The 110,065-nt window shown below is 41.0% G+C and overlaps 1 protein-coding gene across 3 annotated transcripts; it reads left to right on the forward strand.

The window, feature by feature from the left end:
* The first annotated feature begins 20,680 nt into the window (after positions 1-20,680).
* Positions 20,681-97,115, forward strand: GTF2I (general transcription factor IIi). 3 transcript variants are annotated; one of them, XM_075194995.1, is made up of 32 exons: positions 20,681-20,793; positions 25,314-25,413; positions 27,810-27,948; positions 28,549-28,644; positions 32,624-32,807; positions 35,270-35,298; positions 35,568-35,610; positions 38,162-38,205; positions 39,149-39,226; positions 48,166-48,219; positions 50,386-50,490; positions 52,473-52,538; positions 56,645-56,828; positions 59,626-59,684; positions 59,885-59,956; positions 60,367-60,550; positions 66,748-66,806; positions 66,934-67,005; positions 68,053-68,236; positions 68,652-68,710; positions 69,752-69,814; positions 72,240-72,332; positions 73,877-73,942; positions 74,797-74,980; positions 75,079-75,131; positions 75,440-75,517; positions 78,784-78,867; positions 80,030-80,213; positions 81,266-81,294; positions 86,926-86,967; positions 90,698-90,739; positions 96,525-97,115. In XM_075194995.1, the coding sequence occupies exons 2-32, from the start codon at positions 25,318-25,320 to the stop codon at positions 96,563-96,565; spliced, it is 2,766 nt and encodes a 921-aa protein (XP_075051096.1). In that variant the 5' UTR covers positions 20,681-20,793; positions 25,314-25,317; the 3' UTR covers positions 96,566-97,115. The 3 variants fall into 3 exon arrangements, with proteins under 3 accessions (XP_075051096.1, XP_075051095.1, XP_075051097.1); XM_075194994.1 differs by lacking the exon at positions 20,681-20,793 and adding an exon at positions 21,447-21,680; XM_075194996.1 differs by lacking the exons at positions 20,681-20,793; positions 75,440-75,517 and adding an exon at positions 21,447-21,680.
* Positions 97,116-110,065: the final 12,950 nt, after the last annotated feature.

The raw sequence follows: 110,065 nt of genomic DNA on the forward strand, positions 1-110,065 counted from the left end.
CGTTTCCTCTCCTCTGAAGATAATTTGGAACGTCCTATCTCCATGGGAATCACAGAGGATGGAGCTGGACGAAATTGAGGGGTTGAACGAAGAGGTGCTTTGACAGCCGTTGATTTCTCAGACTCTCTTTCACGAAATCTCATATCTACACGATGGCAAAGAGAGATCAAATCTTCTAGTGACGAAGGAAGCTCTTGGGTAGTCAGTGCATCTTTAATTTTATCGGAGAGCCCCTGCCAGAAGGCGGCAACTAATGCTTCAGTGTTCCACTGAAGTTCAGAGGCTAGGATCCTAAATTGAATGACATACTGGCCTACTGTATGGGAGCCTTGTCGCAAACGAAGAATGCTGGAAGCAGCGGAGGTCACACGACCTGGTTCATCAAACACACTTCGGAACGTGGAAATGAATTTGGCACTATCTTGTAGAATTGGATCGTTTCTCTCCCACAGAGGGGAGGCCCAAGCCAGGGCTTGTCCAGAAAACAATGAGATAAGATAGGCCACTCTGGAACGATGGGTAGAAAAATTTTGAGGTTGGAGTTCAAAATGGACTGAACATTGGTTGAGGAAACCTCTACAAGTTTTGGGGTCCCCGTCATATTTTGACGGAGTAGGCAGGTGAAGCGTAGGAGCTGTAGACACCTGGGATGGCACTGGGGAAACGGAGGAAAGCACAGGAGCTTCAATATTAGCTGTAACAGTCTGTCCAGATGTTCCTTGGGAGGTTAACGATTGGTAACATTGAAGTAACAGCTGTTGGCGAGCATCCTGTTGCTCCACACGGCTGACCAGGTGCTGCAGCATCTCTTTAGCGGTAGGTTCCGTATCTGGGTCTGTCATGGCCTGATCTTACTGTCACGGGCACTAGGAGTCTTTACCCAGGGATCACCAGGTGATAGGCTTACCAGAGCAGTATAGATGGTAATATGGTACTCTGGTAGCAGGGTGATCACGGAACAGGAAATAGCAGATGATGAGATGCTCAGGAAAGTCTATGACTAGCAGCACCGGCAATATGGAGGGTAATAATACACGAGGAACTGTATGGACAAAGGACACGTGAAGATAGTCAGTGGTCTGCGGTAGCAAGTTGTACCACTGCTATAGTGAGGAGGAATGTCCAACAGAAACGAGGAGGTGATGAGAGTCAGCGGTCTGCGGATAGCAAGTTGTACCGCTGTCTGAGTGAAGGAATGGAATCCAAGTGGAGGTATCCAGGGAGTCAGTGGTCTGCGTTAGCAAGTTGTACCACTGCTATGTGAGAGGATACTGGAACAGGTGAAACTGAAAACAGGGGTCAGTGGTCTGCCACTAGCAAGTTGTACCACTGAATATATATGTGAGGAGGTGCACGGGGAGAGACTGCAACACAAGATATACACGGGCACCTTAACTTTGATCCACAGTAATATGCACAATATATATGTATATATGACTGAACAGCACTGCCAATATAGAAAGTCTCTTGAAGTAATCCAGCACGAGATAACACAGTCAATGATGGCAATAGACTCAGCGGATAGCAAACTCCAGAGGAGAACCAACACAGTCCAGCAAGGTATGCAATACACAGCACAGTCAATGAGAAGTATGCATACCGTGGTTCAGAAGTAGGCAGTCAGACAGGAGTGCAGAGATACCTGAACGGCAGGAGGCCGGCAGGATCCAAAGTCCCTGGATGGGTGAAGCGGTGGTCTAGTAGGTGCAGCGCACAGGTAGGTAGACCAGCAGGGGACACAGGAAAGCGTGGAGAGCGGATCAGCAGTAGATGGATGAGTAGCGCTGAGGAGTAGCAACAGCGGGTCTCTGCGGAAACACGGAGGTAGCCAATAGCAACCAGCAGGTGCAGTAACGATGGGACACGGGAGAGCAGAGTTGAACTGGAACTGTTGATCACGGAGAGTAGCGGGTAGCAATAGTGGCAGCAGCCTCAAGGTAACACGGGAGAGTTGAGAAGAACTGTAGACTGAAGCGCACAGAGGCAGCGGATAGGAATCACCCAAACAGTCACGATGGAACCCAGACGGGTTGCAGGTTGAAGACTGTAGTGCACGGAGGCAGCGGATAGGAATCAGCTAACAGTCACGATGATGAAACACAGACGAGTTGCAGGTTGAAGACTGTAGTGCACGGAGGCAGCGGATAGGAATCAGCTAACAGTCACGATGATGAAACACAGACGAGTTGCAGGTTGAAGACTGTAGTGCACGGAGGCAGCGGATAGGAATCATCTAACAGTCACGATGATGAACAGGTGAGTGGATGTGGATGGAAGACTGTAGTGCACGGAGGCAGCGGATAGGAATCAGCTAACAGTCACGATGATGAAACACAGACGAGTTGCAGGTTGAAGACTGTAGTGCACGGAGGCAGCGGATAGGAATCAGCTAACAGTCACGATGATGAACAGGTGAGTGGATGTGGATGGAAGACTGTAGTGCACGGAGGCAGCGGATAGGCATCAGCTAACAGTCCCAATAATACACGGTAGAGTTGAAGTGGTTAGAAGACTGTAGTGCACGGAGGCAGCGGATAGGAATCAGCTCACAGTCACGATGATACACAGAGGGGTAGCTGTGGTATGGGAACCACAGTAGTAGAAGTGGTTTGGAAACCACAGAGGTAGAAGTGGTTTGGAAACCACAGGAATCAGCTGGGCTGAATAAACGAGGAAACACGGGAACACCTTCAGAGACTCATGGGGAATGAGACTCCAAGATCAGGCAACGTGGTGTTGACCACAGGTGCTTAATATAGGGAGTGTTGCCTGATCTGCCAATTAAGTTAAAGGAACATACACTGAAGGTTTAGAAAGGGCTGCGCATGCGCAGTCCCTCAGGATGGAGGACGGCCACGGTTCCTAAATGTCCGGGAAGAAGCACTCACAGTCCGGTGAGTGACAGAAATAGGGCGGTAATTAGAGAGAGAGGCGGGATCAAGGGACGGTTTCTTGAGTATGGGGGAGACAAGAGCATGTTTAAAAGAGGAGGGGAAGATTCCAGAGGAGAGGGAGAGGTTGAGGAGGTGTGCAAGATGGGAGCAAGCTTCGGGAGAGAGGGAGCAGAGAAGGTGGGAGGGGATTGGGTCCTGTGTGCAAGTGGAGGGGGGAGAGGAAGAGAGAAGGGTATGGACTTCATCTGCATATACCGGAGTGAAGGAAGAGAAGGAGGGAGAGCTAGCTGGAGGGGAGGGGAGAAAGGAGATAGCAACAGCAGAGGAGGGTGAGAAGGGGAACAGAATGGGCATGGAGGGGGGATAGGGTGGTGTAAGAAGGGACTGCTGGGAGATGTCATGACGTATAGACTCAATCTTGGAGGTGAAGTGGGTAGCAAAGTCGACAGCAGAGAGCGTGGTGGGGAGTGGGAGAGGGGGAGGGGAGAGGAGGGAGTTGAAGGTGGAAAATAGCCGACGGGGGTTAGAGGATTGGGAAGAAATGAGAGCTTTGAAGAAAGATTGTTTAGAGAGGGAAAGGGCCGAACTATAAGATGCAAGCATGAACTTGAAGTGGAGGAAGTCAGCATGAGTGCGTGACTTTCTCCAAAGCTGTTCTGCACTGTGGGAGCATTTTTGAAGATAGCAGGTAAGTTTAGTGTGCCACGGTTGTGGCGGGGACCGACGAAGCTTGACGGTGACATCCGGGGCGACAGACTCAAGTGCGATTGTAGAAGGAGACAGCCTTATCAGGGCAAGAAAAAGTGGTGATGGGGGAGAGGAGCGAGCCCAGGGAGGAGGAGAAATCCCTCAAGATCAGGGAGGGAAGGTCAGAGGAGAGAAAGTGAGGGAGCCAGGTGGCAAAGTGATCAAGAAATTGGGAGACATGACCAGGAGGACGGTAGATAACAGCAACACGAAGGTGGAATGGGTGGAATAGGCGGATAGAGTGTACCTCAAAGGAGGAAAAAGAGAGAGAGGGTTCAGGGGGAAGAACCCGAAAAGAGCAGCAGGAGGAGAGAAGTATGCCGACGCCACCACCTTGCCGTTCCCCAGTTCTGGGTGTGTGGGAGAAGGACAAGCCCCCGAAAGAGAGAGCAGCAGGAGAGGTAGTGTCCTCAGGGGATAGCCAGGTTTCAGTGATGGCAAGCAGGTTGAAGGATCTAGAGATAAAGAGATCATGGATAGATGTCAATTTGTTGCAGATTGATCTGGCATTCCAGAGACCACAGGATAGTGGAAGAGAGGGAAGTTTTGGGCTGAAGCAGTACAAACAGCGGTTTATTTAAAAAACTATGCACCCACTGTTGCAATAAAAGGCAAGACACCAATAGAAGCTGGGCCTGTAAAAAAGCCTATCAGTCATCTTATGGTGTTTGAGTGAAAAGCATATATACACATCCCTAACGAACAAAGGCATAAACTGGACTTTAAATCATAGGACTGTATTTTCTTGGATATTGTCTTGAGAATAAAGTCTATAGGCTTTGGGACATTGTGAATGAGAAACTTATCAAACAACATCACCTACTGGAAAAATAAAACGAGAAGTTTAAGAAGAGGTAGTGATACTTCATATACCTACATCCTCCATTACATCTATGTCATAAAACTTTAAATCTTGACAACCAACAGGAGAAAATAACTTATGTGAGAAGTAATAAAGGGAAACTTTCAAAGAGATATAGTGAACAATGTGTTAATATTGCATTCTTAGAACCACAAAATTTGCAAGAAGCAAAATTCAGTGATGAATGGGAATACTGGAAATCAGTCATAGATAATCAGATGACATCTTTAGATGAAAACGAAACCTGGACTATTGTCAATAGGTCAAACCAACGTAAAACAACTAAAAACAATTGGGTTTTCTGTAAAAAGTTGAAAACTGATGGATCAACTGTCCATTACAAAGCTTGTCTTGTTGCAAAGGGTTTTACTCAAGAGATACGGAATTGATTACATGGAAATCTTCTCACCTGTGGCAAGGTACAGTACAGCATGATTTGTTGTTCTATCAGAATGCTATTGGAAAATGTAATGCATGCAAGTGTTGCAACTCATCCTGACATTACACATGCAGTGAGCTGAATGAGTCAATTTTCAATAAATTCCAATAAATAGCAGTGGACAGCTGTTAAGAGATCCTAAGATACCGTAAAGGCACAAGTTCATTGAACTTAAAGTTTTCAAAATCTAAGTCTTATGAACTAGAGACTAAAGACTTGTAAGCTTGCAAGCAGGGCACCCTTACCCCTCTGTCTGTATTACCTTTTATTTTATTACTGTGTTTGTTCCCAATTGTAAAGTGCTATGAAATATGTTGGAACTACACAAATTAATGTTGGTGAACAGACAATACTAATGAATCACTTGCAGATGTTCATTTTAAGTAGAGATGCTCACTGACCCCCGAGTTTTGGTTTTAGTTTTGGATCTGGATTACCGTCATGTTTTGGTTTTGCCAAACCGTCATTGCGTGTTTTGGTTTTTGTTTGGTTTTGTTTTGCTATTTTGTTTAAAAATCAATGTTTTTGGGCCTAAAATAACCAAATTTAGTGCTCCACCTGTTTCTTGGATAAGTAATGTAATTGTAAAGCTAATAAATTATCCAAAAAACAGTTTAATTCCTGGTAGGCCGTCATTAATTCTACACACAAACCAGATTGTCTTCCTCTCCATCTATGAATATTGGCAATGCAGCCATCGTCTTTGGATGTATATTACACCCTACACTTATTGTCACGGGCACTAGGAGTCTTTACCCAGGGATCACCAGGTGATGGACTTACCAGAGCAATATAGGTGGTAATATGGTACTCTGGTAGCGGGGTGATCACGGAACAGGAGACAGCAGATGGTAGAGAATGCTCGTGGAAAGTCTATGACTAGCAGCACTGGTAATATACAGGTAATAGTACACGAGGAACTGAATGGACAAAGGAAACGTGAGGGTAGTCAGTGGTCTGCGGATAGCAAGTTGTACCACTGCTATAGTGAGGAGGAATGTCCAGAAGTAACGAGGAGGTGATGAAAGTCAGCGGTCTGCGTTTAGCAAGTTGTACCGCTGTCTAGGTGAAGGAATGGAATCCAGGTGGAGGTATCCGGGAAGTCAATGGTCTGCGTTAGCAAGTTGTACCACTGCTATGTGGAAGGATACTGGAAACAGGTGACACAGGGAACAGGAATCAGTGGTCTGCCTCTAGCAAGTTGTACCACTGAAATATATATGTGAGGAGGAGCACGGGGAGATAAATGTAATGCAGAGTATACACGGGCACACAGAACTTGATCCCACGATGATATGCACAAAGTATTAATAACTGAGCAGCACTGCACAAATATACAAAGTCACAGGAACTATCCAGACTACAAGGTAACACAGTCAAATGATGGCAATAGTCTCAGTGGATAGGCAACTCCAGAGAAGAACAACTCAGTCCAGCAAGGTATGCAATACACGAGCACAGTCAATGATAAGTATGCATACCGTGGTTCAGAAGAGCAGGCTGTCAGAAAGGAGTGCAGGGATACCTGAGCGGCCGGAGGCCGGCAGGATGCGAAGTCCCAGGGAAATGGAAGCGGAATCCAAGTAGGTGCAGCGCACAGGTAGGTAGACCAGCAACAATGGAAACAATACTCAGGAAGCAGTAGTATATAGGACTGGTCGCCTGGAGATCACTGAAGAGTAGAAGTGGTATGGCAGAGAAGACAGCAGCGGAGCGTTGATCCAATGCAGACAGGCGAGTTGACACAGGCAGGAACACTGTAGAAGCACGGAGAGCGGATCAGCTGGCTGCAGACACGAGGAGTACTGGAGGGTAGCGATAAGCAGGACACTGCAGATAAACGGAGGTAGGGGATAGGAATCAGCAGGTTTAGTCACGATGAAACACGAGAGCGTTGAGATCTTCAGCTTTGATCCATGAACGCTCCTCAGGACCAAAGCCCTTCCAATGAACGAGGAAACGAAGAACTCCTCGCAAAATTTTTGCGTCCAATATGTGCGTAATCTCAAAGTCTTCCTCCTGATGAACTTGAACTAGCTGAGGTGCTGAAGGAGGGACCGAGAACAGGTTGATGATGAGAGGTTTGAGCAAGGATACATGGAAGGCGTTGGAAATACGAAGATTCTTAGGAAGTAGAAGTTTGAAACAAACTGGATTTATCACTTGAATGATCCTATACGGACCAATAAAACGAGGAGCGAATTTCATAGATGGGACCTTCAAACAAATATTTTTGGTGGATAACCAGACACGATCTCCAATTTTCAATGGTGGAATAGCCCGCCTCTTTTTATCTGCAAAAGACTTATATTTGGCAGATGTCTTCTTTAAACAGGTTTTGACCTGGGACCAAATATTTTTGAAGGTCTGACAAACAGTCTCTACAGTAGGAACTTGGGTGGGAGGGAGGGCAGGAAATTCCGGAAAAGACGGATGGTGACCGTAAACCACAAAGAATGGAGTTTTGGAAGATGACTCATGGTACATGTTGTTATGAGCGAATTCAGCCCAAGGAAGCAATTCTACCCAGTTGTCTTGATTGGCTGATGAGAACATCCTTATAAAGGTCTCAAGATCTTGATTGACCCTTTCAGTTTGTCCGTTTGATTGAGGATGGTAGGAAGATGAGAGTGCTAATCGTATGCCCAAGGTCTTACAAAGGGCCCGCCAGAATCTGGAAACGAATTGTACTCCTCTATCTGACACAATCTCAGACGGACATCCATGAATACGAAAGATTTCTTTGACGAAATGCTCAGCCAGAGTAGAAGAGGAAGGCAAACCAGACAAAGGGACGAAATGAGCCATCTTCAAAAATCTGTCCACCACTACCCAAATAGTATTACAGTTTTTACTAGGAGGAAGATCAGTAACAAAGTCCATACTAATATGGGTCCAGGGCTTGGACGGAATGGGTAGTGGTTGAAGCAAACCCGCTGGAGTTCTGCGGGAGGTCTTAAACTGAGAACACAATTTACAAGCGGCTACAAACTCTTTGACATCTCTCCTCATAGAAGGCCACCAGTAACTTCGAGAGAGAATCTCAAAAGTCTTGCGTTCACCAGAGTGTCCAGAAAAACGAGAAGAGTGGAACCACGAAAGGATTTTTCTCCTAAGAGTAGGAGGCACGAGGGTCTTCCCAAATGGTAGCACTTTAGTGGAAGAAGCAGCCAGCGAAATACATTTGGGGTCTAGTATAGAGTGGTTGGAAACCTCTTCAACGTCAGAGGATGTCACAAAGGCTCGGGATAGAGCGTCAGCTTTCTTGTTCTTTGCAGCTGGTTTGAAGGTTATGATTAATTCAAAATGAGAAAAGAAAAGAGACCATCTTGCTTGACGAGGATTCAAGCATTGGGCAGACTGGAGATATGACAAGTTCTTATGATCCGTGAAAATTGTCACAGGATGACGAGCTCCCTCCAACAAGTATCTCCACTCCTCTAATGCTACTTTAATAGCCAGCAACTCCTTGTCCCCGATGGTGTAATTCTTCTCCGCAGGCAGGAGACCCCGAGAGTAAAAGGCACAAGGATGGAATTTTTGTTGCTCCGATCTTTGGGAGAGAATAGCTCCTAAGCCAACATTAGAGGCATCTACTTCTAGGAAGAAGGGAAGCGTCACATCAGGCTGTCAAAGAATGGGAGCAGAGGAGGACTCTTTAAGAAATTGAAAGGCTTGGAGAGCCTCAGATGACCATTGCTTAGTATTGGCCCCTTTACGAGTCAGGACCACGATAGGAGATGCAATTGAAGAGAAGTCTTGAATGAAGCGTCTATAGTAATTGGCAAAACCTAAAAAACGCTGAATGGCACGAAGAGTAGTTGGCTGAGGCCAATGTAACAAAGCATTCACCTTTTCTGGATCCATTGGCAGGCCAACTCCGGAGACAATATAACCCAAAAATGGAATCTGGGACAACTCGAATGAACATTTTTCTAGTTTGCAGAATAATGAATTTCTCCGGAGTCTGAAAAGAACTTCTGCCACATGTTGGTGATGAGACGGCAGGTCCTGTGAAAAGATCAATATGTTGTCCAGGTAGACAACGACACATACATATAACAAGTCCCGAAAGATCTCATTAATGAAGCCCTGGAAAACAGCGGGGGAATTACATAACCCGAAAGGCATTACTAAATATTCATAATGCCCATCTCTGGTGTTGAAAGCTGTCTTCCATTCGTTACCGGACCGGATTCTAATTAAATTATAGGCACCACGAAGATCCAACTTGGTAAAGATCCGAGCTCCCTTAATGCGATCAAATAACTCAGTGATCAGAGGAATGGGATACCGATTTTTAATAGTAATGGCGTTAAATCCACGAAAATATATGCAGGGGCGTAGTGATCCATCCTTCTTTTTTACAAAGAAGAACCCGGCTCCAGCGGGAGAAATGGAAGGTCGAATGAATCCTCGCTGGAGATTCTCTTGGATGTATTCAGAGGTAGCTTGAGTTTCAGGTAAAGAAAGTGGATACACACGACCCCTAGGAGGAGTCTTGCCAGGTAGAAGATCGATCGGACAATCCCATGAACGATGAGGAGGAAGACGTTCAGACTGAGTTTTATCAAATACATCGGCAAATGAAGCATACTGAGGAGGAAGACCCGGTGAGGAAGGTGAAATAGAAGATTGCTGTATTTTAAGAGGAATGACTTGGGAGAGACAACGATGATGACATTCAGCTCCCCAAGACGTAACTTGAGGAGTGCGCCAGTCAATCTGGGGAGAATGACATTGAAGCCATGGAAGGCCTAAAACAATCGGACTTGTAGTAACAGGAAGAATTAAAAACGAAATTTCTTCTTGGTGTAGAACACCAATCTGAAGCGTTACTGGAGACGTGCTCTGGGTGATGAGACCATTGATAAGACGTGATCCGTCGATAGCAGTCACAGTAATCGGTGTCTTCAGAGTAATCACTGGTAGGGACCATTGATTCACTAGGGATTTAGAAATGAAATTTCCCGCTGCTCCAGAATCAATAAGTGCTTGGGACTCAAAAGACTTGGTAGCAAAAGAAATCGTAACATCAAAAGCGCAGACTTTTAATTTCGTAGAATATGGAGAGGACTCCAGGGACCCTAACTTCACCTCTCCAGAACTAGTTAGGGCCTGGCATTTCCTGATTTCTTAGGGCATGAATTGAGCAAATGTGTGGAATCAGCACAATAGATACAAAGTCTATTCTTTACTCTTCGGTTCCTCTCCTCAGAAGTTAATTTGGAACGTCCTATCTCCATGGGAATCACAGGAGATAAAGCTGGACGAAGTTGAGGGGTTGAGCGAAGAGGAGCTTTAACTGAAGTTGTTTTTTCAGATTCCCTTTCACGAAACCTCATGTCTACACGATGGCAGAGGGAAATCAGATCTTCTAATGACGTAGGTAGCTCTTGGGTAGTCAGTGCATCTTTAATTTTATCGGAGAGCCCCTGCCAGAAGGCGGCAATTAAGGCTTCAGTGTTCCACTGAAGTTCAGAGGCTAATATCCTAAATTGAATGACGTACTGGCCTACTGTACGAGAACCCTGACGTAAACGGAGAATGCTGGAAGCAGCGGAGATTACACGACCTGGTTCATCGAATACACTTCGGAACATAGAAATAAATTTGGCACTATCCTGTAATACTGGATCGTTCCTCTCCCACAGAGGGGAAGCCCATGCCAGAGTTTGTCCAGAAAACAATGAAATAAGATAGGCCACTCTGGAACGATGAGTAGAGAAATTTTGAGGTTGGAGCTCAAAATGAACTGAGCATTGGTTGAGAAAACCCCTACAAGTTTTGGGGTCTCCATCATACTTTGACGGAGTAGGCAGGTGAAGCGTGGAAGCCGTAGACACCTGGGATGGCACTGGGGAAACGGAGGAAAGCACAGGAGCTTCAACATTAGCTGTGATATTCTGTCCAGATTGTCACGGGCACTAGGAGTCTTTACCCAGGGATCACCAGGTGATAGGCTTACCAGAGCAGTATAGGTGGTAATATGGTACTCTGGTAGCAGGGTGATCATGGAACAGGAAACAGCAGATGATGAGATGCTCAGGAAAGTCTATGACTAGCAGCACTGGCAATATGGAGGTAGTAATACACGAGGAACTGTATGGACAAAGGACACGTGAAGGTAGTCAGTGGTCTGCGGTAGCAAGTTGTACCACTGCTATAGTGAGGAGGAATGTCCAACAGAAACGAGGGGGTGATGAGAGTCAGCGGTCTGCGGATAGCAAGTTGTGCCTCCTCAGAGTAGGAGGCACGAGGGTCTTCCCAAATGGTAGCATTTTGGTGGATGAAGCAGCCAGAGAAATACATTTGGGGTCTAGAATAGCATGGTTGGGAACCTCTTCTACATCAGAGGACGTCACAAAAGCTCGAGATAGAGCGTCAGCTTTCTTGTTCTTAGCGGCTGGTTTGAAGGTTATAATTAATTCAAAACGGGAAAAGAAAAGAGACCATCTTGCTTGACGAGGGTTCAAGCATTGGGCAGATTGTAAATATGACAAGTTCTTATGATCCGTGAAGATCGTCACCGGATGGCGAGCTCCTTCCAACAAGTATCTCCATTCCTCTAATGCAGCTTTGATGGCCAGCAACTCCTTGTCCCCGATAGTATAATTTTTCTCTGCGGGCAGAAGACCCCGAGAGTAGAAGGCACAAGGATGTAATTTTTGTTGCTCCGAGCGTTGGGAGAGAATAGCTCCTAAGCCCACATTAGAGGCATCTACTTCTAGGAAGAAGGGGAGTGTCACATCAGGCTGTCGAAGAATGGGAGCAGACGAGAAGGACTCTTTGAGAATTTGAAAGGCTTGGAGAGCCTCAGATGACCATTGCTTAGTATTAGCCCCTTTCCGAGTTAGGGCCACAATAGGAGATGCAATGGATGAAAAGTCTTGAATGAAGCGTCTATAGTAATTGGCAAAACCTAAAAAACGCTGGATGGCACGAAGAGTAGTTGGCTGAGGCCAATGTAGTACAGCATTTACTTTGTCTGGATCCATCTTCAGGCCAACTCCGGAAACTATATACCCCAAGAATGGAATCTGGGGTAACTCGAATGAACATTTTTCCAATTTACAGAACAATGAGTTTTTCCGTAGTCTGGAGAGGACCTCTGCCACATGTTGGTGATGAGAAGGCAGGTCCTGTGAGAAGATCAATATGTCGTCCAGGTAGACAACGACACATACATATAATAAGTCCCGAAAGATCTCATTGATGAAACCCTGGAAAACAGCGGGGGCATTACACAGCCCGAAGGGCATTACTAAATATTCGTAATGCCCATCTCTGGTGTTGAACGCGGTCTTCCATTCGTCCCTGGAACGGATTCTAATTAAATTGTAGGCACCACGAAGATCCAACTTAGTAAAGATCCGAGCTCCCTTGATGCGATCAAATAGCTCAGTGATCAGCGGAATGGGATACCGATTCTTGATAGTAATGGCGTTGAGTCCACGAAAATCTATACAAGGGCGTAATGATCCATCCTTCTTTTTGACGAAGAAGAACCCAGCTCCAGCGGGAGAGGTGGAAGGTCGAATGAACCCACGCTGGAGATTCTCCTGTATGTACTCAGATGTGGCTTGAGTTTCAGGTAACGAGAGAGGATAGACCCGACCCCTGGGAGGAGTCTTGCCAGGTAGAAGGTCGATCGGACAATCCCAAGAACGATGAGGAGGAAGACGTTCAGACTGAGCTTTATCAAACACATCGGCAAATGAAGCATACTGAGGAGGGAGTCCCGGGGAGGAAGATGAGATGGAAGATTGCTGTACTTTAAGAGGAATGACTTGAGAAAGACAACGATGGTGACATTCAGACCCCCAAGACGTAACTTGAGGGGTGCGCCAGTCAATCTGGGGAGAGTGACACTGAAGCCATGGAAGGCCTAAGACAATCGGACTTGTCGTAACTGGAAGAATTAAAAACGAAATTTCTTCATGGTGTAGTACACCAATCTGAAGGGTTACTGGAGACGTACTCTGGGTGATGAGACCATTGATGAGGCGTGATCCATCTATAGCCGTCACAGTAATGGGTGTTTTTAAAGTGATCACTGGTAGGGACCATTGATTCACTAGTGATTTAGAAATGAAATTTCCTGCTGCTCCGGAATCAATCAATGCCTGTGACTCAAAGGATTTGGTAGCAAAGGAAATCGTAACATCAAAAGCGCAGACTTTAGATTTCATAGACAATGGAGAGGACTCCAGGGACCCTAACTTCACCTCTCCAGAACTAGTTAGGGCCTGGCATTTCCCGATCTCTTAGGGCAAGAGCTGAGCATATGCGTGGAATCAGCACAATAGATACAGAGTCTATTCTTTACTCTTCGTTTCCTTTCCTCTGAAGATAATTTGGAACGTCCTATCTCCATGGGAATCACAGAGGATGGAGCTGGACGAAATTGAGGGTTTAAACGAAGAGGTGCTTTGACAGCTGTTGTTTTCTCAGACTCTCTTTCACGAAATCTCATATCTACACGATGGCAAAGAGAGATCAAATCTTCTAGTGACGAAGGAAGCTCTTGAGTAGTCAGTGCATCTTTAATTTTATCGGAGAGCCCCTGCCAGAAGGCGGCAACTAATGCTTCAGTGTTCCACTGAAGTTCAGAGGCTAAGATCCTAAATTGAATGACATACTGTCCTACTGTATGGGAGCCTTGTCGCAAACGAAGGATGCTGGAAGCAGCGGAGGTCACACGACCTGGTTCATCGAACACACTTCGGAACGTGGAAATGAATTTGGCACTATCTTGTAGAATTGGATCGTTTCTTTCCCACAGAGGGGAGGCCCAAGCCAGGGCTTGTCCAGAAAACAATGAGATAAGATAGGCCACTCTGGAACGATGGGTAGAAAAATTTTGGAGTTCAAAATGGACTGAACATTGGTTAAGGAAACCTCTACAAGTTTTGGGGTCCCCGTCGTATTTTGACGGAGTAGGCAGGTGAAGCGTAGGAACTGTAGACACCTGGGATGGCACTGGGGAAACGGAGGAAAGCACAGGAGCTTCAATATTAGCTGTAACAGTCTGTCCAGATGTTCCTTGGGAGGTTAACGATTGGTAACATTGAAGTAACAGCTGTTGGCGAGCATCCTGTTGCTCCACACGGCTGACCAGGTGCTGCAGCATCTCTTTAGCGGTAGGTTCCGTATCTGGGTCTGTCATGGCCTGATCTTACTGTCACGGGCACTAGGAGTCTTTACCCAGGGATCACCAGGTGATAGGCTTACCAGAGCAGTATAGGTGGTAATATGGTACTCTGGTAGCAGGGTGATCACGGAACAGGAAACAGCAGATGATGAGATGCTCAGGAAAGTCTATGACTAGCAGCACTGGCAATATGGAGGTAGTAATACACGAGGAACTGTATGGACAAAGGACACGTGAAGGTAGTCAGTGGTCTGCGGTAGCAAGTTGTACCACTGCTATAGTGAGGAGGAATGTCCAACAGAAACGAGGGGGTGATGAGAGTCAGCGGTCTGCGGATAGCAAGTTGTACCGCTGTCTGAGTGAAGGAATAGAATCCAAGTGGAGGTATCCGGGGAGTAGTGGTCTGCGTTAGCAAGTTGTACCACTGCTATGTGAGAGGATACTGGAATAGGTGAAACTGGAAACAGGGGTCAGTGGTCTGCCACCAGCAAGTTGTACCACTGAATATATATGTGAGGAGGTGCACGGGGAGAGACTGCAACACAAGATATACACGGGCACCTTGACTTTGATCCACAGTAATATGCACAATATAAATGTATAGATGACTGAACAACACTGCCAATATAGAAAGTCTCTAGAAGGAATCAGCACGAGATAACACAGTCAATGATGGCAATAGACTCAGCGGATAGCACACTCCAGAGAAGAACCAACACAGTCCAGCAAGGTATGCAATACACAGCACAGTCAATGGGAAGTATGCATACCGTGGTTCAGGAGAAGGCAGTCAGACAGGAGTGCAGAGATACCTGAACGGCAGGAGGCCGGCAGGATGCAAAGTCCCTGGATGGGTGAAGCGGTGGTCTAGCAGGTGCAGCGCACAGGTAGGTAGACCAGCAGGGAACACAGGAAGGCGTGGAGAGCGGATCAGCAGTAGATGGATGAGTAGCGCTGAGGAGTAACAGCAGCGGGTCTCTGCGGGAACACGGAGGTAGCCAATAGCAACCAGCAGGTGCAGTAACGATGGGACACGGGAGAGCAGAGTTGAACTGGAACTGTTGATCACGGAGAATAGCGGGTAGCAATAGTGGCAGCAGACTCAAGGAAACACGGGAGAGTTGACAAGGACTGAAGACTGAAGCGCACAGAGGCAGCGGATAGGAATCAGCCAAACAGTCCCGATGAAACACAGACGGGTTGCAGGTTGAAGACTGTAGTGCACGGAGGCAGCGGATAGGAATCAGCTAGCAGTCACGATGATGAAACACAGACGAGTTGCAGGTTGAAGACTGTAGTGCACGGAGGCAGCGGATAGGAATCAGCTAGCAGTCACGATGATGAAACACAGACGAGTTGCAGATTGAAGACTGTAGTGCACGGAGGCAGCGGATAGGAATCAGCTGGCAGTCACAATCATGAACAGGTGAGTGGATGTGAATGAAAGACTGTAGTGCACGGAGGCAGCGGATAGGCATCAGCTAACAGTCCCAATAATACATGGTAGAGTTGAAGTGGTTAGAAGGCTGTAGTGCACGGAGGCAGCGGATAGGAATCAGCTCACAGTCACGATGATACAGTAGATGGTAGAAGTGGTATGGGAACCACAGTAGTAGAAGTGGTTTGGAAACCACAGAGGTAGAAGTGGTTTGGAAACCACAGGAATCAGCTGGGCTGAATAAACGGGGAAACACAGGAACACCTTCAGAGACTCATGGGGAATGAGACTCCAAGATCAGGCAACGTGGTGTTGACCACAGGTGCTTAATATAGGGAGGTTGCCTGATCTGCCAATTAAGTTAAAGGAACATACACTGAAGGTTTAGAAAGGGCTGCGCATGCGCAGTCCCTCAGGATGGAGGACGGCCACGGTTCCTAAATGTCCGGGAAGACGCACTCACAGTCCGGTGAGTGACACAGATGTTCCTTGGGAGGCTAACGCCTGGTAACATTGTAGTAACAGCTGTTGGCGAGCATCCTGTTGCTCCACACGGGTAACCAGATGCTGCAGCATCTCTTTAGCTGTAGGTTCCGAATCTGGGTCTGTCATGGCCTGGTCTTACTGTCACGGGCACTAGGAGTCTTTACCCAGGGATCACCAGGTGATGGACTTACCAGAGCAATATAGGTGGTAATATGGTACTCTGGTAGCGGGGTGATCACATAACAGGAGACAGCAGATGGTAGAGAATGTTCATGGAAAGTCTATGACTAGCAGCACTGGTAATATACAGGTAATAGTATACGAGGAACTGAATGGACAAAGGAAACGTGAGGGTAGTCAGTGGTCTGCGGATAGCAAGTTGTACCACTGCTATAGTGAGGAGGAATGTCCAGAAGTAAAGAGGAAGTGATGAGAGTCAGCGGTCTGCGTTTAGCGAGTTGTACCGCTGTCTAGGTGAAGGAATGGAATCCAGGTGGAGGTATCCGGGAAGTCAGTGGTCTGCGTTAGCAAGTTGTACCACTGCTATGTGGAAGGATACTGGAAACAGGTGACACAGGGAACAGGAATCAGTGGTCTGCCTCTAGCAAGTTGTACCACTGAAATATATATGTGAGGAGGAGCACGGGGAGATAAATGTAATGCAGAGTATACACGGGCACACAGAACTTGATCCCACGATGATATGCACAAAGTATTAATAACTGAGCAGCACTGCACAAATATACAAAGTCACAGGAACTATCCAGACTACAAGGTAACACAGTCAAATGATGGCAATAGTCTCAGTGGATAGGCAACTCCAGAGAAGAACAACTCAGTCCAGCAAGGTATGCAATACACGAGCACAGTCAATGATAAGTATGCATACCGTGGTTCAGAAGAGCAGGCTGTCAGAAAGGAGTGCAGGAATACCTGAGCGGCCGGAGGCCGGCAGGATGCGAAGTCCCAGGGAAATGGAAGCGGAATCCAAGTAGGTGCAGCGCACAGGTAGGTAGACCAGCAACAATGGAAACAATACTCAGGAAGCAGTAGTATATAGGACTGGTCGCCTGGAGATCACTGAAGAGTAGAAGTGGTATGGCAGAGAAGACAGCAGCGGAGCGTTGATCCAATGCAGACAGGCGAGTTGACACAGGCAGGAACACTGTAGAAGCACGGAGAGTGGATCAGCTGGCTGCAGACACGAGGAGTACTGGAGGGTAGCGATAAGCAGAACACTGCAGATACACGGAGGTAGCGGATAGGAATCAGCAGGTGCAGTCACGATGAAACACGAGAGAGTTGAGGTAAGCTGGAACTGTTGAGCACGGAGACAGCGGATAGGAATCAGCTGGTGCAGTCTCGATGAAACACGGGAGAGTTGAAGTGAGCTGGTAACTGTAGTGCACAGAGGCAGCGGATAGGAATCAGCTAGAGCAGTCACGATGAAACACGAGAGAGTTGAGGTAAGCTGGAACTGTTGAGCACGGAGACAGCGGATAGGAATCAGCTGGTGCAGTCTCGATGAAACACAGGAGAGTTGAAGTGAGCTGATAACTGTAGTGCACGGAGGCAGCGGATAGGAATCAGCTGGAGCAGTCTCGATGAAACACAAGAAAGTTGAAGTGGTCTGGAAACCACAGGAGAGTTGAAGTGGTCTGGAAACCACAGGGGAGTTGAAGTGGTCTGGGAACCACAGGAATCAGCTGGGCTGAATACACTAGGAAACACAGGAATACCTTCAGAGGCTCATGGGGAATGAGACTCCAAGATCAGGCCACGAGGTATAGACAGCAGGTGCTTTAAATAGGGAGTGTTGCCTGATTAGCCAATTAACTAAAAGGAACATGTACTGAAGGTTTGAAATGGCTGCACATGCACAGACCCTCAGGATGGTGGACGGCCACGGTTCCTAAACATACGGGAAGAAGCACTCACAGTCTGGTGAGTGACACTTATACTTAAATATGTAATGAAATGGACAAAGGCAGTTTGGTTTCTGTCTCTATAGGCCCCCCTCCACTTGTATAAAATACCAAAAAATTCAGCCGTTATAGACTATACAATATGAATTGAAATGGAGAAAGCCAGTTTGGTTTCTGTCTCTCTAGGCCCCCCTACACTTGTATAAAATACCAAAAAAATCAGCCGTTATAGACTGTAGAATATTAATTGAAATGGAGAAAGCCAGTTTGGTTTCAGTCTCTCTAGGCCCCCCTCCACTTGTATAAAATACCCAAAAATTCAGCCGTTATAGACTGCACAATATTAAGATAAATGGACAAAGACAGTTTGGTTTCTGTCTCTCTAGGCCCCCTTCCACTTGTATAAAATACAAAAAAATTCAGCCGTTATAGGCTGTACAATATTAAGAGAAATGGACAAAGACAGATTGGGGTCACTCTGTGTATGACACCCTACCCTTAAGGAGAAATTGCCCAAACAGCAGCCTTTCAAGACGGTACGTGATATGGAAATGCCCCAAGTCCCTTTCCTCTTTGGGGGTAGATTGCACCCTATACTTACATAGAAAGTTTTAAAAAGATGTTATCGTCATCATCTGGAGCTTCATCCTCACCCTCATCAGTGTGTATGTCATCATCCCAGACTATCAATTCATCGCCGCTTGAATCCGCCATTAGAGAACAGTCAGTGCTTGGATGTCTTGGATGGTGAAAGCCTTCCTCGTGGAAGATGTAGTTCATTTTTATAAACATAATTTTCTCCACATTTTTGGGAAGTAACCTTCTACGGCGATCACTGACGAAGTTCCCTGCTGTGTTGAACACTCGTTCATAGTACACACTGGAGGGTGGGCAGCTTAAGTATTGCAAAGCAAGTTTGTACATGGGTTTCCAAATTGCCTGCTTTTCTTCCCAGTAAGGAAAGGGACTGTCTGACATTTCCATATCAATTACCTCTTGAAAATAATCCTCCACCATCCTTTGCATGTTAATACTCATATTGGATGGAGTTATGGGCAAGGTCACACAATTTTTAGAAAAATCCTTCAAACTAGCCCAGATGTTAAACTGTTCTGGTCAGCCCTCTACGTCTTCCCTGCTTCTTTTTGGAAAATTCAATTTTTTACGAGCAGCAGCTGCTTTTGAAACTGAAGGAGGACACGTCGGCAAGCCAAGGCCCAGTTCAGCGGACAACTTGCTTTTGCTCCTTGCAAAAGTTCACATCTCGTTCATTTTGAAGCAAAGACTCAATGTAGGTTTTAAACCTTGGATCAAGCACTGTGGCCAAAACGTACTGATCCGAGTTCAAGATCTTAATAACTCGAGGATCATTGTGAAGCGAATGAAGTACTTGATTGACAAGACCAACATACTTTGCGGAATTGCTTGCTTTCATCTCCTTCAGTTTCTCAAGCTGCTTTTCCAATAGTCTAATTAAAGGAATGACTTGGCACAAACTAGCAGAATCTGCACTCACTTCACACGTCACAACTTCAAATGGTTTCAGCACTTAACTTTTCCTCAGTTACACTTCTTTTTCGCTTCAACACAGTAATTTTTTTTCGGGTGTGTGTTTTTTTGATTGATTTCAAAAGACTGTGTAGTTTGACATCGCCTTTCCCAGATGACGTACTGGGAACACTACCATCAGGACTAGTGACAGAACCTGGTTGCTGATTCTGCTCATATGTGGACTGCTTTGAATCCATTATGAGCTCAAAGCACTTGTAGTGCTACAAATTGTTTTAGATACTGCTGATAAATATGACTTTTGACAGCCAGAAAAATGAATGCAAAGGAATGGGGGACACCCCAAAAGCACTTCGGAGTGCTAAATATTATTTTTTGAGACTGCTGACAAACAGGACTTTTGACAGCCAGAAATATTAATGCAAAAGAATTGGGGGACACCCCAAAGCACTTGGAGTGCCATATATTGAAAAAAAAATAAATCCTCTATCCTTCTCTCTTCTCTATCAATTGTTATCAGAATTGGATGAAGAACAAGGTATATTCTCTGTCCCTGCTCTAATCAGCCTGTGACTACACCCTGCTCTGTCCCTCTGTCAAATGGCGATGGATTGCTGTGGAGGCAGGCATTTATGGATTTCAATTATCGCGAGAACCGAGCCTCGACGACGTCACGATGACGTTCGGCCTCGATTTGGAATCCGAGCGGGCGAGAGAGTACCGAGCCTGCTCTGCTCGGTACTCGGATAGGCAAAGTTCGGTTCTCGGGGAACCGAGCCCGCCCATCTCTAATTTTAAGATACTTTTCCTCCTCTCTTGCTAGCTGTTTGTATGTAGTCTGATTTTCCTAGTTATCTCCTAGCTTCCTCTGAGTGTATGCAGGCCCGGCGCTCCCATTAGGCAACCTTAGGCAGTTGCCTAGGGCGCCGGGACCTGCAGGGCGCCGCTGCCGCTGACTAGATTTGAAAATCTAGTCAGCGGAGAGAAGTGGAAGATAGCCCCGCCGCCGCTGTTTTCTCAATGTCCGCCGCCACTGTCAATAATTCATTCTGATGCGCCCGGGCTGCCCGGCGCATCGCACACCTGATCACTGACGTCAGTGATCAGATGACAGGTCTTTACCCGGCAGCGCCTGCTGTATTATCACACTGTCAGTGACAGACAGTGTGAATAAAGTTCTTTCCAGACGACCCCTCCTCTCCCAGCATGCATCGCTCCGCCTCCTGTGTGAAGAAGGCGAGGAGCAGCAATAGGAATGAAAGAAAAGAAGTGAAGAGAAAAAAAGAAAAGAAAATAGAAGAGAAGAGGTTTGAAGAGCCCCCCTGCATCTACAGACCAGGTAAATAAAATCTAATCATTTATTTATTTATTGTGTTCGTCGGTGGTGGGGGGGGGCGGCGGGGCAGGAAGGGGTGGTGTTTTGCCTAGTGCGCCGAAAACCCTAGCACCGGCCCTGAGTGTATGTATTGGCTGAAGTGCAACATGAATGAATATATATATATATATATATATATATATATATATATATATATATATATATATATATATATATATTAATTTTTTTACAATTACGATGTGCCCAATATTCATGCATTCAGCCATACATAGTAAATAGTGGCTAATATGTACTCTGAAACAGAGGGCCCTATATAGCAATAAAGTACATATAGCATATCTTGATTAATCATTGCACGGAGAGGAAAATATAGAAACCCAATTCAGCTCTTCATACAGTGCATTGTAAAACGAACATTCCGTTAAAGCTGTACCGACGAACATCAGTAAAATGGCATAGTAAAAATTTTAATACAGCCATGTTACATACACAGCTTAAAGCACTAAAGGGCCGCTGCAGTTAAATCTGCTTTGTTCTCAAGAGCTGCACGTCGCATCGTTACGAGAGGATGCTGGGATAGGTAGTCTCCAAACCAACATGACGCTCATCAGTTACTGCGCTAAGGAACCACAACTCCCACAGTGCATCGCGGCTAGTGAGCATGCGCAATCTCTATTAGCTGGAGAGTAAACTAAGAGAGAGTAAAGAATGAAGCAAATTAGCCAGTGTGAATAGGGCGGCCCGGGCTGTGAGGAAGACACGGGAGAGACTTCAGGCTAGCTGCATGCCGGTGTTTGGCATATACCAGTGAGAGCGTTCTGCTGGCGTAAGGAGCGGTACCCGAGGCTGTCTCCGCATCCTCGTCATCTGCAGCAAAGCCCGTGAACTAGGTAAGACATAGCCTAGGGTGAGTGGAGCCGACGGCAGCATCTTGGAAGGGTGCTAATTGCATTCTATCTACACTCCTTTATATAATAATCAGCCCATACAGAAACTAAACAACCCATAGGAAGCCTAATTGGTCACTTGACCCGCATGGGCGGCGTTTGTATGATGGTTCTAAGCCGCTTGTGATTCCACTAAAGAACACTAAGAAAAGTGAACCTGTGTCAAATACATTTTATAGTTATATTGTGGTTATAGTTTCCCTCGGTCACCCATGAAATTGTTTAAATTCACATACAGCCAGATATTTTTTATGTATAGTTTTGTTATCCTAGGTCTGTATAATCTTTTTAAATATTATTATTATTTATTATTATTATAATGCTATTTTTTTTAGAAACAAATTTCTCCTTATAACTTAACTTCCCGTTTTGTTTCCAAAGTGTATATATTTACATGTAAATTGGTAGCTGTCTTTTAAATGGCAAATCATATTTCACCAGTCATACCCAGAAAGTATGTGCCACTTTGTAAAAAGTTAGAAACCTATTATGCTTATGTATCCTTAGATTAAAAGACTCAAATCACAGTTTTAAATGCGTGATGTGAAAAGTTGTAGCTGTACACAACACTTTTGACAACGAAAATAAATAAATTGATCCTTCATCTATTTTATCCAGCAGAATGAAATAATGATTTATATTATTCTCCATATCAACACTATCCATGGTGATGTAGTAATTCATTACTTTAAACTAAATTATTACCCCTTTTACTTATGTTTGTAAAATTGTTAAGCAGTTCTCTCTAATTTGTTTGTTTTAGAGATATCTTCATGATGTATGTTTGTTTTATTAAAATTACCTTTTTACTCTGTCAAACTCACTTGACAACTGGTATATTTCATTACCCAAATTTGCATTGAAAGATTGCACAATTCTAGGCAAATTAAATGTGTCGAGATTTTGTAGACTGAAACAATATCCATGATAGTACACTTCTCCATTCACTGGGACCTAATGGATTATAAATATTTGATGGATGAAGAGGCTAGGATGCATTCTCTAATGTATTCAGGTGCACTTACTGTTTTGCTTTCATGTTGAATAGTGTAATTATAAAATTCAAATTTATGGTTACCAATCCAGTGTGGCAATTGTAAATAATTTCTAATAAATCTGTTCAAAACCTTTACTTTAAAACATCTCAATGAATTTACAAAAAGTGCAAAATAAAGTTGAGTGCCAGCCAGTGAGAGAAAATTGTTCTGTATGCTGAAGATATATCCCATCTTAATAACCGATTTTCTAAAGGGAAACAGCTACATATGCTATTAGAAAATAATAAAACAACATATGTCATACAATTAAGGCTACACTACCATCTGGAGCTAATTGGCTCCTTCCTGGAGCCTTGGGGGTGTCACCCAGGGTGGCTATGGCTCTTTTAAGACATATATTAAATTTTTTATACATTTTACCCATATGACAAAAAATATTTCCACATGGCTTTATTTGAAACAGTGTGCACCAGTCATGCGCTCACCAGTCTGTTTTCACTATGGCAGTGGGACCTAAAACAGGGAGATTAAAAATGGGGAGTCCTTTTGTATGGTCCAAGAGCAAGAAGCATTAGAAGGCTTGAAGCGACTTCATCCTGAATAAATGTAAATATACACTACATGGCCAAACAAGCTCTCAGAATTGGACCACAGAGTAAAAATTGTCTGTCCTCAGTTACAAGAGTCACTACCGAGTACCAAACTGCCTCTGGAAGCAAAGTCAGCATTTGTTCATCTGGAGCTTCATGGATTGAGTTTTCATGGCCAAGAAACCTACACACATGCCTCAGATCACCATCCGCAATGCTGAACGTTGACTGGAGTGGTGTAAAGCACAACACTGTTGGAGAAGTGAAAACAAGTGACAATCACTCTTCATTCTGGGTTTGGCGATTGCCAGGAGAATGCTTCCCACCCAAAGGCTTACTGCTGACTGTAAAGTTTAGTGGAGGAGGAATATTGGTCTGGGGCTGTTTTTCATGTTTTGACCTGGGCCCCTTTATTCCAGTGAAGGGAAATCTTAATGCTACAGCATACAATGACATTCTAGAGAATTGTTTGCTTCCACCTTTGTGGCAAAAGTCTGGGGAAGGCCCTTTCCTATTTCAACATGACAATGGCAATGTGCATGAAACAAGGTTGATTAAAAAATGCACAGAGCCTTGACCTCAACCTCATTGATCACCTTTAGGATGAACTAGAACAATGACTGTGAGCCAGGACTTATTGTCCAAAATCAGTGTCTGACCTCACTAATGCTCTTGTGGCTGAATGAATGGGAATCTCCGCAGCAATGTTCCAATATGTAGTTGAAAGCCTTCCAAGAAGAGTGGATGCTGTTACTTCATCATCATCACCATTTATTTAAATAGCGCCACTGAGTCCGCAGTGCTGTACAGAGAACTCATTCACATCTGTCCCTGCCCCTTTGGAGCTTACAGTCTAAATTCCCTAACACACACACACAGACACAGACAGACAGAGAGAGAGACTAGGGTCAATTTTGATAGCAGCCAATTAACCTACCATTATGTTTTTCGGAGTGTGGGAGAAAACCGGAGCACTCGGTGCAAACCCACGCAAACACGGGGAGAACATACAAACTCCTCACAGATAAGGCCATGGTCGGGAATTGAACTCATAACTCCAGCGCTGTGAGGCAGAAGTGCTAACCACTTAGCCACCGTGCTGCATGAAAGGGTGCACCAATTCCATATTAATGGTTTTGGAATTTGGAACAAGCACATATGGATGTGATGTTCCGATATCCACATATTTTTGACCATGTAATTAGCTATGGAAATAAGGTGTAGTATAGTGTGGTGTTTTTGATTTGGTTTAGGAGTTGAGCCCTGTGTACACTCCCCGCAAGTTGACAGCGATAAATAGCAGAAGGTGCCTTGGTATTGTTACAGTACGCGCAGTGGACATACAGGGGTTGCGGCGGCTACCGGGCCCGGAGGTGAGGAGAGCCTGGCACATACCTAGTTCGGCGCAGAGCGGGAGAACATCATCACCCAAATTTTAACATGGGACTTTTCCGCCCCTGCATCCAACTACAGAATTGAGCCATTTGACTATAGAACACAGAATGTATGAATTAACTGTTGTACTTCAATTGTATGTATCTCATCAAAATGTTTACACTGTAAATTATGTCATTGAAGTCTATGCTGTTCATTGGGAAAACATATGTGTTAATTATAATACTCATCATAGATGACCCATTAGTTGAACATGTAAAGTAAATATATGGTATGTTTAAATTAAATTTATATGAACCATTAACCATTCCCAGTAAAACCGAATAAATGACACCAACTACAGAAAGCAACCCTGAGCTGAGCCAGATCTTTGCTACAAGCTCTTAGATGTAAAAAACGGTCTTTAATAGTCAAACTGTGAATGTTGATACACATGCAGATACCAATAAGTACAAATAGTGCCTTAACTGCAACTTATAATATATATATTTAATCTCAGACTTTCAGAGTTTTTCTTACAATTTGTCACAAAGTTATTTTTTTTCAATTTAATTGACAGAGGATTTTACTTTTTGTTTTGTTTTTCTAACCAGAAAAATGGCTCAGTTGGCTCCACCGTTACTGTTAATGCACAATGAATCATTGGAGAGCAGAGAAGCTGTTAAACATTTTATGTCTGCACTGGAGTCAATGGTAAAGTATTCTATGTCTGTGATCAATGCAAATGACACAGGACATACACTCACCACACACAAATCCTTAACTAACACGGTAGAGCCTAGCAAACAAATTGGCTATGTCTAATATATTTTACACACTCTTGTTTGGGTTAAGATGGGATATTGATTGCTAACTACTGCTGCGGTTGCTTTATATTCTTCTCCATTAACCTGTTCACACAGCTAGCAATGCTTTGATAACAAAGCAATATACTGTATAGAAATGTTGACACACTGGAAAACAAAATAGGAAAGAAGTAGCATTAAAAATCATAACTCAGGTAAAGCAAAAACCTCACCGCTGCTAAACAATATAAATGATCAGAATGATCCAACTATATCAAATATGTGTGTATTACAATGTGCAAATATTGTAAGGGGAATGTACTGTTCAGATAAACCGATCCTTTAAACTTGTGATTCTCAAAAGCAAGTTCAAGGTGTTACCGTTAGTGGCATACAATCGCTGTGAACAGTGGGTCCTGCTGCATCCAACTTGTTGATAATAAAAATCTGATAAAGTGTGATTTCATCAGGGGCATGTGTATCAGTCCATTTAAAGAGGTAATAATATATAACCAATCATTATTTATCATTCATTAGTCTGCTGCTTGTAATCAGCAAGTCAGTTAGTTGTTACATAAAATATGTATTCATATAAAATGTGAATATTTCAAATAAATAAAATAGTAATCCATAAACAATAATTTAATAAATTTGAAAATAATAACTGTAAATACTGTGGCTCGCACTCTCATCATATGCCATATATTTATTGCTGTCTTTCATATATTGGAACATAATGTAATAAACCTTTTAACACTATAAATATCTGAATAATACAGTAGATAAACGTAAAACAAAAGCTAATGACAAGTTAAAGCGCAGTTTAATCTCTATATACAGAAAGCAATAATAAAAAAAAAGCCTACTTACAACAATTGTAATAATAATCATACACTATTTAATATGTAATTCAGAACAATGAGATTCCCATTCCCATAAATTAGCTATCAGACCGCATCTGTCACCATGGAGTACGAGCACAGCTCTGTGATCCAGATCATGGAAATTGAATGTCATAGTAGAGAATAATCTAATTAATGGCCAGATGATGTAAACAAGCTCTAGAGTGGGAGTGATAGCACAATACAAGTGTAAATATCTACATTGATATACAAGCTTAATCTAAATGATTTAAATACTCTTTTAGATCTATAATATTAACTAGAATAGAAAAACAGTGATGCATTCTGTCTAGTTAATACATGGACCGACAGAATAATTGATTACTATTATTCATTACACTCTAAAGATATTATCATCCAGAATCACATGCATCGCATCAGTAAATACCAAGCATAATATAACTAACATCCCATATTGAACATAATCTGGCTCATGCTGAGTTGGTTGTACTCCCATTTGTTTAGTGTAAAATATTCAGATTTGTACTCTGAATGTCCACAAAAAAAGTATATTCCTACATCCATATGCGGCTTTGGTGTCTTCTTACACTTATGCCTCCTTACGCTAGGAGAGTACAGCAAGGGCAAGTGTTCTGAAGTCACCTACATTGCCACATGGCAATAGCCTTATCACTTGTGGGTAGATATACACTGATTATGATGATTGGCTGATTACGGATTGACCTCTGAAGCTTTGTTACTTTTATTTGTACACGAGAATGAAGCGTTGTTTTTTTTTATTTAAATCATAATCAGGGCCGGATTAAGGTAATGGAGGCTGGGCTAAGGGGCCCCGTTAGGGCGCCCCCCCCCCCCGTGATCCGAGCAGCCCGCACCCCCCCAACCCCCCCGTGATCCGAGCCGCTCGCGACCATACCCCCCGCACTTACCTCCTTCCCTGGCGCGCTGTGCGCTCTTTGCTGAGGAGATCTCGTGAAAGTGAGACTACAGCGCAGGACCGCAGTGAAAGTGCTCAGCAGCACTGAACGCGCCGGGGGTGCCCCCGACCGATCAATACTGCTGCTGAGCACTTTCAAGGGTCCCCTGGATGCCATAGGCCCATGGGCTGTAGCCCAGTTAGCCCTATTGTTAATCTGGCCCTGATCATAATGTGCTTTCCGCTATGAAAACAATTTTTTTCTTGTGCTTATGAGTTGTTGGGAAGTGTATCGGATGTACTCCTGACAAAAAAACTGCTACTGGTGTAAGGCTGGATGCATCTTGAGATGCGTCCCTCTGAGCATATGGGTGTAAGTAGGCTCTCTTATTTTAGAACTTTCCATATGCCTCCAACTCAGCATGAGTATATTTCTTTTACGCCATAGATGCCATTTTAGTATATTGAATGTTACATATAGATATTTACTTATAGTATTCAGACATGTGGCATTTTTATCTGCAGTGCAAGGAGTTTGCCAGGGTGAAGGCGGAAGTAGCATGTATTGCTGTATATGATTCAGAAGCTATGATTGTTGGCTCCAAGAAAGGAAAAGCCTTCTTAGATGCCAGGAAGGATTTCCACAAAGATTTTATACAATATTGTAAGTATGCTCAGGCTGTTACTGATTATGTACAAATATTCATATGTTTGTTTGGGTCTGCATTTTGTGTGTCATATAGGATATCTCTGTCATTTTGTAAAGCTGGTGACAAACAGTATTTTAGAACACCTTGTTTTTTCGGCCAGAGTAAAACGACATCCTGAAGGACCTGTAATGGTACCTGGGTTCCAATAGGCAGCTCTGTGTTCTTGTCATATTAGAAGTGTGTCACCTGTTAGCACTCTGATGCATGGAGGAGATTCAGAACACTGTTTTTTTCTGGCTGAAAAACTGTCATGAGTGGAGTTGTAAAGAGCAATAGTATTTCCAGCAATGAGTGTACCTTAAGTCTTAATTTAAATATGTTTTTCACCTTTTTTTTTTGTAGCTTCTGGCTTTATGTTTAATGCAGTGACATATGCATATCTGTTCACCATATAGGACTTTGGAGATACTGGCCTAGTGCAGCACGAAAAGGATTTCTGCAAATTCTTTTTTTTTTTCTTTTGTACAATTTTTTTGTTTGCCAGCCTGTGCCAACTGTAAACTTTTATCCAATATTAAATTTGACAGTAATTTTTGCCTTTTATTTTGTTACAGGTAATTTGGATGAAGGTTGTTCCTCAGAACCAGGAATCAAGACAACAGAGAGTGAATCTAGGAAAGCAGTTGAAGATGTGTTCTGTATTTGCTATGGTACTATGAAATTTGTAGTGTGTAGTTTTATTTTGTATGTGCACATTTTTGCTCGGGAACTCCACCCAATTTTTAATACACATCCTTCAATTGATAATAAAATAATATGAAAATCATTGTTATTATTTCTTCTGCTACCTTCTGGTGGAAATACATGACTTGTTGTTGCTGATGACATTTGTACTTGATTGCTGGAGAATTCAGATGACCTGTATAATGTAGGCTTTACAAGATACTTGTACAGGGTCCTCTTTTCCCATTTACTACAGCATACCTGGACAGTTGGCAATTTAAGATAAATAAATAAATTGATGCGGAAAACTATTAACCATTATTGTTGCAACAATCTGATTAGATTAAATGTTATTTTTTTTACAATAAAACATGATAGAAAATAATAATAGCAAATTATTTTAGTATGAATTGAGTATATGAATTTTTAAAAAGTGGGTGGAGTTCCCCTTAATTGTAAACTACTCGGTAGAATAAATGTTTATCCATTAAGCAAGGGAATAGATCTTGTTACTGATGAAACTTATTATGCTAGAAAATGTTTATAATAAGCCCAGTCAGGTATGGCAATTGTAGAATATAGTTTTTAGAATGGGTAAATCTTTATACTACATAAATTATTGAATAGTGTTCCATATATATCCACAATAACATGAGTGCAATTTGCCAAGCACCACAAATGGTATATCTTACAATTGATGCATGCTCACATATTCTAGTTAGGTGTGGTAATATGAAAAGCTCAGTACACAAATAATGAGGTCAGTACATAAATAATGAGAATATGCCTCTTCTGAAGTAGGTGAGGCGGAATGTTCAATAACTGATTTGTTTTCCTGCAAGGCTTGGTAGTCAGAGGAGACCATAACACATTTCAGTGTGCAAGTTCACAGACTCTGTATATTTAATTTCAATATAATTTTATATATGCACATACCAGCGCCTATAAATATAACCAAACAATTTCCCTGAGTGTGTTATAAACATTGAAATATTTACACCAGTAAGACATAAGCTGACTTATCGGCTAAACCTTTTGGTCTCTAGAGAAAGAACGTACGCTTTTGCCTTTGTCTTACTTCAAGGGGTGTACTTAGTCATTCTGCAGTCTGAAACAGGTTCCCTCCTCATCCTTACACATACTACCTGTAATCTTTGTATGTGAGTACTATAAAAGCCACATAGTGTCAATCGTTATATCTATTCACATGGTTGAAAACACTCACTTAGATTTTTGCAAAAAAAAGAAAATTAGCGTTTTTTAATGAATTCCTTGCAATTTGCTGCTCCAAAAAACCTTTGACCTGAGTCAGTTGTCTCAATTTGTCAATTTATGGGCCCACTCTTGGTTACCCCATATAGAAGAGGTATTAGACAGGTAAAGATGAATGAATTACAAATATAGTTTTGCAATGGAACAAGCTGTTTTACCAAGTACTAGGTTCCAACAACACAACCCAGTTCTGCACTTGCATCACCATTCTGCATTTAATTTATACATTCAGTGAAACACAAATTTATGACTCAAGCCGGGACAACAATGGCCAAATCTCTCTGCTGTGTGGTGTGGCTGGACTAGGACTGGGAAAGCTGCAATTCGCAGAACTCTCTTGCTCATCTCTATTCCAGGTAGCGCATTAAAGTTTGATTTTAGAATTCTGCAGCATGTTGCTCTGTGTGCAGTATTTTAATCTGCTGTATCCTCTTTAGAAGGTTATCTGTAACTACCACCAGTACGATAATGTAACCCATATACTAAATTTATATTTAAGGAGTACATTTTTATTGAAGTCTAAATGAGCCTTCTTTTTTCAATAACTTCCCGGGGCTAATCCACAGGGAGGACACATTATCATCACTACTTAGAAGAAAGATAGCTGATTTCTGCCAGTTTATGGACAATATAGATCAACTACTAAATATGACAATTACTCTGGTTGCAGCAATCAGAAATGTGCCTAGTTAATTTAGTTATAAGCCATGTATATAAAGCCCTAACAGTTCTGTAATGCAGCCAAGAGACCCATCTGATCTTTTTAGTAGCCGTAAGACTTGAGATGCTATGAAGTGTGTATTGAGCACACACACAAAAAATGAATTTAATTCTCCTTTTGGTGAATGTTCTTTGTGCATGGGCACTCGCTGTGAATATGACGCAGTCTTTGGGTACAAGGCAATGCTGCTTTTAGTCAGCTTTCCTTGTTTCAATTAACATTTGAAAGCATCTCGGAAAGACGCACCTGTGGACGCCTCACGTGATTGAGACCTAAGCTGGGTTGCCAGGGCTTCTCCTGCTATAGAAATAAATGGACATGGTAAGAAGGAGCCATCCCATACCATTTACCTTGTCTCAAGGGGATGGAACTAGAAATAGGACTGTATACAGCCATACTAGCAACTGCTGCGACTACCCATGCAGGCCCATGAAAGGCATCAGTTGACAGAAATAACAGATTGTTGGACACTGGGACTTGAGTGACTAATTTCACAAAGACCCTCCTTGTATTGATAGAAATGGCATCCTCAGACATAGACCCAGATTGATGCCATGTGTAATACTTAAAATCACTTTAGTATTATGGGGAGCTAGGATTACTTTATAATCTACATTGCGATAACATTTACGAGCTTGTATAAGTCCTTGTCAAGTTTAAAAGAGCAACAGTTGCATCATCTACCATGCAAGGCAGTGAATGGTATTCAATGCATCATTTTTTACTGTTTCCATATAAATGATTGCATATGAACAATCACATTAATATAACATCAAAGCACTCATGTTACAATCACAATTTTAGCAATTTTTATGTAGGGCAGTTGTAGGTTCATTAACCTTTAATTGCATGTATACAATAAACCTATTTAATTCAGCTTCACTCCAATCAATCTAGGATTTCAATTTCCCACTGAAGGCTATTGGTTTATTAATTGATTTGTCCATCTGTATTTGAATATATTGCATTGATTGTCATCCAGAAATATTTTTGAACACTTTGATACAAAGTATTAGATTGTAATGTGGCCAACTTTACAAACCTGTAGAAAGTGGGATGGGGAGCCGAAGTTAGATGTATCTAGTAATGTCAGCAACAGTAATAAAAGATAGAGAATGTTAAATCTGACATATTAACATCATTCAGTGTTACAGTTATATGTGAATGGTATAGGGGGTGTAAAAGGAGTAAGTATAAATAATCACCAGATCAACCTTCACATGGAAAACAGGTGCAGAGCTCTCTGGACCATATCTATTAATCTTTTACTGGATTGATTTCACAATTGAATGGATTTTCCACATTCAGATGGCTGACTTCTTGGCTTGTGTACGCCTCCTGCACCTTTTACTAAGCACGTTGTTTTAAGGTTTTTTTTATCTTCTTTCTGTGCTTTGTAGCCATTTCTATATCTTTGTCCAGATTTATTTTTCTGTGTTGCCCTTGGATATGATTCAACACAGCTCTGCTTTCTGCTTTGTATACGTTTGTCAGCAGGTCCCAGAGACTACCTTTTTGTTGTTGTATGGCAGAGCAATGACAGAAGGAGCTCTGCTAATTGATGTTAAAATGTAGCTGGAAAGTAGCTAGAAATAAAAGCAATATGTTCAGTAAAACCTGCAGGAGGGTATGTACAAGCCAATAAATGAAAGTAATCAGCAATTGTCTGATGTACTTCCCTTACCCTTTGCTGCCAATCCCAAGAGGAGTAAAACCATTATTTAAATAAGAGCAGAATATATTTCTCTCTTTTTAAATGGCATTCTTGTGATTATATTTATTGCAAGAGATAATCAAATGCGATGTGCAGCAGCGCAACTATTTATTGAATGAACGCATCTGTCCCTGAAGATGAGGGAAATACCAGCTATAAGAAAAATAAATGGAAAAAAACATTTTCAGTAGTCAGTGCCACGTGCAAGTTGCATGTATATTGTAGCATCTAGACATATTGTTGGTCTCTTCTCTCTTAGGTAAAGCTTTAGGAAAATCAACTCCAGTGCCTGTTCCCTATGACATGATGACCAGAGACCCCACTGCTGTCACAGTATGTGGCCTCCCGGTGGAAGTACCAGTCAAAGATCCATCGGAATATGACATTGATACTATACAGCAGATATTGGCCAACAAATACAGGATATCCTTTACTATTAAAAGGTGAAAAGTTTGCTTGTCATGTACTCTCATTATTTTGTCGATAAAATAAGTTTCCCTTTCTGTCTGTACCTCCTTCAGTAATGCCTTAATCATCATCATCATCATTTATTTACCCAATTATTACATAAATGTTTTTTGAAGTGTGACTAGCCTCAAGTGATTATTCAGAGCCAGTTAGGAGTCTTGAAAATGACAATACTTCCTCCATCGTGTGATGCAGTGTTTGTTTTATTTGTTTTTTTATACTTGTGCAGATGCAGACATCTAATACTGTGACACAGTAAATATAATATAATGTTTATTTATGGTGTTTGTGCAGTTATCTGTTTAATGTGTAGATGACAGGTCTGCTTTAAAACTGAAAAAAAGTTGGAAGGATCTGGCGAAGGGGGCTTGCCGGAGCTGCGATGCAGGTGGGAGGGAGATCTGGGGCGTTTCAGTGATAAGGCATGGGGTATGGTGTTATGTAGCCCAAAGGAGGTCACCGCATCAGTTAGATTTCGCCAAGTTCAATTTTTTCTGCTACACAGAGCATACCTCACCCCTCTTCGGCTTTCTAAGTTCAGTGGCGGCCAGAAAGTGTTGTGTCCCAAATGTAGGAGCGAGGAGGGGGGGCTTCTGGCATATGCTCTGGGAATGTCCGCTGGTTTCATCCTTTTGGGGAAAGGTGGAGGACTGTATTAAAAGATTGGAGGTGGGAGTGAATGCCCTGACTCCAAGGCTCTGTATATTCGGTTTAGGCCTGAACAAAAAAACTCGTAGACTCATTAGATTGCTTATCAATACGTTACTCATGCTGGCAAAGGTAGTGATAGCTAGGAAATGGATGGCACCAGAAGGTCCGACATAGAATAGCTGGATTGACCTTGTTAACGATACAGTCGGGCATGAAAGGTTCATGTTTACCAGCAGGAATTTGGTGGATAAGTATGAAAGAATATGGTATAGATGAAGGATATCCCCGTATGTCACGGAGGAATTGAGAGAAGTGGAACTCTCCTGATTGAAGCTTGGGGTAGACATCCAGCCGCCTATTATGTTATTAAGATCAATGATTGTATCTTGTATTACCAAAGCTGTACTATTATTTCACTATATCTTGGAAAAATGTATATATCTTTACTTGGAAATGCGAATGTCAATGTTTTTTTGCTTTTTCTAACTGCATGGTGTACATATACTTGACAATACTTGTATCACTGTATGGGGTATAGTTGGGGGGATAACCTAATGTGTTGGGTTTTTGTTTTTTTGTTGTTTAAAGGAAAAAATGCAATAAAATTTTACCTGATTTAAAAACTGAAAAAAAGTTTGTGCTTAAAGCCAATTAAACGTGGAACAGAAAAGCTGTTGGACCTGTTTGACAGTTGTAGAATTTAGCCAATGAAATCTAAGGGTAGGAGCGCTTTTAAAGGGAACTCGAGAGAGTATAACAGTAACCTTTTAGACCCTGTGGGGCCCATTCAAGTAGCAAAAAGGAGCGCAGATCATTATCAATGCATCACGCTGTACGGCACTTCACCGCTAATTGAATTGGCCCCTGTGGTTATGTGAGTTGTCCATCTTCTGTATTTACTTATTTACTTTTCATTTATATTTCATCTATTGCATCAATGTAAACCAGTTTGCTTCTCATCCTTTTGGCTAAGATCAAGTGCAGTTGTGGCAGAGCTGCACTTGGTCCTCTAGCCAGGGACCGGGTGAGCCGTGTCGAAAGGCAAGGGACTAATGTGCCCCCAGAGTGGCGACCCAGGGGTGCCAAAAAATCACAGGTCAGGCGCACCGTAAAACAGTGATAATGTGATTATGTTGTCACATTGCAGATTATAACCACTTTCTTTATACAGACTGCCTCTATTCTTTGCCCCAGCCTTGTGGCTGGGCTAGAAAATCTTTATAACAGCCCAGCCTTGAGACTGGGGCCGTAAACACTCAGCACTTTTTTATTTTTCTATTTCTTACACTTTTTGGTTGTCACCTTCACTTTTATGTTTTTTTGCTTCCCGGATTTTAGGTGTGTGGGTAGGCCCTTTTGGGCTATGCGTCCCCGAAGATCTAGGAGGGGCTATGTGGCCCTCAGGTTCCGGCCCCCCTGAACACCCTCGTTGTCATTCCTTTCGGGGGAGGACCAGTTGTTGTGCCCTGGGTGAAGTTTCAGCGGATCCCAGGGGCAATGGGGGTCTGAAAACCTTTGCCCCCTAAGGGTCCTTTAGGATCCAGGGGTCAGGGTCTAGGGCCTTTCCTTTTTAGTGGAGGGCCATGTACCCCACCGTTTGTGCACGTTTTTTGCACCTTTTTCTTGCACTTAGGGCACGAAAGCACTGTTCCCGGCTTTCAATAAAAAAAAAAAAATCAATGTAAACCAGTTCTAGAATTCTTGTACTTTAATAATTAAAACTGTTTTATATGTTTTATTATTATATAAAACAATTACTATTTGTGTTTTTTCTTTTTTGACTCAGACCATTTCTGGATAGGAACAACTCAAAAGGTAAATACTTAACAGTGGGACGGAAGCATTTTATGTACAAGTCATTATATAAACGTGATAACCAGCGTGGTGGGTGCCCGTGGCAAGCGACTGTAAAATATTTATTTATATCACTTTATATTAAGGGAGAATGTTTAAAAGTTGCCTAGATCTATTGCCTTGCTGTATCCTTGTTATTGCATGCTTTACACCACATCTTAATTTCCGCATTATTCATTGAACAGCTTAGATGGCATTTGTATTTAAATATTTTCTGTGATCTATTGTAGATGAAAGCATTACATCTGAAACAGAAGCATCTTTCTCAGAAAGGTACTCATTCCTATTACATTTAATATGTTTTCTACATTTACTACTAGCACATTAATTTGTAATGCATTGTAGTCTCTTTTGGCATTCAGGGGGTTGGGGTATGTTATTCCGACAAGTCTATTAACGACACCGAGTACACAGACAAAAAAATTTCGACTATAAGAGTGAAATGAATTAAATGCAGACTTGCATCACAACAGATAGAGGACATTTCCGACAACACTGGCATCTAGACTGTTAGAAATTGCGAACAGTGTGAATGCAGGCACTTCTCTTTCTCGTCACATAATACAGCGACATTGAAATTTCTGTATTTATATCGACTATGGCAGGAGCCGGCGCCTAACCCTTACCGTAACCCTAACCCTTAGATTAAATTGTTGAGTTGCCAGCTCCTGCCAATGCCGCTCTAAATTCCGAAATTTTGAAGACGTAAAAGTGAAGAGCAAACATTCACTATATTCGCAATTTCTAGCAGTCTGGATGGCAGTGTAGTCGGAAATGTCCTCTGTTTTATTGTAAGTCTGCATTTAATCCATGTCGCTGTCATAGTAATCAGAATTTTTTTGTCTATATACTCAGTGTCAGTAATAGACTCGTCGGCATAACGCGTAACACCGATTCAGGGATTGGTCAGACCTATTCAATGTTAAAGTGCTTTTCAACCGTTAACCAACGCCTGAAAACCACATTAAAAATAGGATGACGGTTGATTAATAATTGTAATGTTCTGTTTAAAATTTTATAACGCAATATGACCTATTTTGAATGCATTAAGGAGCGCTAGCAGTACAATATATTATATTGGTAAAAGCGTAACACTTCATGAGTGCTTTTAAAACGCACCACTAAAATGCATCTAAAGCGCAAATTAGTTTTCATGCATTTTACCCATTTTCTCAGCACATATGTATGAAAAGTGAGCAATGCAGTGTTCAATTTTAATCTAATCTATTGTAGTTCTATTAAAAGAAATTTGATTGTATTTCTCTCCCTTTATCAGCCTCATAAGAACAATGAGTAGCTATAGGGAAGCATTGCTCCCTGGTTAAAATATTCAAATAAGCATTTGCAAAAAGACAGGAGACTTCTGAAAAATGCAATTTACATGGCAGCCCTACGCTTAAAAACCCACCTCATTTTTGGAGGGAATTGCAAGTTTAAGTAAAACTTCACTTCATATTTACTGGGTAACACAGTAATGCGCAGGCCTTGCTATATTTTATTGACAAATTGTGTGTCTAGGTCAGGGAACAGGGGTAAATTACCCCAAATGAAATTCCTGGGGGTAATGCTGCCTATTCACATGCTGTCAGTTGGATTGTAGACCCCTTTAAATGTGAAATTGCTGTTGTACCAGAAGAGCCTCAAGGGTTGGCAGAGGCAATTCTTGAGCTTCGATGCAATAATGAAGCACGTATTGCATTTTAAAACAAAGCAGATCTGTCATATCTTTGGATGTCAACAGCTGCAAAGGCATTTAAAATTGCACATGAGGAGGCAGTCAAAAAGTTGCTGCCTCTTGCAACAATCTACCTTTGCAAACAAGGATTTTCCACTCTAACGAACATAAGAACAAAGCAGAGAAATCGATTGGACGCTGAAGACTGTATCCAAATTGCTCTGACATCAAAATGCCCCAATATTGATGCTCTCGTATCAATAATGAAGCAACATCATTTCTCCAAAACCTGAAGTTTTGAAGTTGAAGCTTTCAAAGAAATTTTGAATAGATTCAATAAAATTTTGAATTCCAATAATTAATAATATATGATTTCCTTCCTTCAAGGGGGTAACGTCGGCGTATCTAAATATATTTTTGGGTAACAGGTAGAAGAGTTCCCTGACCCCTGGTCTAGGTGATCTTTATATAAATTCAAGGTTGTTACATTACAGAGCACCCTCAAATGAAGTGATGCTTAAATTAACTAAGTTTGAAGAGTTAAAAAAAGGTTTGAGAGAAAAATTACACATTTGTTATGGTTTTGATGGGAAACGTCAGTGGTTTAAGTCATTAAATGATTTAATTAAACTTTCATCTGGCTGCTGATTGTGAGCTGTCATTCATATCAATGGCACTGCATGCATGATAGAAAATAATTATTCTACATACACTTGCAGCCAGGGGTGTAACAATAGGGGATGTGGAGGTTAGCTGCATGTGAACCAGACCACGTGTGCTCAGAGACGGACCCCACTGTGCAGGGGGCCCGGGTGGTGAGAACATCACGGGGCCCCTACCCACATTTTTTATGGGTCCCAGCGATGCACTGTTCCACCCCTGTTTGCAGCTTTAAAAAACAATTACCAAAATAGTGTACTTTGACAGAAAGAATCTATAACCATAATGTTTTTGTAGTTATCAATGTTTTGTATGTGAGGAAAAATCTGCCCTGGCTCCAATTAAATGAGAAATGGAATTTGCACAATATTGTCGGTATTTTACTTTTTTGCATGATTGCTAATTATTCTCATAGCATGCGAATGTCTGGATAGATAGAATGCTTGGTATGAAGCTCTTTTTTTTGTTTACTCTTTTGCCTTGTTAAAGCTACTATCCTGTCCAGGTGAAAGCGGAGCCAAGTGATGACTCTGGTATGTAACTATCATGTTGCATTCATAATATGACTGTTTTTTTTACAGTGATAAACATTATTAAAACATCATAAATGTATTTGTATAATTGTTTTATGGAAAATACAACCAGTGCTCAAAGATTAGTGCTGTGAATATTTGAACTCATCATGGTTTGAAAGCACATTTATCAGTCTAATTCCAGTACATTAAACAAAGAGTATTTAACACTAAAAGAGTTATGATATAAACTCTTGTATTGAGATATCTTGTAACATTGTTTAAAAGTGGGTTTTTTTTTGCCAATTTACTATGAAGAGATAAACAGATGAACAAATTTTGCAAATTAAGGTTCACTGGCTAAGAAAAAGATAATTTTGTTGTTTCCCATGGAAAGTTTATTCTACCATTTGTACAGTTTATATAATTAATTATGTTTATATTTCGCTTTGTCGGTTCTATGGCAGTCTTTTGCACCTCACTTTTGCAATTGTTTAATTCTCTAAAACATATATTGACTTTTTATTTTCCATTTGTATTTGCCTAGTGTATATTTTAAATAATAATTGGTTTAAAATATTCTTGGTATAGGACTAAAGCTAGACAGTGCTAGTTAGTCAGCTTGCAGAGCTCACTATTCGGTACAGAGCAGTATAGTACAGTAACTTGCCAGTACAGTTGCCATTACTTGTCTTCTCTTTCCCATAATTCCTTTATCTTTTCCCAGGGCATTCCTTTCATTGAAGTGTGAAGTGTGGTAATCTTCTCACAGCAAAATAGCTTAGGGGTCTGACCTAGTAGGAATGGATATATATGACGTAATAACAACCCCTTACATTTGCTCACAAAGGCATATGTGTAGCATATAAATTCCTATGTGCTTCACAGTTAACCCCTAGGCAGCTATAAATTTTCTCTACATTAATGTGAAAACAGATTATAAACATATGCTTTCTAATTGCAGAAAATTCACTTGCACTAAACACAGTGAAAATAAAAGAAGAGGCTGAAGACCAGGATTACTATAAATTTAATTTCCAAGGTAAAGATTTTTATTTTCTTCCTGATTTTCATAATATAGAAATCATGTTTGAATACTCTTTAATTCATGTGTCATATTAAGCAATTTTCAGGGCAGTTATCACAGTTGTTTAGTGGGGCTAGCAGCAGTATTTCCAATGGGAGCGCAACTCCCAACATCCCAGCTTACAAGGAAATAATACATTATCCCTCTCATGTTATAATCACATTCATAACAAATGTAACAGGCAGTAGACCTTCCACTTGCAGTTTATTTTAGTTACTACATGTGTTGCCTGTACACAGTGGTCAAAGGGGAAATTTAGAACCCACTTTGACCACTGCGTGTACGCGGCGTATTATCTGAACAAGATTATGTTGCCATCATTAGACATATACAGAATCTAGGAAAAATACTATGTGTCTGTAAAAGAAATCCCCTTTGGCAATAAATTGAAATGATCTTTGAGAAAAAAATATAACATATGAATGGCAAACATTAAAAATAATATAACATCTGTATGTCAAAGTTTAAAAAGGTATGACACCATTACAAGTGCAAAACAGCACAACATAAATGCCTTGTCATTTTAGAGGTGTTTCACATATGATTCTTCATCTCACTGTAGAGGGTAATTGTGCTTGCAGATTGTCTGAAAGCAGATCTACTCTGAATATATCCTGTCTGCTTTACTCTGTTAAATTACTACTTTATTAAAATATGTTAGTTTATTTATTATCATTTATTTATATAACATCAATCATATTACATAGCGCTGTACAGAATATTGATAGTCATTCACATCAGGCCCTGCAATCTAAATTTCCTACCACACACACACTGTCCGAGGCCAATTAACCTACCGGTATATCTTTGGACTGTGGGAGGAAGCCTACGCAAACACGGGGCCTAGGTTGAAATAAACCCATGATTCTAGGCAGCAATGCTAACTACTGTCCCACCATGCTGTACATATATATATACATATATATTTATATATATATATATATATACAAGTTAACCCGTGCATGATACTCATGCATTCTAGTCAAATCAAGCTACTTAAGGTCTTAAAAAGGTTCTTGTAATGCATTTGGACCTAGCCCAGGCCTCCTCAGGGGAAGAGCGTTAGTTCCCGACGCAAGCGGCCTTTTTAATGTGTGTTCATGAGGTAAAATTACCTCACGAAAATGAGTTTGACCCCTCAACTCGTAAATTTAGCCTTTACTACCCCTCCCACAGGGGGAAGGGGGGATGATGGAAGTTAACTGACTTGACTATTCTAATTTTTTTGTCAAATAATGTCAGTATACCAAATTTCAGGTCAATTGGATGAGCCCTTTCTGAGAAAATAGTTTTTTCCACACACACACACACACACACACTAACGCACGCCTCTACACATGTGTGTTCATGAGGTAAAATTACCTCATGAAAATGAGTTTGAGCCCTACCAAATTTCAGCCCTTTTTGAATTTTTTTTCCCACACACACTAAGAATTTAGTAGGTCAGTGTATAACTCTGCCCAGCAGGTGGCGCTGCAACTTGGTTTTTTTTTCCCACACACACACAGACAGACAGACGCCACTAAGCATTTATATATTAGAATATATATTTATATATATATATATATATATATATATATATATATATATTATAACCAGGTCAGCGGAATAGGTGCCATCTCCTGGGGTAGATTGTAGTGTACAGTAGCAGAGATGTCACACAAGTCCTAAGTTTTGGTACAACTGGCCTCAGCCAGTTTTATTAAACAGAAACAAATAAATAAATCTTCAAAATAAACACCTTACCTGTCCTGCACTAACTAAACATATGTCCTGACTATTGAAACTAAACAAAATTATAACAATTTTCAGCACATATAGTTACTCACAGTCAATATCAGGATTTCTCTTTTAAAGACTCTGCAGTCCCTGAGACTGACGTCCTTTTAAACACCTCTCAAAGGTGCAACTATTAACCAGTCTGCCGTCAGATTGGCAGAACAGAAGACCTGGACTGGGTCTTGTAAAATGAGCCCATCTTTCTCTCTTCGAAGCTCCTTCCTACACAAAACAATCTCCCTGGGGTTTTTAAAACATGTAGGTTAGAAACCTGGGACAAATACATCTGGCCAGAAACATTATTCCAGTGTTTTTGTCACTATATATATATATATATATATATAATTTAATTTCATGGAATATATAATGCTTCAACTGCTGTGATTCTTCTGAAAAGTTCAGATTGAAACCATTGGTGACAAAGTGACAAAGCTATCTTGGCAATGTCTCTACTTTTACATAATACTGACCTCTGTGCAAAACTTTGCTATTATGTGCTAATATATGTTAAAATATGCCATGTTGATAGCATATATGAAAATGTATTTATGGAGATGAATAACCAAATTTATTCACAATACTGTACTGAGTAAGTATCATCATAACTCGCTCTGTTCTAAATATTCAGTGTCCAAGTGTTAACCTGAAGGGGAAGCTCATCACTTTATAGGAGACTTAACATTTGTAGTAAATGAAGGCATGTTTATAAACATACTGTTGTAGAGGGATGTGTGTATATATAGTAAATATTACACATTAACTCTCTACTAGAAGAAATCCTACAGAACACGGATGACTTGGAGACTGACGGATATTTTACGAATATCTCCTCTGGAGAAGAATCTGATGAGCAGGTCGTAAATCCTGGGACTGGAGCTGTTACAACCAATAAGTTTGGTTTTATGTTTTCTGAAGATATTCAATCTTTTCTGCAGCGACCAGAAAATAAGAACACTCTGAGGAAAACCATGTGCGACATCCACAACCTTCAGGCCTACTTTTCTATGAACTTTAATGAAGTGAGGCCGATTTATGACATACCACCCAGGGTACTTAGTCATATGATGTCACACTACTTGCTCAATGTCAAGAAGAAAGATAACAGTGAATATGAGCCACTAACACTTAGGTCGATTTTTCAGAGCACAGAGCGCTATCTTAAACAAGTGAACTATCCCACAAGTTTGTCAACTGATGCCATCTTTAAAACTACGAGGGAGGCTTTGAAATTGAAACAGAGAGAATTGAAGACGAAGGGAAAAGGGTGCAGGCAGAATGCATCTGATGAGTTAACTGATGAGCTGATTCACCAGTTGTATGTCACTAAACAGCTGGGGCCACATAATGCTCATTCCTTGCAGAATACTATGTGGCTAAATAATTGTATTTACTTTGGCATAAGAGGCAATATAGAAATGAGGCAGCTACGGTGGGGGGATATACGTCTAACAAAAGATGACAATGGTAACGAGTATCTTCTGTGTAACAAGAAGATCCAACTAAATAATCATGTTAGTGGCAACCAGACTGAATTTAAACAAAGACCAAAAGCATTTGCTAGTCCTGAGAATCCTGAAAGTTGTCCTGTAATGAACTACAAAATATTTACGCACCACAGACCATCAAAAATGCTTGAGCCCAGTGCCCCGTTCTATCTGGCAATAAACTGGAAACCCAGTTTACAACAATTAGATCCACAATGGTACAAGAACCAGGCTCTAGGCATTCATTCTATTGAGACTATATTAAAAACCATGGTTCAAAGAGCTGGCATTCGTACAGAGCGTCGTATCACAAACCACAGCGCCACTAAACTCCTACTCCAGAAGCTGCAGGAGCCAGACTTGCCTGCACTAAACACAAGCAACTGCATCGTGGAATATTCTAGGTCAAATATTCAGCACCAACCTGCAAAGATTTCTAGTTCAAATGCGCTGCAGAATATTAACGAGTATTTTAGACCAAACACACAGCAGGACATGCGGAGCAGATTATGCAGAGTGGCTCATAATGGGATCTCTCAGGTCCCTCTCAATGCAAAAAGTTTTGGAATCAGCCCTATATACAACCTTCATGACCCATCGCACATCACCACTAATGGTGACAATGTCTGCTCTGGTATATGTTTTTCTTCAAGTGAGTTCAGATCTCTGCAAGTCTCTGAAACGGAATGCAACCAAAGTAATCAGTGTACCATGTCACTTCCAGCAGTTGCTACTTATAACGCAAAGAAAAGAAAGATGCTTGCTTTGAAGTCAGAATATTTATAAAGAGAACTACCCATGAATAAGACTGTAACTAAGTATTTAAATGTCCACAGAATAACTAAACACTTGGCAGCTATTATCCCCCTATTCCCAATGACTTTTACTTACATTTATCACTATTTATATGTGGAAATGACAGTGTGCAAATCAGGTAAACCAATGCTTTTTATCCCTTTGAATTTGGAAGGCTTTTCTTGAGTTATATGGATATGCAACTAGTATTAAAATATAGGTAAGATGTAAATATACTATTCACGTGTCTGTTATCTATTTCAACTATTTATGGTATCTATATAGTCACTGGGAATTAGAGATTGAAATGGCACCATAATCTTTTATGTGTGTGATTAATTCAGCTTTGTACACTCAGTTATGGCCTTTTTATGATATTCTATTACTGTGGTGGTTGTTCTATAAATTTTTTCCACTTTAGCAAAAATATAGTTGGCACATTTAACTTTCTAGCTTTAATACTAACTAGTCTTTGTGAAGTTATGTATTATTTGGTCTGTGTTAGTGTTAGTACATTCTTTAGTGTTAGTGTTAGTACATTCTTTTAGCTGTTTTGTTTGCTGTACTGCTGTGTCCTCTAGCTAATTTAACTGCTTTGACCAATGTGGATTGATTCTAAGTCAGTTTGTAATAAAAGGTATGTTAACTGCCTACTTGTAGTCAGTGTGTATTCATTTGTCAATTCAATTCACAATGTTATATTTTGTTGTTATTTCTGTGTTCAGTATCTGGTTGGAATGAATTAACCTACATATAAAGAACAAATGTTAGCAAGCTTGTTCCATTGTATGATAAGCTATATAGTACTGTATTGGGAATCTTTATCAAATGGATTGATCTTTTATAAGATGTATTGGAGGACATCTATGAAAACTGATGTAGCGAGAACTGTACAATATATAAGGTGTTGTATCCTGTGGCAACCAATCAAATCCTGTAATCTTTCCCGTACAGAATGCAAATGAATGCATGTGCCTGCCTGCTATGGGCTAAGAATCTTTTACACAATTATGTGTGTACCAGTTTTTACGACTGTCTGCTTTGGTGAGCACAAGAATGGTGTAAATGGCTCATCAATAGGAAGGCAGGATCTGCAACATAGCGAAACACCAAACTGCTCTTATTACTGTTATTGACATTTGTTTTAAAAGTTACTTCTTGGTAAAATCAATCATGTGTTGCACAGTAATTTGCCCACTGCTAAGGGAACAATTTGATAGGCTGCCTACTCATATATATTGTTTCAGCCCATAAAATAGCTGCCTTATATTTACGTAATAACCGTTTCTCCTAGTCCATTGGGAGACACTGGGCACCCACGCTTACAGCTCCGATTCCTCTCTCCTCTCTATTGTCTCTTTTCCTTTGAGGCTTGGTTAAACATAAACTGATGCTTAAGCAGGAAGGGAGGTATAGAAGGAGGGGGGGACGGGACCTAGGGCTAGCTAACAACTTTCCTAAAGTGTCACAAGCCTATCTCATCTACACTATACCACAATGTATCTGGTGTTCCCCAATGTACTAGGAGAAACGGATTTTAAATAAGTATAAAAATTATTTTATATGCCAACCAGCAGGTATTTGGAATGTCCTGCATCCTGGTAATGATTAAAGGAGAAAACAAAAGTACTTTATCAAGATGTATTATTTATTGACATGATGCATCCAATACCATCTTAATTCACAAGCTAGTGCTGCTTATATTTAAATGTTTTGTAGCTGCTTAGTAATACACAGCACGGAAGTTGTCAAGCTGTGTTTCATGTATGAAATAACACTATCTGTGGTTGTTGATTTGTATGTAAAAATATATTCGTAAATTAAATTATTTTGTTTTTAAAACTGTTTTATGTATTTAAAATTTTAACTTGTCTTAAAACAATGCATTTGCTATGTTATGGCCAGTATGTTACACTGGCAAGTACTAATTGCAACTTGCAATACATATTTTAAAGTGGAACCATTAAGTATTCATTGTATGCTTTGCTGATGTAAATACAATTCTAGTTGACACATAGTAGAGGAAAAACTTGCATGCTATTTATATAGTTTAGACCTCCTTTGTACTTGATTGCTTCTAGTGTTATCGGCCACACCAATAAATTGTACAACCTTTATACTGTTAAGTACATATATTTTGTTTGATTTGTCATTTATTTGAATTCATGGCTATACCTAAAAGCTGTTATCCATGCACATAGCAACCTGTGTATATAAGTTTATTCACCTTCCGTTGTTGTATTGTTTTAGAAGACATGCATTTGTAGCACTGATTTACTGTGTTAACATTATATTTTATATATGTTTTCAGGGGCGGGCTGGACCGGGGGGCAGGGGGGCAGCGTGCCCCCGGGCCGCTCAGTCTAACGGCTGTTCGGGCCGGCCGGCCGGCCCCCCTGTGGATGCAGTAATAGCTTCATTTTACCGGCGGCCGCATCACTTGTCACGCGATGCGGCTGCGTCAGCGCACAGCGTCCTAATGACGCGGCCGCATTGCGTGTCACGTGATGTGGCCGCCTGTGCGCCCCCAGGCTGAAACCTGCTAGCCCGCGCCTGTATGTTTTCAACTTTAGAACCATCTAGCAAAAGTGACCTGGCCATTGTAGGGTTGGAAGTTTGTAAAGTATGTGTTTTTTTAATATAATTATGGTGAAAATATGTGAGGTACTCTGCTGCAGATGAATATGGATGAAAGCATAAATTAAATGGGTGCAGGTATATCTTTCCTCAAAACATCCAGCTCTTCATTCATACTTTTTATTTTTATTGACCCTTTGGGGCATATTCAATTAAGACGGCAGATCGCGGTTACGCGCGGCTCCACACTTCCTGTTACCGCAACATCGCGGATTTCCCTTCACACGCCATAGGGTTACGAAGGGAAATCTGCGATGTTGCGGTACCATTTTGGACCTTTATGCACATAACTGTGATCTGCCGTCTTAACTAAATATGCCCCTTTGTTTAACATCATTTATGTTAGTATTTTATATATCTAGAACAGATGTTTTATGTCAGGAGTTTGGATTATAAAACAGATGTTTGATGATAGTGTGGAATTACAACTTTTTCAGATAAAAGCCATGGGCTCCCTTCAGTTACACATACATACATACATACATACATACATACATACATACATACAAACATACACAAAGAGACCGCTAATCAGGGACAACAGGGCTCATTTAGTGCCCTTGCACCTGCTTGTGAACATTGTTAACATTTTCCGCACGTGGATAGGTTTGCCTGTTTGACCGGATGCCTCTACACAAAGTGAGGCCATTCATTAAATTGAACTTTTACTGATTTATTTCTTATTAAGGTTTTAATGCAATAAAGTAAGGAGACAACGGATCTGATTTTATTTGAAGTGGTTTTTTGGGGGGTTTGCAGTATTAAATACATTGTTTTATTTGTACAAAAGCACTGACCAGGCATATATTGTGTACCTAGACTGTGAGTAAATATAGTGGTTACCGCCACCTACAAGATGCCATTAAATACAATGCCTTTTGTGTAATAGCAGACAGTCTGGACACCTACACATTTGTTTTCTCTCCATCCCATGTGTCTTTTATAAATTATCTTCTATGTAGAAATTACATTTTGCACAGTACACAAATGCTGTTAGGTTATGAGTCACCCCTAAGTATGTCAATCACACGCACACAGACCTGAATTAATGGGCTCATGTGTGGAACTTCAGATTATGATCACCTCTTTGTCTGTTTTACCCAATTTTTTTTTTACTGTGTTTGTCCCCAATTGTTAAGCGCTACGGAATATGTTGGCGCTATATAAATAAATAAATGATGATAATGATGATATAACATGGCTAGCCCCACTTCTCCTCAAATCTCAGTTGTTATTGTGATTATATACATTTGCAGTCCTGATTTTGTAAATAATTGTGAAGATCGCATAGACCCAGCATATGTGTACTGTTACCTTCCTGCTGCAACTAGGACATTTGAGAGCAAAGGAAACAAATGAATATTTTCATTACATACAAAACTCACATTTATAGAATTCTAAAAAGCCAGCTAAAAAGGAAACATTCCAGGAATTCTTTCTTTTCTGACCCTTGTTTTATATCATTAGAATGAATCAAAAATAAACCTCTCTACAAATAACAGTTTTAAAAGGTTATCACTTGGATCACTTGAAGTACTGAGATTTCTTACAGTGTCTAAAGAGAAAAGCTGGACAAAAGTTTTTTTGTTGAAATCCATAAGCGGTGCTTTAATGGTGATGGGGGCTGCACAGCAAGGTATAGGAATAAGTGAGATAGTTGGGAGGCTGCGTGTGGGAGATGAGCTAGTGACCAGCAGGCAGAGGCAGGACCTGATGTTACTGTGTATTCTATGGGACATGCAGGAATTATCTCAGTTTAATGTAAAAAAAGCAATATTGTGATATGTTTTTTACCTTTATCACTTTGTTTATATGAGGCATTCACATGTTATTGTTAACTACTTCCCTTCATTTTCTGGGTTGTTGTATTATTAACACTGGAGCTTTAGTCACTTGTGAGAAATTGATTTAGCTTTTTAAAAATGTCTGCAAATGTACATATTAGGAGCTACTAAATATACTGGTCTGGTCAAGTGGCATCTCTAACAACATAAACAATGCCCACCTTGACTAAAGACTGCTGAAATGGGCCATGTCACTAAGCACAGACTCCCATTCCTCACTTCCATGCTTCCTCTTGAGTATATGCATCTTCAGCTATCCATATATTTTAGAACCTCACCAGTCTTTCACTGCAATATTTTTAATTTAATATAATAATATTATAAATAAATAATCCCTATTTTATTTTGTTTCAAGGACATGCTTACGGAGAGGAGTCCAATGTAGGAGCAGACATGGATCATAATGGAGGTTAGAAAATATAAAAATTGATCCATAAAATCGATCAACCATATAGTATAGATTGTTGAACTGTGCAATATGTTTATTCAGAAGATGCATAAGGAGCACCATATGACTGGTGCAACTGGTGATGAATCTGCAGTGATAACTTTATTTAAATATTGTTTATGATGCTAAAATGTTTAAAAGTATATGGAAGTTAATTTGTTTTATTGATGTAGCTCACAAATCTAAACAGCCAAAGTTTCCGTAATAAATCGCCTCTACATCAGTCTGGTACAGTATGGAATTTCCCCTTGTTTGATTGAATAGCTAGAGCAGGTATTACAGTGCACTATTGTGTGCAGCATTACCACATGATAATCATGATAATAATTTGCACATGATAATCTTACATGTCTATTCAAACATTCCAATTTAATTGAAGATAAATAGTTTCTGTTTCTTACTTCTACGTTCTGTGCAGCAAGCCCTTTAAATAGAATAATTACCTCAAAGATTGCACAATTTTAAAAGTAATGAATGTTACATTTTGAACAAGTAAAAATATTAGCATTGAGATCCTAAGTATTTAAGTTATTAATATCATTTGTGTTCTACCACTGTCTGAAGATGCCTCTCTACTGTACAAACTGCTTCTGAAACAAGCTAGGACCCATAAAGGTCATCATTGTAGGTTGCTAACAGCATATTAGTGTTTGAAGCACTGGATTTTTTGCTACACAGAAAATTTAGATTTTCATATCTTAATTATACCTGTGTTTTGGTCAATTTTTGTATATAAACTGTGCAGTAAAATAATCACTTACTGCCTTTGAATTTCACAGAATAAATTAATTCATGTTCAAGTTGCCACAAAATTCATTGTTTTTTTATTTTCTAATATGGACTTTTCACATAAAATATAGCAAAGATAAATAAAGTCTATTTTTAAACATTTTATTAATTGGATATAAGTAACCAGGAGTAGGTGAAAGGTTTTCCTAAGGAGGCTGATAGTGTTTTATGGTAAGCTAATGTTGTAGACCTCCAGTTTCTGTGTACAGAGTGAAATGCAGACATGTGTAATGTGTACTTGACCAACATGTTGTGCACAATGCTGCCAGTGAGCGGTTTTATGCTGCCAGTGAGCGGTTATGTGATGGTGTGCTGGGTTGTGATGGGAAGCAAATTGCTTATCATTTCACCAGGTCCCAAGCAACCTGGTTTTCTTAGCAATTATAAAGTTCTCAACAGTCGTAGAAAATCCAAATGACTGGGGTTCATCACTGAGATCACTTTATACAGGTCACAGAGATCTCCAGCACAGAGGTGGATTAGATTAGAAGTAACATTATTATACCATATCTTCAGACAGGTGAATAGTAGCCAGTAATGTGCAAATTGTCTGATCAATTTAGTTAATATGAATTTAAACAAAAATGTGTGGAGGTTCCTTTTAAGTTACCTCAGTTGATATCTGCTTGACTTGACTAGTCCCATCTTCCTTATTTTGACAAGAAATAAATGACACCGGATTAATTAAAAGACAATTTTTGTGCCACTTCTCTTGAAACTCATGTACTTTTTTAAGGTAAAACACCAATTTCCCTAGTAAAACTGTATGGGTGAATCAAACAGGACCCCTTTCATCCCCGATATAGACACCCGTGACCTTCTTCCTCTCACTGTATACTAGATATTTACAATATTGCATATTTCTGATACATTCGATTTTTAAAAATGATTAAGGGTGGTGGGAGAGGGCAGAAAAATACCCCAATGTCTTTCAGTGTCCCCCAATGGCAGGAAAGAGAAAAGCTGTTTTTAGGGAGGCAGGTGTTTCAGTCAGGCTCTCTTTGAATTGGTGAAAATATTTACATTCAAACATCTACCTAATGTTTGTCGATCAGATGATACTTGGCATTTGAGAATGAAAACAATGGTCTCTACATTTGTTTATATGTTGGATTTTGGGCATGAGCTAAACCAAATGTAACTGTTGTTATAATCTGTATACAGTGTCAGAGCAATAAACTGCATGACAACCTGACTTTTGCTCTCTAGTGTAAGTAATGGTTTCCATTAACCTCCATCACCAGTTCTTTTTCCTAACAGTTTCACTTTGATTTCCAAGCTCTTGACTACTATTTGTATATTCTGCGTTGATCCCTTAATAATCTTTCTTTTCTCCAGAGAATGAATATGTGCCACCTCATAAGAAGCAGAAAAGCATAGAGAGCCAACCAGTAAATGATCAGTCAATACAATGCAGGAGGAAAACACGAGAGTTTAATTTTGGTAAGTGTGACAAATGGAGATGTTTGCCACAGACTTCTATAAGAGGAGATAGATATTTAGCTGGCAATCTGCAGAGAAAAGCTATAAACAGAGTTACACATTTGTACAGGAGTTCACCTAAGTTAAAGAGATAAAGGTGGAAGACATATGTGTGACAAAATAATAGTGAAGAGTCTTATTTAACTTACATGTTTTGAAATGATTTAAAAAAACATATTTTCCACAGCAAGCAACAACCTCACAGGGTGTATCTGCAATCAAAATAGAGCACCTGCAGCAAGCTCCCTTTTAAAGGAAAGGTGGGGGTGTCAACTGTCCATCAAGTTAGAGCTGTGGAAAGAGTGTAAACTATTTATATCTGTCTGTTTCATTGTTCAGTGGTGACCTATGCCAGATAGTGGCTGGTGGCTTGGGAGCTGGTCTCTGTCTATCTAGCATAAGGTCACAAAAAACAATGGAACAATATGCTCTTGATTTGCTTTGCCGTCCTTACAATAAAAACAAAGTAAAAAGCAAGAAGGTGTTTGTGTATGCATCACCTGAAGTGTGCCCGTCACAAAAGTGGTGTTAGAAGTGGAATGCTCAATAAGCACCCTAATTGATGGAGCCTTGAAAGAAGAAGCTACATCCAGTCTGCGCTTACCGTCTTTGAGTTTATTAGTAAGACTTGACTTACTCAGTGGCGCCTGACATAATTTACATACAAGAAAATAGTAATTATATTGACAGCACGAAGGAGTGGCATAATAAAAGCATTGATGCAATTATCAGAACAAAGTACATATGTGATGGACAGCATAAAACATGACAAACAACAAACAAAGTAGACTGAAATCGGACAGACAAGAGACACAAGGTAGAGCAGACCCTGTCCATTATAGCATACTTTCTGGAGGGAAGGACTGAGGAGAGAAAAGAGTTACATTTTTGACACTATCCTTGGGTTGATTTACAGAACTGTGAGTGAGGAAACATATTAATCAGTTTGTATCAGAGTTTCTCAGACTTTTTCATCAAGTACCCCCTTCTAAAACGTTTTCTTTATCAAGTTCATCATAATAGCTGTATTTCTAAAATAATATTTACAAAGTACCCCCTCTAATGTTTATACATTTATAACAAGTAATTATTTGTGTGTAGACACCAAACAACAAAAATATATCCCCCAACCCCAATTGCTGATCATATTACTTCTAATTTTTCAATAATATTTATGAAATTTAAGGTAAAAAAAATAAGAATATATTAAAGTTGTTTCTAACCACACAATCCATTTGTGCACGGAGAGTATATACCTCTCAACTGGCCCAATTTAGGCAGGACAGATCCAATTTTGAGGACTATATCACCACTCTTACTGCTGGGAAGTTGGGAGGTATGTTCTTGTGTAGACCCTCTTTGTGTAACCATACACATTATCCTAAATTGAACCAAGGCCAATTTTGGAGGTATGAGATTGTATTAAATAAGTGTGAGGATCTTATTTTGGGTTCCCACGATCACTTCCCTGTCCGATTCCCTACAAAAGAACTTAACAGCTAGTCAGGCCTATTGTTAGGTTTTTAGTTTGTTGAAACAATATTGATTCATTATTCAAACCAGCTATATTTGAGTGCTGCAGAGAGGCTGTATGTTTACATTTTGTATTTAATTATTTTCCATTATAGGTCAGCAGAAAAATAAATAATACTACTTGATTAAAAAAATATCTATGTACAATTTAAATTTACCAGACTGAAGTGCCTCTTAAATCTTTCAAAGTTATTTACCAAATTTGCTGCCAAAATAAAGTACAGATTGTCCAGGAAAAAATGCAACAACTCCCTCATTTACTTGGATGGACTATGAAATAAAAAGTTATTTCAGTGAAAGTGACTTGGGGAAACTGTTGAAATTGGTTTAGTGGGGCATATGGGGCAAAACAAATATGTTATTGAATTTTAGTTGTTGTCTGAATAACAATGAGTTTTCTTTTCTTTCAGAGAAGTGGAATGCAAGGATTACTGAGCTGAGAAAGCAGGTGGAAGAATTGTTTGAAAGAAAGTATGGTATGTTGAATATTTTGCTACACTCCATAATGATATGATATGATGAGATTTTTAATAATAATTATAATTTAGTAGTAATAATAATATAAATCAGGTTATGGCTGATATATGGTGGAATAGGTGCACTCAAGTCCTACTAATGATAACTAAAATACAAGATATAGACGTCTGTAAAATCAGAGGTGTGTATGATCAGCAGTTGTTCATGTGAGTAGCAACAGTGGTGTAGAGAGACATCAATTACATGTAGGGAATAATATATGCAAAGTAATTATATGCTTTTCAAAATATCCATTAAAGATCTGTGCACAGAATCTCTGGAAAATTACTTTAACAATTAAAAATAAAAAAGTTGCATAGATCTCGTTCTCCTAGTCAGTGATTTGTCTGGCTGATATCTAGTATAATGGATTGAGACAGGTAAACTTCCTTTCCAGCAATACGTTCAAGAGGTTAAACATTGCTACAGTCTGCTGGCAGGGGTAGGCTGGGCTGGGGGGCATATGCCCTCCGGGCTGGTCCCGCAGTGGGCTACCATGGGCTGGGCCACCTACATTTTCTTTATTTAAAATGTTCCTAATAGGCTGCTGTGTCGAGTCTTGTACCCCGGGCTAATATTTTTCAGCCCTCCCCTGTCTGCTGGTACCATATTTTTAACTTCAATAGTATTTTTATTATTAATTTTTCAAAGATTATGGGGTACAGAAAGTAGAAAGGGATGGGGGGTGAGGAAAGGACACAAAAATAAAAGGGGGAAGGGTTGAAGGAGTACATAGTGGGGGGGAACACATTAAACAATTCTGCTGTTAAACAATATTGAACACATGAGGAAGGGAACCCAGTAGGTTCCCTTCCAACTCGTGAAAGTTACGCTGGTCGAATGGTCACCAGGGAACTACTAATAGGAACATTGGGGAACTTCGCTAAGAGTAGGAGATGCAGGTAGTAAATCAGAGTCTATTCGATCTGGACGCGCTCCCTCTCCGTCCGTAACATACACATGCCAGCTGAACCACTTCATTATCGGGGACGAGGTGGCAGTGGAGTAGGTCATCCCCACTGTCTCCATTTCAAAGCTGAATTGCACCTTGGGCACTACTTTCGATATCAAGGGTATCTGTGGTGACTTCCAACCTTGAGCTAAGGAGGCTCTTGCGGCAATCAGAATATGACTAAAGACATATTTAGCATGTGATGGAAACTGAGGGGGGTAATGCTGCAGTAACGCAACCTCCGGGGTAGGAGAGAGATTTTGACTAGTAACCTTATTGGCTAACTGGAAGATTTGTACCCAGAACGACTGTATATGGGGACAGTTCCAGAATATATGCATCAAATCCCCCGATATATTACATTGCCGCCAGCAAAGTTTCGACTGGGAAGGCCACATTTTATGAAGTCTAGTTGGGGTAAGATACAATCTATTAATTTATTTTATCATCATTTCTGTGTGATTTATACATTTGGACATTCGTAACGGGTTTGTGAAAATGGCTTTCCAATCTTCACTTTCCAACTGTAGTTGAAGGACAGATTCCCACTGCAATTGTTTTTTAGTTTTATTTTCTGATGTAGAGGGGAGGGTATAGCGGTACCAGAAGGTAATGTTGGCTCTATTATCTCCTTTTGTTAATTTAGTGAACAGCAAGGGCGGTGTTGTTGTAATGGGTAGACCTAGTCTGGGAAGGGAATTAAACCAGTGTCTGAGCTGCAGGTATTTATAAAATTCCTGGGAAGGGAGGTGAAATCTTTCCTTTATTTGTGTAAAAGATAGTAAACTCTGATCGTCTAGTAATTTTAGAGAATGAGGTTATTCCGTTTGATACCCATAGGCTGAGATTTAAATTGGGAATTAATTTAGCCACTGCAGCTAAGGAGATATTTTTGGTCGGGACCAGAGTAATAGAATTGGCCTTTAACACTTTGTCCCACACCACCAGAGAGTCCCTAGTTGTCTTTGGTAATTGGGCATTTACAGGGCGCCAATTTTTTGGAACCCAGATCAAATCTGCCAATGGAAAATGTGGGTTGAGAGCTTTCTCCAGGTCTACCCATGGATTTTGGTGCATCGGAAGGGACCAGTCACGAAGCTGAGAAAGTAAGCAAGCCGCATGGTATCTGTACAAGTCTGGTAACGCCAAACCTCCCTGTTGTTTAGGCAAATACATACGATAGCTGGCTATTCGTGGAAGTTTGTGCTTCCAAACGTATAATATCATAATGGAATTCAATTTATCTAATAAAGATTTGGGGATACAAACAGGAATAGTACGTAATTAATACATAATTTTTGGGAGTAACATCATCTTGAAGGCTGTGATCCTTCCCAACCAGGTGACCTCGCAGCAGACCCAGGATTTACTTAACGTTGAAAGTTGGAGGGTTAAAGTTGAAAAATTAAGATTAATCTTATTTTCTGGTGAAGAAGTGACTTGAATACCCAAATATTTCAGTGCCGACATCTTCCATGAGTAATGAAAAGATGTTTTAAGGAGTTGCACCTTCTCATGGGGAATATTTATTGGAAGAGCTTCTGATTTAGTAGAGTTTAGCTTATAATATGAAGCGCGGCTATATGTATCTAAAATATTATGACGGGTCGGCAGCGAAGTCCCCGGGTCAGTTACAAAAAGTAAAACGTCATCGGCAAATAGACATATTTTATGCAAGGTATTTTTAACAATGGCACCAGGAAACATGTGAGGATCTAATGGATATGGCAAGAGGTTCCATTGCCAAGACAAATATCAACCCTGTCGAGTTCCATTTGTGATCGTGAATCTATCTGACAGGAATCCGTTGCTAAACACTCTAGCCGATGGGTGGGAATATAAGGCCGAAATAGCCCTCAAAAAGTCGCCATGGAATCCAAACCGGAGAAGGACCTCCTCCATGTAGCCCCAATGTAATCTATCAAATGCCTTCTCGGCATCGAGGGAGAGGACTAACAGCTCAGACTGGGCCTCTGAGAACCATTCTATAATATTAAGCACTCTTCTTGTATTATCCGAGGCCTGCCGCCCCTGAACAAATCCCACCTGGTCTGGATGGATCAATTTCGGGAGAAGTCCGTTAAGCCTATTTGCTATCAGTTTAGCATATATTTTAATATCAGAATTCAGAAGGGCGATTGGCCTGGTACCATATTTTTAAACCCCAGGAAAATTTTCAATGGGAAGAGAAAATGGGATAAGATGAGGTGCGCTGCCATGAAGTGTTGGGGAGCCAGCGAAGGGGCTTCCAGGTATCAACAGCTAAACCCACAAGATCAGATTTTGTTCATATCACATTTAACAGACTAAGAGCTCCTTAGTACACTGACAGTCTGGCAGCAGATTCATTCTGAGTTGCTGCCAGACGGTTTGACCTCACCAATGAATAGTTGTCTTGGTGCGGCTGTGTGATGGAGACTGAGAGAGAGAACCCACCCTTGCAGCTTTAGTGAGACCTAATGCAATGTGGCACAGGACAGATACATGGGACCCAGGATGCTAGGACAGGAATACTGTAGTATTATTGCTACATTTAATGTACTGCAAAATTTTAGGGTAGAATCGATCAACCTGGCTTCTGCCCATGCGTCTGGGTCTACCTCATAGGCTAATCTTCTAAACAAGAGCTATAAAAATCCTATAAACTAATTAAAGATAATGTCCACCAAAATTTTGGGGTGACATTTACATACACTTCTCCATTCCCTAACTTGCAGACGGCCAGGGCTTTCTTCCTTACTAAGCATACTCTATCTACAGCCATAGCTGTTCTGACCTGTACAAAAAAGCACAGGATTATTATTGTAAACATCCAAGTTACCATGAAATGCCAAGATAGTTTGTTAATTTACCATTATAATCCTGTTGAGCAGGTTAAGCATCTAGAAAAAGCAGACACTGCCTTTAAAAGTTTACAAGTCTAAAGTGACAAAAAGAAAATCAGCTGAAGTGTTTTGTTGTTTTATTTTACAAAAACAAAAAACGTAGGTAGAGTACTTTATTGTATTACTCAGTCAAAATCTAAACGTCACATAGTGTTTTAGCTTGTGAAATTTGCAGTGTAAGATCTTATTGTATGCTGGTGAACATTATGTTTATGTATTTTTTTAAAAGCTGAAGCAATAAATGTGAGTGGTCCGGTATCCATCCCATACCACCTATTCCAGTCTAATTCAGAAGACCTGAATGTTGAAGGACTGCCAGAAGGAATTCCATTCCGCAGACCATCAACTTATGGAATTCCACGCCTCGAAAGGATACTGCTAGCACGGGAAAGGATCAGATATATCATCAAAAAGTATGTTACCAGTGTCCTCTTTGGAAAGTGGTTGTTTTTTTACCAAAAGAGTAGTGGATGTTATAAATGGATGTCCAACAGCTGTGGAAGAGACAAAAAAGTAACATAATTTAAGAATGATTATAAAAATGAGCGTAGGCTGGTGCTAAGAATGAATATGTAATAATACGTAATAATAACATTGCAAAATAAAAGTTAACATACAATACTGTTTATTATTATTATTATTATTATTATTATTATTATTATTTTGCTATTGGGGAACAAATATTTACACTTAAGAAAAAGGACCATTCCACGTAAAACACAACTGTTTATATATTTATAATAACATATATTATGTATATTTATAATAATATTCATAACATTTGAAAGAGGGGATTCCCCTTTTTCAAATAAAATGCATCCATAGTAGTTATTTACTGGTTATCACCAGACAATAACACCCTACATGTGTAGTATCCTGTCTTTTGCTGTTTTGGAAAGGTGGATTGGTACCACAGAGTATTTCTTGGTGGTGTTTAGAAACAAGAATACACACATTTGCTTTTAGATCACTTTCCTGCACTTTCAACTAAAAAAAATCAAAACTTTTTGGAAATTTTAGGTAGATTTGTTTTGCAGTGACAGGAGGTATAAGCCAATAACTGATATTTTCTGAAAATTAAAAGTCTTCTGAAAAAACAAGTGCCAAAATAGGGTCAGTGGCGAAAGGGTTAAAGTAGTAAGCATGTCATGTCCATTAATAAATAAATATAAACGTACACCTTACCACCATATTCTCATGGCTAAACTAAGTTCGAAAATACGTAACCTAATAGTTTATTTACTAGTTAGTTTAGTTAGTTTACTGCAACCTTCTCCTCACTGGCCTCCCCCACTCTCATCTCGCTCCTCTTCGTTCTGTTCTAAACGCAGCCGCTAGGCTTATCTTCCTTTCTCGCCGCTCCTCTTCTGTCTCCCCTCTCTACCAAGCCATTCACTGGCTCCCCTTCCCCTACAGAATCCTGTTCAAGCTCCTCACTCTCACATACAAGGCCCTCGCCAGCTCCACTGCTCCCTACATCTCCAACCTCATCTCTATTCACGCTCCATCCCGCCCTCTCTGATCTGCCAATGACCGCCGCCTCTCCTCCCCTCTGATTACCTCCTCCCACGCGCTAATCCAAGATTTCTCCCGCGCTGCCCCCCTCCACTGGAACAAGCTCCCTCCATCCATCAGAACATCCCCTACTCTGTCCAGGTTCAAACGGGCTCTAAAAACCCACCTCTTTCTCCAAGCCTTCCAGTCTCCCACTTAACTTCCTACCTTTTTCTGCCTCTCCCCTCCCCTGAATCTGCCTCCGTTCCCCCTTCTCTCCCTCTCACCCCTGTGTCTCTCGGTCTGTCTACCCCACCCCTTAGATTGTACGCTCCCTTGAGCAGGGCCTTCTCTCCTCCTGTTTCCTACACCTTTAACTCTACTCTCCAGCTACCTTTCCCCTCACCCCTCTGGGGGTCTCCCCGTCATCCGCACCCTCCCTCTTGGGCTCCGGCGCCTGCTGGTCTTCCCTCCCCCTTTCTCTAGCTGCGCTTTGAGCTTACTAAGTTACTGTGCTTATTGTTTACTGTACCGTGCTGTCCCACCTTGTATTGTACTTGTTTGTCCCTGTATGGCGCTACGGACACTGAGTGCGCCTTATAAGTAAAAATTAATAATAATATTTTGGCACTCAGAGATCAGGGGGCAAATGTATTAACTAGCGACTCTAGCAAATCGATGATATTCGGCAACTTTGCCTGCATGATTTAAAATGGCAATGTATTTAAAGGCAATTTTGAATCGCTGGTTAATACATTTACCCCCATATTTTTCTATTTATTTTATTCTATTTTATCGATCTCATGTCTATCTATGTTAGCAGCAGGGAGCAAGAGAGAGATTCACACACTAATACATTGGAAATGCAACTGTAGTAATCAGACAATGAGTACTCAAGGTTGACATAATTATAAGCATTATTTATTACTTACAGTTTATAAGTGTACTAATATCACTTGTGGATTACATTTAATTATATAAATACTCATTTAAATTATTGTTTTAGATAAATGATTGTCAAAACTGTCAGGTATGCTTGTTCAATCTACACAGTTTATACACATATATACACATATACATATAATTTTTAACATTACACACGTTTTGCTACTAATGGAATAGTGGAGAATAAATATATATGCCCAGATGCACTACTGGGTACATTAGTACCTCATTAATGTGTTAGTGACATTCTTATTGAGGTTTCCTTGTTTTATAAGCTCCTGTTGGATATATTTAGTAAGCAGCGATTCTCTGCACTTCCCCATCATTTTTTTTAAAACAGCAATTTTCTTAAAGACAAAACCCGATTGCCTTTAATAAAATTGTCACTTTTCAAAATGACGGCAAAGCATTGAGAATCGCTTAGTAAAATATACCCCTGCATGTCTGTACTTCCTATTTCTTATCTTCTAATATAGAATCCAGACGCTATTGTGAAGCATAGTTAACCTGTATGCCCAAAAGCATCAGGAAAATATTTATTGCTTTATTTTCCCATTCTAGACTTCCAGGAGCCATTAATCATCCCCCTTTCTGGATATTTGCTTGTACATTTTGTCTCTTGATCTGTATCTGACATGTAATGATGAAATTAACAAAATTAGATTTCTTTTTAATGTCTTTGCTGTATTTTCAGTTTGTCTTATCATTTATCTCTGCCAATCTCTCGAATCATAACCATATTCTAATGTTACTTTTTTAAACAATTTGTAGACCTGAACTTTTGAATACTACAAGAGAGGCCATGACCATTGAAAATACAAACTCAGGAGGTAATATGACGTTTGTATGTCATTTTCTTCTTAGATGTTGCAAGAAATAACCACTTTACTGTTATATCATTAATTTAAATCAGGAACTTAATTAGAATTACATTCTTTTTAAAAATAAGGTACAGTACCAGCTCTACAAAATATTCTTTGTAATCTCAGTATGTTATTTTCTACAGTATTTCTCATTTGCTTACTTTCAGTGAAAGAAGAATGGTATGCAAGAATAACAAAATTAAGAAAAAGCGTTGATCAGCTGTTTAGTAAAAAGTTTGGTAAGTGTGTTTGTTTTCCCCGTGTTTGAGAGATGAGTGTGTGATTTGTTTTACTCTGGTTTGACTTGAAAGCCTCAAAGTGTTGTATGCTTTAACTTGTACCTAGTAACTTAATCCATTAAATTCTGCTTATCAAGAAAGCCTATAATCTATTGAAAAAAAGTATTGATGCATCAGTTGTAGAATTTAATTTAAAAGGTATGTTTGAATGTTTTTTTCTTGAATCCTCTAACTAATTTGTGATTGATAATAAACATTGTATTCTGTTTTTGTCTAGAAACATTTTTGTATAGATATGAATATTAGGGATGTAGTGGATGACTAATGACTTGAACCTATTTCTTTTATTCTAGTACTTATATGGCATTTCACTGAAATCTGTGAATATTTGATATGTCTTCTGTTTGTAGCTGAAGCTTTGGGAAAAATAGAGCCCATGGCTGTACCATACCAGAAGTTTGAAGCTAACCCCACGGACATGTACGTTGAGGGGCTGCCTGACAACATCCCTTTTAGAAGCCCCTCCTGGTATGGCATTCCAAGACTGGAGAAGATTATTCAGGTTGGCAACCGGATCAGATTTGTAATTAAAAGGCAAGTTCTTTATTTCCTGATATGTTGGACAGCACGGTGGCTTAGGGCTTAGCACTTCTGCCTGACAGCACTGAGGTCATGATTTTGATTCCCGACCTTGGCATTATCTGTGTGGAGTTTGCATGATCTCTCTGTGTTTGCGTGTGTTTTCTCTGGGTGCTCCAGTTTCCTCCAAAAACATACTAGTAGGTTAATTAGCTGCTATTAAATTGACCCCAGTCTGTCTGTGTTTATGTATGTTAGGGAATTTAGACTGTAAGCTTCCGTGGGGCAGGGACTGATGTGAGTGAGTTCTCTGTACAGCGCTGCGGAATTAGTGACAATTCATAAATTTATTTAATAAATAGATGTATGTAACTCTTTTAGGTCTAAGACTATTCGATCTTTAAAATAGTTCTTAGGTAGGATTTGGGATATGTTTTGATAGTAATTTGGAAACATTTATATGTACTTCTCGTCACAGACCGAGATTGTTATATTGCCTGGATGTCTGATAGTTTCAAGTGTAGATATTTACAAGTCATCTACTTCAACATATCTCTAGGTCATTTGATCTCCCTATATTTAAAATTGTATGTATAACATACAGGGGGAGGTTATTATATACTGGCTGTGTCTTCCTCTTCCCATTAGAGAGCGTCATTCTGAGGTCCTGTAAGCCCCTGCTAGGCACTGGATTGGTACAAGAGGCTGTCCTGCAGAACGGCTGCCAATTCGTTGCTGGGCCCTTGCTGGATTAGTGTTTCTTTCCTCTCCCTGCACTTTCTCCCTGGTGGTGTCTCACTCATTGCGTGTGCAGACACCAGAATAGCCAGCCATTATTGGGCTACAGCTTCTCTTTTGTCTGTCCCTTGTCTTGTAAGGTAACGGGTTAGGGAGTTTATTGTTACCTTTACTCTGTGGGTCTCTTTGGCTGTATAGCAGGCTCACTTTCTGTGCTTGATTGTGTGCTGCTTGTTTTTGTCACTGTGTTGCTCAGTGTGGTTGTCCCTTCTGTGCATAACATTTCAGATATGGGATAAAACTTTAGGGTTAAGGCTGGGGTGATTTCTGTCATGAAGTTCACCTGTGCCGTTGTAACTCTAAATTGCCGTCCGGACGATCAGCCACGTACGCTTTGTGCACAGCTTACCAGTCTCCGGACTGCAAGCCGTAAGGCACCAGAGGGGTTTGCCCAATTCCGGGGAACCACCTGGGCTCGGGCTTGACTTGCCCAGTTGATGCGTTCTATATTAGTGGTCAGGCATTATCAAAATCCCTCTGCCTCTGTGGTGTGTAGTGTGGTTTATGCTCCTAGTCTGGCTGGACATGGAGTTGCGGTTTCTGTGGAACCAACATGGGTACGTGGTCTGGCGACTTAGGTACAAGGTTTGGTTTTCCATTTCCTCCTTCTTATGGAGGAGGTTGCATTCAGCTATGCTTCCCTCCTCCTGTAAGCGCAGGTGGGTACCCCTGCAGTGAAATGGGTCAGATTCTGACAGTTTTTCAGGAGGAGGGTAAGTAATTGTTGACTCTGAAATGGAGAACTCTTTTGTGATGGAAGAAGTTGCTCATGACTGTCAGGGAGTTGAGAATTTAATATGGGCTGTACGTCAGGTGTAGTTCCCTGAGTCTATGTAGCCCTCTCCTTTACCAGACAGGCAAAGAAATCTAGTAGTTTCCCTCTTTCTACCAGTTGGATGATCTATTCAGTGGGTCTTGGGCAGCACTGGTTCGTAAGTCCCAGATGTCCCGTCAAATACAGTCCTTTTTTCATATTTCCCTGAGGTTCTGGCGCACTCGGTGGTGACCCCACTGGTGGTTGCTATGGTTGTTTTATTCCCTCTTTCCACTGTTGCCACTCTTAACCACGGCGCATTCTGTTTGGTTGAGGTTGTCCTTAAGTTTATATTTAGTGGTGTCGGGTGCCTCTTAGTGGCTTGCCTTAGGTCACCGTTGGGTTTCACGGTAGTGTACAGTTCATCCGTTCAGTTAATCCTTTGTTATCCGACTGGCTGGGTTCTGACCTGTTTTCTTGGTGGAGCACATTCACAGAGCCACGGATTATTTTGGGGAAGGCAGCTCTGGGCGTTAGACAAATTGGGGCACAGATATCAGTTTGTGCGGTCACTACTCGTTGGACTCTCTAGTTGTCCAGCCAGCCGCTGTAAAGTCTAAAATAGTCTTTTGAAACACATTCTTTCTTTTTGGGGGTGTCAGCCTGACATCATCATTGATCAGGTAACGGGAAATAAAAGGTACCTTCTTCCTGTTATTGCTCCAAAGTCACAGAATGGACAGTTTCAGGTCCTCTCAATCTGCTTGACGTCCGGTGGCTAACTCAGTGGACAGGCAGTCAGGTTGTTGAGCATTCTGCCCCTCGAGGATCTACTGTGTTGGGAACTTGTGTCTTTCCTTTAAGGGATTGATGGTTCAGCTACCATGGAGGACAGGATACGGGGAGTTGTAAACCGGAGGTCCATGTATGTTTTCCTCAGTTATTTTTCCAGAAAGTAATTTTCCACAAGACTTCCCGTATGCCCATCTCGGCGACTGGCTCTGCGAGAATTCGTCTCCTCCCTAACTTATTCCAGAGTTTCCACAATCACAAAGGGGTTTAGGGTTTTGTTACACGTTCCACGTTCACGTTTAATGTACGGCAGTTTCCGGCTGTAATAATTTCTGAGTGGAACCGATCCCGCCTACTCTGCTGTTTTATCCTTCCCCTTCAGTATGTCAGTTGCTATTTTGGTGGCAGTAAGACAATATCAACAGGGTCGACCATTCTCAATTCGGTATTGCACCTTTGTAGCAACAGAAGCCAGCGTTCGTGGTTGGGGTGCCGTCTCTCTGCACACCTGGGTTTCAAGGGGCTTTGGGCTCTGAAAGAATCCAACCTTCCCTTCACTGTCATGGTTCTGCAAGCGGTGTTCCGCCATCTATATAGCGCGCTACATTTGCTGTGGGGACCGGAGTTGAACATACCATCGGACAATGTCACGGAGGTGCTGTACCTATATTCACGGAGGTGGCACCTAAATTTGTATAGCCATGGGGAGGACACACAGGCTTTTTCGGTAGGCCGAACCTCATGTTCAGCTGGTCATGCAAACCAATTTCTCAGCAACAAAACTTGGTGGAACCTCATAGTTTGTTCACATGTTTCATAACAAGAGATCCTTTGGCTGTCTCAGTAGAAGCCATGTCCATTATTTTGCGGTTCCACTTAATTTCCTATTCCAATCGGTAGCCATGCTTCTGGGGGTCTGAAAACATGTTATTAGAGTGTCCCTGTGATCTGGTGGCCCCAGGTTGCCCTTGGAAAGCTTGGTAGATCAACGTTATCTCCATGGTGGAAAGCTTGGTCGTGGCAGCAGTCTCTATGGCTAGACATGTTTAGCCATCATCTTTCGAGCATGGGGTTGTCTCAAACCATGCTTTGTATGTGTCTAGTCTGGTAGACATGTATCACCTGAGGTGGATAAAAAGTAATATCCTATCTTTTCTTTTGAGTTTCCAGGTTGCTTATGTTCATGCAGGTCGTTTGCGCCTGAGATTCAGAGGTTGGAGCTTTTTTAGTTTTAAAAATGGTGTTGACTACTTTACAGCATTCCTCCTACAAATGGTGTATTTAATGGTTTCCTACTTGGGAAACAGGTTCTGTTCTTAGTCATCTCGTTGGTTATAAGAGTTCTGAGCTTGTAGTCATATTTTGCAAATCTTCTCCTTTAATTGTTCTGGAGGTTCAGGCAGTTATTTGACCTAGGCTTTCTTCCCTAAGGTGGTGTTATAATTCTGTATAGGGGGGTTTGCCAGCATGTTTCGGTAATTCTTCCGGCTCACTCTGAGAGTTCTGTGTGTGCTTCCTGGGCGGGTGGCCAATAGTTCTCTTCTTCACAAGTTTACTCGGTTGTCTGGTTTTATGTGTTTGCATCTAAGGATGCCAGTATTGGCAGAGCGGTGCTTCGCACTGTTTCTTGTGAGCTCCCCCGCCCATAACTGCGGCTTTGGGATGTCCCCGGTGTCCCCAATTGGATGTGGGGGAAATTAGGATTTTTATACTTACGTAAAATCCGTTTCTCCAAGTCCATTGGGCGACACCGTGTGCCCATCCTTGACGCTCTGATTCCTTTCTTTCTCTCTATTGTCTCCTTTCCTTAAAGGCATGGTTAAGCTTAAACTGAGGCTTAAACAGGAAGTGGGGTATAGAAGGGGAGAGGAGCTAGAGCTAGCTAACAACTTTCTCAAAGTGCCACACGACTGTCTCACCTACTCTATACCTCAATGTCCCCAGAGTCCCCCAATGGACTAGGAGAAATGGATTTTAAGTAAGTATAAAAATCCTATTTTTTCTGCATACTGGCAAAGATACCCCGCTGTTGAGTGTCTCCGCAAACCATTCCTGAGGCACATTGCTGAGAATTGAATCTCTCCCTTATTTACAAATATTCAAAGAAATCATAAACAATTGCTGGTGACACTCTGCTCGTCTGGAAGCCTTTTGTCATTCAAATAGTTACACAGCATTCACGGTAGCGTGAAATATGGGGCATGCTCTATGTAACAACAAGAAAACAGGACAGGATGTTAGAAAAGGCTTTTTTTACAAAAAGTATTTCTTTAGGAGCAATGTACTTTTAAATTGTTAATGATCTACTGTACACAATACTTACATTTAAAACATACTTTCAGAAATCATATGCACTTAAAAAAAAATGTAACCATATATTCAGAAATAAACATATACATACACTATAGTAACTTTAAATACAGTAATGTTTGAAACTGGATTTGTTTTTAAAACCTAACTCCCAAGGTTGGTGGAAGGGCACTAGATAGCATTCACTCCCTGCCCTCTCAGGCGCTACACACCATCAAACCCCACTAACCTTCCTCCCCCTCTCTGCCACTTCTTAACCTGTGTGGAGGAAGGGTGAGATGGTGGGAGGCCGTAAAAGGGCTGCTTGTGATGCATCTGCTGCCCCACATTTACTGACACTGATGAGCAGCATCACATCACAAGCACCAGGGCGCCTCCAGTTAAATTAGATAGTTAAATACCCCCCTCTTCCCCTTGGTCAGCCCACAAAGAAGGGGGTGTGTTTAATTTAAATCTCCTGGGAGGCAGGGGCTCAGTGCGGTTGTGACGGGAAAAATGAAAACACTAAAGGGCTGTTACAGAGTTGGCCCAAAAATGGGCCTAATTTACATTTTAAAAAAGTATATATATAAAAATGACATATTTATATGCTGAACCATATGCATCTTAAGATCTGTGTAGCCAGGTTTACACCAGAAACAGGCAATTAAGTGCCACTCATTCAAGAAACATATTCGCTATTAAGCATTAATAAAACTTAAAACAGCAGAAACAACTCCCCTTCTCGTGTAACACAAAACACAAAATTAAACATTATTTGCTTACACACGCACACAACAGCATAATGGGCCTGATTCAAGGCACGTATCTGCTGATGTGCATATCACACGCAAAGTCACTCTGGGCCATACGCAACTAAACATAGGAATGTTCACTGCATCTATGTACGCAAAGGACACTTACTACAGCCTACATTTTCTTGAAGTGAACAGTGATTAATGTACAGTAAGGGAGTGCCAAACTCGAGCCACGCAGCCACTTCCGAATCAAGCTTTGTTTTTAAGTCCTGAGTACTAGTGAGGACAGTCTTGTATGCATGCTATAACCTGTGTGTACATCTGTAAAAATTTATTTTATGCCCAGTAGGTATTAAGATCATCTTAATAGGTTTCATGGGGAAAAAAATGTAAAAAACGAATTTTATTTTTTTTTAATTGTTTTGTCAGTAATGCTTATATTATTAACAGGTAACATTAATTCAGTACTTTTTTCTGTGTGTTCTTTTGAGAATGTATATTCCACATAAGCGTTGGACGTATCCTGCAGTGTCTTGTGTAGTAGAGCAGAGCAGACCTACACCCGAATTCATCAGCACACGTATCTTTAGATCCGTTCCTACTGGTGAATTCAGGAGTATGCAGAGCCAATTTACGTGGGAACAGAGTGTGAAAGTTTGCTGCCATTAGATGTGTAACTTTATATTTTTCTCTATTTTTGCTGTAGTATGGGTCTATTAGTGTATGTATAATCTGATACTCAATAAGGCAAGGCTTTGGACATTTTAATTTGTGTTGCTATCTTCATTTCCATTAGTGTTTTTTTGCTGTTCTCTTTCCAGACCAGAGCTGCTCACACAGACAAATTCAGAAGTTGTTCAAAACAGAACAAATGCAGGAGGTATATATGACGAGTCATAGTTGTCTGTGTCTCTTCTTTCTCAGTATGGTCACCTGTACTCAGTGATAATACATTGCAATATGTTATATAAAAATGCTGCACACGTTGTTGTGTCTTTGTTTTCTAGCAAAAGAAGACTGGAATGTCAGAATTACTAAATTAAGGAAACAAGTTGAGGAAATCTTTAATGCAAAGTTTGGTAAGCTGTGAGTTTTTTATTATTATTATTATTATTATTATTATTATTACTAATAGTAATAACCTGTTGTTTACTTTATGTTTAACTGTAGCTGCTCAGCGATACAGTTTCTCTATTGTCCATGCGCCTGGATTATTGTGTTCAGCATATGGATTAACAAGCCAGTTTCAAATGCTGTTTGTGCTTTTTTTAATTCCTGTATATCCAATCTCTAAAATAGTGTAAGAAATTGTTTGCAGAAGTATCTACAACCAAATCACTCTTCCATTTACAGCCTGTGGTAACTGCATTGTCTATTGAAGCAGTGTGCAACCTGTGTGTCAGACCCCCAAGAGGGGTCCCAGAATCTGTTTTTGGGGTTACCTGATCATCAGATATGCAATACATTTCATTGGGAACTGCCTCTTTTGGTGCATCAGAACAATGGCACACTGAACACTTGCAGACCAGGAATAATGAAAACATGTATCTATTCATTACATAGAAAAAATATTTCTAACAACACATTTTGTTTATATAGGTCAGTATGTTTTCTGAAATGATCTGGCACACATTCACATATTCCGGAAATGTGTAGTAGTGATTGTGTGGATAACCTTTTACTCAGATATTATGCCTTGCTAGAAAAATAGTACACCAAATGCTACAAAAGCCTTCTATTGATTGCTGCATACATGTTTACTATTGAACATGCTTAGCTTTTCATTTTATCTCTATATGCAAAATATCATAAAATGAGAAAACATGTACTAAAACAAGCAATAATAGTAAACAAATATATCAAAGGTTTAACTGTGTGAATATCCAGAAGACATACAGAGCCATGTGCAGTATATATTGTCCAATTGTGAAGCGCCACAGAATTTGCTGGCAGTTTATAAATAAATGTTGATGATGATATATAGGAACTCACAAGTATCTTGGAAAGTAATTCTATAATTTTCATGAAATGGTTTCTGTAGTAGTGATCTCCTTTCGTCATCTTGTATAGTGAAATGGTAAGGCTATTTACCAGGTTAAAATGACTTTATCATTCCTGTATTTTAGCACAAGCATTAGGACTCTCAGAAGCAGTGAAAGTCCCTTACCCAGTGTTTGAGTCTAATCCAGAGTTCCTGTACGTGGAAGGCTTACCAGAAGGAATTCCATTCCGAAGCCCCACATGGTTTGGGATTCCTCGGCTGGAAAGGATTGTAAGAGGAGGTTCCAAAATCAAATTTGTTGTTAAAAAGTAAGATAAAAGTTTATTTACCATTTTGTGACCTCATATTTAAATTGTATTCAAAGTTATTGAATCGCTGCTAGATCAAAATAATTTTATTTGAAAAATATGAATTGGTTTAACTATTTCAGTACAAGTGTATGTTGTTTACATTTTTAGAGTGTCAACTGTTTACATTATCTATATACATAATGTTGGTAATACTTTGCATATAAATACAAATCACATAATGATTTTAAATTCTTCAAATACTATAAAAAAAAAATGAGAAATAGTGAATCCTATCTTTTCCTGCCGTGGTAGCCTGTTTTCTCATGTCCTTATCTTTAAGTAACATGGTAGAACACAATGCTTTAAAAATAAATGTCGAGAAGTGTCAATTTGTTGCTAATATTTAATTGCCAAACATATTCTTTCCTAATAGGCCTCAACTTGTGACACCTCATCTACCTCCTGAGCTTGTCGATAAAATAAATGTTGAAGGTAATAAATTACTTTAATGGATTTTACTTTTTTCTTATTTCAACAGGATTTGTCCATATAAAAAAAAAATAACATTTCTTTGAAAAATGGAATATAATGTACAAATAGTTTAGCAGCCACCTTTATTAAATGCTTTAAATGTCTGATGCTGGCTACAAACTATACAATCCAGTAGCCAATTTGATCACTTGTAAAGTGCAAGAATTCTGTGCCCATCTCCTTTCCTCCTTCCTAGGGAGCCAGTGACCTTAGTCATGCGCTAAAAAGAGCTAGGAACTCACACAGACAAATGTAGTGATATGGGGATTTAATTTGCTTGACACAAACAATGAGGAGTTCAGCCACTAGATGGCACATTAGTATTTAGTGGGAAGCACTAAACCTGCTGTCTTGATAACAAATAATTACACAAAAACGTTTTATGTTTAAAATGTCCTAGGAGTTATCCAGGAGTAAGCAAATTGATATAGAAAAGAGAAAAAAAAACTAAACAAACATATATTGCATTAATGTATCATTCATTTGAATCATTAAAAATCTCCGTATGAACTCTTATGATGTCAGCCGGTTACACAAAGAAGGTTGGGTTGAAAATGTTGTAAATCTTGCATTCCACCGATGTGCAAATTTGCAGGATAAAGTTACGATATCAGCAACTCTGGTGGGATCTGAAATGTTGCAACATGCAATACTTGAACAGATGAACATATACATTTATATTAGTGTAGTATAAATAAATGCCACATAGCATTGTTAGATTTACAAGACTAACAACGTAGATAAAACATGTGTAATCCTTTTAAAAAAATGCATATTTGCTACTTCTTGACAACCTTTACACAATAAATAAATAAATATATATATATATATATATATATATATATATATATATATATATATATATATAATGCTGTACTTCACTGTTGTTACATGTCATCCTACTTTAATTCAGGGCATGCTTTTTGGCTCTATTTGCTTGAGCTGATGCGTTCTCTGATGATGCTTATGCTGCAGATACTAGGTAACATTTCTCATTTGTAGCCTTACAGAATTCAGACAAAGAGCAGAGTCCAGCAGATACGTCTGCAGAGGTTGCAGATGAAGGTAAGCCTGCTGAGATGTAGTCTTTATTCTTCTCCTGCCATGCGTTTCATTGTTTATCATTATTTTATGATTATTTGGTAGGACACATATTTCTACATCTTCTTAATCTCTCTATACAAAGCAGATTTCTGCTCTTCAGTGCAACATCTCTTTTCTTCACTATTTAGAGCCTTGGCCTGTCTGTTTTAATGCTGACTTAGATAATTTTATAGTAGATTGTACAATGACACCATTTTGTGTTGACAAATTGAACAAATACATTTATTAAAATAATTGGTTCCTTAGAATGTACAATATTCACCTTTTTTGTAGGGAGGCAAATTCATATAAATCCAGTCAGTGCCGGACTGGGGCATGAAGGGCCCATCCGGGGACTGCAAAGCTAGGGGCCCACCAGAGGGGGGGTGTGGCCAGCCATCATAGAGGCGAGACCAGACACTAGAGGGGGAGTGGTCAGCACACGAAGGAGAGCTAGCTTTGGCCCCCTTCATCTCTCATGCCCTTATTGCCCCTCACCTCTAATGCCCTTATTGCCCCTCATCATCTCTCATGTCCTTATTGCCCCTCATCATCTCTCATGCCCTTATTAAATCTCTCTCTCATGCCCTTATTGCCCCCTCATCTCCCATGCCACATTTGTTTCTCTCCCCCAAAATGTCAGGCTGCTAGCTGCGCGCTTTACTAACCTTATCAGCAATGGCTCCTGTTGCTCCTGCATTATTTGTGTAGCTACTTCCAAGATGAGTCATGTGACATGACTCATCTATCAATTACTGTGTCTGTACGGCGCATGTGCAGAGAGCCGCAGTCACGTCTGGGCTCTCTGCACTTCAATGACCTGGGCTGTCAGTGTCATCGGAACAATGGACCCGGGCGGGGGCATGTCTAACCAGCGCCGGGGCCTACCGGTGGAGCTCAGGCCAGTCCGACGCTGAATCCAGTTGAGGAGTATTGGCTACCAGAATAACCATATTCACAGAAGTAGCCAGAACAAAGTATAGAATCAGTATAACTACATCTGATCAGTGTAGTCAGTAGCATTATATTAGAAAACATATTTGATTCAGTGTGTATATGTCTGGTCAGTGCAGTCAGCACTAGTAAAAAAAACACATAATACTGTGTGTGAAAATGTGAATTCATTTAGAGGTCATGCTGCAAATATGTATCTTAATATTGTCTAATAGAGGGACGACACCTAGAAGCCAGATAGTACGGCCCTTGGAAATATAACTGAGGAAATCCAACGGTTGCTGATAACAATTATGCCTGAATTCAGTAGTTTCGCCTGGAGTGTGACATCTACTGTTAGTGGCTTTGTGACTTGGGTCACAATAAGCTGTGTTAGCCTTCTGAGGGTCTGAAGTGAAGGTTTGCTCCTAACTGACATTACAAGGAAGGAAGTCTGAAATGTTTCAAAACTCACACATTTTTTTCTTTAAAGCAGTTCGTCATTTTGGGAGAGTTCAATGTTAATTGTGTCAAATACATGTAGGAGACGTCATTTATTTTATTTAGTTATCGAAAATAGTCTTGGTTTAATCCATATTGGCTAGCAATGCGGCAGGTTATAAAAATTATAGGCGAGGCCACACTCTTCTTCTTTTATTCATTTATTTACACTAAAAAAGCAAAGCGTGCTGGTCCTGTTATTAATACAAGACCACTTGGGGTAAGTAGCCAGATCACATTCTGTATTAAACAGTTCTTTTTGCAACTCAACGATATTCGACAAGTTTGACAGCTAATTTTGAAGCGGCAATTTGTTTAAAGGAAAGAGCAAGATTTGCCTTTAAGCACATTGTCGTTTTAAATATAGCTGTCAAACACACCGAATATCGTCAAGTTGCAAAAAGCGCTGTTTAATACATTTACCCCCTGGTTTACATTGGGGCCTGATAGTGCAGTTAAAAGATGAGTGCACACTCCAGACAATATGGGTGATCTTGCAATCACATTTACCAACACACTACATAATAAAGAGTGCCAAACATAGTGTATAGTATAATCAAACAAATTTAAATAAATAGTGATGTGCTCTTGTCAATATCTGCATGCCAAAGGAAAATATTCGGATATTGATTAGAGCACATCAATGTTTATTTAAATTTGTTTGCTGATACTACACTATGTTTGGCACTTTCTCTTGTATGATTCTTTTTAGGTGCACACCTGTGTATTCCCGTCTAAGGAAAGAGCAGGCTACTATTGTGTCAGTTTATTTGTTTATTAATTTTAATTGTTTATCACTTAATATTGGGTAATCACTTAGCATCACAAATTTTAGTTCGTAAAAACACCTGATAAATAACCTGATCAATTTTAATTGGATTGTTATCTGTCATCACGCTGTGCTTTGTTTCAGATGTGCATCAGATTCTCCTACCTAACTACATTTTAATGAGTATTGTATTTACTTTTTCAGGTTCAGACAAATCCAAAAATGTAGCGCACACTACTCAACAAACGAATGGTTCCACTGTCACGTGTAAACCGCGGGGAAGAGAGTTTTCCTTTGGTAAAAAAAAATAAATGTTTTTGATTATTTTAAATATGCAGATTTTTGCGGGTTAAACTAAATTTTCATATGAAGAGGATGTGCTATTTGGATAAATAAAACAAACTGCAATTCTGAAAGTATATTGTTAAGCCAGTTTTCAAGTTAGATTACATTTTAGACAAGTGACATTAAAAGAACAATATGCCCTGCTTAGAGTAGAGATTACTTTCATTTTATTTGACTATAAATATCCTATGAAACACGAACATAGGATATTCCATAGACTCTAAAATCTGTATATGTTTATTTGTATATAAAAAAAATAGTTGCTTTAGTTCTTTGTTTGTGTAGCAAAAATTAAAGATCATACCTAGAGTATAATGGGCGGTAGTGGAACTATGGAACTACAACTGGGCTGTGGCCACTATTAGGTTCCAGAGGCGAGGAGGGGCTGGTAATGCCGAGCCAAACTCCTGAGACCCCCCCACTCTGCGCAGGGAAGCTCCAATTGGATTTTCATTGCCCATGCTGTTCTGGATGGATGGACTGGAATCACCTGACCCTTCCCCAAGTTATGCTATGGGGCCCACTGATGCAGACTTAATGGAACGATGTTTTAGTGACCTAAATATCATAAGAAATGGTAGAACTTTTGCCTGATTTTATCACTTTTGTATTGCATTAGGTATTGGCTTCTATGTAATATTGGTATTGTAGCTCAAGCCATGCTTCGTATCGGTAGGTGTGTTCACATGACTTGTTACTGTCTGGAAGATGTGTTTGCTTCCCATATTTTGCCACTAAGGCTTCCTGTGAAATGGACATGAGAGCAGTATCTTGGGTAAAAACAATGGGACTCATGTAGAGTGAGACATATGTCTGTTTTTATGATGTAAGGTACACATTTTGATACTTTGCATGGCATCAAAAATGCATATGCATATGTCCTTATACATATTCAGGTCGTTATTTTATGTCTCCGAGTATAGTAAGGAAGTGTGCATTGCAACACAATTAAATGTGGATACATCCACAGATATGCCTTTTAGGGAAGCATATCTCTTTGTCTGCTGGAGTGCTGGTGTAACAGTGATGATGATGACTAGCAGCAGCACTATCTAGCTACTTCTGATTGCTCTTTGCATCTTGTCCCCTCAAGCTGATAGTACTTATATCATTAGCGCTGTAGCTGCACTATATCAAGTTGCAGCCATCTATTTGCATTTAAAATATGCATGAATATACGCTTTTTGTGTGCGCCTTTTCCTACGTATGTTCTGAGCATATATGCATCTACCGCTGAATTAGCAGCGTATATTTTATGGCATTGCTGTCATTGCCTCAAACCTTAAATTTTTCTTTCCTGCCATTATTAAGGAAGAGACCTAATTTATAATGGAATTAAAAATATTGTATGACTGTTTTACGTAACATCTCATTTGTATCTCTGTTGCCATTTAGAATAAAAATACAAGACATTTGTCACCGGTATGGTATCAGAAAAAGTAAAACAATTAACATTGCCGTATTAAAGGTCATTGATTTCTTTCCCTCAACAACAGAAGCCTGGAATGCTAAAATAACAGACTTAAAACAAAAAGTTGAGGCACTCTTCGATGAGAAATGTGGTAAGTAACTTAAATGAGTTGCTTACTAGTTTTTGTGTATTTTTGCATGTTTAAGGTAAAATTTAAAACATACATGATTTAGTTGTAAAAATACTGAAAGGATCAACTGGTAAGTATCAGGAGTGGAGAGGTTGGACTGGAGTTCAGGTTGCTCTCCATTTCTTGGTTTAGTCCAGTGGATCCCAAACTTTTTCAGTTCAAGGCACCCTTAGGGTCTCCATATTTTTTTCAAAGCACCCCTAAGCCAAAATAATTACCAAGTAGTCCCCCGCCTTGCTTACCACCAGCACTGGCCGCGGCACCCCAGTAAGATCACCGCGGCACACAGTTTGGGAACCACTGGTTTAGTCAATAATTCACTAGAAGGAATGAGCTACAGCATTCAGTGGTTCATTCCAGGCATGTGTAATGTTTGCAACACACTTGCAGTTTTTGTCAGTCAATTTCATTGTTCTTGACTCTTACCATTTTGTGTATGAATGCATCCTAAACTATGAAAATCACATTGGATTACATTCTATTGGACTGGATTTGATTTGGCAGAATGGAAAATCAGTTTTGCTTAGGACGCACTTTGGCACATGTGTGATTTCACCGGTCAACTATGGTGTGGCAGAGAAGTGTGTTCTCCTAATTTCTATTGTCTGTGTCTGTGATCATATTGCTTCTACATCAAATCAGTTTGCAATGTGTGTGTAACCAGCTTTAACGTGCCAGTGCATGCAGCAATTCTTATGTCAATCAGGCTGCTTATTTGTGGAGCACATTATCAATTTGTTTTCCTTCTTTTTTGCATATAAAACAGTTGTATTAATTTACCGTATCACCAATAGAACCATTTGTTATTTACTTAGGAGAAGCACTGGGTATGAAAGAACCATTCAAGGTCCCATTTGCACTATTTGAATCCTACCCAGAAGAATTCTATGTTGAAGGTCTTCCTGAGGGGGTTCCATTCCGCAGACCATCTACCTTTGGTATTCCTAGACTGGAAAAAATTCTTAGAAACCGGGCCAAAATTAAATTTATCATTAAAAAGTAAGGCAATTTATACTTTGTATAATATTTTTTAAAATGTGTGTAATATAAAATGTATTTAATGTACAGGTATATAATTATTGTAATTCTCTCTCCAGACCTGAATTGTTTGAGGCTGCAGCAAAAGATACATCTTTACACTACCCACAAAGTAAGTGTTTTATTAATTAGCCACCCATCGATCTACAGCAGTAAGTGACAATTTTTATCATAGACGTCCTTGCTGTCTGCATTACATAATAGAGCATGCTTGTGTAATAACCAAGGCATAGTTAAATATGCATGACTACTCATGGCTATTTAGGCTAAGGTGTTAGAATAGGATACCTCTTTCTATCTGTAATTGATGTATGATCATGTTGGCATATATGTCAAGCTGTTGTACATTATTCCTTCATTCATATCAAATCATTTTAAAATCATGACTTTCCTGCAATATATTTTTATTATCACTTTAAGAAAGGATAAATGCCCTTAACACATCGATTACAGCATCTGGAGTTGAAGATCTCAATATCATACAAGTAACTATACCAGGTATGTGGCATGGTTCCCTGTTTAGTACTTTATTGCCAGCAGAATAACTCCTATGGCTCCCAGCTCAAGTCTGTGACTGAGTAAACTTGAGTCCAGAAACCAATGCTGTAACATTTTTATTATTATTATTATTATTATTATTATATTACCCTGTACCTAAACTAACTGTCTGTATTGCTTGTACCCTTCAGTAACCCAAATTTCACAATGAAACTAACTGTGGCCTCTCCACACATAATTGGGAAACCTTTTAAATTCGTTACCGGGCACTATGGCACCTTGTGCGTGTAAATATATAGGTATACCTTACAATGTAAGTATAATGTAATATCTCTCTCCTGGTGGTCTCCTACTGACAGTATTAGACTGCAATGCCTCCAGTACAAGGAGTAGAGAACGGAAGCGCCAGAAGCCCTCCCAGCTCCGGGAGTGTTCTAATGAACCCGAAGAGAGGGATGCCTTGTGATATTTGGTTGCGAATCTCCTGAAACCGAATTTAACTCAGAGCCAGATCCCAAAGGCAAAGTTCTGGAATTAAGTCTGGGTGAGAGATCTAAAGATTATATCTCACAGTAGAGCCTTAACAGGCGCCAGTGCCAAGAAAGGGCTGAGCGCCCTGGCAGCTGGCTGCACGTCGACAGTGGGGCAGATACCCCCCCCAGCCACTATAGTAAGCGCAAGTATTAGTTCAGGGGCCGGTAATAGAGCCTGTTGGTAGTATTTATCCTCCTACGACTGGGGACACAATGTTGGTGTGCAGTTGACACTCATGTTGGTGAGTAGCTGGTTTAGCATCTCCTGTAAGAGCAGCCAGTGATGACTAGTTGCTGAAAAAGAGAGAAACCCAAAAAAATGTGGTAGAGGTGGGATTAAGGCAGATGGCTGTCTGCAGAACTACAACTTCAAGAGAGCTGAGTTGCCTAGGAGAGAAGTAACTGCAGCACATGGGGAAGCAAAGGATGCCCAGCTACAGAAGGATGTCCAAGGTGGATCTCATGGTTCAGTGTTAGGAAGGTGGTGTTAAGCCTTTCCTACAGCAACGAAAGAGGAGATGTTGAAGGCACTATTGAGTTGGGATGAAGATCAGCTGAAAGCATTGGAGGGGCCCCTGGAGGAAGAAGTAACAGTAGCTATTCCCAAGCAGCACACAAAATGGGACTTGCAAGCCATAGACACACATACAGGCTAAAGTATATTTTAAAAGCAATTACTCTATGTTTACTACACATGTATTTACAATTAATTCACATACTGAAAAAAACTATAGTTAAATTTGTTAGTTTTTTTTAGTTGGTTTACTATTATTATATTGTTACCAGTTGTTATTTTAATTTGCAATGATGTGAATTCATTGTAAATATGCATGTTTTCTAGGTTTGGAGCAACTAGGTGACGCCCCAACCTGCAGCATACAATGGGTAGCAGCTGATGTACCAAGGGGGGGTACCTGCACTTTCCCAAAATCAAGGACATTTTTGCTACATTAGTGGTCATCTGTTGGTGTTTAAGAATCCATGATTTTCCCAAGTCAGCTGGGTGAAATATTTGGTCGCCACACTACAGGGATCTGCAGTGGTAGGCTGTCGTGGAGTGGCCCCCATACGACTGTGTGAACAATGATGTATTAGAAGTGGCCTCTCCTAAAACATTATGCCATCACCCCTGAGACTTACAGCCAAAGGTTCTGGGACTAAGTCAAGGGCATCAATTTCACCCATGAGAAGTTTGACAAACACCTGTAGCAATTCATGGTGAGATGGATGGATGGAACCCTTGCGCAGATCCTGCAGGGGGTAATGGACCTATTATGGCAAGTACAGTTTCAATACTAGTGTGCATCAGAGGTAAAGAAATGGATGCTGAACTGAGAGCTTTCCACCTTGGGGGAAGCTGCCTGGTTACAGACCAGTATTAGTCTGTCCATCCCAAAGGACTACGTGAGCAGGTGAACACTCCTCCATACCCCCTCCCCAAGAAACAAGAATCAACATTAGCAGGTGCTTGTAGCCAGCCCCTGCTATATCCTGTACCTGGTAGTTATCAGTTACCCTGGCGAAAGAGAGTGCTATGGCTGCTGGAATACACTGTTTATAGCCCAAACACACCAGTTTATGACTTTGGGAATACCGAGATGTAGTGTCCCACAGCCCAAACACACAAGTCTCATGCTTCCAAACCAAACCCATGAGCCCAACTTGCATGTCTGAATAAAGGAGGTGAGCACACTGGGACTATTCAATAGGTATGTTTAAGAAAGGGTTAGACAAATTTTTAGCGGAAAGGTGTATCCAGGGATACGACCGTTAATTTAAAATAAAGGATAGTAGTGAATATAGGGTAAAAATTGGATTGCAATATTGAGTCTGGGGGGATTTTCAAAATTGAAACAGATTGGCGGTTGCTTACTCTGGATTAATTTCAAATATAAGTGCAGCCTGGGCTTGCTGCAATCTGTAGTGCACCAGGGCCAAAGTGGTGTTTTTAACAGTAAATATTTTTATTACCCCCCCACCCACCGCCTAGGGGTGTGGGAACAGCCCTAGTGCTTTCAGCGCTGGGTACCCCTAGGGGGATGTCTGCTTTTTTTTTTGTGGGCCCCTTCTCTCTAGAGAATCCTGACTGTCGACTTTTCGTTTCAACAATCTGTGCCTTTTGACAGCTTCAGAGTGTTTACCCTCCTGCAACTTGGTACACCACATTGGTGTGCAGTTTATACTGTCTGCGACTGGTTAGTTTGGCCAAATGATGCCAGTTAAAGTAGTCAGTGACAACTAGTTGCTGAACACCAATAAAAACAAAAAGTGAGGTGGAGCAGGGTGGCAGAGTTATCCCATCTTATCACATTCGCACACCAATAAATAACAGGAGACCCCACAGCCGGCTGCTCCCGATCAGAGCAGGGGCAACCAACTTCTGCGTCACATGACCTCCTCTGCACAGTGCAGGGAAGGGCATACCTGGTGGAGGGCGTGCACTCCATCCTTCCTCTGCGTGGCCTATCACTGCACTAACATATACAAATAGACCAAAAAGTAATTGTCATTTGAAAATCTTAGGAAAAATAATGGAAGAAGTTAGGAGATGTTACCCTGAAACTTATACATTGAAAATACCTGTAGAATTAAGGTGAACCTAAGTGCAATCCTTCACCCACACAGCACTTACATGCATGCTGTTAAAACGTATGCTGACATAACAAATTATTTCTGTTAATATAAATTTTGTCCTTCATCATCTGTAATGCATTTATTTGTATTATTTTGCAGATGTGGAAAACGAGAAAGCAATTAAAGTAGACAAAACCCGTCAGTTAAGGGAACAAGTCAATGAACTGTTTAGTCGGAAGTTTGGTAAGCTGTGAGCACTGTCCCTTTGTATTCACAAAAATACATACAATAATGAAAGTCATACTGTTTTCACAAATATTTCAAAATGTGATCTAAATGCCAAGATTTTATTTATTTTAAATAAACCTTAATGTATTCCCATTACAGTGAACTGTTTATCTTCACCAGTCTATTTAAATAACTTTGAGATAATATAAACAGTATATAAATCCTCACATACAATACATATAATGTAACAGGTATTATACCACGAATGATCAAACACAGACGAGGAGTTTAATTTACGATGTTATATTCTTGAAGCTTCACCTCCTAACCCAGTGAATCCCAAACTTTCTCAGTTCAAGGCCCCCTTAGGGTCTCCATAATTTTTCAAGGCACCCATAAGCCAAAATAATTACCAAATAGTCCACCGCCTTGCTTACCAGTGGCACTGGCCGAGGGACTCCTGTGAGATCCCTGCAGCACACCAGGGAGCTTCGGCACACAGTTTGGGAACCACTGCCCTAACCAATTTGAGCAAGGTTTTTATGCCATTACATTCTTTAGATATTCTCCTTCAGAGCCACTCCTTATTTCCATGCAATGCATCACTTTTGTTACATAGGAAGTACACTATTCACATAGATACATGAATAACATCTCAGCAGAATTTCATGTCATACAGTGTAATACACATTCTTATTGTACACTATATACTAAAGATGGAGAGATTTTGTGTCTGTGTGTAAATTGCTCATCTCCTGGAATTGAGTTCCAAATAACAAAAATCTTCACTGTCTTTAATAGCAGTGTAGGTTAGCGCTTTTTTCTACAGCAGGTGAACATTATTATCCTTTAACGATGCACCATTCTTTTGCCATGATGTCCATGTTCTTCACAGACCACAGCACGACCCAGGACCTGGCTAAGCTGGGGGTTACCTGCCCCCCGGGCAGGTCCCATAGTGGGCTACCTTAGACTGGGCCACTGGGCCACCTGCATTTTTTTTGCCTTTAAAATAGGCTGCTGAGTCGAGTCTTGCCCTCCCCTGAACATACCTTCTAGGATTAGGGCAGCCTTGTATATATTATTTATGTCAATTTACTTTTGTAACATTTACAATATTTAACTGTTTTTTTAAATTAACTATAAATGTTCACATTCAGCAATGCTATTTTTATAGGAGAAGCAATTGGCATGACCTTCCCTGTGAAAGTCCCCTATAGGAAAATAACCACCAACCCAGGATGTGTTGTAGTAGATGGGATGCCACCAGGAGTTTCATTCAAAGCCCCCAGTTACCTAGAAATAAGTTCCATGCGCAGAATACTGGATTCAGCAGAATTCATTAAGTTTACTGTTATAAGGTGAGTCGATTAATATAGAATGACACAATACAGTGATAACCTGGGAAACACAAGGGGGTATATTTACTAAACTGCAGGTTTGATAAAGTGGAGATGTTCCCTATAGCAACCGATTAGATTCTAGCTGTCATTTTGTAGAATGTACTAAATAAATGATAACTAGAATCTGATTGGTTGCTATAGGCAACATCTCCACTTTATCAAACCTGCAGTTTAGTAAATCTAGCCCTAGGTCTTCACAATCATCACATTTTCATTTGAAAATTGCAAAAATGTTCAGCTATCAATCAGGCTGCTGTGAATAAATGTGCTTTAAGTAGCCTAAATTGCCCAGCACCCCTTACTACATGCTTAGGCTAAATAAATGTGTAGCTGACACAAATATAGAAATAAGGAATATGAACTCCAAACCGTTTCTCTGCTGGCCTATGAACATTGCTGTCCTAGGTCTGTGCCTTTCCCATTCCATATACATTGTATGGAGATGCAGTGGTCCAAGTGGAAATTTAGAAGTGGCGGTATGTAGAATGTGAGTGAATAGAATATAATAGGAATAAAATATAGTTTTACAATGAAAGCCATATACTTCACCCCACTTCCACCACTGTGGAAATGATCACGTTTCTACAACCATTATAATTGTTTTTGTTTCCATTTCTATGGTCATGAATATTGTATAGTACCTTGATTATCCATATGTTTAAACAACCTTCTCCTCACAATTTATTTTTGGTGGGGAAGTACAGGCCTACTGGTAAAAATACAGTATAAATCAGTACCATCACTTCTAAATTTCCACTTTGACCACCGGTATAAATAGAATCCAAACAAAAGTTGTGGATATAAACCAAACAAGCTTGGTCTTATGATCATTCCAAAAAAAGAGGAAGTTGTGTGTTTGTCAGTAAGTTTTCCTTAATTGAGTAACAGTAAACAAAACTGTATAAAATTACATGTTTGAAATAGTTACATAATAATATATATTTAGCTTTCATGTTTTGTATATTATATATTTATATATATTATATATTACTTGTTTTTTAATATTATAGGCCTTTTCCTGGATTGGTGCTTAACAATCGTAAGTATATATCTGACATTGCAAAATTCTCAGAGTATTATGTTTTCTATGCTAATAGCCTCCGAGCTGACTTCCTCCAGTGAGATAGAAGACAGGTCTATTTTACGTCATTAGGGTCTTCACTGTTACTGCTGTATTACCAAGCAGCTGCCACATGGTGACATCAATGCATCATCTCTTATTTGTTGCTGCCACACATGTATTCTCCAGATGTCAGGGTCTGAAGCATTTTGCTTGTTTGACCCAAGTGCCAGAAAAACCTGTTGAATAATAAAAGACCCCTAAACCACAAAATTGAAATTTTCAGGTATTCACCAAGTAGGTAAAATACTTTGGTCAGTGTTAACCAGACATTCCCCTGCCACACTGTTAAAAAGTACAATATTATTTTCACACACCATTTCAGATAGCTGTAGCTCTTCCCACACCTATAGGACAGTATTCGGATGGTAGGCATTTTTGTTGCTGTGACATTACTCACCCTGCCCCTGTGTATTGATCAACCAATACACACTATGGGGTATATTTACTAAGCAGCGGGTTTGAAAAAGTGGAGATGTTGCCTATAGCAACCAATCAGATTCTAGCTGTCATTTTGTAGAATACACTAAATAAATGATAACTATTATTATTATTATTATTATTATTATCCTTTGTTTGGCGCCACAAGGGTTCCGCAGCGCCGTACACTGTACAAAACAGTAGACTATACAGGGTAAGACATTACTGAACAATAAACAATAAATACCAAACTTCAGATTCTCCAGGCAGGCTAATGCAGTAAGGATGGAGCAGAAGAACAGGTATGGATACAGGAGGGAAGAGGGCCCTGCTCAAGTGAGCTTACATCCTAAGGGAGGGTGAACAAGACTCAGGCACAAAGGGAGTCAGTTGATGCATATGGGATGGAGAAGGGACCGGGAGGAGAGAGGGGAATATGGGTTAGGTGAAAGGATGGTAGGCTTTAAGGAAGAGGTGAGTTTTAAGTGCTCGTTTGAAGGAGCTTAGATTGGGAGAGAGACGGATGGAGCGAGGGAGGTTGTTCCAGTGAAGGGGGGCTGCACGGGAGAAGTCCTGGATTCTGGAGTGGGAAGAGGTGACCAGGGTGGAGGAGAGGCGACGGTAATTGGCCGAGCGCAGGGAGCGGGCAGGAGTGTGAATGGAGAGGAGGTTAGAGATATAGGGGGGAGTGGGCTGGGAAAGAGCCTTGAACGAGGTGGTCAGGAGTTTGAAAAGGATTCTGTAGGGGATGGGGAGCCAGTGAAGGGCAAGGCAGAGGGGGGATGCGGAGGAGGAGCGGCGAGAGCGGAAGATGAGTCTTGCAGCCGCATTGAGAATAGAGCGGAGGGGGGCAAGGTGGGAGAGGGGGAGGCCGGAGAGGAGGAGGTTGCAATAATCGAGGCGGGAGATAATGAGTGCGTGGATGATGATTTTGGTGGCATCCTGAGAGAGGAAGGGCCGGATGCGGGCAACATTGCGAAGCTAGAAGCGACAGGCTTGGGCGAGGGATTGAATGTGGGGTGCAAAAGAGAGAGAGGAGTCGAAGGTAACGCCTAGGCAGCGAAGTTGGGTGACAGAAGAGATGGTGGTGCTGTTGACGGTGATAGAGAGGTCATGGTGGGAGGGGAGCCTGGGGGGAGGAAAGACAATGAGTTCAGTTTTAGAGATGTTAATTTTGAGAAAGCGGGAGGACATCCAGGAGGAGATGGCAGAGAGGCAGTCGGATACACGAGAGAGGAGGGTGGGGGAGAGATCGGGCGAGGAGGTGTAGAGTTGGATGTCATCAGCATAAAGGTGATACTGAAGACCGAAGGAGGAGATGAGAGCACCAAGGGAGGAGGTATAGAGTGAAAAGAGTAGAGGGCCGAGAACAGAGCCCTGAGGGACTCCGACAGGAAGAGGGGAGGGGGTGGAGGAGGAGCCAGATGTGGATGCAGAGAAGGAGCGGTTAGCGAGGTATGAGGTGAACCAGGCGAGGACAGACCCAGATAAGCCAAGAGAGAGGAGGGTTTGTAGCAGGAGGGGGTGGTCTACGGTGTCAAAGGCCGCAGAAAAGTCGAGGAGGATGAGTAGGGAGAAGTGACCCCTGGATTTGGCTAAAAGTAGATCATTGGTAACTTTGGCCAGGGCAGTTTTGGTGGAGTGCAGGGGGCGGAAACCAGATTGGAGAGGGTCAAGGAGGGAATAGTCCGAGAGGTGTCTGGTGAGGCGGCTGCAGACAATCCTCTCAAGTAGTTTAGAGGCAAAGGGGAGAAGTGAGATAGAGCGATAGTTAGCAGGAGAGGTGGGGTCAAGATTGGGTTTTTTGAGGATGGGAGAGATGAGAGCGTGTTTAAATGAGGAGGGGACTACGCCAGAGGAGAGTGATAGGTTGAAGAGGTGGGCTAGGTAAGAGCAGGCAGTGGGAGAGAGCGAGGGGAGGAGGCGAGAGGGGATAGGATCGAGAAGTCAGGTAGAGGGTGGAGAGGATAGAATAAGTGAGCGAACTTCTTCACCTGAAGTGGGGCAGAAGGAGCACCAGAGTTTTTTGTTGGGGGGAGGTGAGGGGAAAAGGGAGGATGGAGGGGGATGGGAGGAGGAGATGTTCAGTCTGATGGCCTCGATTTTGGAAGAGAAAAATGTGGCGAAGTCAGAAGCTGAGAGGGAAGTCGGGATAGGAGGGGGGGTGGAGAGAGGAGGGAGTTGAAGGTGGCAAAGAGGCGGCGGGGGTTGGAGGACTGAGAAGAGATGAGGGACTTAAAGAAGGATTGTTTAGCAAGGGAGAGAGCGGAGCAGAATGAGGTGAGGATAAATTTAAAGTGAAGGAAGTAGGCCAGGGAGCGAGATTTCCTCCAGAGGCGTTCAGCAGTGCGAGAGCACTTCTGGAGGAAGCGGGTGAGTTTGGAGTGCCAGGGTTGGGGAATGAGGCGTCGCTGGCGGACAGAGCAGGGAGGGGCGACAGCATCCAGGGCAGTAATGAGGGAAAGGTTGTAGAGAGAGGACGCCTGGTATGGGCAGGCCAGGGAGGGAAGAAGTGAAAGGAGAGTATCGAGAGAGGAGGAGAATAAGGCGGGGTCAATGGCATCAAGGTTGCGCCTAGTGAAGGTAGATTTTGGCGAGGTGGGAGCCTGGGAGGAGGAAAGAGTAAAGGAGAGGAGATGGTGGTCGGAGAGTGAGAAGGGAGAGTTGGAGAAGTCAGAAAGATCGCAGAGATGAGAGAAGATGAGGTCCAGGGAGTGACCAAGACAGTGGGTGGGGGAAGAGGTCCACTGAGTGAGGCCTAGAGAGGTGAAAAGGGAGAGAAGTTTGATGGTGGCGGGGTCAGAGCAGTTGTCAATGGGGATGTTAAAGTCACCAAGAATGATGGAGGAAAGGTCGGAGGAAAGGTGGTGAGGGAGCCAGGCAGTGAAGTTGTCAAGGAAATGGGAGGTGGGGCCAGGGGGACGGTAGATGACAGAGACGCGGAGGTGGATGGGGGAGAAGAGACGGATTAATCTGATTGGTTGCTATAGGCAACATCTCCACTTTTTCAAACCCACAGTTCAGTGATTTTAGCCCTATGCATTTCTGGCAAGGTGTCAATCACTGTCTACATGTTCAATTAGAGAAGCACCTCTCTCTTATCATGGCAATCTGCTGCAGTGAAATGAAAGAGAGCATTGTTGAGTGCAAACAATCCAGCTATTTTATATATTTTATCTAGCTCAAACTTTGGATAAATATTCATATAAAATAGTGTGTTTACATCCACTGCATTTTACTATTTCTTCAGACTACCAACGTGACGGTTGTTAAAAATATGAAAATAATTATTTAGCAGGCACACACAAATTAAAATATATAAATATAACATACTCAATTCTGGATGCCAGTATACAAAACTGAGAAATCTTTAGTGGTTAGTATGCAGAGCTGAGGCCAAATGTAGTATGCAGTGCCCATGCCAGTCTGGGGGCCGGTATGCAGAGCAAAACCCAACAGCCAAGCAAAGCCCGCTCAGCACTGTTCCTGGATCGCTGCTTAGTTCTTCATGGTGGTGAAAGGAAACATTACAGTTTCTGCATACCAGCAGTGAGCTGCTATACAGCTAACAGTGCCGTCATTAAAGGGAATTTGATAGGGAGCAGTGCATACTTACATGTGAAGTGTCTGACATTGTTATAGCACTACTTTAAGGTTCTCATTTACATCCTGATTTTCCCACCTTCTGCTGCCTCTCATCTCATAGTCTGATAGCAGACTGTGAAATGGGAGTAAATTAGGAAAGCTGATACCAGTGCTATAACATGTCAACAGCTCCACATGTATGTTTTATCGGACCAAAGGATGCAGGCACAGTTTTGTTTCTTTTGTGTGTTTTAAGGTCCATAATAGTCAGTTTGTTATGCAAAACATTTTAACAACTTCGTGAACTTAATTTAAAGTTGGGAGGTTACACCACATGCACCAAAAAATGTGTCTGTATCTAGAGATTTGCATTTTGCATATCATGAATTGCATCCCCTTAAGCTAGGATAGGCAACGCATACTACCGACAGGGGCATGGTAGCATAAGCTGTGCACATTAAGGGCATGTTCTTGTGTTCAAGTGCAACATAATTCTTAGGATTGCTTCTCGACCTTTTGACTACAACCAGGTGTAGATGCCCGTATACGCAGTGGGGCTTAAAGGTGTCCCTTGTAGGCGATAAGCCGTTAACTGGTCTCCTGATGCCGAGTCATGGCTGCTTTAAGCCCAAAGTAATATGTGCCCCCAGTGCTGCTTTAGCTTGGGGTTACCAAAAATACATATGGTGTTAGGGAACACCTTTGCAATATGCACTTTAATTTTCAAGTAGCACAATTTCTTCTTTGCCCTTGCCTTTTGACTTGGGCAAGAACAATTTTTATATTCTCGGCTGGGGCTTTCTAGCACTATATATTTCTTTATTTTACACTTGCACACACACCTCACTTTTTTCACATTTATGTGTGTGTCACGTTTTTGTTTTGGGTGAGACACTGGGCATCTCTCTCCCCTAGTTGTCGGAGGCTCCCTCCTTCTGGAGAGAGCTGATTATTTAGTTCCAGAGGAAATTTTTGGTCGAACTCTGGGAGAAAGGAGTCCATCCGTGCCTTGTTGCAGAGGTGGGCATGAAGACCCTTATGCCAAGTCTGAACCTTATGTCTCTGGGGGATGGGAAGGAACGGGGCCCTTTCCCCTTAAAGAAGGGTCCAAAAACCCAAGCACCTGCACTGCGCCAAACATCCAGTGTACTTCCACTTCAATAGAAAAAATAATTCTTAGGATGCATGTGACAGGATGGACCTCCTATGTTATCTTTTCTGTGGTGTTGCTGGTGGACATACATGTGGCGCAAATTGTACTGTTTTTAAGTTTGACTCATTTTGAAATAGCTCAGACCCAACATACACAAGTAAGCTTTTTATTGTTTATGCTTGTCTGACTCATGATACAAAATCTTCAAAAGTTGCTGAGCATAATAATTGCAACTCTGGTTTAGTACTTAGCCAGGTTTCCTACAGCTACAATGCAATGGTAAAAGGACATATATGGCATTAATGAGTATCTAAATGTCTCAGTTTGTGTCAAATTCTTTTAGCTCTTACACTCAAAACTAAGTATACATTCTTGTTTTTCTTGTACTTCAGAAGCAACCGATGAAGGTGAATCTGGGCCATCTACAGAATCTGGTAAAAGTCAATAAATAAGTTTTGAAGCCCAAGTTAAAGTAAAACAGTTGCTTGACATACATAGATATATACAGTATACACGCACACTAGCGTGTAAAATGTTTGTAATCAAATTTCTTGGTTATTGAAAGAATTGATACTTTTTTTTATCGAGGCACCATTAAATTGACCTGAAATTATAATAAATACTTTGACAATGTCAGGACATATTAGTTTTATTTCATATAACTGTTCTATTCATCAAATTTTACATTTATCAAAGAATCCTCTGTATTTGTACCCATGACTTCTGTAGCTCTTTTCAGAGGTGTATCTGGCTTGTATGGCATTTTTCCCTGACCTTACAAGCTCATCCAACAAGGACTCAGGATTAGATTTGGCAATTGTGCCGACCATTCTTACAGAGACAGTATTCTTGCTTCCTATTTCTTCACCAGTGTTTGCATAGTGTAGAAGTATGCTTACGATCACTGTCCTGCTGCATGCTGAAATTTGCACCAATCACATGCTGACCACAGGGGATGGCATGACGCTATGATAATCTTTCTGGTGTAAATCTCCGACTTTAACAGCACCAAAACAGCCCCATATCATTACATTTACTCTGTCATGCTTAACAGAACGCATCAAGTACGTCTCCAGCATCCTTTCATTTGCTCTGTCTTACATATATTTTTCTCTTTGAGCCAAACACCTCAAACTTAAACTCATCCATCCATAATACTCTTTTCCAGTCATTTACAGTCCAATGTCTGTGTTCTTTTTCCCTTTTTAAACTTTTTTTCCTATTTGTCAGTCTTATAAATGGCTTTTTCTTTTCAACTCTGTCTATAAGGCCAGCATCCCTAAGTCAACTTCTTACTGTAGATGACACGGATATTTGTCATGTTCTATTTAAGGAGGCCACCAACTCGGTACTTGTAAGGCATCTGTTTCTCAAACTGCAGCCTCTGACGAACGTATCCTATTGTACAGTTGTATATCTGGGCCTTTTTCTTCTTTTTCTATCCTGGTTAGATCCAGTTTGCCCTTTTCTCTCAAGACAATGTTTCTTGGCAATCTGACTCATGAAATAGCCTTAATTTCTCAAAACAACTATAGATTGAAGTGTTTCTTGAGAAAACTGGTTTGTTTTGTCTATTTTTGAACCCAGAATCAGGACACTGGAGAAATGGCTAATGAAAATTGGGTTTTGCAGTGCTATGTAAATAATACATTATAAGTCAATCATTCCAAGCAGGTAGTAATGTCATAAATGTATTGTTAAATCAATTTAAATGTACCTTCATAAAAATTGTCAATTCTATATACAGTATATATTTGCAGGAAATAATTGAACAATAGCTCACACTGAGCTGTAAAGCAACTGTGAATAACTATGTCAATCATATGAAGTTCTGACAACGTATGCAAACTTTTACTTATTTCATTCTGATTATATAAGGCATCTTGTATATTAAGTTAGTGCTCTAAACTATACTAAATAAATTGGGTTGTATTGCCTGCCCTTTCTTTGCAATCACTGTAATTCAACTGTGCAGCTGTAATCTAATATGTATGATGGCGATTGAGGTCAGATTCAATTCTAAAAAAAATCGCTGTGTAGTGTCCCGAAACGGCTGTGAGACACTACGTGGCAACTGTTTTTCGTGATTGTACTGCTCACTTTTACTCACGCCTGATAGAGGGGTGAGCAACAGCGTTACTTATTACCGTATAAATGGTAATAAAGCGAGGCCAATTTAATCTGCCATTATGTAGTGTTATTTAGGCAGAAATTTATATTATATAAACTATTTAGCTAATTGATGACTTTTACTGGATGTGAATGATAAATATTAAAAGATTTTAAATGGACATATGGAAAATTGTCTGAAAATATATAAATTTATTACAGATGGCAGACTAATAATGATAACACTGATATAAATCAAATAGTAAAACAACTTTTTGGGCTTCATTTAATAAAAATCAACAATAGTATATAAATATATATTATATAAATATCATTATTTAGGTGCCTCCAGAGAGGCTGAATGGAATAATTACAAATTGCAAACCTCCACAAAAGTTGTAACAATTTTCTTTTTTTTTCTTTATTAAAGCTACACATACTCTCACTCACAACAAGTCACACTGTACAGACACACACACACACTGCATTTAGACTGTTTGAGACTGTCCATTTATCTAGCAATCCAAACACACTGCAGCACTGCAGTGGTCAGAAATAATTTTTAGAATTGCTTAAAAAGTTGTTTTTTTTTCTACTAGTTTTTCCACTCTACCTATTGCGACAGCTAACGGGCGTAGGGGCTTCCCAGACATCCGCTTATACTACACTGCTACTCACCTGAGTCAAGCGGTGGCGGGTTATACCAAAAATCAAGGCCCTAGGTAGATTGATTTGGAGTCTTCCTGCTGCCGGGTGCCATTTCTGGGCTCGGCATTGGGAATCACAATGGGTGATAGACCTCTCTCACTGCATTCTCATCCAGTTGCTTTATTTACTTGTCAGATACGGGACTACTGTAAAGCTTCATTTTGAAACCACCTCAACCCACTCCCCTATAACGCCTCTCTGGGACAACCCAGCATTTACCCCAGGGCAATGTCATTCTCGATTTAAGGCATGGCAGGAGAGGGATATCAGGATGATGAGAGATGTTCTGACAGCGGACCAATGCATCTCATTACCGCTGCTACAAGAGAAATTTGATTTCCTTGCTGTTACCCGATTTGCTTGCCTTCAAGTAAGACACTATGTCGACTTTATTTCTAGATCTGATATAGCGAGACCCCTTACTCCCCTGGAATCCTTATGTATCCAATCACCATTGCAAAGGGGACTAATCTCCACTTTATATAACCTTCTCATCTCCTCCAAACAACACCATACCCCTATACATGAACTTCAATGGGAGGCTGACCTGGGTAGACCCCAAATGAGGACCCATGGGAGACAATTAGAGAGAGGGTCTCCAAGACTTCCATCTCATCTCTTTTTAAGGAAAATGCCTACAAAATTTATTACCGCTGGTTCCTATCCGGCTGAAGAAAATCTATGGGTCCACTTCCGGCTTATTTTGGAGGGGCTGTGGGGAACGATGGACCTTCATCCACATCTGGGTCCTCTTCATACTCTTCTAGGCCCTATAACTCTATCATGCTTTACATGACATACACATAATTGGTAACCCTATACACTGGAGAAATTTATCATTCATTTTTGGAGGTAAATTTCTAGGGCTGGATTAATTGGGTAACAGTACCTATAGAAAATTAATGGAAAGGTGTATTTTGTTTTGCTAATTTTTCCTGTTTTTTCCTGTATTATACTAGAAAATAAAAAGTTATTTATTTCACTGTGATACCAACAAGTAAGCCCTATCTCTCCTGAAAAAAAATAGTGAGGGATTTACTAGGCTGCACAAATCATTAAAAACAATTGTTATTGTTTAACCAACACATAGCAAGACTGCACAACGTGCTCTGGTCACAAAGATGTGAATCATGTCTGGTTTTAAGGGAAGTAAAACACTACACACACTGCACAAAGCCTTCACAGATACAATGGCATGGTCTCTTATTTTAGCCAAATGCCAGGTTACTTTGCTAGTTCAACATAAAAAGAACACCATTCTACCTAAAGTAGTGTTTTCTTTAAAAATGCATAATGTTGGTCATTGCTTTTAAATTGAGGGTCCTATTTTTTTTCCTTTATTTTTAGGTAAACCTGACAAGAGCCAAACAGAAGAACCCACAGAAGAAGGTATTCATCTTTTGTTGTGATTAGAAACTAAGGGCACTTGTATGTAGTTCCTATTGTAAAATAAATCCGTTGTCTGATAGAAATCACCATGTTGCTGCGGCTTGTATATTAACCTAGCATAGAGCTGTACATTAAGGCCTTGTACACACAGGAGTTAAAAGAAAGCATTCCGCTCATGCTCTTACAGCCAGGTAAAGTCACTTTAACACCGAATCTCGAAAAAAATAATTTTTTTAAACAAATGGACCTGTTCTGACACACAGAGCCGCCAAGAGGAATTTTGGGTCCCGTCCATAGCTGCGAAAGGGTACATGGCCACAACAGGTTGGTGGCTCCTCCAGGCAGACCAGGGCCCCCAAGCTAGCCCATGTACATTGTACCTGCTCCCCTGCCCCTCTCAGCACCCCTGCTTACACACTTTCTGACAAATGCTCACTTCACTTTGCCTCTTAGCAAATTTCAATGTTACCTGCAGAGGTCACAAGCATTGATTCTCAGTACAATATAGTGGAACTTTATGGGAGCGCACGTTAATCACACTATATTGCAATGAGCTTTTCAGAATGCACTCCTAAAACTGTTACAAGCAAGGAGAAAGTATTATAGCTTTGATGTGTTAAGGAAGAGGAACCTGTAGATTGGTTAGTATTAGCAATATTTTTTGTTCTTTTGGTCAGAACAACAAGATGATTGTAACATAAAACTGAAACCAGGCCCAATGTGGTAAGTGTTCAAATTTCCAGGACAATCCACTGGTCTATATCTTGTGAAAAACACCTATTTTTTGCATTGTGAGTATAATTACTGTATATGTTACCACTTTTGCTTTTGTTAGGTCATCCTAGTAAATTCATAAAAAAGAGCTTCTTTTTAGTAGCATTTCCAAATACATTGCTGGTTATTTTTAAGGTTATATAGACTAAATTAGAAACAAAGAGAGACAAAAATAGTTTAAAAGAACCCGCTTCTTTCCCCTTAATTCTTATAACTATTTTCATGCAGTTTATTGTGTTTGTGGAAATATATTTTAAACTATGTTCCTCTAGTTCTCCTGGTAATGTTGATACCCAACGTGTACAGCTCTCTCTAACTTTAGGGTGTGTTTTGGTTTTATATTAGTGCGTCCCCCAGCCACGGCCATCTCTAACATTAGGTGTACTATGTCAGTCACCCTGAGCACCAACAGGAGTGGTTAAAGCACTGAATGTGTGATATTATGTTGCTTAGTGCTTTTATTTTCCCTGCTGTGCCCCCGCATCTAACGTGGGTCACCCCGGAATTTAAACTAAACATCCCCCTTACCTCACTGAGTGCTCCTCCATGCCATCCTATCACCAACACAGAGAAGCAGTAACTGGCAGCGTCACAGCATTGAGACTGACATGCCCCTCCTCTGATGCCACCCACCACCCCCTCTGCCCTACGCCAGATAAGAAGCGGCTGGGACACCTAACACATACAGGTGTTTTTTTATCTACTAGTGAAAACTAATCATTGTTTTGTTTTTAATTTTAGTGTCCATTTCAAGTAAATGTGGTTTTATTTGATCAAACCAGTGTCAACTGGATATAAATATTAGACTAATTTTATATTTCTTTTCAAAATGTTAAGCTAGTAGGAAGAATGGCAGCAACTGAGCTCCAGCTCCAATAGCCTGCTTCATTTTTATTTCAGCTTCTCTCCACCTCTGGTTTTCCAGCTACAGCTTTGCTTGGGCTCCAGGTCTTGGAACTGGTTTCTAGCTCTGGAGTCGGAGCATTAACCTTTCCTAATTTGGAGACCTCATAGCTGTGTGTTTAGGATAATTCCACCCATAGTAAAAATTTTGTATTGGGTGGATTTCAAGTCAAACTAAAAAATGAAATAATACTTATTTGTATGTGCCATTTGCCAAATCCATCTGGGTGCCTGATACAAGGAATGATCCCACACCATTTTACCGTTACACGATAAAAATGCGCAGCCGTGGCTAATTAGACTATTATAGGCTTTGCGGCCTGGAGGATCCAGCTAACAGCACATACAAGGAAGATTTTTTTTTGTTTAACTCATTACACTCCACCCAATATGTATTTTTATGGTTTGTGTGGATGCTGCGCACAATACAACAACCAGTCATTTTGTAATAATTTGCAGCCTAGCTCTGCACTACTTCTCTGATTACACAGGACATTGCAATTAGGTAATTCCTTTAATTCCCTCATTTTTTGCTATTTTACTCATAAATCCCAATGTTGGCCAAAATATTTTTTTTTATCTCTTTTCTTGGCATTATCTTTAGGACTATCATTCCTCACCCATCCTGCAACACACACCTCCGTCCACATTGCCCCTTCATTACTTCACTCACCTCTAGTTAACACTCATGAACTCTTTTCCTATTTAAATTCAATAACTTTTAACAGCCTCACCCTGTCGCCAGAAACTAAAAAGACACACATCTTACAATCATCTTTCCTACCTTTCTTCCTCCCTGCTTCTAATAGCTGGTGATATATCAACTAATCCAGGTCCCCCTCACTTCTCCCACACGCATATATCTGAACGCTACAGAAATCCAGCAAACCTCAAGCGCATCACCTGTCTCTTCTAGCTTCCAAAGTCCTTTAAATTTGCCCCTTGGAATGCACGCTCTGTTTGTAACAAACTTACCTCCATACATGACCTCTTCCTCTCAAACAACCTAAACCTTCTAGCAATAACAAACATGACTCACGTAATCAGACACTGCCTCACCTGCAGCCCTTTCACACGGTGGTCTCCATTTCATCCACACCCCCAGACCAGGAGGCAGACAAGGAGGGGGGGTTGGACTACTTCTCTCCCCACAGTGCACGTTCACAGTTCTACCAAATGCCCCATCACTCATGTTCACCTCTTTTGAAGTATATGCTGTTAGGATTTTTAACCCATTCTCAATGCGTGTTGCTGTCATCTATCGCCCCCCTGGACCACACCAACAATTTCTTGAAAACTTCTCTGCGTGGCTCCCTCACTTCTTATCCTCCGACATCCCCACCATTATCATGGGTGATTTCAACATCCCTATTTCTAATCCACGTTCCAATGCTGCTTCCAAACTACTCTCTCTAACATCCTCACTTGCCCTCTCCCAGGGGATTGAATCCGCTACTCATCAGGATGGCCACTGTCTTGAACTTGTTTTCTCTAGACTGTGCTCAGTTTCTGATTTCCTTAACACTCCTTTCCCCCTCTCAGATCATCACCTTATTAGCTACTCGCTCACCCCCAGTTCTTTACCCTCCCTAGTTTCAAACTCTTCCAAGCCTCCTAACAACTGCAGGAATATCAACTCTATTGATCTTCAACAGTTTTCCACCTCTCTCCAACACCTTCCCTTCCCAATTTCTACATTCTCCTCCCCTGGTCAGGCAGTACCACATTTTCACCAAACCCTAGCAACCACCCTTGATCAAGTGGCTCCAGGGACACTACATACTCCACGTAGACTTTGTTGCCAACCATGGCACACTAAAGTGACAGAAACTCTACAAAAACGTTCTCGTAAAGCAGAACGTCACTGGTGTAAATCTTGTACCTCTAATGATTTCATCACATATAACGGTATCTACCACTCCTATAGAAATTCTCTGGACAATGCAAAACAAACATACTTCCAATCTCTCATCTATGCTCAGTCCCAAACACTGTTTTAACACATTTAAATCTCTTCTGAATCCTCCCACCCCAAATCCTCCAACTACCATCAGTGCTCAGGATCTTGCTTCCTATTTCAAGTACAAAATATATAAGATCAGACTTGAAATGGTATCATCTCCCTCGACAAACAATCAGCCCAATTCATTTGTAGCACCCTCTGACACTCTCTCTTCATTTGATCCCACAAATGAAGAGGAAGTTTCTACTCTCTTCTCATCTTCCTACTCTACCTCCTGTCCTCTTGATCCCATTCCCTCACAAATTAGTAGGTCCCTGTCTTCTGTTCTCATTTCACCTCTAACTAAAATCTGTAATCTATCTCTTTCTACTGGTATTTTTCCATCTCTTTTCAAGCACGCAGTAATTACTCCCATTTTAAAAAAACAAAATTCTGACCCAAACTCTCTATCAAATTACCACCCCATCTCTCAGATCTCATGCCCCTCCAAGCTTCTCGAGAGAATTGCTTACACTCGCCTCACACACTTTCGTACAGCAAACAACCTACTGGAATCTCTTCAGTCAGGCTTTCACTCTCAACACTCCATAGAGACTGCGCTGACCAAGGTTGTCAATGATTTGATCACAGCAAAAAGTAAAAACCATTACTCTCTTCTAATTCTCTTCTATTCCTGAATATCTCTGCTGCATTTGACACTATTGACCACTCTCTCCTCAAGCAAACGCTACAATCCCTAGGTCTTGAAGGCACTATCCTATCCTGGTTCTCATCCTACCTGTCTAATCGCTCTTTCAGTGTCAATTTCTCTGGATCCACCTCTGCTTCGCTTCCTTTATCAGATGGAGTACCACAAGGCTCGGTCCTAGGTCCTCTGCTATTCTCTATCTACACCACCTGTCTTGGAAAACTAATAAGCTTCTTTGGATTTCAGTATCATCTCTATGCAGATGATACACAAACCTATCCTCTCCTGATTTTTCACCATCTGTGTTGTCTCACGTTACAGACTTTCTGCCAATACATCTTGGATGTCTTCTCGCCAACTCAAACTCAATCTTTCAAAAACTGAATTAATTATATTCCCACCCAAAAACAAAAGCTTCCTGCTTGACATTTCTATTTCTGTTGATAACATGACCATAAATCCCACCCCGCAAGCTCGCTGCCTAGGTGTAATCCTTGACTCACAACTATCATTTATTCCCCACATCGACTCTATATCTAAATCATGTTACATACATCTAAAGAACATTTCCAGAATGCGCACATATCTCACACAAGACACCGCAAAAACCTTAACTCATGCACTCATCATCTCCCGCATCGACTATTGCAATTTCCTCCTTACTGGTCTTCCCAAAGTCAGACTTGAACCCCTAAAATCTATTTTGCACGCATCGGCTAGATTGATTTTTCTTGCAAACCGTTCTTTCTCTGCTAAGCCACTCTGTCGGTCTCTACATTGGTTGCCTGTATTTCAACGAATCCAATATAAAATTCTTCTACTAACATACAAGGCCGTCAACAAAATTGCCCTGACATACATTTCCTCACTTGTCTCAAAATATCTCCCAACTAGACACCTCCGTTCTGCACAAGATATGCGCTTCTCTTCCACTTTCTTCACATCCTCCCATTCCTGGTTATAGGACTTTTTTCGGGCTGTACCCACTTCGTGGAATTCCCTCCCTCGCACAGTAACACTTACCTCTAGTCTTCAAACCTTCAAGCATTCTCTGAAAACCTACCTCTTCAAGCAAGCTTATGATATTCCTCAACCATCATCTTAATCTCCCTAGGTTACCCTATTGCCACCCTCTACAGAGCTAACACAAGACAACAACCCTGTGACCAACATTGCTGTGTGATTGATCACACAGCCTACTCAATACTTTTACCTTTGCATTCTAGCTGGTCCAGTGTGCAATATGATGTAGCAAATGCCCTTGTGTATCAAACTCCCATTGTCCCATAGATTGTAAGCTTACGAGCAGGGCTTACGAGTATTGTTTTATTAATGTTTGTTCCCAATTGTAAAGTGCTACGGAATTTGCTGGCCCTATATAAATAAATGTTAATGATGATGAAAGGAAAAAAACTTCCTGTAATAAAGTTCTCTTTTCTTCTTGTTTATTTTTTAAGCTAAAGATGACAACACTGAAAGGAACCACAAGGACGTGTAATATAGGCATACGATAGGAGCGCCTTCTATATGGACGATTTTTTTGTACATTTTAGACAGAGATGTCTTTTTTCTCAAGTTCTGTGAATTGGATAATAAAAGATTGTGACGACCGAATGGTGACGTCTGGATTACAAAGAAAATATATTTTTGATTTGGAGGTCTGTCATAACTTTATATTAATATGTTTATCTGATTTAATTGGATTCTTTATGGTGCATAATTAAAACTAACTTCCTGGGATGCCTTCAAGATGGAACAGGAGAGAGAATCTTACCACCTCTGCAGGGGACATGCTGACAGATTGTGCACTGCTCTTGCACTGAACCACCAATATGGACCAGTTGTTACATGCTGCATGTATTTTTGGTTTTCTCCCAAGAACCTTTTATTCATTGAAGTCCTGGTATAAAATTTAGTGCAAAAAGTCTTATGACTATATTGATAGATAATAACATTGTTTTCCTTCTGTCACTGGATTTAAGATATACTTTATTAAAACCTAACCTATCTACTGGACTACCCTGCAACAAATAAATTGTTTTCTAAGAGCTGAGTCTTTAAAATGTGTTAACAGTTCGATTGTTGGTTAGTCTATATTCTAAGATTCATTATTTGAGTGTTTTTATTACTGCAATTTTAAATACACATGTAAATCCAGAAACTGAAATGTTTATCAATGAATCATGGAGGGTAAAACAGTGTTTCAACCATGCCTAAACTAAAATTTTGCTTTGCCTTATTTAGCCTAGCATCGGGGAATGCATTTGCTAGATGTACTTTTAGGTTATCCTTTTGAGCAGGCTATGAGCAGTTGTGTCTGCCAACTAGCTTGGCTGCTCTATGTCATATTTTTGGTCTTTTCTGCACTTGTACATGCCCCCACTGATGTGGGGGCATGTACAAGGGCTGGATACACACTGCAGATTTTTTACCCAATTATCAGGCCAATCACACAATAAATTGCATTTGTGTGTATGCTCCAATGATGAATGATTATCGTTCCAAAGCACATCGTATTGTTTGATTTGATTTTATAAACGGACTAAAAATCTCGTTCAGTGATAGAACGATGTTGTTCCAGTTCTGCAGTGTGTATGCACTCACGACCAGTAGTGTAGGCAGATCTCCATAGAGTTTACAGAGTCACAATCTTTTCAGCCGGTGGTTATGACAGATGAAGAGCACAGATCTGAAGGTAAATCTTGTAAAACTTATATAGTGTATACACATGAATCGGCATGCTGATCGGGACTTTCAGTCGTTGGTAAAATTGTTAATGATATCGCATCAGGAGAATTTTTCTGTAGTATGTACCCAGCCTTAGAGGATTAGCACATCTCAGGAGATTGTCAGGTGCTATAGGAGGAGACAGAAATGGGAAAAATAAATCGAAAGGTGCCAACTGTACTGAATGGAGAGCTATAGAAGCAGACTTACAAACACCATAGTAGAAACTAGATAAAATCCTTTAACAACAAAAATATTTTTATACATTAATCTCTTCATATTAAAAATTAGTCAAATACACATGGAAAATATAGGATTAGAGTGTCTTTAAAATGTGGTAGAACTTCCTCTCCCTTTTCTTCACAGTCAACGAATAGCAAATCCAACTGCAAAACTACATTAGAAATTTATGCAAAGTGTGCTATGATCTTTTATTTAGCTACAGCTGTACCCTGACATCCGCCAGACATATACTTACCAGAGCTCTGTATGTTCTGTTTCCTCCATTGGACAGTTCCGAGGGTTCCTCCTCTCCCCCGCCCAATACACAAGATGGTGGCCGCCACCTTGGATACCCGGGCATGCGTTCTATTTCATTCCTCTCATCTCATTGGCCTGCAATCTACACATCCCCATTGGGCTCCGACTATATAAAGCTGCTTAAAATACAAGATGGGGCCAGTTTATGAAGTCTCTGGTCCAGAAAAGTTGGCTCCTGCTCCAGTGTATTCCTGGGAATTCCGAACCAGTGTCCTATTGTATTCTCTTCCAGTGTACTCCTGTTATTTAATCCATTCTGCTGATTACTTCACCCATGCCAGTGTGTTCCTGGTCATTCCATGTATGGCAGTGTGTCCCTGGCGATTCCATCTATGTCAGTGTGTTCCTGGCTGTTTGATATCCTGCATATACCTTTGCATTCATGTCTGCCAGTCAAGTCAGATGCCTGTACACTATGTACTAGGAACTAAAGGTTGTAAAAGTATCAAAAATACACAATTCTATTGTGATAAAGGATGGACATAAATGCTTATGTTTTTATCTCTGTCGACATAGATTGCATACATCGTTGTAACAAATTTAAATATGATCATCTATTTTCTTATTTTGAATTTGCAATATACTAACCTACTTTTCATACCTGCCTTTCACCTTTCATACCTGCTTAAGAGGCCTATTTATAAAGTCTTAAACCATGTGATTGGGAAATTCCTAAATATAGTAGCAATTTAACTAAGCTGAAGATGGCATTGGCCATTCAATCCTGTGGGGAGAGCATCACAGGAGAGGGATCTTTGGATTCCTCTCTGGCAGCCTTCTCTCTCCCCTGCGTTGATTACCAGTATTGTCCATTGTGCATGCTTGACCCTAGGTCGCACATACACAGTAAAGACTCAGAGTAAGGACCCAGAATTTTCATTAGAACAGAGTCTGGACAGCCTCCTATCAGATGCGCTGTCCTGACATGACTTTAATGGTAAATTGCTTTGTTAAATCATATGTCATCAGATGTTACTTAACGGAGCGGAAATGCGAATAATGATAAATAAGCCCCTAAGCCAAGTTTGAAAGAAGAGGTGGGTGACACCTGATGGTGTTCACATCATCAGGGGTATAGGCAATGTGTAAAATATCGCCAATTGCATCAGCTGCCCACTCAGTGATCACGAATGTGGGTGTGGCTTAATGCTGTCTTTTGTGTTATCCTGGCATGTCCCCACCCAATGATCACATTTCTGCGAGCATGGTTAATGTTATTGTTACACTGTACACAATTGGACTATTGTGTCATTGATACAACCTCTAGCAATTTACAAGCTGATTCTTTCTAACTGATTGTCTACTTACTTATTAGAAGAGAGCATGAGGTAAATGTATCAAGCTGAGAGTTTTCCAGAGGGTTTGAAAAACCAATCAGATTCTAGCTATCATTTATTTAGTACATTCTTCAAAATGAAAGCTAGAATCTGATTGGTTGCTATAGGCAACATCTCCACTTGTCACGGGCACTAGGAGTCTTTACCCAGGGATCACCAGGTGATAGGCTTACCAGAGCAGTATAGGTGGTAATATGGTACTCTGGTAGCAGGGTGATCACGGAACAGGAAATAGCAGATGATGAGATGCTCAGGAAAGTCTATGACTAGCAGCACTGGCAATATGGAGGTAGTAATACACGAGGAACTGTATGGACAAAGGACACGTGAAGGTAGTCAGTGGTCTGCGGTAGCAAGTTGTACCACTGCTATAGTGAGGAGGAATGTCCAACAGAAACGAGGAGGTGATGAGAGTCAGCGGTCTGCGGATAGCAAGTTGTACCGCTGTCTGAGTGAAGGAATGGAATCCAAGTGGAGGTATCCGGGGAGTCAGTGGTCTGCGTTAGCAAGTTGTACCACTGCTATGTGAGAGGATACTGGAACAGGTGAACTGTAAACAGGAGTCAGTGGTCTGCCACTAGCAAGTTGTACCACTGAATATATATGTGAGGAGGTGCACGGGGAGAGACTGCAACACAATATATACACGGGCACCTTGACTTTGATCCACAGTAATATGCACAATATAAATGTATAAATGACTGAACAACACTGCCAATATAGAAAGTCTCTTGAAGTAATCCGGCATGAGATAACACAGTCAATGATGGCAGTAGAGTCAGCAGATAGTACACTCCAGAGGAGAACCAACACAGTCAATGATGGCAATAGACTCAGCGGATAGTACACTCCAGAGGAGAACCAACACAGTCCAGCAAGGTATGCAATACACAGCACAGTCAATGGGAAGTATGCATACCGTGGTTCAGGAGAAGGCAGTCAGACAGGAGTGCAGAGATACCTGAAGGGCAGGAGGCCAGCAGGATACAAGTCCCTGGATGGGTGAAGCGGGGGTCTAGCAGGTGCAGCGCACAGGTAGGTAGACCAGCAGGGAACACAGGAAGGCGTGGAGAGCGGATCAGCAGTAGATGGATGAGTAGCGCTGAGAAGTAACAGCAGCGGGTCTCTGCGGGAACACGGAGGTAACCAATAGCAACCAGCAGGTGCAGTAACGATGGGACACCGGAGCAGAGTTGAACTGGAACAGATGATCACGGAGAGTAGCGGGTAGCAATAGTGGCAGCAGACTCAAGGAAACACGGTAGAGTTGACAAGGACTGAAGACTGAAGCGCACAGAGGCAGCGGATAGGAATCAGCTAAACAGTCACGATCATGAAACACAGACGAGTTGCAGGTTGAAGACTGTAGTGCACGGAGGCAGCGGATAGGAATCAGCCAAACAGTCACGATGATGAAACACAGACGAGTTGCAGGTTGAAGCCTGTAGTGCACGGAGGCAGCGGATAGGAATCAGCTGGCAGTCACAATCATGAACAGGTGAGTGGATGTGGTTGAAGCCTGTAGTGCACGGAGGCAGCGGATAGGCATCAGCTAACAGTCCCAATGATACATGGTAGAGTTGAAGTGATAGAAGACTGTAGTGCACGGAGGCAGCGGATAGGAATCAGCTCACAGTCACGATGATACAGTAGATGGTAGAAGTGGTATGGGAACCACAGTAGTAGAAGTGGTTTGGAAACCACAGAGGTAGAAGTGGTTTGGAAACCACAGGAATCAGCAGGGCTGAATAAACAAGGAAACACAGGAACACCTTCAGAGACTCATGGGAAATGAGACTCCAAGATCAGGCAACGTGGTGTTGACCACAGGTGCTTAATATAGGGAGGTTGCCTGATCTGCCAATTAAGTTAAAGGAACATACACTGGAGGTATAGAAAGGGCTGCGCATGCGCAGTCCCTCAGGATGGAGGACGGCCACGGTTCCTAAATGTCCGGGAAGAAGCACTCACAGTCCGGTGAGTGACAGTACCCCCCCTTTTAAAGGTGGGCACAGAACGCCTGGAACCGGGCTTGTCCGGATTTTTGGAATAAAACTTCTTCAGAAGGGCAGGAGCATTAAGATCTTCAGCTTTGATCCATGAACGCTCTTCAGGACCGAAGCCCTTCCAATGAACGAGGAAACGGAGGACTCCTCGCGAAATTTTTGCATCCAATACCTCAGTAATCTCGAAATCCTCCTCCTGATGAACTTGAACTGGCTGCGGTGCTGAGGGAGGAGTCGAGAAACGGTTGATGATGAGAGGTTTGAGCAAGGACACATGGAAGGCATTGGAGATCCGAAGATTCTTAGGAAGAAGAAGTTTAACACATACTGGATTGATAACTTGAATGATCCTATATGGACCAATAAAACGAGGGGCGAATTTCATAGATGGAACCTTCAAACGAATATTTTTGGTGGATAACCAGACACGATCTCCAATTTTTAGTGGTGGAATAGCCCGCCTCTTCTTATCTGCGAAAGACTTATATTTGTTAGATGTCTTCTTTAAACAGGTTTTGACCTGAGACCAGATATTTTTGAAGGTCTGACAAGCAGTCTCCACAGCAGGAACTTGGGTGGGCGGGAGGGCAGGAAATTCCGGAAAAGACGGATGGTGACCGTAGACCACAAAGAATGGAGTTTTGGATGATGACTCATGGTACATGTTGTTATGGGCGAATTCAGCCCAAGGAAGCAATTCTACCCAGTTGTCTTGGTTGGCTGAAGAGAACATCCTAATAAAGGTCTCAAGATCTTGATTGACTCGTTCCGTTTGTCCGTTAGATTGCGGATGGTAAGAAGATGAGAGTGCTAATCGTATGCCCAAGGTTTTACAAAGGGCCCGCCAGAATCTGGAAACGAATTGTACTCCTCTATCCGACACAATCTCAGACGGACATCCATGGATACGGAAGATTTCTTTAATGAAATGTTCAGCCAGAGTAGACGAGGAAGGTAAACCGGACAGAGGGACGAAATGGGCCATCTTCGAAAATCTGTCTACCACTACCCAAATAGTATTGTGATTCTTACTTGGTGGCAAATCAGTAACGAAATCCATACTAATATGGGTCCAAGGCTTGGACGGAATGGGTAGTGGTCGCAGCAACCCTGCTGGAGTTCTGCGGGAGGATTTGAACTGAGAACATAAATCACAGGAAGCAATAAACTCTTTGACGTCTCTCCTCATTGAAGGCCACCAGTAACTACGAGAGAGAATCTCAAAGGTCTTGTGTTCACCGGCGTGTCCAGAAAAACGAGAGGCATGGAACCACGAAAGGATTTTCCTCCTCAGAGTAGGAGGCACAAGGGTCTTCCCAAATGGTAGCATTTTGGTGGATGAAGCAGCCAGAGAAATACATTTGGGGTCTAGAATAGCATGGTTGGGAACCTCTTCTACATCAGAGGACGTCACAAAAGCTCGAGATAGAGCGTCAGCTTTCTTGTTCTTAGCGGCTGGTTTGAAGGTTATAATTAATTCAAAACGGGAAAAGAAAAGAGACCATCTTGCTTGACGAGGGTTCAAGCATTGAGCAGATTGCAAATATGACAAGTTCTTATGATCCGTGAAGATCGTCACCGGATGGCGAGCTCCTTCCAACAAGTATCTCCATTCCTCTAATGCAGCTTTGATGGCCAGCAACTCCTTGTCCCCGATAGTATAGTTTTTCTCTGCGGGCAGAAGACCCCGAGAGTAGAAGGCACAAGGATGTAATTTTTGTTGCTCCGAGCGTTGGGAGAGAATAGCTCCTAAGCCCACATTAGAGGCATCTACTTCTAGGAAGAAGGGGAGTGTCACATCAGGTTGTCGCAGAATGGGAGCAGACGAGAAGGACTCTTTGAGGATTTGAAAGGCTTGGAGAGCCTCAGATGACCATTGCTTAGTATTAGCCCCTTTCCGAGTTAAGGCCACAATGGGAGATGCAATGGATGAAAAGTCTTGAATGAAGCGTCTATAGTAATTGGCAAAACCTAAAAAACGCTGGATGGCACGAAGAGTAGTTGGCTGAGGCCAATGTAGTACAGCATTTACTTTGTCTGGATCCATCTTCAGGCCAACTCCGGAAACTATATACCCCAAGAATGGAATCTGGGGTAACTCGAATGAACATTTTTCCAATTTACAGAACAACGAGTTTTTCCGTAGTCTGGAGAGGACCTCTGCCACATGTTGGTGATGAGAAGGCAGGTCCTGTGAGAAGATCAATATGTCGTCCAGGTAGACAACGACACATACATATAATAAGTCCCGAAAGATCTCATTGATGAAACCCTGGAAAACCGCGGGGGCATTACACAGCCCGAAGGGCATTACTAAATATTCGTAATGCCCATCTCTGGTGTTAAACGCGGTCTTCCATTCGTCACCGGAACGGATTCTAATTAAATTGTAGGCACCACGAAGATCCAACTTAGTAAATATCCGAGCTCCCTTGATGCGATCAAATAGCTCAGTGATCAGCGGAATGGGATACCGATTCTTGATAGTAATGGCGTTGAGTCCACGAAAATCTATACAAGGGCGTAATGATCCATCCTTCTTTTTGACGAAGAAGAACCCAGCTCCAGCGGGAGAGGTGGAAGGTCGAATGAACCCACGCTGGAGGTTCTCCTGTATGTACTCAGATGTGGCTTGAGTTTCAGGTAACGAGAGAGGATAGACCCGACCCCTGGGAGGAGTCTTGCCAGGTAGAAGGTCGATCGGACAATCCCAAGAACGATGAGGAGGAAGACGTTCAGACTGAGCTTTATCAAACACATCGGCAAATGAAGCATACTGAGGAGGGAGTCCCGGGGAGGAAGATGAGATGGAAGATTGCTGTACTTTAAGAGGAATAACTTGAGAGAGACAACGATGGTGACATTCAGACCCCCAAGACGTAACTTGAGGGGTGCGCCAGTCAATCTGGGGAGAGTGACATTGAAGCCATGGAAGGCCTAAGACAATCGGACTTGTCGTAACTGGAAGAATTAAAAACGAAATTTCTTCATGGTGTAGTACACCAATCTGAAGGGTTACTGGAGACGTACTCTGGGTGATGAGACCATTGATGAGACGTGATCCATCTATAGCCGTCACAGTAATGGGTGTTTTTAAAGTGATCACTGGTAGGGACCATTGATTCACTAGTGATTTAGAAATGAAATTTCCTGCTGCTCCGGAATCAATCAATGCCTGTGACTCAAAGGATTTGGTAGCAAAGGAAATCGTAACATCGAAAGCGCAGACTTTAGATTTCATAGACAATGGAGAGGACTCCAGGGACCCTAACTTCACCTCTCCAGAACTAGTTAGGGCCTGGCATTTCCCGATTTCTTAGGGCAAGAACTGAGCATATGTGTGGAATCAGCACAATAGATACAGAGTCTATTCTTTACTCTTCGTTTCCTCTCTTCTAAAGATAATTTGGAACGTCCTATCTCCATGGGAATCACAGAAGGTGAAACTGGACGAAATTGAGGGTTTAAACGAAGAGGTGCTTTAGCAGAAGTTGTTTTCTCAGATTCTCTTTCACGAAATCTCATGTCTACACGATGGCAAAGAGAGATCAAATCTTCTAGTGACGAAGGAAGCTCTTGGGTAGTCAGTGCATCTTTAATTTTATCGGAGAGCCCCTGCCAGAAGGCGGCAACTAATGCTTCAGTGTTCCACTGAAGTTCAGAGGCTAAGATCCTAAATTGAATGACATACTGTCCTACTGTATGGGAGCCTTGTCGCAAACGAAGAATGCTGGAAGCAGCGGAGGTCACACGACCTGGTTCATCGAACACACTTCGGAACGTGGAAATGAATTTGGCGCTATCTTGTAGAATTGGATCGTTTCTTTCCCACAGAGGGGAGGCCCAAGCCAGGGCTTGTCCAGAAAACAATGAGATAAGATAGGCCACTCTGGAACGATGGGTAGAAAAATTTTGAGGTTGGAGTTCAAAATGGACTGAACATTGGTTAAGGAAACCTCTACAAGTTTTGGGGTCCCCGTCATATTTTGACGGAGTAGGCAGGTGAAGCGTAGGAGCTGTAGACACCTGGGATGGCACTGGGGAAACGGAGGAAAGCACAGGAGTTCCAATATTAGCTGTAACAGTCTGTCCAGATGTTCCTTGGGAGGTTAACGATTGGTAACATTGAAGTAACAGCTGTTGGCGAGCATCCTGTTGCTCCACACGGCTGACCAGATGCTGCAGCATCTCTTTAGCAGTAGGTTCCGTATCTGGGTCTGTCATGGCCTGATCTTACTGTCACGGGCACTAGGAGTCTTTACCCAGGGATCACCAGGTGATAGGCTTACCAGAGCAGTATAGGTGGTAATATGGTACTCTGGTAGCAGGGTGATCACGGAACAGGAAATAGCAGATGATGAGATGCTCAGGAAAGTCTATGACTAGCAGCACTGGCAATATGGAGGTAGTAATACACGAGGAACTGTATGGACAAAGGACACGTGAAGGTAGTCAGTGGTCTGCGGTAGCAAGTTGTACCACTGCTATAGTGAGGAGGAATGTCCAACAGAAACGAGGAGGTGATGAGAGTCAGCGGTCTGCGGATAGCAAGTTGTACCGCTGTCTGAGTGAAGGAATGGAATCCAAGTGGAGGTATCCGGGGAGTCAGTGGTCTGCGTTAGCAAGTTGTACCACTGCTATGTGAGAGGATACTGGAACAGGTGAACTGTAAACAGGAGTCAGTGGTCTGCCACTAGCAAGTTGTACCACTGAATATATATGTGAGGAGGTGCACGGGGAGAGACTGCAACACAATATATACACGGGCACCTTGACTTTGATCCACAGTAATATGCACAATATAAATGTATAAATGACTGAACAACACTGCCAATATAGAAAGTCTCTTGAAGTAATCCGGCATGAGATAACACAGTCAATGATGGCAGTAGAGTCAGCAGATAGTACACTCCAGAGGAGAACCAACACAGTCAATGATGGCAATAGACTCAGCGGATAGTACACTCCAGAGGAGAACCAACACAGTCCAGCAAGGTATGCAATACACAGCACAGTCAATGGGAAGTATGCATACCGTGGTTCAGGAGAAGGCAGTCAGACAGGAGTGCAGAGATACCTGAAGGGCAGGAGGCCAGCAGGATACAAGTCCCTGGATGGGTGAAGCGGGGGTCTAGCAGGTGCAGCGCACAGGTAGGTAGACCAGCAGGGAACACAGGAAGGCGTGGAGAGCGGATCAGCAGTAGATGGATGAGTAGCGCTGAGAAGTAACAGCAGCGGGTCTCTGCGGGAACACGGAGGTAACCAATAGCAACCAGCAGGTGCAGTAACGATGGGACACCGGAGCAGAGTTGAACTGGAACAGATGATCACGGAGAGTAGCGGGTAGCAATAGTGGCAGCAGACTCAAGGAAACACGGTAGAGTTGACAAGGACTGAAGACTGAAGCGCACAGAGGCAGCGGATAGGAATCAGCTAAACAGTCACGATCATGAAACACAGACGAGTTGCAGGTTGAAGACTGTAGTGCACGGAGGCAGCGGATAGGAATCAGCCAAACAGTCACGATGATGAAACACAGACGAGTTGCAGGTTGAAGCCTGTAGTGCACGGAGGCAGCGGATAGGAATCAGCTGGCAGTCACAATCATGAACAGGTGAGTGGATGTGGTTGAAGCCTGTAGTGCACGGAGGCAGCGGATAGGCATCAGCTAACAGTCCCAATGATACATGGTAGAGTTGAAGTGATAGAAGACTGTAGTGCACGGAGGCAGCGGATAGGAATCAGCTCACAGTCACGATGATACAGTAGATGGTAGAAGTGGTATGGGAACCACAGTAGTAGAAGTGGTTTGGAAACCACAGAGGTAGAAGTGGTTTGGAAACCACAGGAATCAGCAGGGCTGAATAAACAAGGAAACACAGGAACACCTTCAGAGACTCATGGGAAATGAGACTCCAAGATCAGGCAACGTGGTGTTGACCACAGGTGCTTAATATAGGGAGGTTGCCTGATCTGCCAATTAAGTTAAAGGAACATACACTGGAGGTATAGAAAGGGCTGCGCATGCGCAGTCCCTCAGGATGGAGGACGGCCACGGTTCCTAAATGTCCGGGAAGAAGCACTCACAGTCCGGTGAGTGACACCACTTTTCAAACCCGCCGGAAAACCCTCAGCTTGATACATTTACCCCCATATCCTTGTTTTTTTGGAATGTTAATTTTGTTAGGAAGAACATTATATTAGCTTTTTATGTAAGAATTTTAAGTGCAGTTAATATATTTCTAAGAAAATCCAATAGTACTTTCTGTAATCATTTTCCAAAATCCATATATTTTAAACATCTGCATATTATATAGGTGATGATTTTATATTTGGATTTTAGGTCGTCCCAGGATCCATATGTTTTTTTTGGACCCCTCACTGTCCTGTAGTATTAAATTAGATTATTTCCTGATTTAAAACCATATTTTCCCCAATTTAACATTACTTTTTTTATGTAATATTTCTTTTTTGGATTTTGAGGCAGTATTAACAATTGAGTACATAAGCATAGACAAGAATGGCAAAATCACCAAGATAAGTGCCTCATATCATAATATAACATTACTTTTCTTTTTATCGTCCATTGCACTGATACTTCATTACGTACAGTACACACAGAAAAAAATCACACACTATTGTACTCATACTAGGGATAATGTGCTTATAACATTTTCACTCAATATCTCTTGCTTTTCTTCTGCGTTGTGTGTGTACTGGCTTCCCACCCATTGTCCAGACAACCAATATTTATTTCTGCTTAGCTGAACAATCAGAATTGAATGTCACTCAACAGCCAATGGGAAGCTGGTTCCCCAGTTTAGGCTGGGGTTGGCTGGCAAATTTTAGCCTGTAGGGCAAGCACACAGCACTAATCCAAAAGCAGCAGCCCATCCTTAAAAGGTGCTTTAAAGTATAGAAGATCTATATAAATGTATATAGATGTATTGAAGTGTTGATTTATCAAAGGACGAAAAGCACTTTTCCTGGTGAAAAACATGTTTTCGCATGTAAATATATTTATTTTGATTCTGTATTTTTAAAAAAAAGTTTGACAATTGTTTCATCTTAATTAGAATATAAGGTCTCAAACTAAGATTTTTATTTTTACTTCAGGCAACGTAGTCTTTAAAAAAAGAAGTATATTTATGACAATTTTCATAGTAACAAGAAATACATATAAAATAGCACGTTACAATGTGCCGCTTTCCTCTTATTTTCCATGTCTCAATGTTTCTTAGAATACAGTGCTATGATTGGAGTATGAATTACTAGCCTACGTGCATTACCTTCAGTTCCAAGCCTCATTAAAGCAATTACATATTAGGCTAAGTGAGCAAGTTGCATGAAGAAACGGACATGAGCCAACACTGAACACTGAAGCATGTCCACACTTCTCTTTTTTGAAACATGTAAAGAGGAAGTGTGTTGCTAATTTAATGTCCTAAAGTAGGAATACTTATGTATTTGCACTAGAGAGCCTTCAGTCACTTTGATGACTATATTGAACTGCTGCTTTTAATTGAGAGAGTCATGGATGTGTGAAATAAGAGATAAACTTGCAGCTGGTTCACTCTTCATATGAATTAGTATAGAAAATAATTTGTGTATTGCTTAAACAGCACTCCACCATTTTAATGTCTATTTTTAATGCTCTATGAATAGTACTCTGTCCGATGGGGCCAAATTTCAGGGTCCAAATCTGCGGGTAGCTCAGAGCATACCCATCCATCGTTTTAGTCAAAGAAACTAAACTAAAGTAAAAGTTACGATGACACGACAGAACTTGTTTGACATTGTACTTGCATTTATTATTGATTGCAGGGTATTGTTCAATTTCAGCAGCCATTTCAGACCACAAAAAGTTAATTAATGTGTCACTCAATGTGCTTAGAAATAGGAGAGCTGAGAAAAAAACGATACACAGGCTTCTAGCTTGCCTGGGATTGTTTCCTGTATACTTGTGAATTTCATTTTTCCACTAAAGCCACCAACACATGTGACAAGTAGTGGAGTTTGGAACCTTCAGACAAACTGTTGAATGACCTACCCTGTACCTGCTATTGGCAAAGATTGCAGTCAGATTGGGCAGATTCAGTTGTTCATTAGGGGAAAGGGGTAAATGTGACCCATGTTACCTGTCAGAGTTTTGCAGTTGCTGTCAGAAAGGATTTTGTGTCTTGTATTGATTTTGTGTTTCTTAAAAAAAATGTTTTTTATTTCACGATAACTAAGTTACAACTTGGCATATCAAGTTTAGAAAGATTTGATAATCTAGGATACACTTCCAAGTTGCTGCCAATTTGTCAGAAAAAAGCCACATTAAACACCCCATTTATTTAGTACATTTTGTAGAATGTACTAAATAAATCATAACTAGAATTTGAT

The sequence above is a fragment of the Mixophyes fleayi genome, chromosome 2 (assembly GCF_038048845.1).
Source record: "Mixophyes fleayi isolate aMixFle1 chromosome 2, aMixFle1.hap1, whole genome shotgun sequence".
NCBI classification, from domain to species: Eukaryota; Metazoa; Chordata; class Amphibia; order Anura; family Limnodynastidae; genus Mixophyes; species Mixophyes fleayi.

Excerpts from the sequence above, each read along its gene's own strand:
- GTF2I (XM_075194995.1), top strand. The coding sequence starts at position 25,318 with ATGGCTCAGTTGGCTCCACCGTTACTGTTAATGCACAATGAATCATTG. Across the intron at positions 67,006-68,052 it reads AATCTTTAATGCAAAGTTTG|CACAAGCATTAGGACTCTCA; the intron begins GTAAGCTGTGAG and ends CCTGTATTTTAG. Across the intron at positions 81,295-86,925 it reads TGGATTGGTGCTTAACAATC|AAGCAACCGATGAAGGTGAA; the intron begins GTAAGTATATAT and ends CTTGTACTTCAG.